Source organism: Aethalodelphis obliquidens, unplaced genomic scaffold (genome assembly GCF_003676395.1).
Source record: "Aethalodelphis obliquidens isolate GAN/ISIS:26980383/991018 unplaced genomic scaffold, ASM367639v1 scaffold26, whole genome shotgun sequence".
In the NCBI taxonomy this organism is placed as follows: Eukaryota; Metazoa; Chordata; class Mammalia; order Artiodactyla; family Delphinidae; genus Aethalodelphis; species Aethalodelphis obliquidens.
Genome location: NW_020837970.1, coordinates 15,410,978 through 15,555,156, shown reverse-complemented (window position 1 = coordinate 15,555,156; position 144,179 = coordinate 15,410,978). Strand labels below are relative to the sequence as shown.

At 44.2% G+C, this 144,179-nt stretch overlaps 2 protein-coding genes and 2 long non-coding RNA genes across 6 annotated transcripts in view; 1 reads left to right on the top strand and 3 right to left on the bottom strand.

The window, feature by feature from the left end:
* The first annotated feature begins 29,951 nt into the window (after nt 1-29,951).
* Nucleotides 29,952-69,635, top strand: ANP32A (acidic nuclear phosphoprotein 32 family member A). 3 transcript variants are annotated; one of them, XM_027123448.1, is made up of 7 exons: nt 29,952-30,258; nt 61,395-61,544; nt 61,784-61,906; nt 64,454-64,652; nt 65,924-66,003; nt 68,145-68,208; nt 68,414-69,635. In XM_027123448.1, the coding sequence occupies exons 1-7, from the start codon at nt 30,205-30,207 to the stop codon at nt 68,473-68,475; spliced, it is 732 nt and encodes a 243-aa protein (XP_026979249.1). In that variant the 5' UTR covers nt 29,952-30,204; the 3' UTR covers nt 68,476-69,635. The 3 variants fall into 3 exon arrangements, 2 of the variants coding, with proteins under 2 accessions (XP_026979249.1, XP_026979248.1); XM_027123447.1 differs by having other exon boundaries at nt 65,924-66,021; XR_003436420.1 differs by lacking the exon at nt 65,924-66,003 and having other exon boundaries at nt 68,414-68,474.
* Nucleotides 65,612-68,165, bottom strand: LOC113629184 (uncharacterized). Its single transcript, XR_003436422.1, has 3 exons — nt 68,054-68,165; nt 66,074-66,208; nt 65,612-65,721 (listed from the first exon to the last, which is right to left on the bottom strand). It is a non-coding gene; the product is annotated as an uncharacterized LOC113629184 (long non-coding RNA).
* Nucleotides 69,636-69,919: 284 nt separating the features above from the next.
* On the bottom strand, nt 69,920-136,578 carry LOC113629183 (uncharacterized). The gene is made up of 6 exons (XR_003436421.1): nt 136,531-136,578; nt 135,878-135,999; nt 130,782-130,897; nt 112,640-112,753; nt 70,982-71,124; nt 69,920-69,977 (listed from the first exon to the last, which is right to left on the bottom strand). It is a non-coding gene; the product is annotated as an uncharacterized LOC113629183 (long non-coding RNA).
* A 6,855-nt stretch (nt 136,579-143,433) lies between these two features.
* The window catches only part of CORO2B (coronin 2B), a 139,870-nt gene continuing 139,124 nt past the window's right edge, over nt 143,434-144,179 (bottom strand). The window contains exon 12 of the mRNA XM_027123446.1: nt 143,434-144,179. This exon is cut by the window's right edge and continues 1,219 nt beyond it. The gene's annotated coding sequence lies outside the window, so the exon portion shown is untranslated.

The following is a 144,179-nucleotide window of genomic DNA, read 5'->3' as shown; positions in this document are numbered from 1 at the left end:
TTTTAGATTCCATATATATGTGTTAGCATATGGTATTTATTTTTCTCTTTCTGACTTCACTCTGTATGACAGATTCTAGGTCCATCCAACTCACTACAAGTAACTCAATTTCATTTCTTTTTATGGCTGAGTAATATTCCATTGTGTGTATGTGCCACACCTTCTTTATCCATTCATCTGTCGATGGACACATAGATTGCTTCCATGTCCTGCCTATCGTAAATAGTGCTTCAGTGAACACTGTGGTACATGTCTCTTTTTGAATTATGGTTTTCTCAGGGTATATGCCCAGTAGTGGAATTGCTGGGTCATATGGTAGTTCTATTTTTAGTTTTTAAAGGAACCTCCATACTGTTCTCCATAGTGGCTGTATCAATTTACATTCCCACCAACAGTGCAAGAGGGTTCCCTTTACTCCACACCCTCTCCAGCATTTATTGTTTGTAGATTTTTGGATGATGGACATTCTGACTGGTGTGAGGTGATACCTCATTGTGGTTTTGATTTGCACTTCTCTAATGATTAGTGATGTTGAGCATTCTTTCATGTGTTTGTTGGCAGTCTGTATATCTCCTTTAGAGAAATGTCTGTTTAGGTCTTCCACCCATTTTTGGGTAGGATTGTTTGTTTTTTAATACTGAGCTGCATGAGCTGCTTGTATATTTTAGAGATTAATCCTTTGTCAGTTGCTTCATTTGCAAATATTTTCTCCCATTGTGAGGGTTGTCTTTTGGTCTTGTTTATGGTTTCCTTTCCTGTGCAAAAGCTTTTAAGTTTCATTAGGTCCCATGTGTTTACTTTTGTTTTTATTTCCATTTCTCTAGGAGGTGGGTCAAAAAGGATCTTGCTGTGATTTATGTCATAGAGTGTTCTGCCTATGTTTTCCTCTAAGAGTTGCATAGTGTCTGGCCTTACATTTAGCTCTTTAACCCATTTTGAGCTTATTTTTGTATATGGTGTTAGGGAGTGTTCTAATTTCATTCTTTTACATGTAGCTGTCCCGTTTTCCCAGCACCACTTATTGAAGAGACTGTCTTTTCTCCATTGTATATCCTTGCCTCCTTTATCAAAGATAAGGTGACCATATGTGCGTGGGTTTATCTCTGGGCTTTCTATCCTGTTCCATTGATCTATATTTCTGTTTTTGTGCCAGTATCATACAGTCCTGATTACTGTAGCTTTGTAGTATAGTCTGAAGTCAGGGAGCCTGATTCTTCCAGCTCTGTTTTTCTTTGTCAAGATTGCTTTGGCTGTTTTGGGTCTTTTGTGTTTCTACACAAATTGTAAAATTTCTGTTCTAGTTCTGTGAAAAATGACACTGGTACTTTGAGAGGGATTGCACAGAATCTGTAGATTGCTTTGAGTAGTATAATCATTTTTACAGTGTTGATTCTTCCAATCCAAGAACATGGTATATCTCTCCATCTGATTGTATTGTCTTTAATTTCTTTCATCAGTGTCTTATAGTTTTTTTGTAGTTTTTTTAAAGGAAAGCCAACATTGGGGGAAGATGTGGAATCTTTTTTTTTTAAATTAATATATATTTTTTTTTGGCTGTGTTGGGTCTTCGTTTCTGTGCAAGGGCTTTCTCTAGTTGCGGCAAGCGGGGGCCACTCTTCATTGCAGTGTGCGGGCCTCTCACTATCGCGGCCTCTCATTGCAGAGCACAGTCTCCAGACGCACAGGCTCAGTAGTTGTGGCTTACGGGCCCAGTTGCTCCACGGCATGTGGGATCTTCCCAGACCATGGCTCAAACCCGTGTCCCCTGTATTGGCAGGCAGATTCTCAACCACTGCACCACCAGAAAAGCCCAGTGTCTTACAGTTTTCTGAATACAGGTCTTTTGTCTCCGTAGGTAGGTTTATTCCTAGGTATTTTATTCTTTTTGTTGCAGTGGTGCGTGGGAGTGTTTCCTTAAATTCTCTTTTGGATTTTTCGTCGTTAGTGTATAGGAATGCAAGAAATTTCTCTGTATTAATTTTGTATCCTGCTACTTTACCAAATTCATTGATTAGCTCTAGTAGTTTTCTGGTAGCATCTTTAGGATTCTCTATGTATAGTATCATGTCATCTGCAAACAGTGAAAGTTTTACTTCTTATTTTCTGATTTGTATTCCTTTTATTTCTTTTTCTTCTCTAATTGCTGAGGCTAAAACTTCCAAAACTATGTTGAATAATAGTGGTGATAGTGGGCAACCTTGTCTTGTTCCTGATCTTAGAGGAAATGCTTTCAGTTTTTCACCATTGAGAACGATGTTGGCTGTAGGTTTGTCATATATGGCCTTTATTATGTTGAGTTAGGTTCCCTGTATGCCTACTCTCTGGAGAGTTTTTATGGTAAATCGTTGTTGAATTTGGTTGAAAGCTCTTTCTGCATCTATTGAGATTATCATATGGTTTTTATCCTTCAGTTTGTTAATATGGTGTATCACATTGATTGATTTGCGTATATTGAAGAATCCTTGCATTCTTGGGATAAACCTCACTTGATCATGCTGTATGATGCTTTTAATGTGCTGATGGATTCTATTTGCTAGTATTTTGTTGAGGATTTTTGCATCTATGTTCATCAGTGATATTGGCCTGTAGTTTTCTTTCGTTGGGACATCTTTGTCTGGTTTAGGTATCAGGGTGATGGTGGCCTCGTAGAATGAGTTTGGGAGTGTTCCTCCTTCTGCTATATTTTGGAAGAGTTTGAGAAGGATGGCTGTTAGCTCTTCTCTAAATGTTTGATAGAATTCGCCTGTGAATCCATCTGGTCCTGGGCTTTAGTTTGTTGGAAGATTTTTAATCACAATTTCAATTTCAGTGCTTGTGATTGGTCTGTTCTTATTTTCTATTTCTTCCTGGTTCAGTCTTGGAAGGTTGTGCTTTTCTAAGAATTTGTCCATTTCTTCCAGGTTGTCCATTTTATTGGCATATAGTTGCTTGTAGTAATCCCTCATGATCCTTTGTATTTCTGCAATGTTAGTTGTTACTTCTCCTTTTTCATTTCTAATTCTATTGATTTGAGTCTTCTTTTTTTTCTGGATAAGTATGGCTAATGGTTTATCAATTTTGTTTATCTTCTCAAAAAAACAGCTTTTCGTTTTATTTATTGTTGCTATTGTTTCCTTCATTTCTTTTTCATTTATTTCTGATCTGATCTTTATGATTTCTTTCCTTCTGCTAACTTTGGGTTTTTTGTTGTTCTTCTTCTTTCTCTAATTGCTTTAGGTGTAAGGGTAGGTGGTTTATTTGAGATTTTTCTTGTTTCTTGAGGGAGGATTTTATTGCTAGAAACTTCCCTCTTAGAACTGCTTTGGCTGCATCCCACAGATTTTGGGTCATCGTGTTTTCATTGTCATTTGTTTTTAGGTACTTTTTATTTCCTCTTTGATTTCTTCAGTGATCTCTTGGTTATTTCGTAGCATATTATTTAGCCTCCATGTGTCTGTATTTTTTAGGTTTTTTTCCCTGTAATTGATATCTAGTTTCATAGCATTGTGGTTGGAAAAGATACTTGATACAATTTCAATTTTCTCAAATTTACTGAGGCTTGATTTGTGACCCAAGATATGATCTATCCTGGAGAATGTTCCATGAGCACTTGCGAAGAAAGTGTAGTCTGTTGTTTTTGGATGGAATGTCCTATAAATATCAATTAAGTCCATCTTGTTTAATGCATCATTTAAAGCTGGTGTTTCCTTATTTATTTTCATTTTGGATGATCTGTCCATTGGTGAAACTAGGGTGTTAAAGTCCCCTACTATGAATGTGTTACTGTCGATTTCCCCTTTTATGACTGTTAGCATTTGCCTTATGTATTGAAGTGCCCTATGTTGGGTGCATAAATATTTACAATTATTATATCTTCTTCTTGGATTGATTCCTTGATCATTATGTAGTGTCCTTCTTTGTCTCTTGTAATAGTCTTTATTTTAAAGTCTATTTTGTCTGATATGAGATTTCCTACTCCAGCTTTCTTTTGATTTCCATTTGCATGGAATATCTTTTTCCATCCCCTCACTTTCAGTCTGTATGTGTCCCTAGGTCTGAAGTGGGTCTCTTGTAGACAGTATATATACAGGTCTTGTTTTTGTATCCATTCAGCCAGTCTGTGACTTTTGGTTGGAGCATTTAATCCATTTACATTTAAGGTAGTTATTGATATGTATGTTCCTATTCCCATTTTTTAATATGTTTTGGGTTTGTTATTGTCGGTCTTTTCCTTTTCTTTTGTTTCCTGCCTAGAGAAGTTCCTTTAGCATTTATTGCAAAGCTGGTTTGGTGGTGCTGAATCCTGTTAACTTTTGCTTGTCTGTAAAGGTTTTAATTTCTCCATCAAATCTGAATGATATCCTCGCTGGCTAGAGTAATCTTGGTTGTAGTTTCTTCCCTTTCATCACTTTAAATATGTCCTGCCACTCCCTTCTGGCTTGCAGAGTTTCTGCTGAAAGATCAGCTGTTAACCTTATGGGGATTCCCTTTTATGTTATTTGTTGCTTTTCTCTTGCTGTTTTAATATTTTTTCCTTGTATTTAATTTTTGATAGTTTGCTTATATGTGTCTTGGCGTGTTTCTCTTTGGATTTATCCTGTATGGGACTCTCTGCACTTCTTGGACTTGATTGACTATTTCCTTTCCCATGTTAAGGAAGTTTTCAACTATCATCTCTTCAAATATTTTCTCAGACCCTTTCTTTTTCTCTTCTCTTCTGGGACCCCTATAATCTGAGTGTTGGTGTGTTTAATGTTGTCCCACAGGTCTCTGAGACTGTCCTCAATTCTTTTCATTCTCTTTACTTTATTCTGCTCTGCAGTAGTTATTTCCACTATTTTATCTTCCAGGTCACAATATCTGTTCTTCTGCCTCAGGTATTCTGCTATTAATTCCTTCTAGAGAATTTTTAATTTCATTTATTGTGTTGTTCATCATTTTTGTTTGCTCTTTAGTTCTTAGGTCCTTGTTAAACTTTTCTTATATTTTCTCCATTCTATTTTCAAGATTTTGGATCATCTTTACTACCATTATTCTGAATTTTTTTTCAGGTAGACTGCCTATTACCTCTTCATTTATTTGGTCTGGTGGGTTTTTACCTTGCTTCTTCATCTGCTGCATCTTTTTCTATCTTCTCATTTTGTTTAACTTACTGTGTTTGGGGGTCTCCTTTTCACAGGATGCAGGTTCGTAGTTCCCATTGTTTTTGGTGTCTGCCCCCAGTAGGTGAGGTTGATTCAGAGGGTTGTGTAGGTTTCCTGGTGGAGGTGACTGGTGCCTGTGTTCTGGTGGGTGGGGTTTGATCTTGTCTTTCTGGTGCCCAGGACCACTTCCGGTGGTGTGTTTTGGGGTGTCTGTGAACTCAGTATGACTTTAGGCAGCCTCTTTGCTAATGGGTGGGGTTGTGTTCCTGTCTTCCTAGTTGTTTGGCATGGGAAACCCAGCACTGGAGCTTTCTGGCCATTGGGTGGAGCTGGGTCTTAGTGTTGAGATGGAGATCTCTGGGAGAGCTCTCACCGATTGATATTACATGGAGCTGAGAGGTCTCTGGTGGTCCAGTGTCCTCGACTTGGCCCTCTCACCTCCGAGGCTCAGGCCTGACACCTGGCCAGAGCACCAAGACCCTGTCACCCACACGGCTTGGAAGAAAAGGAAGAAAAGAAGGAAATAAAATAAATAAATAAATAAATAAATTTTAAAAAGAGAGAGAGCAACCAAACCAATAAACAAATCCAGCAATGATAACAAGCACTAAAAACTAAACTAAGAGAAGCATAGAAATCAGAAACAAATCAGTCACAGAAGGCAAACCCCAAGTCTACGGTTGCTCCCAAAGTCCACTGCCTCAATTTTGGAAACATTCTTTGTGTATTCAGTTATTCCATAGATGCAGGGTTCATCAAGTTGATTGTGCGGATTTAACCCATTGCTCCTGAGGCTGCATGGAGAATTTTCCCTTTCTCTTCTTTGTTCGCACAGCTCCTGGGGTTCAGCTTTCATTTTGGCCCCACCTCTGCGTGTAGGTCACCCTGAGGCATCTGTTCCCTGCCCAGACAGGAGGGGGTTAAAGCAGCAGCTGATTAGGGCTCTCTTGCTCACTCAGGCCAGGGAGAGTGAGAGGTACTGTAGTCATAATTGGAATGCAGGGCGAGCCTGCAGTGGCAGAATTCAGCATGACATTGCGATAGCCTGAGGCATGTCGTGTGTTCGCCCTGGGGAAGTTGTCCCTGGATCTCAGGACCCTGTCAGTGGTGTGCTGCACAGGCTCCCAGGGAGGGTGTGGATAGTAACCTGTGATTGCACAGAGGACTCTTGGTGGCAGTGGCAGCAGAGTTAGCATTTCCTGCCCCTCTCTGGGGTCCGAGCTGATAGCTGCAGCTCACGCCCATCTCTGGATCTCGCTTATTCAGTGCTCTTACTTCTGTGGGCACAGGGGGAAGGAATCCCCTCTCCTTGTGCACCCCAAAACAATGGTCTGTTGCCTCTTCGGCAGGTCCAGACTTTTTCCCTGACTCCCTCCTGGCTTGTTGTGGCGCATTAGCCCCCTTCAGGCTGTCTTCACGCAGCCAGCCCCAGTCCTCTCCCTGGGGTCTGCACTCCAAAGCGCAAGCCTCAGCTCCCAGCCCACACCTGCCCCAGCAGGTGAGCAGACAAGCGTCTCAGGTTGTTGAGTGCTGGTTGGCACCAATCCTCTGTGCAGGAAGTGCACTTTGCCCTCTGCACTCCTGTTGCTGCACTCTCCTCTGTGGCTCTGAAGCTTCCACCCCGCCCACCGCCTGTCCCCGCCAGTGAAGGGGCTCCCTAGAGTGTGGAAACTTTTCATCCTTCACAGCTCCCTCCCAGAAGTGCAGGTCCCATCCCTATTCTTTTGTCTCTGGTTTTTCTTTTGCCCTACCCAGGTACATGGGGATTTTCTTGCCTTTTGGGAAGTCTGAGGTCTTCTGCCAGTGTTCAGAGGTGTTCTGTAGTTGTTCCACATGTAGATGTGTTTTTGATGTATTTGTGGGGAGGAAGGTGATCTCCATGTCTTACTCCTCCGACATCTTGAAGGTCTCCCCTCGAGCATATATTATTTGTAGACTTTTTGAAAAATGGCCATTCTGACCAGTGTGAGGTGATACCTCATTGTAGTCTTGATTTGCACTTCTCTAATAATTAGCAATATTGAGCTTCTTTTCATGCTGGCTATCTGCATGTCTTCTTTGGGGAAATGTGTATTTATTTCCTCTGCCCTTTTTTTTTGCAGTATGTGGGCCTCTCACTGTTGTGGCCTCTCCCGTTGCGGAGCACAGGCTCCGGACGCGCAGGCTCAGCGGCCATGGCTCGTGAGCCCAGCTGCTCCACAGCATGTGGGATCTTCCCGGACCGGGGCACGATCCCGTGTCCCCTGCATCGGCAGGCAGACTGTCAACCACTGTGCCACCAGGGAGGCCCTGCCCTTTTTTTTAAAATTAGACTGTTTGGTTTTTTTATATTAAGCTGTGTGAGCTGTTTGTATCTTTTGGAAATTAATCCCTTGTTGGTAGCATCATTTGCAAAACTTTTCTCCCAGTCCATAGGTTGTCTTTTTTTTTTTTTTTTTTTTTGTGCTGTACACAGGCCTCTCACTGTTGTGGCCTCTCCCGTTGCGGAGCACAGGCTCAGCGGCTTGGCTCATGGGCCCAGCTGCTCCATGGCATGTGGGATCTTCCCGGACCAGGGCACGAACCCGTGTCCCCTGCATCGGCAGGCGGACTCTCAACCACTGCGCCACCAGGGAAGCCCCATAGGTTGTCTTTTTGTTGTGATGATGGTTTCCTTTCTTGTGCAAAAGTTTTTTCATTTAATTAAGTCCCATTTATTTATTTTTGTTTTTATTTCTATTACTCTAGGAGACAGATCCAAAAAACTATTTCTGTGATTTATGTCAAAGAGTGTTCTGCCTATGTTTTCCTCTAGGAGTTTTATAGTATCCAACCTTACATTTAGGTCTTTAATCCATTTAGAGTTTATTTTTGTGTATGGTGTTAGGGAGTGTCCTAGTTTCATTCTTTTGCATGTAGCTGTCCAGTTTTCCCAGCACGACTTATTGAAGAGACTGTCTTTTCTCCGTTGTATATTCTTGCCTCCTTTTTCACAGATTAATTGACCATAGGTGCATGAGTTTATTTCTGCGCTCTCTATCTTGTTCCATTGATCTATATTTCTGTTTTTGTGCCAGTACCATACTGTTTTGGTTACTGTAGCTTTGTGGTATAGTCTGAAGTCAGGGAATGTGATTCCTCCAGCTCTGTTCTCTTTTCTCAAGATTGTTTTGGCTATTTGGGGTCCTTTGTGTATCCATACAAATTTAAAACTTTTTTGTTCTAGTTCTGTGAAAAATACCATTGGTAGTTTTATAGTGATTGCATTGAATCTATAGAATGTTTGGGGTAGTATAGTCATTTTCACCATGTTGATTCTTCCAATTCAAGAACATGGCATATATTGCCATCTGTATGTGTTGTCTTCAGTTTCTTTCATCAGTGTCTTATAGTTTTTGGAGTACAGGTCTTTGCCCCTTAGGTAAGTTTGTTCCTAGGTATTTTATTCTTTTTGATGTGATTGTCATGGGATTGTTTCCTTAATTTCTCTTTCTGATATTTGTTGTTAGTGTATAGAAATGCAACAGATTTCTGTATATTAATTTTATATCAAGCAACTTCACAGAATTCATTGATGAGCTCTAGTAGTTTTCTGGTAGCATGTTTAGGATTTTCTACATATAGCATCATGTATCTGCAAACAGTGACAGTTTTACTTCTTCTTTTCCAATGCAGATTCCTTTTATTTCTTTTTCTTCTCTGACTGCTGTGGCTAGGGCTTCCAAAACTATGTTGAATAAAAGTGGTGAGAGTGGGAATCCTTCTCTTGTTCCTGATCTTAGAGGAGATGCTTTCAGCTTTTCACCACTAAGTATGATGTTAGCTGTGGGTTTGTCATATATGGCCTTTATTATGTTCAGGTATGTTCCCTCTCTGCCCACTTTCTGAAGAGTTTTTATCACGGATGGATGTTCAATTTTATCAAAGTTTTTTCTGCATCTATTGAAATGATCATATGGTTTTTATTCTTCAGTTTGTTAATGTAGTGTATCAGATTGATTGATTTGTGGATATTGAAAACTCCTTGCTTCCCTGGGATAAATCCCATTTGATCATGGTGTATGATTTTTTTTTTTTTTTTTTTGTGGTACGCGGGCCTCTCACTGCTGCGGCCTCTCCCATTGCAGAGCACAGGCTCCGGACGTGCAGGCCCAGCAGCCATGGCTTACGGGCCCAGCTGCTCCGCGGCACGTGGGATCCTCCCAGACCGGGACACGAACCCATGTCCCCTGCATCGGCAGGCGGACTCTCAACCACTGCACCACTAGGGAAGCCCGGTGTATGATCATTTTAATGTATTGTGGGAGTCAGTTTGATAGTATTTGGTTGAGGATTTTTGCATCTATGTTCATCAGTGGTATTGGTCTGTAATTTTCTTCCTTTTGTGATATCTTTGTCTGGTTTTGGTATCCGGTAACGGTGACCTCATAGAATGAGTTTGAAAGTGTTCCTTGCTCTAAAATTTTTTGGAATAGTTTCAGAAGGATAGGTGTTAACTCTTCTCTAAATGTATGGTAGAATTCACCTGTGAAGCCATCTGGTCCTGGACTTTTGCTTGTTGGAAGTTTTTAAATTACTGATATAATTTCAGTACTGGTAATTGGTCTGTTCATATTTTCTATTTCTTCTTGCTTCATTCTTGGGAGATTGTACCTCTCTAAGAATTTGTCCATTTCTTCTAGAATGTCCATTTTGTTGGCATATAGTTGTTTGTAGTAGACTGTTATGATCCTTTGTATTTCTGTGGTGTTGATTGTACCGTCTCCTTTTTCATTTCCGATTTTATTGTTTTTGGCCCTATCCTTTTTTTTCTTGATGAATCTGGCTAAAGGTTTATCGATTTTGCTTATTTTTTCAAAGAACTAGCTTTCAGTTTCATTGATCTTTTCTTTTTTCTTTTTTTTTTTAGCATCTATTTCATTTATTTCTGCTCTAATCTTTTTTTTTTTTTTTTTTTTTTTGCGGTACGTGGGCCTCTCACTGTTGTGACCTCTCTCGTTGTGGAGCACGGGCTCCGGACGCGCAGGCTCAGCGGCCATGGCTCACTGGCCTAGCCGCTCCACGGCATGTGGGATCTTCCCAGACCGGGGCACGAACCCGTGTCCCCTGCATCGGCAGGCAGACTCTCAACCACTGCGCCACCAGGGAAGCCCTGCTCTAATCTTTATGAACAAAACTTTGGGTTTTGTTTCTTCTTTATCTATTTGCTTTAGTTGTAAGGTTAGGTTGTTTATTTGAGATTTTTCTAATTTCTTAAGGTAAGCTTGTATTGCTATAAACTTCCCTCTTAGAATTGCTTCTGCTGTATCCCAAAGGTTTTGGATCATGGTGTTTTTATTTTCATTTGCCTCTAGGTATTTTTTGTTATTTCCTCTTTGATTCTTCGGTGATCCATTGGTTGTTTAGTAGCATATTGTTTAGCCTCCACGTTTTTGTAGTTTTCGCATTTTTTTCATTGTACTTGATTTCAAGCCTCAGAGTGTTGTGGTTAGAAAGGATGCTTAATGTGATATCAGTTTTATTAAATTTACTGAGGCTTGCTTTGTGACCCAGCATGTGATATATCTGGGAGAATGTTCCATGTGCACTTGAAAAAAAATGTATATCCTGCTGCTTTTGGATGGAATGCTCTATACATGTCAATTAAGTCCATCTGGTCTAATGTGTCACTTAAGGCCTGGGTTTCCATATTGCTTTTCTGTCTGGATGATGTGTCCATTGATGTAAGTGGGGTGTTAATGTCCCCCACTATTATTGCGTTACTATTAATTTCACCTTACAAGTCTGTTAACATTTGCCTTATACATTGAGGTGCTCCTATGTTGGGTGCATATATATTTACAATTGTTATATCTTCTTTTTAGATTGATCTTTTGTTCATTATGTAGTGTCCTTCTTTGTTCCTTGTAACAGTCTTTATTTTAAAGTCATTTTGTCTGATGAATATTGCTACGATGGCTTTCTTTTGATTTCCACCTGCATGGAATATGTTTTTCCATTGTCTCACTTTCAGTCTGTATGTGTCTCTAGATCTGAAATGAGTCTCTTGTAGGCAGCAAATATTTTGGTCTTGTTTTTATGTCCATTCAGCAAGTCTGTGTCTTTTGGTTGGAAAATTTAATCCATTTACATTTAAGGTAATAATCAATATATATGTTCTTATTGCCATTTTGTTAATTTTTAAAATTTGTTTTTGTAGTTCTTTTTTCTCCCTCCTTTTGTTCTCTTGTGACTTGATGACTATCTTTAGTGTTATGTTTAGATTCCTTTTTCTTTTTGTGCATATATCTATTATAGATTTTTGTTTTGCAGTTACCATGAGGTATTTGTTTAGGAGTCTAAATTTTTATGTGCTTAAGTTGCTGATCTCTTAATTTCAAATGCATTTTAGATACCCTGCATTTGTAGTCTCCTCCCCTCACATTTACTGTTTTTGCTATTATATTTTACATCGAATTGTTTTGTGCATCCCTTAATTGCTTATTGTGGATACAAATGATTTTACTAATTTTGTCTTTTAACCTCCCTACTAGCTTTTGTGCATGGATGATGTTCTATCTTTATTGTATGCTTACCTTTACTGGTGAGCTTTTCCATTTTGTAATTTTCTTGTTTCTAGTTGTGGCCTTTTCGTTTTCCTAGAGCATTTCCTGTAGCAATTGTTGTAAAGTTGGTTTGGTGGTGCTGAATTCTTTTAGCTTTTGCTTGACTGTAAATCTTTTCCTTTCTCCATCAAATCTGAATGAGAGCCTTGCTGGGTAGAGTATTCTTGTTTGTAGGCAGAAGAGGAAGTCAGAGGATTCCAAGCATGAGAAGGCATGGACGTGCTTTTGCTTGTTTGAAGACATGAGAAGGAATGTGGACAGCTTCTAAGAGCAAACAGCAGTCCCTGGCTGATGGCCAGCAAGGAAATGAGGACCTCCATCCTACACCTGCAAGGAACTGAATTCTGCCGCCACCTGAATAATCTTGAAAGTGGATTCTCCTCTAGTATGTCCAGATAAGAGTTCAGCTGGTCCATAACTTCATTTACCCTGAGTAGAGCCCAGCTTAGCCTGCCCAGGACCCCTGACCTACACAATACAAGGTGAAGGAATTGCATTAAGAAAAACCTGGAGGGGAGAAGCGTCCAAAGTCATGGAGTAGAAGGAAGCTAAGCTCACCTCCTCTCACAAGCACACCAAAATCAAAACAGTTTGCAGAACAACCATCACTGCAAAAGACTGAAACCTACCAGAAAAGATCCTCTACAACTAATGTCATAAAGATGGAACCACAAGGAGATGGGTAGGAGGGGCGGACTTGCAATGTAATCAAACCCCATACCCCCTGGGTAGGCAACCCACAAACTGGAAAATAATTATATTACAGAGATTCTCCCACAGGAGTAAGAGTTCTGTGCCCCATGTCAGACCCTCCATCCCAGGGGTCTGGAAGTGATTAGAGAAGCCTCCAGACCACTTGGCTGTGAAGGCTAGTGGGGCTTGACTGCAAGAGCTCCAGAAGATAGGGAGAAATAGAGACTTCACTCTTTAAAAAATTTTTTTTATATATCAGGTTCTTATTAGTTATCTATTTTATACATATTAGTGTATATATGTCAATCCCAATCTCCCAATTCATCCCACGACCACCCCCGCACCCGCTTTCCCCCCTTGGTGTCCATACGTTTGTTTAGAGACTTCACTCTTAAAGGGCACACACAAAATCTCAGGTGCACTGGGACCAAGGGAAAAAGCAGTCATTTAATAGGAGCCTGGGCCAGACCCACCTGTTGGTCTTGGAGGGCCTCCTAAGGAGGCAGGGGATGGGTGTGGCCCACCTGGGAACATAGACACTGGTGACGGACATATCAGGGAGTATTCATCTGTGTGAGCTCTTCTGGAGGCAGACAGTTTGGCAGCAAGCCCTGGCCCCACCCAACAGCCTGTAGGCTTCAGTGCTGGGATTCCTCAGGCCAAACAACAAACTGGGCAGGGACACAGCCCCATCCATCAGTAGACAGGCTGCCTAAAGACCTCCTGAGCCAACAGGCACCTCTAGACACACCTCTAGCCTTGCCCACCAGAGCACCAAGATCCAGCTCTACTCACCAGGGGGCAGGCACCAGCCCCTCCCACCAGGAAGTCTGAACAAGCCTCTAGACCAGCTTCACCCACCAGATGGCAGACACCAGAAGCAAGAAAACTACAGTCCTACAGCCTGCAGACCAAATCTGCTAACATAGGCCAATCATTACCCTGGGACCAGCTGGCCCCTGGCCCTTGGGTGACAAGAGAGGAGTGCACTGCTGGGATGCATAGGACATCTCCTACAGAGGGCCACTTCTCCAAGGTGGAAAAACATAACCTGCCATATACATAAAAATATCAATAGCAATTTAGACAAAATGACGCAACAGAAGAATATGTTTTAGTTGAAGGGACAAGATAAAACCCCAGAAGAAGAACTAAATGATGTGGTGATAGGCAATCTACCTGAGAAAGAGTTCAGAGTAATGATCATAAAGATGATCAAAGAATTCAGGAGAAGAATGGATGCACAGAACAAGAAATTAGGAGTTTTTAACAAAAAATTAGAAAATATTAAGAACAACCAAATGTAATTAAAGAATACAATAACTGAAATGAAAAATATACTAGAAGGAATCGATAATAGACTAAATGAGGCAGAAGAACGGATCAGTGAGCCGGAAGACAGAGTAGTGGAAATCACTGCCGCCAAACAGATAAAAGAAAAAAAAATGAAATGAAATGAGGACAGTTTAAGAGACCTTTGGGACAACATCAAGCACACTAATATTTGCATTATAGGCGTCCCAGAAGGAGAAAAGAGAGAGAAAGGGCCTGAGGAAATACTTTAAGAGATAATAGCTGAAAACTTCCCTAATCTGGGAAAGGAAACAGCCAACCTAGTCCAGGAAGCAGAGAGTCCCATTCACGGTTAACCCACAGAATACACCTTGACACATTGTAATCAAAATGACAAAAATTAAAGATAAAGAGAGAATATTAAAAGCAACAAGGGAAAAGCAACAAATAACATACAAGGGAGCTCCCATAAGGCTATCAGCTGATTTTTCAGCAGAAACTTTGCAGGCCAGAAGGGAGTGGCAGGATATACTTAAAGTGATAAAAGAAAAACATACAACCAAGAATAATCGTATAAAGTTCTTAAATTCACACTTCAGTTTTAGTATTTTTTTCATAGATTTAAAAGGTTTTTAACATAAACTATCATATTGTCTGTAGTAAAGACAGTTTTACTTCAACCTTTTACAATCTGTATACCTATGTCTTTCTCTTGTTTTGTCACATTGGCTAGGACTTCTAATACAATGTCAAACAGAAGTGATAACAGTGAAAATGCTTGCCTTTTTGTGACCTTAAGGCAATATTTTTCAACATTTCACCATAATCGTACTGTGTTAGCTCTAGGATTTTCTTAGATGCCCTTTATCAGGTTGAAGAAGCTCCCTGCCATACCAGTTTAAGATATTTTAGTTGTGAACTGATGCTCCCTTTTACTGAATGCTTTTTCTGAATCTACTGAGAGTATGACATGGGTTTTTACCTACACCTTATTATTGTGACAAATTTCAATGACTGGTTTTCTCACGTTAAATTGCCCTTGCTACCCTGGAATAGTTCTCATTTGCTAAATTTTATTTAGGAATATGTACCTATGTTCATGAAAGATATTGTTTTGCTGTGATTGCCTTTTTTGTAATAGCCTTATAAAGTTTTATATCCAGGTTATGCTGAACTCATAAATGCATTAGGAAATATTCTCATCCTCTACTCAAAGAATTTATGTAAGTTAGCATCTTTGCTTCACTAAACATGTGATAGATTTCACCAGTGAAGCCATCTGTGCTTGGAGTTTACTTCATGGAAAGGTTTGCTATCAATTTATTTTTTAAAATATTTATTTATTTATTTGCCTGCATCGGGTCTTAGCTGCAGCACACGGGATCTTCAGTTGCAGCATGAGAACTCTTAGTTGTAGTGTGTGGGATCTAGCTCCCTGACCAAGGATTGAACCCAGGTCCCCTGCATTGGGAGGATGGAGTCTTAGCCACTGGACCACCAGGGAAGTCCCGCTATCAATTTATTTAATAGATATAGGACTATTCAGATTTTCTATTTCTTCTTGATTATATTTTGGTAAATTGTGTTTTCCAAGGAATTTGTCCATTCATTTAAATATTCATATTTGTTGGCATAAAGTTATTCATAATGTCATCTCTTTCTTGATACTGTTGTGTGTATGTGTGTGTTCTCTATTTTCTTACTCAGTCTTGCTAGGGTTGTTTTTTTTCCCCCTAAAAAACAATTTTTGGCTATATGGATATACTCTATATAGGTGTATATTTTATTTTGATTTCTGCCCTTATTTTTATTATTTCCTTCTTTCTACCTGCTTTGGATTTTTTAAAAGTTCTTTTTCTAACATCTTGCATTGGGAGCTTAGGTCATTGATTTACAACTATTCTTCTTTTCTAATATATATATTTTGATCTATAAATTTATTTTAACATATTGTTTTAACTGCATCTCACTAATTTTGATAGGTTGCATTTCCATTATAATCTAAGCTAATGCTCAGATTACTTTATAATTTCCATTATAATGACTGCTTTGATCCAAAGTTTATTTTTGAAGTTTTTCCCTTAATTTCTAATACTTGGAGATTTTTTAAGTTACAGTTCTGTTAGTGTGTACTAATTTAATTCTATTGTGGTCAGAAATAATACACTGCATGATTTTAAGCCTTTGAAATTTGTTGAAACTTGCTTTATGGACTGAAGTATGTTTTATTTGATAAGTGTTACTTGTACTTGAAAAGAATGTGTATTCTGTACTTTTGGGGTATAGTATTCTATAAATACTAATTAGGTAAAATTGGCTGATAGTATTGCTTAGATATTCCATTTTTAACTTTTCTGATCATTCTGTGTTGAATTCTCCAAATATGATCGTGGATTTGTCTACCCTTTTACTCTGTCAATCGCGGCTTCATGCATTTTATAGCTATATTCTTAGGTGCACTGTTGTTGCTTCTTGTTGAATTAACTCATCAGTATGGAATTTCTTTATTTCAAGTAATAGCTTCTTGGCTTAAAGTTTGCTTTCTCTGATTATTTGATTATATATGATTATATTAATGTAATCATACTTATTTTCTTTGGTTAGTTGTTTAAATGATATATTTGATTTGTCTTTTCACACAAAACTTATTTGTGTTTTCATACTTTGGTGTATTTTGGCATGTCTTGTGTAAGCAGCATATAATTGGGTCTTTTTTAAAAAATCTTCACCAACCTATGTTTTTATCGGGTGTTTTGTTCTTTACGCTTACACTTGCTCTATTATGACATAATTAAGTTGGGGTTAAGTCTACTATCTTGCTATTTGTTTTCTATTTTTTCCCATCTGTTCTTTTCTTCCTCCCTTCATGCCTTCTTTTTATTAATCAGGTATTTTAATATTCCATTTTATCTTTTTTGTTTCCCTTTTACTGTCAATCTTTCAGCACTTAATCCTAGAATTTAAAAAGTGTATTCTCATTACAATGTACCTATCATTGTCACAAATAATGCAAGAATCTTACTACAGTTTATCTCCATTTATCCCCACACACATATTTTTATTGATTTTATGCATTTTATTCGTTATTATTGTTAATAGTCAATAGTCTTTTATATTTACTGAGTATGCTGATGTAGGATCATTTCCCTTTAACCTGAATAAATACCTTTAAGATTTATTTATTTATTTAGTCATGTAAGCCTGCTAGGGATACAATTTTGCAGCTTTTATTTATCTGAGAACATTTTTTTTAACTCTCATATTTGAAGATTTTTTTTTTCCTTTTCTTTTTGGTATGGAATTCTAGTTTGACAGGGTTTTTTTGTGTTTTTTGTTGTTTGTTTGTTTTACCTTTTAGCAGTTTAAAGATGTTATTTCATTGTCTTTCAGCATCCATAGATTTTTGTTAAGGTATCAACTACTATTTTTATAATAGTTTCCCCAGGAGATACTGTGGCTTTTTTTCTGGCCACTTTAAAGATTTTCTTTTTAACTTAACTTTTCAGAAGTTTGACTATGGTGTCCTTAAGTGTGGTTTTCTTTTATTATCCTGCTCAGTGTTTGTGAAGCTTCTTGAATGTGTGTGATTTATCATTCCTTAGATTAGGAAAATTCTCAGGTATCAATCTTCAAATATCACCTATGTCCTGTCTCTCTCTCCTCTTCTTTTGGGACTCCAATTACATGTATGTTAAACCTTTTGCCTGTGACCCAAATCTGTCTCATACTTTGTTCTTTTTCAGTATTTTTTCCTTCTGTGTTCGGTTTAAATATTTTATATGACTATCTCTGAATCTAGACTCATACTGTAACCATTCAACTAGTTCTTAATTGCAGATATTTCAACTTGCATTTCTAGAATGCCCATTTGATTCCTATTCTAGATTTAAATTCTCCACTGAAGTACTCTTTTTATCCATTTTGTCTCCATTTTCCTCCAATTTCTTTAACATACTAAGTATAGTTATTTTGAAGTTTTTAAGTGATAACTCTAATATATGAATCATCTCTGGGTCTGCTTCTTTTACTACTTTATCTCATGATGATTTGGTTGTTCTTTTCTTTTTCCTCTGCATGTCCAGTGGTTGGTTGTGTGTTTGTGTGTGTGTGTGTGTGTGTGTGTGTGTGTGTGTGTGTGTATCCACTGGTACAGTGGTTAATACAGTCAAGAGGCTCTGAGTTTGAATCTTGTTCTGGCAACAAGTGTCTATTTAAATCTAGTCCTTACTCTATTGGTAACACTGCTAGTTCATGGTCCTTAACCCTAGGATGTGGTCTTTCTGGGGTCTCCATTAATGCGTAAGTATTTGTTAAGGTTTATACATTCTACATTAGGCTGGACCTAACCTCTCATGTCTCCCCATATTGTGAAACCTCTGAAATCTCTGTTCAGCACTCAGCCTCCCAGAAATTGTCCTCTGCTAGGTCTCCTGGAGTCTTGCCCTGCTCATTCACATCTCAACAATGGGACAAGTACCTGAGGGAAATTTGTATGCAGTTTTGGAGGGCTTCTTCTCTGCAGCTCCCTTCTCTAAGGCACCTTGCCCTTCAAACCCAGCTGGGTTAGCAGGTCTGAACTTTGATCTCTGTTTCCTCTGCCCAGAGACACTCCTATTCTCTGCTTGGGCTGTATATCCCTATACTGGGATGAACATGAAGCTGACCTCATGTGCTTCCCTTTTCTGCCTTGGTTGCTGTCCGGTGCCTTCGATCATTGTTTTACACAATTTATCTAGCTTTTATTGTTGTTTACAGCAGGAAGGTGAGTCCAATGTCTGGTACTCAATCACAACCAGAGCTGGAAATCAAGAGATTCATTTTTTAAAAGGAATGAATTTAAGGAACCATTATGTTTTTCTCATCTCTAGCTGTAGAGAAAGGCTAAGCATAAAGATCGTCTTACCAAATGCTCCCACTCAAATTTAAATTCCAAATTGAAAGTCCTATATTTTTATAGAGTTCTGTCCTTTATTTTCATGCCTCCCTTAAAACAATTAAGAGCTTAATAAAATATACTCATTCTAATCTTTGCTAAATTTTCTATTCATATAATTGGAGTGAAACTAAAGCATTTGCATATTGATTTTCATATTTATAGAGCATTACAGACAAAAAGTTAGATTTCTTAGCTCAAAGATAGGACACAGTAGTATAAGTGCTCAGATTTCCTTAGTTTTAGGTATAGAACATGATGCTTTGATATATGTATATATTGCAAAATGATTACCACAATAAGGTTAGCTAACATCCATCACCACAAGTAGTTATTTTTTTTCCTGTTATGAGAACTTTTAAGACCTACTCGCTTAGCAACTTTCAAATGTACAATACAGTATTATCAACTTTAGTCACCATGCTGTACATTACATCCCCAGAACTTATTTATTTTATAACTGGAAGTTTGTACCTTTTAACTACCTTTACCCATTTTCCCCTCCCCCATCCCCCACCTATGGCAACATCAATCTGTTTTCTGTACCTATGAGTTCAGTTTTTTAAGATTCCACATATAAGTGAGATCATAAAGTATTTGTATTTCTCTGACTTCTCATTCAGGATAAGGCCCTCAAGGTCGATCCACGTTGTTGCAAATGGCAACATTTCTTTTTTTTTTCTTTTCGGTATGCGGGCCTCTCACTGTTGTGGCCTCTCCCGTTGCGGAGCACAGGCTCCGGAAGCGCAAGCTCAGCGGCCATGGTTCACGGGCCCAGCCGCTCCGCGGCATGTGGGATCTTCCCGGACCGGGACACGAACTCGTGTCCCCTGCATCGGCAGGCGGACTCTCAACCACTGCGCCACCAGAGAAGCCCTCCTTCTTTTTTTATATCTCACATTTTCTTTATTCATTCATCCATCAATGCATACTTAGGTTGTTTCCATATCTTGGCTATTGTAAATAACACTGCAGTGAACATGAAGGTGCAGATATCTTCTCCAGATAGTGATTTTTTTTCCCTTCAGCTGTATACCCAGAAGTGGAATTGCTGGATCATATGATAGTTCTATTTTTAATCTTTTAAGGAAACTCCATACTGTTTTCCATAGTGGGTACACCAATGTACATCCCCACCAGCAGTGCACAAGGGTTCCCTCTTCTCCAAATCCTTGACAACACCTGTTATCTCTTGTATTTCTGATAAAAGACATTCTAACAGGTGTGAAGTGATAGGTCATTGAGGTTTTGATTTGTATTTCCCTGATGATTAGTGATGTTGAGCACCTTTTCAGGTACCTGTTGGCCATTTGTATGTCTTCTTTGGGAAAAATATCTGTTCAGTTCCTCTATCCATTTTTTAATTGGGTTCTTGTTGTTGTTGTTGTGGAGTTGTTGTTTACATATTTTGAATATTAACCTTATCAGATACACGATTTGCAGATATTTTCTCCCATTCTATACGTTGCTTTTTCCTTTTGTTGATAGTTTCCATTGCTGTGCAGAAGCTTTTTAATTTGATGTAGTCTCAACTGTTTACTTTTAATTTTGTTGCCTTCGCTTTTGATATCATATTCAAAAATCACTGCCAAGACCAATGTCAAGGAGTTTACCCCCTATGTTTTCTTCTAGAAATTTTATGGTTTCAGATCTTTGAGCTTTGTTGTCTTGCTTTTTGATGAATGTAAAACCCAAAGGAATAAATATTGTGTACCTTCACTAAAACTGGCATAGACACAAAATTAGAGTTAGGGAGCTCTGTAATTCCCATCTCTCCAACAAGTTGTCTTTTAAGACGATTCAATCCCTGGGTAGGAGCCTAAAATAAAAGACAATTCCTGAGTAGGAGTCTAAAATAAAATTTTTATAGTAGACAACCTTCTGTGTTATGGCCATAGAAACATGAATTTATTTTTGTTTCCCTCATGTTGGAAAGAATAAAGAAGTTACTTAGCAATCCCTGTTTCCCCAATACCCTATTGCTACTTATGTGACATTGAAGATCAAAGTTACTTAAATGTTTCAGAGGAACTATTTCCCCCCCCCCCATTTCCCCATTGGTAACTATAAGTATGTTTTCTGTGTCTGTGAGTCTGTTTCTGTTTTGTAAATAAGTCCATTTGTATCACTTTTTAAAGATTCCACATATAAGTGATATCATATGATATTTGTCTTTCTCTGACGTACTTCACTTAGTATGATAATCTCTAGGTCCATCCATGTTGCTGCAAATCGCATTGTTTCATTCTTTTTTATGGCTGAGTAGTATTCCATTGTATATATGTACCACATCTTCTTTATCCATTCATCTGTTGGTGGACATTTAGGCTGCTTCCATGTCTTGGCTATTGTAAATAGTGCTGCAATGAACATTGGAGTGCATATGTATCTTTCCAAATTATGGTTTTCTGTGGATATATGCCCAGGAGTGGGATTGCTGGACAAAGGAACTTTTAAAAGTAGAGTGCCCACTATGCTCAAAGCATTTATTTAGTATATATATATATACATGTGTATACATTTTATATATATGTATATATAATGCAGGGGTAACAAAAATGTGTCAAATATTATTCTTACCTTCAAGAATTTATTGTGGGAGGGGTAAATAAACATAGTACGTGGAAGTAAGTGGTCCCTTGATACCCTTTACAGTGTTATGAAAGTTCAAGGAGAGGAAAGATCTTATTTGTTTAGGTGGATCATAAACGGGTTCGTGATGCAGTGCCATCAAAATTGATCTTAAATTTTGGGTAGAATTTTGACTGATGAGGATAAAAAGAAAAGGATATATAAGCTGGGAGAATCACATCAAAGATAGAAAAGAAGGGAATAGCAGATGGTCTGATTTGTCTGGAAATTAGAGATAATAATGGGAAGGTAGTGTGGGTTCTTCTTTTTGGGAGATTAAATGCCAGTTTGTTGGGGGGTAGGCCACCTGGAACCAAAGAGGCTACTGTTGATCAAAGGAGCACCGTGACTGGAGCTCAGAAATATTCATCTAGCTATGAGAGGATATCAGGACCTCAGGACCAATGCTGGTCCACCGAAGAGTTTCTAACTACCCGAGTAGAAAATCTTGGAGAATGTCATGATTTGCATAAAATTTGATTTATTTAAGGTAAAAGGCCTTCCTATATTCTGAAATGAGCCCTCTCTACCTTACTATTTTAAAAATAGTCTATAGATAATATATGATAAATGCATATGTTCATTGCAGCATTATTTACAATAGACATGGAAACAAACTAATTGTCAATGGATGAATGGATAAATAAAATGTGATATATATAGGATATATATAAATGTGATATATATTTTTATATGAATGTTATTCAGCCATAAAAAATTTTTTTTAAATAATGTTCTTATTTGGCCAAATTAAAAGTTTGCAATCATATGTTGGTCCCTAAAACACTTTTTTTTTTTTTTTTTTCAATGTTATTGGCCAGAAAACTAGAGGCCTGGGAGCTACTGTTACATAGGGACAATTAGAGCTGGTTGAGTACTTTTGGATAGAGTGGAGAAAGTGTGCTGAAGGAGGAAAGATATTTGGGAAATAAAACTTAGAAGATGAAGCAACCATTTGGCTATGTGAGTCAACAGAGGACAATTCGAAGGGTGCCCTTGATAAAAACAGGAGAGTGGGGAGCATGATGGTATTTTGGTAGAGGTTGACAGGGAAGATCATTTTAGTTGTGGAAATGTTCTGCGGATGTTCCCGTAGGAAACTGTTGAAAAATGTCCCTTGGGCAACTGAAATCAGTCTGGAGCTTGGGAGGGAGGTTCATTTATTGTTGAGAAAAGATATTTATTTTATACCTACTATGACAAGCACTAAATTTGGGGGGAAAAGATATATTTGCATGTCATTTATATAGACTCCCTTACAATGATCTTTTCATTAAGTACTTGTTACTTAATACAGTCATCCCTCGGTATCAATGGGGGATTGGTTCCAAGACCCACTGTGGATACCAAAATCTGTGGATGCTCAAGGCCCATAGTCAGCCCTCTGTAACTTTCAGTCTGCATCCATTGATTCAACCAATGTGGTATTGTATTCTACTGTATTTATTTTTTTGAATCCACATATTAGTGGACCCGCACAGTCCAAACCCATGTTGTTCGAGTCAACAGTATAACTCTTTTATTTCTGTTTAATGGTGCTTTAGAACCTCTAATTCAAAGATATATTGCAAATACAATGATAAATATTTAAAATTTACAATTGATCTACAAAATCATAAATGAATCAAAAACTAAGACTGAAAAAAGTTTTATTAGTGTATTGGTTAGCCTAGGCTGCAGTAACAAATAAACAAACATGTAACGGTACAGTATCTAAAAGTTTCTATCTTGGTCACACTCTGTCTCCTGATGAGCAAGTGAATAGGTTGGTAGAACAGCTCTCCATTGAGGCCCAGGCAGATGGGGGTTCCACCTTCGTGAACAACACATGGCATCTAAGGTCACTCTGTCACTTCCATCTCAGTCAGCATGCATTCAAGATTTCAGCCCTCCAAGTGGCAAACATTACTTCTACTCACACTCCCCTGGCTAGAACTCAGTCATATGGCCCAATTTAATGACAAGGGCAGCTGGAAAGCATAGTCAAGCTTTGTGTCTGGGAAGAAGAGGAAATGGATTTTGTCGAATAATCAGCTGTCTGCCACGGTTTGTATTAAATCGTCTGAGAAAGAGTTAAATTCTAATAAGTAAAACACTTGATCATGAAGAGCATTTTGTCAATGAACAGAATCTTGAGCACTGCATCTCTGGAGAGAAGTTACTGCCATTTATAAGGAACTTCTATTCATGTAACCGTTAAACCATGCTTTAATAGTTGTAAAAATAAAACAGCTGAATTCCTATAATGTTGTGCAGAGTCCTTGCAAGGGTATCATTTGCTTTTTTCAGCTGAAAAGCAGTCTAAGCTAAGTGACCTGAAATGATGGGGGGCAAGACGCAAAAGGACAGCGTCCCAAGATTAATATGTTTTCTATAAGCAGATCCTTTCCGACCTTCCTTTTTGTTCCCAGGAATATGAACCTCTTTGATGTGTTTGTGGTTTTTGCATTTCTTTCACCATCAGCATTTTTTCTTCAAAATTGTCCTTAAAGTGACTGCATCCTATTGTGAACCCTTAGTCTATGACCACTTGCCTACTTCGAATAATTTTTTACTACAAATCTCATACCCCTCAGCTTAGTTCTGCACCTGAGCCTGAAAATACGCTCAAAGCAGCAGATAGAAACCCATCAGCAGTAATATATCACTACTCAAGATCTTATACCACAAGATATCCAGAGATCTTTGCATTTATTCATGACAAATGACTTGTAGGTTATTCTCATCTTTAGCATAACCCTTAGGACTAAATTCCTTGTAATGTAAAATCAATTATCTCTACTGGGCATCCTTCTTCTCAAAGTCTTAGAGTTATTACCAGCTCGGATTTGTTAAGTATTTCATTGACATCAACAACAGTACATTGTTTCTTCTGGCCTAGGGTCTAGAGAGGGAAGCATCTGAAAGGAAATCAGAGTTCAGATATTAGCTCTGTTTTAGGTTGATCCTAGATAGGTGATGCAGTCTTGTCTTAGTATGTTTGGGTTCCTACAACAAAATACCACAGGTTGGGTGGTTTACAAATGAAAAGAAACATTTATTTCTCACAGTTCTGGAGGCTGGGAGTCCGAGGTCAGGTGCCAGCATGGTTGGGTGAAGGCTGTCTTCCAGGTTGTAGATTTCTCACTGTGTCCTCACATGGCAGAAAGGCTAGGGAGCTCTGTGGGGCCTCTTTAATAAGGGCACAAATCTCAATCATGAGGGATAAAGATTTAGTCACCTCCTGAAGGAGAAGGCCCCGCCTCCTAAACCCAACACTTTGGGGATTAGGATTTCAACATATGAACTGTAGGGGGAGGTACACAAACATTCAGACTATAGCATGTCTCTTCCTCGTAAACAGCAGTGAGCAGGGGAGGAGCTCAGACAAGGCTAATTTGGATCATTAGGAAACCTTCAGAGTATGGTTTAATCAGAACACTTTAGTGGATTTTGCTTTTGGTCACCTAGCATCAGAATACTCTTTGGGCAGAATCCTAAAATAGATGGGAGGCAGGGTCACACACCCCACTGTAGGAGCTAAAGGGGTCAGATAATCTTTTCCCCGGACAGCTGGGGCATCTGCAAATATTCCTGCCAAGGGCTCTGAAACTTGAGGGAGTGACACAAAAATGAAGGCTCCTGAAAGATCATTCGCGGCAATGGAGGGGTGCAGAGTCCACAGCCTAGAGATGACTTCCAAGGTATGGGGGGTCTTCTGTAGACTATACCTGGAGTACCATCTTGGCTGCTCCAGGCTGCCCAGCTTCCCACTTCCTGCTCTTTTCCTGTACCTTGTTCTTTGGTTTGTGACAGGATTATAAGAAATTGCCTACTGTTTGTATCGGTCAGGGAAAGTTTCCATTGTCTGCAGCTAAGAAATCCTACTAGCACAAGCATCCCCCAAATCTGTTATACCTGTATTTTCCATTAAAATAACTTTTTCTTATTGCAAAAATTATTTATCAACTGAAAAACTTAGAAAATATAGACAAAAACAAAAAACAGTGTAACCTCATCACCCACAGAGAACCTTTGTAAAAAAAATTTTTTAACATTTTCTGGTGCATACTTTCCTAGACTTTTTTCCTGGGTATATGAATATATTCTTTGTTTCTTTCTTTAGCTATTATAAAAAGTGCTACCACATTGTGATCAACGTGCTTGCTATTTACCTGCTATTCTGCCTCATCTATAGCTTTGCTTCTGCTCATGAACGTGAATATAGACATAATGAGTTGGTCCAGCCTAGTGAAAAGTATTTGTCACCCTTACTCAAGTTGCCTTTGAATAAACATACGTATAAGTGATATAATTCTCTTATACAATAAGGCATACAAAATTATTTCAGAGGACAGTGTTCCTTTGCTGGCTAAGAGTCGTCATATGACTCATTTGGTCAAGTGCATTGGGTGTAATTTTTATATTCAACTTGCTAGAATTCAGAATTTTCAGAGGAAGTTCAGGTTATAGGTATACTCTCCTGAGGACCTAATATTTCCACTAGAAATAATTTTTAAATTACTAATTTCTCAGAATGCATTAAATTCATCTCTAAGAAGAATTACATATAAGTAATTATATGTACAAATAACAACTGCCATTACAAAGTAGGTAATCTGAGAGGACAGTTTCACCAGGCATGCTTAAACTTAGAAACACTAGTTGCAGATAGTAAATATATTAAAAGCTCTTAGAAAATCTGTTCTCTACCTCTTCCATCTTAATAGACATTAGTACTCTTTTCTTCATAGAGGTAAACTTCAACCCCAGATAGATTAAAATGAATTTGTAGATTCTAAATTAATTGTATTTCTATTTTTTCAACCTAGGTTGTCCTCAGTCAGTCTTATTCTATGGCTCCTTATCCCATTATTTGTCTTTAAGGCATCTATTTTTTTTCCTTTATAGCCATAATTACTACTAAAAATAAGAGATTATAGCTATGGCTTTCTTCCTGGTGAGTGGTATACAAACTTTCCTCTTAATTACCCTTAATACCAAATTACCCTTAATAAATATATTTAAGAAACAGACTCACAACATTTCTAGTGGGTTTCTAACAAGTATATAGATGATAGGTATTTTTCTATCTATAAGCTATCTTTAAGCTGCTTTTATGATTTTTACTATTAATTTTTAAAATCACATATAATGACTATTTTCATTATATATTTCATAATGACAGTGCTTTTTCTCCATGACCAATGCATTGATAAGGTAACTATTCAATAATTTGAGAGATAAAATCATCCAATGCTTTATTAAGCAAAAGAATTAAGAATGGTTAACTTTTTAAATCCTGGACCTCAACATGCCTTTGCTATTAAAATCAAAATGCAGTAGTCTTCACATTTGTTACCATGAATTTCAAAAGAACAATCTACAGTTTTAAAAAACAAGAGGAAAAAAAGAATAATCTACATTTCTAAAAGCTATTTATATAGAAAGACAAAAGAGAACATAATTAAGCTGGAGTCTTTCCATATCATTGTCTTTTGGGGTCCAGGCAGCAGAACCATGATGTAGGTGAAAAAGTACTATGGCCAGGTTCCAGTGTATGTGATTCAAGCTGAAGAACAAAAAGTTGAACTTGTGAATACATTAACTTGACTCATAAAAGGATGCTAACCAGAGGGTCTCCATCTTTAGAGACCAAACAAGGGCAAATGAGTTAAAATGGCAGAAACATCAATGTGGGTTATTTATAAAACAGTGTTTTCCAAAATGTATCAAGAGGCTAAGGACACCCATTGCTTATACCTCTTAAAGAATAAGATGGGCTGCTCATTTGTTTGGAATGGTTCTTGAAGGAAAATATTATGTAAGGCAGGAAGATCTCTCTCCTTACTTGAAGGCCATTTCTCCCTAGGGGCTCAAACCTTTGAACTGCATCTCATTTATTCTTCTCAGTGTGAATCAAATCCAGTTCTGCAAGTTACAGACTCGACATCTTTCATAACCTAACTCCCATTGTAGAATCTCTCAGGAGTTAGGAACTCATCTTCTTCCCACTCCACCTCAAAATTCAGCCCATATTCCTTGATATGGGGCTTCTTTTCTTACTATATGTCTGATATTCAGAGCCATTCAAGGGCATTTATTTCCTATAATATGCAATGAAGTGCAATTTAAGAAACAGCTCTGTAGAATAGGGACTGTAAGGGCAGTGTTTGTTGTTATTGTTTGTTTGGATGTTTGGTTAAGTAGCCTGGGGCAAATGGCTCAGCTTTGGCTGAGCTATATTCCTATTTCCTTTTGATAATAACAAAAATCAAAATCACTAAAATTTTCTGAGAAATAAACTACAAAGAAATCTATTTGTGAAAGTGAGAGAAAAATCTCTCCTTTCAAAGTATGTTGGAAAGATGGGAAGTTAAGTATTCAATTGGCTAAATACACTTTTTGAATATTTCAGCTTCTGTAATGATTGACATCCAGTGAAGCCTTCTTTCGATTTTCTAAAACCAGTACAAAAGCTGTTATCTAAAAACAACCGTTAGGTTTAACATTTTGAGTAGTAATCAAGTCATGACTTTTTCCATTCTAATTTGTTCCTGTACATTTTTTAACGGGGGGTTTGGGCTTCCAAGTCATCCTCTCCAGTCTTTGTACGATAAAATGAGCTATTTGCTTCCCTTTAGCAGAGCTGGATGGGGGCTATCTCTGCATTTGATTGGTTGGCTTTTAAAGGATTACTTCTCTGGAAAGGTACCCTGCCATATCACATTGCTAGCGGCGTGGACTTAGTTGTGGTTAAAATTTTTAATTGAAGATGAGCATTTACCACCAGAGAGAACATAAACTTCAGGACTCCTGTGCTATATAGATTCTAGACATCATATTGGCTAAATGTGATTGATGAAAAGCTGTTTTGAAACAACCTTAAACACCATATCCAGAAATAACAGCTGACTCTGGTAAAGAGAGGAACTTTGGGGTCCCTGTATGTTTTATAACGAAGCCAATTTTAAAAATTATAAATTCCAGCTCCACAAATTGGCCTCAATAAGATTAACAAAACTGAGGAAGACTGATGTCAGCTAAGGCAACAAGTCAAATAAATTACCCCATACTATTTATATGCAGATGAAATAAAACAATGGCTTTCCATTTTTATTTTGCATTTCATAGCTACTCAGAGTATACATGATCACTTTTCCAATTCCACTTAATATTTTGTCTGAAAGAAGAATTTACTGAGTAAAATGCTTAGTTGCAGGATTTCACATTTGCAATCCATCGGGTTACAATATTAAAGTTACTACAGTTTCTTCCCCAGTGTAAGCATTCTATATGTGCCTTTTATTTACACTGTCACTTTTTATTTCCTCCTAAACTTTGTATGCTCAAGAATGAAACTGTATTGGTGTTATGTAACAATATTTCAAACTTGCAACATACATATTGGTTTATCTCTCCCTTGAACCCATGTCCCTGAAAAATAAACACAATGTATGCAAAAGAACTACCTTGAAGTGCATGAGGAAGAGTGTAGACGTGTAGAAATAAAAGAATCGAAAAACAGTTGTGTGGAGATGTATCTGTCCTGTTGACAACAATCCCCGTGATTTGTTAACAGACATAGGCAGCCAACGCAGTACACAACACAGTCCTAGAACTGGCCATAAGTTGTTAACCAAGTGGGAATTAAGGCTTTAAGGTCTCTTACAACTAATGTGATTCAAAAAACCGAAAGCAAGCAAACCGTAAAACTTGGAGAAAGTGCTCCAAATAGAGCCTCTTTGGCAGCCCAGATTGAACCAAATGACTCAGGTGGACAATTAAAATAAACTGTGCGCCGTTTTCTTTCACTAGGTCTATAAAGCCCATAAATTATGTTCGGTCCAGAAAACCAGGAGTTACTAGCACCTTCCCTTTCCATTTTCTAAAATATTCAAAGTATTCAGCATCAATTCTTAGTCCATGGTCTTCACTCATTTATTGATTAAACAAAACCCCGGGTGCCTCTTGGTGATCACTCCTTCCAAGCTGACATGCAAACTGAAATGCCTCTCCATGGAGAGGGTCGAGACCGCAAGGCAAGTCATCCAGAAGTGGACGCATCTTGCTTTTTATTTACTTATGTATTCAAGGGGCTGCGATGGCCACGGCTGGACTACGACGAGGCGGGAGGCGAAGGGGCGCGCGGGCTGTGAGCCGCAGCCCGGGGGTGGGAACCCGTAGAGGAGATGGGGGGCAGCAGCCACGCTCCACTAGCTCTGCCCGCTGGACCCAGAAAATGACCAGCCCCTCCCCCCACCGCACCCTTGACCCCTCCCCTCTTTCCAGGCCTTTCATCTGCCCGCCCGCCGGGCAGTCCGCGGCCCCCAGACCTCTCGCCGTCTGCCTCTTTCCACAACCCGGTCGTGCGGCGCGGTCAGGCCCGGGGCAACCCCACGAAGCCCTTGGCCCGGCGCGGACCCCGACCCCCTGCCCCTTCGGCCGCGCCCCTCCCTTTCGTATAACGCACCTGCGGCCCCGCCCCCGGCCAAACGCTGAGGCGGCGGCGGGCTGGCGAGGCCGGGCGGCTCGGCCCTCCAGGCACAGTCACCTTCCCTTCCCCCTACATTCCGCCCACCCCCCTTGCTCAGCCGCCGAGCTGCCGCCGCGCTCCTCAGCCGCCCCGAAATCTAAAGGGGTCCGTCTCCGGCACCACAACCAAATGGCTGAGCCTCCCTGGCCGGCTGCGCAGCCCGCCCATTGGTCCCTTCCCCCCCGCCTCCGCCACCATTCGCTGTTGCCCGGAGACCCTCGGCGGCGATTGGCTAAGGCTGCTGCCACTCTTCCGGGCTGCCAATCCCGCCTCCACGGTGATCAGGTTAGTGTGCGCCGCGGGTGCTGGGGGCTCGAGAACCGAGCGGAGCTGGTTGAGCCTTCAAAGTCCTAAAACGCGCGGCCGTGGGTTCGGGGTTTATTGATTGAATTCCGCCGGCGCGGGAGCCTCTGCAGAGAGAGAGCGCGAGAGATGGACATGGACAAACGGATTCATTTAGAGCTGCGGAACAGGACGCCCTCTGATGTGAGCATTTGCCAAAAATATCTCTGTCGGTCCATTCTCCTACTTTGTGTGTGTGTGTGTGTGTGTGTGTGTGTGTGTGTGTGCGCGCGTTGGGGGGAGGCACTTTTTTTTGAGGGGGGCGCCCGGGAGATGTGGGTTTGGGGGTCGGACTGTAAATGAATTGCAAGGTTGGGGGGTTGCAGTGCCAGCCGAGCATGTTCTGGCTGCCGCCGCCGCTGCCCTTGGTGTGTGACTACCTGTGCGTGTGCTCCCGCGTGTGCGAGTGTGGGTGCGAGAGTGTGCACCCATCGGGGGCCGGCGGGCGCACGCGTTTGGGTCGGAGAGAATGAGGCAAAATAACCCTCTGAGCTCGCTGCTCCCGTGACTCCGTCTGAGGGAAAGATTAACAAGAGAGGAGGAGGAGAGGGGCTGCCTCCTGGATTTAACAACAAAAAAAGGGGGTTTTATATTTTATAAATGAATCCCCCCTTCCGCCCCCCTCCCGCGCCTTCCCCCTCCCTTTCTCTCTCGCTCGCTCGCTCGCTCGCACACACACAATAAGTTTTGGGCTTCGCGAGTCCGGTTTAGTTTCTGATAAATGTGGGCCGAGGCCCCTGGGGAGAGCGCGTGGGGAGGGGGCTGCAGTGGAGTTGGGAATGGCTCGAGTTTAAAGTGCGTCTTCATTTCTTTGCAGTGATGAGGCGAGAGACGGGGGAGCCATATTTGTAACTTTGTAGTGTTCGTGAACGCGCCCTTTCTCTCCCTCCCTCCCTTTCTCTGCCTCCCTTCCTCTCCTCCTCTTTCTCCCTCACTCTTTCCACCCCACCTTCGGGCCAGATGCTGATGTTTCTTCCTTTCCTTCCGAAGGGAGGATAAATTGGAAGACGGGGGGAGGGATTTTCGAACGTGCAAAGGCACAGATAATCCCCGCGCCTCCCCACCTCGCGCGATCGCTACTGCAAGTTACCCAAAGGCTATGTCCCGGTCCCCCCTCGCCCTTGCTCCTTCCGGCCTCCCTAAGATGCTAGGCTTTGAGCCCTGGCCGCCCCCCCCCGGCCCCGACCCCCGGCCCGTCTTTCTCTAAGGTGGGCTCCTTGGCAGCCATTCGGCGCCCAGTTAATAAATGGGCCCAGGAAACTTTGTCAGGACGCGAGCTGCCCAGAGCTGGTGCCTGTGGTGGGTATTGGCTGGGTCCAGATTTATGCGGGCTTAGCAGACACGCAGCTCCGGGATGGGAGTTTGCCTTCCCGTCGCCGTTATTGATTGGGCAGTAGCGGGAGTACGGCCGGAGGAAACTTAAACCGATGGGAACTGGGAGGCTCGGGCAAAAGCCTACCCCCGAGGAGGGGAAAGGTGAGGGTGGGTTACTCGAACGCCCGTTTTTGTCTCCCTCTCGCTTTCAAACACTGTTTTATGTGAGTTGGAGGCTCAGCGGAGGAGACCCCGGGTCTGGGGCGGAGACGCTGGCTGACTCCTCTCGTGGCCCCTCCGGGGACCAGCGGAGCGCGGGCGGGAGGACCCCTCACCCCAGCCCTGTAGCCAGGGTTCCACAGAGTTGGGAGTTTGGGGTAGCACTGTGCGCTGACCTGTCGCCCCTCCAGCCCGTTAAAACCCGAATTCCTGGCGCAGGCAGGCCTTGCTTCCTCTTTTCTCTACTTCCTCCCCCAAACCTGAGTGAGACTTTTGAAAACAAGATCCTTTTTGTGCCCCCCCCATCATAACGCAGCTGTGGACTGTAGACGTGCAATGCCTTATGGCGCGCAGGGCGGGGAGGGGGTGGCGGAGGGAGGGGAGGGGTTGCCCGCCGGAGGACGCTGGAGTTTCCGCGAACAATTTGCCGGCGGTTTGCCTTTCTCTGGCCGGTTTCATCCCAGCTTGGACCCCGAGCCAGAGGATTGGGGGGCTGGGTGTGGTGATGGGGGAGGGGGCCGGAGCCGCGGGCTTCCCGCGTACTTTCCGGAAGCCCCCCGTGCGGAGGGGGAAGGGCGCCAAGTAGGGGGCCGGGGTCGCGGAGGGAGGGTGCGGAGGCGCGGTTCGCCCGGCCAACCCTATCGCCGCTGCTGGCCAACTGGGAGCGAGATCGAAAGCGGGTCGAACCGGCTCTTTAAACTTCCCGAGTGTGTGCTGGGGGAGGGGAGCGCGCCGCGCCGAACTGGGAGCGATTTCTCACGCTTACGCCCCCTCGCCTTCGAGTCTCCCGGCCCACACGCCTGCCCCCTACCTTGAGGCGGGGTGGGGCGCGGGTAGGGGTGGAGGGGGCACTTTCTGTCCGTTTGCGGAGGAGGGGGAGAAAGCTAGCTAATGAGGGACAAAAGGGGTGAGGGAGGAGAAACTCGGTTTTTTAAACGTTCTTAAGACAAATAGCTCCCAGAGAGCGCCCCCTGCACCCCTCCCTGCCGTGCTCCCCCCAGGGCCCCCACACACCCACCTTCGGAGCCTCTCCCAACTCTGATCCGGGGGCTGGTGGCCACGCCGCGACGCCGAAATAGGACAAGCAGCCATGTTTCCCGGGTCTCGCGCGGCCCGCCCCTCCCCTCCCCCATGGCGCGGCCGGCGCCGAGCGCGGGGCTCCTAATGCGGGCGCCGGGCTCCATGCGGCGCAGGGCGCGGGCCGGCGGCCGGGCGACCCGGCGGCCGGGCCTCGCGCGTGCGGGTCGGGGCGCGGGCGCGCCGGACTGGCCCCAGGGCGGGCCTTTTGGCTTCCCGAGCTGGTTTGGAGCTCGAGGTGTTTTATTTATTATTATTGTTTTTGTAACGGCCAGGCCTGCCGGAGGCCGAGCCCGAAGGGCGCCGAGGCGTTACTGGGGGGCAGGGGCGGCCGCCGGGGCCCTGCTCGCCTGTGGCACGACTGCCGGGCGCCGGGCTGCCATTTTGTCACCGTGGCTGTTGTCCCTGGGTGGGGGGGGCGCAGACTTGCGCCATCGCCCCGACGGCCCCGGACGTGGAGGCAGCAGGGGGAGCGGGCTCCGGGGACCCCCAGTTGTGCTCTGGGCCCCGATGGGGGTCCCCGCCCCTTGCCAACGGCCTGAGGCTCTGCTGGAGCGTTGCGGCGGCCGTTGCTCCGGGAGGGCGACGATCCTCCCGGCGAGTGCTCCCCCCACCCCCCAGCGCGCTCCCTGCCTCCCCCGCCCCTCTTCTCGCCAGTATTTCGTCCTTCCTCCTGCAGGCGTTTTAGACGTAGTTCAGTGTGGCCCTAAAGACGAACGGATCGCCCTGGTGTTTGCTCTTTCTGCGGAACTGATAGGAGGGTGGGGGGAGAAATTAAACATGAGGTTTCTTTTGGGGGGGGGCGCACGCGACTCTAGCGGCCCTGACTGAAGCGGAGGACAGCAGCCGCTTAGCCGGGAGGGACGAGTTGATGCGTTGGGGAAACGCCCTCCGGGGCTGGGCTCTCCGGGAAGGTAGGTCGCGCTCGGTGTTTCAGGTGGGTGTTGCAGCGCCCTGCTGGCTGCTAGGGGAGGCCCCCTTGCTCTCTCTCTGCCCCTCCCCCTTTTATTTTTGCCCAGGGGAAGGCAGCCACAGTAGTAAATGTAACCCTAAACCGAAAAGATTAGGGAATAAGGCGTTGCTTTTTAAAAAGTAAATGATGTCTTTTTTATCCTAACTGCCTTTCTCTGGCTGTTGACTGTGAGCCAGGCAAGGCATCGCGTCGCCGGCATCTGTCTGAGACTTTTTAAAAGCTGATATCCATGCTGGTTAAGCACCTCACAGGTTAAACTCTGGTAGACGTCTGCATGGAGACTAGCTTTCATGGCAGTGCCCGGCCAAGACTGCTCAGGAAGCCAGGTTTAACTTTGACCTTTGGAATACGTCACATCATGTTTTCCAGACTGACTTACTGCCTAATTGGGTTCAAGTAGGCTGATATTAACTCCAGTTTATGCAAGCCTACCAGGGATCCAGAGGCAGAAAATTGAGCATGAGTTCCATATGGACATGGTCAGTTATGTTTTGGTACTGGATTGCTGCTGCTTATGGTAGTTTTGAGCCTGAGGGCTTCACGGGGGAGCTGGGTAGTAGAACCACACGGGCCTAAGTGTAAATTCCTCGTGTCACAGAGGTAAGATAAGTTAACTGCCCTGCCCCTGTGATCTCAGGCCGGTTAACTTAACCTACCTCTTTGATCCTTGGTTTCCTCACCTGTAAAATGGGAATAATCCTATTTAATGAGTCAGTGACAAAACTGGCTTGATCTGGCCCTCAGGTGCTCAGTATGTGATAGTGTTATTCTCAGAGAGAGAGGGCGGTGTGATGCAGCACAACTTTGGGCATTTCTAGGGTTTAGAGAACAACAATAATAATAGCTGATGCTTGTATAGCACCCATGCTATGCCTGGTACAGTTTTAAGTGGATTACACATATCAGTTAATTTAGTCCCCACAGCAGCACTAGGAGGCAGGTACTATTATAATCCTTATATTAACACAGGAAATCAAGGCATAAAGATGTTATCACAGCCAATCTGCATACTCAACCTCTATACTCCCTCCCCTGAAGGACCCTTACTTGTAAGAGACTGTGGGGAAGAGCTTTTTCTTCCTTGGCTTTGAAAATTGCCACCTTGTGAGAGAGAAGACTGGACAGCCTCCTGGTTGAAGATACTGAGGTGGGTGGTCAGGATCAGAGGCTCTCTGGCTTGTCGGTTTTAAGGGGGAGGCCGTACATACACTTCCCTAGTTTGGGTTAGCACATCACATCTGGTTAGAATCTGGTCTTTTAGGTGTTGGGGGACACATTTTGAGGAATGAGAAGATAAGCAGGAGCCACTCAGGCAGTGGTGTGTGTGGGAGCGTGCGTGTAATGCATTTCCCACTTTTATTATCAGACAAAAAGCTGAACAGAATTGGCATGTCCTTGGTTTCCAGGACCTAGTTTACTAATAACACTTCATGGATCATCTCACTTAATCCCCCAACAACTCCTTAAGGATAGGCCAAGCAGGGTGACATCCTCTGTTGTGAGGGTGAATCATCCAGGCTGAGAGAGTAGGTCAAACAGCTGGTAAGCAGCAGAGTTGGGTTCTCCTCCCACTGTAAAACCGGAGGTCCTTAGTTACACAGTTAGGACTTTGAAAATTGTATAGTCTGTTGGGTCCCAAACGTGGCCCATCACCAGAATCATCGGGGCGCATGTAGAATGCAGATTCCTGGCTCCACCCCTGGACATTGGTTTAGCACAGGCATTGCCAAATTTTGGGTGAACTGCCTGTTTTTGTATCACGAGCTAAGAATGATTTGTACATGTAAACACTGCAATCAGTTTGATGATGTGGAACACTGAATCCCAGTTAAGGGAAATGTTGTCTCCCTTCCCCCCCTGCAAAGAATTATACTTGTCTCCTTGGACCTTTATTAGGAAAAAAATTGTGCTCATTATATGTTTTGAATTTTATCAATAAAAGAATTGTGGAAATTTGTTTTTTTTTCATTATAAAAGTGCCTATTTAGTATTGTCAATTTTGCCTTTAGGTAAAGTTTACTATCTTGCCCCTTACAGAAAAAGTTCGGTAATCCCTAGTTTAATAGATTGTGGGGAAGGACCTTGGGATCTCAGTTTTTAAATTTTTTTAATTATTAAATTTTTTTATTAAGTGTGTAAGAAGCCTTTCTTCTGGGTGGTACCTTAGGGGTCTTTCCAAGTCCTTTGACATGTGCCTTTTTTTTGTTGTTTTTGTTTTTGTGGTACACGGGCCTCTCACTGTTGTGGCCTCTCCCGTTGCGGAGCACAGGCTCCGGACGCGCAGGCTCAGCGGCCATGGCTCATGGGCCCAGCGGCTCCGCGGCATGTGGGATCTTCCCGGACCAGGGCACGAACCCGTGTCCCCTGCATCAGCAGGCAGACCCTCAACCACTGCGCCACCAGGGAAGCCCTGTGCCTTTTATCTAGTTGATGTCTGGTGGAAATCAGCCTCAATCCATGAACATCCATAAGAAGAGAAATCGTACTTGTTGCTGGTGTAAAATTGAGCATCCCTTCTATCCAGAAGTTATTCTGTGTAACCAACCGAAATTCTTCATCTTGCATATTCAGGATATTTCAAAAGGTTTTTGCATACCTTGTAGTTAAATGGTTACCCTTAAGTTTTAGATGTCTTCTCAGAGCTAGAGAAAAGGAGCTTTGAACTGCAACGGTTTGAGCTTTGAGGTCTGGAAGGTGCAGCAGCTGTGTACCTGGTGGCTGACATCAGAACTTCAGAGCACAGATCACTGGAAAGCACAGATAATCCTAGAATCTCTAGTTTGGGCCTGCTGCTCTTCCACCGTGCATGTTGCCTGGGGAACGTACTAGCAGCAAAGTGGCTTTGAGTTCCAGAGCCCTTCTTTCTACCTCTCTAGCCTCTTGTGCCTGAGCTAATAAGCGGAAGGAGTGGATAGAAAATTGGCCAGGCCGCGGGAGGAGGCAATAAATCCAAGAGGGTGAATCCCAGTCCCCATAACTGTCGCCTGTACTTTAAGGACAGCAAACTGCAGACCCAGTTCCCTCTCTGGGCCGCTGCTGCACCACCAGCCTCTCAAGGTAATACAGGCACCTTGATTGAGCTTTGGGGGCTGGTCGTCTAGAGCTTCATTATATATTAATTTTACCACATTGAAATAAAAAACCTCAGGGCTGTTGGGGATCTTTTATGGAGATTGTGTAGGATGCTCATCAGATGTCTCGTTACCACGGTGCCTGCCCTCTACTCTGGTGTATCACTTAGGAAAGGAGCAGAGAGCTTGTTGCTGAGTGGTCATGAGCCCTGGTCGAATGAGCTTGGCTGAGTTGTTGAGCCTGAATTATGACTTGGTGAAGAGGAGGCTCATTTCTCTGGTGTCCAGAGGGGGTACTCCCTTACAGATGTTCGCTACCATGCCCTCCCAGGCAACACACACATTTTGACCTGTCCACCACCTCTAGCTAGTGCTCTAGTCTCCTAGGAAGTACCCTCCCCCAGTCCCCCATCACCACTTCCTTCCTCCCACTAGCAAAGTAGAGAAATAGTGACCTGAGTCTGAATCTTATATTACATTGAAATATAATTATATGACAAATGATAAATACCCAACAATGATGTTTTCATTAAAGAGATGGAGTCTGGCAGGGATGGAGATTTGTGAAGGCATCTGTTATTCCGAACTTTTCATTTAATAAAATGGGTTGAAGCTAGATGAACAAAGCTGCCGTTGGCCTGGGCCCCCTTCCCAGACATGGAAGCAGCCTCCCTGCATAGAACCAGTTGTCCTGATGACATTTGTTAACACGAAGCCTATAAAACGAGATAAGATGTCTTTGTTCACTGGCACTGGGCCCCATCGAGTGCCTCCTGGGCCACACCCTGAAACCCCTGTGTTTTCACTCAAATTTATTTTGTTTCAGCTTCACAGATGCCCTGGTGCACACATCTGTTGCCGCCTTTTACCAAAACTTGCTCCAGGTGGCAGGTCTAAAAGATGAGTTTACTTAACCCCACGATCACTTACTCTAATGTGGATTAAAGTCTGGGTTATCTTTCCCAGGGGGATTTGCGTTTGGAGATTCCAGTTTGGTGAGGAAATTACCAGAGAGCTATTAGAGACTTGGGTGCTCTTCCCAGCCTTGCTATTAAATAACTTGGACAGTTGTTTGGCCTCTTTGGGCCTCTGTTTTCTCCACTCTAAAATGGGAGTGTTGAGTGAGATCAGTGACTTTCAAACTTTTTGTTCCTATACTAAGAAATATGTTTTAAAACACTACCCAGTATGTATATATTGATACATACACAGGTTATGTGAAAAACTGACAGTGCGCTCCCTTACTGGGAATAAAACACTTTTATATTCATTAAAAAAAAATGCTGGCTTTGACCCATAAATTGATTTCATTACTTGTTAATGTTGGAAAGACATTAAAAGATGAATATTAATGCTCGTTCCTTCACACTCAAATGTTTTGTGGTTTGATTTGGAGGAATGCGGGAATGCCATTTGCAGCTTTGTGAAATCTCTCCGCCGAGGGTCAGTAGTGATTCCTCCTGCTTTGAAGCCATCTCATCCTGGGTCCTATGTTCTCAAGCTGCTCTCCTAGCCCTTTCCCAACCCAGACCTTCTCACAGCATTATGGAATCATTATCCTAAATTCCTGCCTGGATGGATGCCTTCCAAGTCTCCTGGTTGTGCCAGCAGCCCTCCGCCAAGCATGTTCCTCCACCCACTTCTCTCTACCCTCACTGCCCCCCCAGCTTTGTCTTTGTAAAATGACAATGTAATAGTGCCTACCACACAGTCTGGCACAAAGTACGGGCTCGATAAACATTAGATGTCATTGTTATTATGGTCTGTTCCTAGACACCACAGTTGGCATTCACTTAAAAAAAAAAGTTTACATTATCAACAGACACATTATATCAAAAAGTAACATTTGTTTCAGTGGGGAAAGAGGTTAGAAACTAGAGATTCAAACTTGCCAGTTTTTCCCCACAAGCAATTCAACAGTAAATGTGTTGTTTCTCCATCTAATGAGTGTAGCTCTAGCATCTAAACATCATGGAACAGCCCCAGCACTGGATTCTAAATAGGTAGTTTCTGCTGAGGGTAATAACATGACTCTCCCTTTTCCTGGGCAACACCTGGTCACTACCTAAAGCGAGTAATTCAGACTCGACTCCTCAAACTGCCCACCAACCCTCCACCCCCTCCCTCCCAGCCAACGACCTTCCCCTCACAGAGAAAATGGAAACTTCCTGGTTTCCTAAGAAATTCCTAGACCAAACCTGTGCCCAGCTCAGCTGTCCTTTGGGTCTTACCTGTGCCTGCCTTTCAGTTACCTTTTTCCTCCTGGGCACCTAGCTACTCTCCTTTGGATCCTTCTCAAGCTTGGGGGGTTTCTCCCATCTTAAAGCAGACAGGAAATGTCCCTTGATCTCCTATCTCACTCTAGCAACTGGCCATCTCTCCCCTTTTACATTCAAACTTCCTGAATTGTCTAACCACCTTCTCCCTTCCCTCACTTCTCTCACATCTCAGCCTCCGCAGCTTCCTAAACAGCTCCCCAAATCCCAGCAGCCCTCACTGTCTTTTACATGACTTCTCAGCAGCAGTACTGTATCCCCACCCTTGACCTTCATGAGATATGTTCCCCATTACCTCCCCCTTTCTCCAGTGTTTCCCCTACAGCTGTGGCCACTCCTCAGTTTCTTTGGTTCTTTGGCCCTCCTCTCTGCAGCCGTGAAGTATCGGACTCAGTCAAGCCCAGGCCCTGAGCTCTCTCTTGTTCTGTATTCCCTCCCCACAAAATCTTGTTCTTCCTCACTGACAGCTGCAGGTACTTTGTGGTGCCTGGGGTCTGACGTTTACTGTTAACATCTCCGGCCTGACCTCTTGACTGAGCTCAGGACGCACCTAGTGTCTCCCCGCGAGCGTCCCCAGAGCACCCCACATTCAGCATGTCCAGTGGGAACCCATGGCCTCTGCAACCTCCTCCATCCTCCCCACATGCACACATGTGATCTTTCCATCACAAATCCTGTCAGTTGAAAGTATCATCCAGCCGATTTCCCCTGCACAAAGCCCCCTTGAAGCCATGCTTCAAACTTGTTAGAATGATCTTACCAAAATGCAAGTGTAATCGTGTCACCCTGTACTTAAAATACACCATTGTCCTTAGGATAAAGCCCAAAAGCCTTAATAAGACCAACAAGAGTCCTGTGTGGTCTGCCTCTTAGTCTCATCTTTCTCCTCACCCCGCTTTCCCACTGCGCTGGCCTCACTACCGTTTACGCTCTCAAAGCTACTCCTCTCCGGAGCTGCCACCATTACTTCTCTAGCATCTAATCATCTTTATGATCTCCTTCATCCGATATCCCTCCTCAGCTCTAGGTCTTCTTTTGTTCTAAAACTCTTATAGAAATTTCCTTCAAAGAGCTTCAGTTTGTAATTAGACATTCCTGCGTGTGTTTGAAATGGCATCTCTGTCCCCATGTAGCCGGTAGGCTGCATGATTGATGGGACCTGTTTGGGCTCAGCAGTGCACTTGGCACGTGCCAGGCATTGTAGAAGTATTGGTTGAGTGAAGGAGCCATGGTCCTTGTACGTTCTTGTCATTTTCATCACCCACGGTCTGGTGAGCCAAGCACGAAGCCACTGAAACAAAGCATCCGAAACACCACTGTGGTTTGGTGTCCTCAGCTTTCCCAGGGTCAGTGTGAGCGCCTGCCTCTGGGTGGCTGATTCACACCTTCTCAGCCTAGTGGTCTTCACGTTTTTCTGGGTTTTATATCCCGTGTCGGTAAAAAATTTGAACCTGAGCCCTGGCCCCGGTGTGTCTCCCTTTAGTTAGGAATTATTCACATACACTGCCTCTAAATATGTACATTGTAGAACCACCAAAAAATTAAAATTTAAGAGGTTAAGTTAAAAAATATTAGAAGTCCGAGGGTTTACTTCCTGCGGCCCCATGGATTTTCTGGGGGTGATCCACTTAGGAGACCACTCCTCCAGTCAGTTGCTTTTTTTTTTTTTTGAATTTTTGAATTTTATTTTACTTATTTTTTATACAGCAGGTCCTTATTAGTTATCTATTTTATACATATTAGTGTATATACGTCAATCCCAGTCTCCCACCACCACCACCCCCACCGCCACTTACCCCGCTTGGTGTCCATACGTTTGTTCTCTACATCTGTGTCTCTGTTTCTGCCCTGCAAACTGGTTTGTTGGTACCATTTTCTAGGTTCCACATATATGCGTTAATATATGATATTTATTTTTCTCTTTCTGACTTCACTCTGTATGACAGTCTCTAGATCCATCCACATCTCTACAAATGACCCAGTTTCGTTCCTTTTTATGGCTGAGTAATATTCCATTGTGTGTATATGTGTGTGTGTGTGTGTGTGTGTACATATATATATATATGTATATATATATACATACCACATCTTCTTTATCCATTTGTCTGTTGATGGGCATTTAGGTTGCTTCCGTGACCTGGCTATTGTAAATAGTGCTGCAGTGAACATTGGGGTGCATGTGTCTTTTTGAATTATGGTTTTCTCTGGGTATATGCCCAATAGTGGGATTGCTGGGTCATATGGTAATTCTGTTTTTAGTTTTTTAAGGAACCTCCATACTGTTCTCCATAGTGGCTGTGTCAGTTTACATTCCCACCAACAGTGCAAGAGGGTCCCCTTTTCTCTACACCCTCTCCAGCATTTGTTGTTTGTAGATTTTTTGATGATGCCCATTCTAACTGGTGTGAGGTGATACCTCATTGTAGTTTTGATTTGCATTTCTCTAATAATTAGTGATGTTGAGCAGCTTTTCATGTGCTTCTTGGCCATCTGTATGTCTTCTTTGGAGAAATGTCTATTTAGGTCTTCTGCCCATTTTTGGATTGGGTTGTTTGTTTTTTTAATATTGAGCCAGTCAGTTGCTTATTTTATTTTTAATTTGGTTACGAAAGTTCACGGCATACGAGAAATGCCTGTGTCTTATTAAGTGCCCTTTCCTTATTAAGATCTTCCTCGCCCTGGTGTTGATGGTTAGGAGTGGAGAACATTCTTAGCCCTTCTTTGATAAGCAGGGAAGATCCAGTGGTCTGCCTGAGCTCCCCAGCAAATCAAGCGTCTGTTGCCCCATGTCAGCTGGGTGCTGCCTGGTCAGGCTGTGTGCACAGACCCTCCTAAGTTCCCTCAGGTCGTCCCCTGGGGTCCAGTAAAGCCAACTCCTGGGCTGCTCCTGAAGATGCTTGGAATAGCCCAGAAGCACCTGAGATGAGAGGATTCCATCAGCCATAGACTTCAGCTGGTCATTGCAGCGGGGGGAGGAGACTTTCTCCTGCTTATCCCTCAGGCTGGATATAAGTCAAAGGCAGGATCTGTGCGGGCCAGAGGGAAACCTGGAGGAGAGAAGCCTGCCGGTGTTCCCGTGTGTTTTTGTGGGGCACCATCAGCAAGGTTGTGCCAGGACTCTGCAGTCAGAAGTGCCCAGAAGGTCTGGATCGGTGGATTCTGCCGCCTCTTGCAGAAGGCGTGAGTGAGTGAGAGAGATTCCTGAGTGAGTGGGGGCTGCGGGGGAGCACAGCCTTATAGTAAATTTAAAGGGGTTAATTGTAGATTTCTTCAGGGGCGTGCATCATGAGGAGAGACCCATCCCACGTAATGTAACCAGCTTTCCCCTGAGCTGTTGGCCTCACCAACAGGCCCAAATGGTGTGGCTGTGGAGGGGAGGGTGAGGGGAGCTCACTTTCACTGACATGGGCTGTGTGCATAGCCTCCAGGATGATGCACGGGGCTTTAGGAACGCTCTGTAAGTATCCGTGTAGCAGGTAGAGTGCATTGAATCTAGTTACTTATGTCCTGGGCTGGGGGCAAGGGATATGAACAATGGGGAGCGGGTTACAGAAAGCTGGTACTTACTGCCCGTTTCTGTGGTGGAGCTGGGGAGGCATATATATATATATATATATATGTGTATGTATGTATAAACACAGCACATAGGCAGGAGGAAAGGTATGTGGTTGGTAAGGCAGATTTCAAGCCCAGCTGTGTGTCAGAACCACCAGGGGAGCATTTTGAGAAATTCCCAGGCTCTACCCAACTTCCGAATCAGTCTCCCAGGGTGGTGCCCAGTCTGTGTATTTTTAGAATGCTCTAAAGGGGTTCTCTAAAGCAAAGTTGGAAGCCGCCACATTGAGGCGGGGTGCAGAACTTCACAGCGGGTAGGAAGAAGTAAGCGAAGCGGATGTAAGAGAGAGGAAAATGGAGCAAGGAAAACAGGAGATTGGAAAGGATGCAGGATTTAAGCTGCTGGGGTGCTGGGACCCGGTCCTTGGCCTGCTCACTGTATCCCCCCGCCAGCCCCACCCTCCACGGCCACACACATTTCACACGTGCCCAGATTCCTGCTCATCACACTTGTGAGTTTTCATTTACTTGTATCTCATGAGGCTGCTGAGTGCTAAGTGGGATTTATTGAGCAAGGCTGGACTTGGTCCATCCTTGATCTCCAGGGAACGGAGGCCAGTGGGCATTTTGTGAAAAGGAGGGGACCAAAGGGCCAAGCAGTCAGATGTGCTGGGCTGTGCCAGGGACTGCTGAGCCCTGTGGGTGGAGGATATCTAGTAGGTTGCGTTTTTAAGCCTCAGTTGCCTCATCTGTAAAATGGTGACTAACTCTAACACCTGCTTCCCAGGGGCTGTTGTCAGGACTGAAAGAAATAAGGTTCATGCCAGGTGTGTGTTGTGGACAGCCCCTGAAGATAAGTAGATTCTAGCCAGCCTGGGCTTGATTGAGCTGCTGGAATGAGGGGGAGCCAGCCCGGCTAAAGGCCCTTGCTCAGTGTCTGAGCTTGTGTGTGGTGGGAATACTTCTTGGGAGAGCTGTCTTTGCCTGCCTCGGAAGGAGACCTCACTTGGAGCTGCTCAAGCAGGTGGGCGAGGGCAGGACGGGTCCCAAGCAAGGGACAGAGCCCCCAGTTTCTTGTTGAGGTGGGGCTGGAGCTATGTCAGCCAAGCTGCAGACATCCCCTGCCCCAGGGCCTCCCTTCCCATCGTGGGGTAGGGGTTAGAGGCTCTCTACCTTTCATGCTCTGTGCCAGCAGCCCCTCCTTCCTCTCAACTTCCCTCCTGGCTACAGACTTCTGGGTCTGCCCCGCTCAGGCCTTTATCTTTCATCCAAACAGCTCCTGAGAGGTCTCCTCCAGGAAGTCTTCCTAGACTCACTGGAGGAAGGGGAGCAAATTATGTCCATCCCAGGTGATGTCAAGATGTAAAGTCCCCAGGATTTCTAGGTCATGCAGCAGTGTTCTCCTCTCCACTAATTCTGGGATCACCTCCTTAGGGTGTGCATGGTGGCCCCTCTCTCCTTGGATTAGTCAGTGTCCCTTTATTCCCCCCTGCCGGAGGGCAGCGCTGACGGTTTGCAGAGCCCAGCACAGCTCCCCTGTAGCTGGGTGCATCAGGAAGGCGCTGTGATGATGTCATGTGGCCTCCAGCCTCCCGCCTGGCTGCCAGTGGGAAGGATCTGTCTGTTCTGGCACAGGGGCCTGCTCCATATGGAGGGCCAGGAACAGGCCATTGCAGTCACTCGGGGCGTTCCTTGTACTGCTGCACGTCTCCCTTTCCCCATGGAGATTCGGGTGTACCCCGGTGCAGCCCAGGAAGAGTGGGCAGACGTGGACTTGAGTAAAGCTCCCCAGCTGTCTGGGAGGCCCGAAGAAGCCTCTGCAGAGGTTGGCCTGCTGCCGTGATGAGTGGTTCTCCTCTGAGCCCCCATCTAGTTTGCAACTCCGTCGCAGACATGCCTTTGTGAGTCTCGGTTAAGAGAGCTGGTGTGTCTGTACGTTGAGGTGTGGTCTGGGAGTGTGGGGAGGCTTCTAGGGTAGGGCCCTCCGGGGGCTGCTGTGTGGGGTGAGGTAGAGCAGCCAATCTGGGAGGAGAAGTGGAATGCTGGCTTCTTAAAAGCGAGGGGGACTTGGTTCAGGGCAGACAGTTGGCCTCTGTAGACACTCAGGAATCTTCCCTCAGATCCCGTGGCCAGTGTGGTCATTGTCAGGAGTGGACACCCAGGAGGGTCAGATGTGAGAGTGAAAAAGCACCTCTGAACTTGACCTGTGGCCGTAGACTCCAGCGAGGTCTGAATCCCTGTTTGAGGTGCCCACTGTGCTGGAAACCAGACTCGTATTGGGCACATGGCTTGCCAGCCCCAGGAGGCTTATTATGTCCATAGATGTCCCTGATGATGAGCAGCGCTGGCCAGCTAGTGCCTGATGGTAGCCAGAGTTGTGAGGGTGATTTCTGAAGATAGAAAATACTGTGGAGGGTCATTCGTTTCCACATATTGATTGAATGCCCGCCCTGTGCCAGGTCCTTTCCTGAAAATTCCGGGTACAGCAGTGAACAGGACAAGGACATTATCTGGGCTGCCCATGTGGGGCTTCCATTCCGTCGAGGGAGCCCATCAGTAAGTTAAGCAAAGGCATGACTGCTGGTGTGATAGGTCCCACGAAGACAGATAAAGCTGTGTTAAAGGGGATAGGTGACCCAGGAAGGCTTCTCTGACACGGTGGCATTTGAGCAGAGGCTCGAGTAGCCTACACTGGACTTGTGGCCCCCCGAGCCAGCAACTTAGAACGTCTGATTTGGAAGCACCTGCGAATCATCTTGCTGAGGAGCAAGCTGAGGCCCAGCGAGGTTAAGATGAGAATTCATGAGCTAATGACATGATACAAAAGAGTGACAAACTATAACTGGCCAGTACTCTCTGCTCTCAACCTTATGCCTCTCCCCAGACCAGCTGACCCTCTGCCTTTTCGTCCCATAATGTCTTTTATCACCCTCTTGAGGCTCGCACTTTAAAAGATTGGTACTTCCAAATTGCGTTCGTTAACAATAGTAGATTTATCTTCTCATTTGTGGCTGGTGTGTTGGGGGTTGGGGAGCAGGAACACATCTGTAACTGCCAGTCAGCCCCCCCAGGCACGGCCTCGCCGCTGGGAGCTGGTTATGCTCCTGTCTCGGCAGAGATGCGGCCCGGTTTGGGTAACGACAGGCTCTTGCTTCCTTTCACGGTGGGATTTCTATCCATCCTTCTGAAATAGCAGAGTTTCTTGAAGGACGCCTATTGGTACTCTTTGGATTCCATCTGGATCTTTCAGGCCCTCCCCACCTGGTTTGGGGGGCCAAGCGCCTTTGAGTGGGCAAGGGGGACACTGCCAGAGCCGAACTCAGAGGCCCCGGAGCTTATTTTAGGGAGAGAAACCCACAGTTAAGTCAGATCACAAATCCAGCCATGACCCACCCTCTCCCAAGGACCGGGATGAGCCTTAATTGGCTGATAGTTTTCATCTAGAAGCAGGCGTCTTGCATGAATATGAAAGGAGCTTCTGGTGAAGTAAGACTTCATTAATCAGCCTGCTAGGAGCCTGGCTTCCCAGTATGATGGGGGCTGGGTAATTTGATGCCTCCTGTTCTGCTCTGAGCTTCTAAAGGAAAGGCACTAGATTTTCATCTCTTTGCTAAGTATTGAGAGAAAGTAGTATCTTTTGTATGTGTTTTGTTTGTTTTTAACTGTTGTGGTGTCTGGCACATGGGTACTCATTTGTTCTTACTTAATCTATACAGAAACGCTACAAAATGAATGGGATTATTCCCACTTTAGCAGATGAGGGAAGTGAGGCTCAGAAAGCTAGTGAACTAGCTCAAGGTCACATAGTACTGAGGAGCTGTGCTGGGTGCAAAGCCAGGTCGTTGGCTTCAGAGCAATGCGTGGAACCTTGCATCTTAACTTTGACCTCTTGCCTCCTCTCAGCCACTTTTGGGGCTGCTGTTAATATGGAAATACTCTACACTCCTGACTTCCATTTCTTTCTTTTCTCTGCTGCATTTGTTCCCCCAGGAAAGCAAAACAGATGATGCCAGAATTTCAGATTTTTTAAAGTGTATTATTGTGAAATAGAACACATTTAAAAGTAAACAAAACAAATGTGAGGTTCAGTGATTTTTCTCCTTCAGGTTTTTTTTTTTTAAATGATTTAAATGATTATTTTACACTGTCAGTGAAATCCCAACAAAATCAACTTTATCCTTGCCTTTCTGTGCCAGGGTCTTTAATAAATATGTGTCTGGGTTTCCACTGACAACTCGGATGTACTTCAAACATGAGGGCTTGTGCACACAAATGAGAAATATACCCAGGATACCTCACAGTACGAAAGAGTGTTTGGAAGGTGGGAGAAGGCCAAATCATTCTCCAATAAAAGTGGGCTAAGACATAATTAGGGGCTTGGGTGCTGCCTCAAAAACTAATAGTGCATTCCAACCTTCCGTAAGGAAAGTGTTGTGAACGGGCATGGCAGTGAGCGTCATGTGTTTTGCCTAGAACACCTTGCTGCCCTTGCCATCAGTAAGACCCCTTCTGGAACAGGAGTTAGGCTTATCCCTTGTTGAGTACCTGCTCCGAGCCTTGCTTCCTGTTAGGTACTTAGCAAGCATTATGTTTTGATCCTTTAGAACGCCACCTACAGTGCAGGTCTGGCCACCCTGTTACCAGACAGGGAAACAAGCCCACAGAGGTCAGGTGGCCTTCAAGGCACACTGAACTTGCCCGTGTGCTGTAGCAGTCCCTTCTGCTTGTCTATCCCAGACTGAACACTCTGGGGACAGAAGGCAAGGATACCTTCATCGTTGGAGCCTAGTGCAGTGCCTAGCATTTGGTAGGTTCTAAGTAGTAGTATTGAACGGATGGAGGCGAGGTAACTTGTTCACACAGGTACAGTGGTGAGCCCATTAGATTCTAGAACTCCCAGTCTCTACGACTGCTGCCCTGCAGGTCAGAAGTGGGGTCTGATTCCAGCTCTTTGGTTAATAAGCTGGGTGAATGCAAAATGACATATGTGCCAGCTTATCTGTATTGCAACATTATAGCAAAAGATTGGAAGTAACTCAAATACTCATCAAATAAGGGGCTGGTTAAGAAAAATGATGGCACATCCACACGGAACACAATGCAAATAAGAAACAAAGACGGTTTTTTGCATACTGTATATTACACGAACTTCATGAAAAAAGGCAAGGCAAAGATCAATGTATAATATGTTAATTTGGTATAAAAGAGAGAAAAATAAGATTCTTCTTTTTTTTTGGCTGTGTGTTGGGTCTTCGCCGCTGTGCGCGGGCTTTCTCTAGTTGCAGTGAGCGGGGGCTACTCTTCCTTGCAGTGCGCAGGCTTCTCATTGCGGTGGCTTCTCTTGTTGCAGAGCAGGGGCTCTAAGGCGCGTGGGCTTCAGTAGTTGTGGCACGCAGGCTCAGTAGTTGTGGCACATGGGCTTAGTTGCTCTGTGGCATCTTCCCAGACCAGGGCTCGAACCCGTGTCCCCTGCATTGGCAGGCGGATTCTTAACCACTGCGCCACCAGGGAAGCCCGAAAAATAAGATTCTGAATTTGTTTGTGTATGTATAAACAAACTCTGGAAGGATTTTTAATGGGTGGAATAGTTACTGGAGAGGACGAGAAGGAGAATTAACTGTATATGTTGAGAATGATTGTGTTACTTATTCAAAAAATTAAAAAGAAAGTAACAGAAGTGGCTTTGGACTAGCTAGTCTATGTATCTGGGCTTCAGTCTCCCCATCTGTAGTGAGGTGATTGGATTAGATCAAGGCTTCATGTGGATGGCATGGTGTATATATTGTGTATCTCTGGTTTTCATGGGCTTTTCCAGGAGCTGCTGACCCTGTCCTAGGATGGTCTGCGGACCCTTCTTTCGTTGGTGGCCTGGACTTGGATCAGCTCAGGCTGCTGGAGAAAGACTGGGGTGATGCAGAGAGCCAGGGGCCTTCTGCAGAGGGGTCGGGCCCAGTTCCTGTCCCCATTCCTGGGACTTTATCCTCTGAACACCCTGCCCTGATGTGACTCAGTTGGTTCTTCCCCTAAATGAAGGATTACAGAGAAGAGAGACTGTTCCGGAGCATTCTGGCAAAGTGCTCCAGTTTAATAGGAAGAAAGAAAAATGGCAGCATGTTTTCCCAGGTTATTTTTAATGCTTTTCAGTTCAGCAAACATTTATTGTGAGCTAAGTGCAAGGCGGTATGGGGGAATCAGCTGCATAACACCTCCTCTCTGCTCTCTGGGGTGCCAAGTTTTGGGTACGAAACTTGCTCGTAAAATTCCTCCCTGTACCCTCCAGGACAGCACGGTTTACCTCGTCCAGTCCCACAGAGATTTGTGGGATCGGTAGGGATTCTTCTCTCCATTTTACAGATGAGGAAATTAAGTCTCAGTGAAGTCTTGCCCAAAGCCACACAGTTCCTAAGTGGTAAAGGCTGGAACCAAACCACATTTTCTGACTACTTCTCATGCACCCAAACGCTCATAAGCAAAACCTTCTGCCACAGGATATTCCCCAGGGGTGTAGCCGAGGGCCGTTTCTACTGGGAAACATTGGGTGAGCACAGTCCTGAGTAAAGCTCCTTTTTTCCTCTAAGGACAGGCAAGAGAAATCTCAGGCTTATGGTCAGGTCTTGGGTCTTACCCCCTTTGCTGTGGTCCAAACAATTCTGACTTCCACTGCTTGTGAAACCCATCACCCTGCCACCAGTTAGGTGCAGAATGTCCCATGGGTGTGCACGAGTGCGTGTGACAGACAGCGCCTTCTTCCCACCCCTTTCTCACTCCACCACTTCCTTTCCTTCCCTTCCACAAATTCTGTTGCCACCACCTGTCATCCTAGCTGTTCCCCCAAAAGGACCAAGCATGTTCCCTGCTCAGGGTCTTTGCCCTGGCTGTGCCCTCTGCCCTCTTCACTTGGCTTCAAGTCCCCACTGAAAGCTCAGCTTGGATCGGCCTTCCCTGGTACGCTTTGTAAAGTCCTCTCTCGTCATGATCTCTTTTCTTTCCCCTTTTTCCCTTTGTAGCAATTATATAGGTTGTATATAGACATATACACTTACTGGCTTATTATCTCACTCCTCCACTAGATTGTAAACCCGTGGGCTAGGCACCCAGTTTTGGTCTCTGCTGTTTGGTCACTGCCTAGCACAGGTGCCCAGCATCTGACAGACACTCTGTTGATATTGTTGAATGAGTAAATCGGGCCTGTGGCCTAAACACATAATGCTTCTTTAAAGAGGAAAGAATCAATCATAGCATTTTAAGAGGTGAAAAGACCCGAGGCTCATCTCTTATGCAGGACTTCATCATACAGTATTATTAATTCATTTAATAGTTGTTCAGTGCTGTTTATATGTACGGTTCTTAGCAGATGGTCACTGAGCAGTCTCCAGTGCGTATGCTTACTGGGACAGGGGGATCACTGATTTTCTTAGAACAGCCCATTCTTTCGTGGGACAGCTGTAAAGATTTGCTGTAAAGATTTAAGCACCCTCTTATGTTTTACGTTGGGCCGAAAACTACCTATTTGTAATTCCTGCACACTGATCTTAGCTCTTGGGCTGCTGGAGAGCACAGAATAAATGTACTTCTATTTGCATACGACTCTCCTTCAAATAGTTGGAGAGAGAGAGCTATCATGAGTCACCACCACCTCTGGCCTAAACATTACTAGTTCCTTCCATTGTTCTTCTAGTGTCACGGTTTTCAGAAGCCTTCCCACCCTTGTCACCCTCTTCAAGTTTGTTCTGCTTCAGGTGTTGGAGTTTCTGGTTTGGTCCCATCAGAGCAGAGTGTTCTGGGACGGCCTTGTCTGTGTTGGCCACCTTGGCGGGGACCTCCTTTATGAGCTTCTGATGAAGACTAAAATCTCTAGGCTTTTTTTTTTTTACATCGTCTCTATTTATCTAGCCCCTCGCTGACTCTTCAAGAATCATGAAGGTTTTTGTTTTGTCTTCGTTTTTAGCATTTTAAGATTAAAGCAGCTGTAAATCTGTGAACAGCAATGAATTCAACCTGTACTATATTTTAAAAAACAGTAAATATACGTAAAGCTCTATCACCAAGATGTAGGTGAAGAGGGTGGAACTATGGAAGGAATGAAAAACCCACAGAGCCTTTAAGTTTCTCCTTTCTGCCCTCTCTTTGACTGCCTGTGTCCTTTTCCCAGTGTCCATCTGTCCCCCCCGCCCTCCGTGTTCCATCCCTCTCCCCTCCTTCCAGCAGCCCCTCACCTCCGCTTCCTTCCTTGCTCTCCTTCCATTGCCTCCTGTTTTCCCCCTTCTAGCTAGTAGCATATGGAACTAACAGTACTCCTTAGCATTTCCTGCACTTCCATCACCAATACTTTTACCATAAGCACTTAATTTCCAGACGAAGGCAGGCTGCACATGTCACATTTCTCTAAGGGAGGAAGAGATTAAATTCCTTCGTACGTGTGACCCTCGGCTAATTTGTTTTGCGGTCTTGGAGAGAAAAAACTTTCAGTCCCCAGCTTTAGGTTCTTTTGCATGATTGGTTCCCTTTTCTGCCCACATCAGCGGTTTCCGATTGGTGGTTGGACACGAGGGCTTCAGTGCCACGGTGTTCGCTCGGCTTCTGTCATTGCCAATGTGGCTGTCATTTTGGTAGAGGTGGCAGGGAAGGAGGCCAAGGTCGAGGGTTTCCTCTCTGAGTCCACTTAGCCCTCCCTGGCCTCTTCTGCCCTGCCAGCCCTCCTGGGGTACATGGAGAGGCAGGCAGGGGTCGGGGAGGAGGGCTGGGTTCAGGCCTGGGGCTCTTTTCCTAACAGCTGTTTTCTTTCTCCTACTCTGTTTCCTCTTGCTTCAAGGAGTTCACCATGGAGAGGCCGGTGTCTTTGGGGTGCGGGCCCTAAGTTAAGAGGATTAAGAAATGGCCCAAGGTCTGGTTCCATAAAGGGCTAACTGTGTGACCTTGGGTGAGTCACGGTGTTGGTTTCCACCTGGTTTGTTAGTCGCCTGAGGAGCTGGACTGGATCCAGTGGTTCCCTAGAGTTACGATGAGGGATCCTCTAGTTCTCTGAAGCACTTTTCTAAAGCCGACTGGAAATTTGGCAGGGGCCCATACGAGGGCTGTGGGGAGTGTCTCAGCCCGAGTCTGAAGGCATGGTGTCTTCTTAGATGGGCTGTGCTGTTCGCCTGGGCTGGGTAGGGGCTATGAACCGCTGGCCTGTGGATCTCTGTGTGGTGAAGCTGAGGAAATGAATTAACTTCTGTTTTGCAGACCATTCTTCCACTTGGTCCCTGGCGGGTGGGTAGCTGTCACCACCCACACCAGACCCACGGCAGAGACCCTGGGCTGTGTCCTCTTTTCAGACCCTGCTGACTCGAGGACTCTGGTGGGATTTCCACAAGTGGTCCCAGCCCAGCTGGGCTCAAATCCCTGAAATTGATTTCAGGAACCCAAATTAGCCACATCAGTGCAGCTGGGACAGGGGGCCCAGGAAGCCATTTTTGTATCGTTTTGTTGGTTTGCCCGCGGGTGGAGTTAGTGGAGTGCTTTGCTTCCAAAAGTGAGTAAGGGGTCAGAGCCATTGCCTTCCCCCGCTCCATCCTTTCCTCTTGAGTGACCTGGTCCAGTTTGACCATTTAGCCAGCCCCTCTGGGCAGGGCACCAGCAGGGGACACCAAGACCTCAGACCATAGCAAGGCTGTGTTTGGAGGGGAGACCACAGGACGAAAGACTGCCAGGCATCCTGTGACCGAGCCATGGTTCTCTGAGGGCCCTGGTAGGTGGACAGGGACGGTTTCCAGGGGGTGGGATCCAGTTGTCTGTGGATTCAATGAGGTGATGCCTGGGGAAGCACTTCGTAAACTGTAACGTGGGGAAGAAATGCCAGGTGGTGTCACTGTGTTTGCTGCCAATCAGGGAGGCTGGCAGAGGGGTGAGGCAGGGACAAACTTGAACAGAGGCACAGGGTTTTAGTCAGGGGACATTGATGGTCGGGGGGCTGGGAATTCTCCCCTGGATTTGGCACTTGACTCCCTTGGCCATTAGAGGCTTCTGGACAAGGAGTGATGGGCCATGACGTGGCATGATCAAAACAGCATTTTGGGAAGGTTGCCCAGGATGTACCCCCTCTGCTCTCTGGGCCTTCCTCTTCACTCTCCTCAGGGCTCTTCTGTCGCATGGGGCCAGTGCTGTGGCTCTTGGATCATCATGGATGGTGTGGTTTTTTATGAACCCCAGGATTGCACAGCAGGCAGTAGGACCCCATGTGTTGAGATATCTGCTCCAAGCTGTCCTGTAAGGTGGCAGGCATCAGATGGGGCAATGCCAGACTCCAACATTCGGAACCCAAAACCTTGAGCCCTGGGGGCTGTTTTTATGATCCCGGTGTGTTTTAAGAGACTACATGATTGATTTTCGCATTTCAGTAATTATCCGGGATAATTGCCCGGCGGCCCAGATTTCCTTTTTGGCATCCCTCAACGCGATGAATCCTGGGCTCTTCTGGCCCATAAAATCTCCCACCTCCTTTTGGGGAACAATGATTGAGTTTGGATGTGGGGCAGGACTAAAAGTGGGTGGACCCACAGAATTTTGAAACTAGAAGGGATCTCGTGTCTGTCTGTCCAGTGTGTGGATTCGGGGACTGTAGAAGCCCAGAGAGGGTGGATGTGACTCCCCCCCGGGGCACATCGCAAGTTAGTGGCAAAGTGGGCCCAGAGTCCAGTCATCAGACTGCCTGACGAACATCCTTTGCACCAAACCTCCGTGCTTCTCGTCCCTCTTCCTTCCCCTGGTCACCATTCAAACACTGCCTGCTGGGACTGCACCTTCCCTGGGCTCTGCTTCCAACTCCTGCTTCTCACACCTTCCAGTACCCGCTGAAGGTAGCAAGGGACACAGCCAGTTAGAAGATGCAGCCTGCTAGATATTCGCTTGATCATGTCATTCACCAGTTCCAAAACCCTCATCTCTCCCTGTCCCCACTGCACTATCACCCCCCCCCCCCCCCCCCCCCCCCCCCCGGGGCGCCCACCACCTGGTCCCCCCCCCCCCCCCCCCCCCCCCACACACACAGTAAAGTCGGACCCAGCTTGACTCCTCCCCACTTCCTTTCCCGCAGACAGCATTCCGGGCCTATTTTCTCCGGCTCTGGGAATTGTTCACCTGCTAAGTCAGGCAGGGCTAGGGCCGGGCTGAGCAATCAGGGAAGGCTTCCTGCAGGAGATGTAACTGACAAGTCCTTGAAGTGGAGTAGAATCTAGACTGGCTGGAAGAGAGGAGTGAGGTTCAAGGGGAGGAAAGCAAAGGCATAACATTTGCTTTCCAGCTCTGCCAGGCTTCACTAGCTAAGCAGGTCCATCTGATAAGCCCAAAGCCCAGCTCCTATACCAGTTGTGCCAGTCCTGGGGTTACTGCCCTGAGTCTGTTCTTCTGGCCGGAGAAGCATCTGCAGTGGCACCAGCTCCTCTGTCTTTGGCGAGGCAGAAACCAAGTCCTCCCCAAGCTTGGGGCAGGAGGTAGGAGGCAGGTTCCAGGCCGCGAGGGAGCCAGTCACAGGGTTTATGTTAATGTGGGCCCTCCCCCAGCCGGCGCTTAGCCTATTACCCAGGCCCTGCCGACAGCTTAATTACCGCCGCAGCGAGCCTCGGCCTGCCTTCCATGGTTCCCTAAAATAATAAGGATGGCGTCACCGACTTCCCGCGCCATGTGCTCCCACCCGTGCCTTCAGAGCTCTATTGTAGGAAACAAACAAAATCCAGAGACCCAGATGCTTTTTTCTTAGAGAGATTTTTTTGTTTGTTTTTGTTTGTTTGTTTTAAAGTAAGGTGGGACTCTGCCCTTTAGTTAAGATTTTAAAAGATCTTTAAGAAGTATGGAGACCTGAGTCTTAGCTACCACTGAGGCTGCAGAACAGCCTCCTATTAGCAGAAACACGAAAGCTACGTGGTTGATTCCCCGGTCTTCCACCGGGGACTGATTTCCGATCAGAGCAGCGGCGTGGTGTGGTGTGGTGTGGCAGGAGAATCACGCAGCTTGGGGTTCCTGGGCTCTTGGCCAACTCTGGACCTTGCTTCTTCCTCTAGAAAAAGAGAGCTAAACTAGACCAGCATTTTGCAAACTGTGGGTCACATTTTTTTAAAAAAATTATTTTTTAACGTAATAGAAAAGAGTACTTGTAACAGGGTAAGTTTTGTTTCAGTGTGTATGCCTATACACACACAAAAACGTGTGCTGAGCCAAGGTGTTAATGTATTTTTATTGTGGGTTGTGGTCAGAAAGCCACTGACCTAGATGATCCTGAAGGCCTTTCTAAGCTTTCGAAATGTCCAGCTTTTCCCCCAGAGCCTGACTTTTCCCCCATGGAACCCGACTGGTTTTTGCATCTTTTGCCACACTGACTGTTAAGCAGAACTAGAGATTTTAGGGACAGAACCACAAGCGTCTATCACTGCTATTGATCACCTCTGAGAAGAAGCCCATTTCCCTTCAGCCTCGGTGTCTCAAACAGTTGGTCTTCGAGCTAGAAACGGGATCTGCAACAGGGGATGGCCCATTTAAAAGCTGACCTATTTAAAACCCATGAGCACCAAAAAAACACGGGGTCAATCTGATTTAAGTCTTCTGTTGGAAGCCTGGGACCTGAAAACTAAATTGGTCAGGGACTGACAAGGTTGAAACCAAAGCTACAAATATTTATTACATTCTTGTTTGGTGAAAGAAAAGAAGATCAGGCTTCGAGTTTCGTGGGACAAACTAAACAAAACAAGGTGTAGGTATAAAATCCAGCAGGGGGTGTCTTCTGGGCACAGCATCTTAGCCGTCCAGAACGTGGAGAGGCTTCTGTTCCACGAGGAAGCCTTGAGGGCAGCAGGGGTGACTCAGAGCTGCGGGCCTGCCTTGATTCCCATTCTTGTGCCTTGACTCAATCCGCAGGCCGTGGATTGGGGAATGGGCAGGTGGCTTTTTCCAAGCTGGGGATGCTCTAAGTGCATTGCTTCATCTAATCCAACCCTAAGTGGTGGGCACTATTGTCATTGGAGGAAACGAGCTCAGGAGAGGTGAGATGATGAGCTTGCAGTGGGGAATTTGAACTCGAGCCAGGTGCGTCCGACTCCGGAGCCTGCCTTCTGCCCACCTGTCCACATTGCCTCAGGAAGTGCTGGAAAAATAAAGAGCAGCGCCCTCTCGAGCTTCCTTCTCTCTGGTTCTGGCCTTCAGAGGGCTCTGCTTTAGGCCCAAGCTGTCCATTTAAATCAGGGCCAACTTCATGGACATGTGACCTGTGTGGTCACACAGGCTCCATGCTTAGAAGGTCCCTCCCTGCTCTTGGGTTTAATGCGCTCCTGTCACTGTCTGGGAATTCTTAACAATTTTTGAGCAAGGGGTCTCCCGTTTTCATTTTACACTGGGCCTTGCAAATTATCTGGCCGGCGCTGGCTTTGCTCTAGTGCATCCCCTTTCTTGGTCTTTCTGGGTCCCTCCTGCCTGTCCTTAGTGTGCCCATCCTCTCGGGGTGGAGGCGTGCGAAGCATGCACCCTGTTCCCAGCCTCGGGCCTGCTACGTGGCACAGTGGACTATAGTTGTTAACCAGGGGTCTGTCTCCTCCTAGCCCGCCACCACACCTCTTGCTGGCAGGGACCCCCAGCTGTGGCTCTCCGTCACCTCCGTGTCCCCTCAGCTGCTCAGATGGACAGCATCACAGGAGCTTGCTGGGTGGAGAGAGGGGTTTCTTACGGGCAAGAGACCTGAGTGCAGACCCTTGGGTCGGGTCAAGAAGAGGGTGCACCACTGACCGACCTACCTCTTGGGGCTTGTGCTTACCTGGGGGGACACGAAACACATGAGAACACGTTGTTGTTATTGTTTATAATGAGGGAGGGCTTGTTCAACGTGTATCGGACTGGTTGCACTGTGTCCCGATGCTTTGTCTCCCTCTGCATGCCCCCGCACCTAGTGCTGTGGCTGGCACGATAAACAGGAACATTTGTTAAGCAGTTGCTCTGGTGTCCGCTCCCTGCTAGGCTGATTACGGAGAAGGACAGTTCCTGACCTCTAGGAGGATCGGATGCTTAATACACGATTAAATGATTCATGCGGCAGCTGCCCTCGGCGCCCCAGGATGCTCAGAGCTGGGTGCAGGAGGCTTCCTGGGGAGGCGGGCTTAACTAGATCTGTAGGCGAGTGTGAGAGGCGGGCAGGGGGCGATGAGATTGGAGGAAGTGGGGAGACGTCGAGAGTGGAGGGCCTCCTTGGGTCAGTTTAGGACCTTGAATTTTTTCCCAGAGGCAGCGGGAAGCCAGGAATGTTTTCTAGGCCAGAGTTTGCACTTTATAGGTTAAACAGATATCATCCTCCCCTTTCTTCGAGGCAGAGCCTGAGACCTCGGGGATCGAGTCAGAGTCATTCAGCCAGCCAGGCCTTGGCCTCCGGGTGGGGGCCTCTTCCCAGTAGTCCAGCATTCCCACTGTTACATGGACCCCATTTGGAAGCAGAAGCAGACTTAGAGTGACTTAGATGACCGTGACCAGGACTGCAGTGCCGGCAGTAGAGAGGAATGGTCAAATGTGAGAGATCTGTAAAGACAAGATTTCACAGTTTTGAAACAAGCAACGGGTTGTTCCTTAGAGTAATAATGTGTTCGTGTTTATCACAGACAGTTCAACTCCCCTTGGTGAGAAATGACTGCTGCGTCCTTGCTTTGGGGACAAGTTTTTCAGGAAATGCCGGAGCCGCGCAGTCTGATTTCCTGGGAACCTCAGTACCTCCCCACTACTGTCTCCGGGGGGGATGGGGGGTGGGCGCTGAGTATGAATATGCAGACACTTCTTGGGTGTTAACGCTGGAGGAATGAAGCAAAGGATCCTGTGGAGGGTTTTTGGGGTGATTGAAAAGTTCCCGATACAAGCAGAGTAATTCCAGTTTTGGGTTCTGGAGAGAGTAACCGCATTCGGATATTTTTAAACGGCCAGTGGAGTTGGGAGAGAGTCTAAACCCAAAGTACAAATTTTCAGTTTAATTTTAACTTTGCACTTAGCTCACACCCATGGTTTGGCGGGGAGAATGGGCCTCACTTTTTTTTTTTCTTTTTTAAGCAGAATACACCCTGGATGTAAAAGGGATGTTCTCTTCACATGGAAGGGTTTGCAGCAGCAGCGAGCAGAGATGGGAGGAAGCGGGCTGGAATTGCAGCAGGGTTTCAAAGTCAGTTTAAGGAAGGTTGGGGTGGGTTTGACGTTTTGAAACACGTTAGCCTGCCCTGGAGCTGTAAGAAAGCGTGGGCTTGTGTGGAAGCAGGTGGAACAGGGGGTGGACGGAATACCCTCCACAGGTCAGCCCTCAGGCTGGAGTTTTTGTTTTTTCCTGTTTGGTGCGTTACGGACACTTCACAGGCTGCTTACTTGCCATACCCGATGTGACTCATCCAGAGAGGCAGTGGGTTTCCCCCGATGTGGTTTGGCCTCTCTGGTGCAAGCCTCAGCCCACACCTCCCCTCTTTGATCTCTCCCCAAACTGGGCTGAAACCCCGCCAGGAAGGAAATGCAGAAACCATGGGGATCCCGGAGGCCCCACAGACCTGGAGCAGCCACCTGGACTTCCAGACACCACAGGCCTTCCCTCCCGAGCGATGGGAAGCAGCCTCCTTCTCCTTGGGGAAGAGCAGGGTCTCAGGCCCCCGGGCCCCTCTCCAGATCCTCCCCCACTGACTGCAGTGTCATTGGAACGGGGGCTGGGTTAAGTTTTGTGCTTTGGTTACCGAGGAAGTGTAACCAGGGTGGGACCGCTGGGAGTGGCCCCCACTCGCCGGTGGAACAGTTAGAAGAGGGCCCGAAGGGGGTGTAGGCGCCGTCAGGGTAGCTTGTAGGATCAGTTGGGGGTCTGTAAGAGCCTGTGCCCTGCACTCGGGAATAGCAGGGAAACCCTCTTTATCTTGCGGCAACACTGACCATCGGGGTCCATTAGATACCCTCCTATGCCCGTTCCTGGGGCTTTAGGATCTGTGGTTCAGATGTGGCTGTAACCTGGGAGAATACCCCAGGAACACCCCGTGGAGCGATTGTGAGGCTTAAACGAGACAGTGCCTTTGAAGAGTGTGCCTGCTAAGGGCTCTGGAAAGAGCCCATGATTGTTGTTAATAAAAGCATTAGTAGTGGTGGCTTGCATATTGTCCCCGAGAGGAATGGCCACCAGTTTGGGCATGGTGCTGGGAGCTGGGGCTGGAACCTTGGGTCAGTCTGTAGAATTCCCAGGCAGCATTGTGCCTCTCCGGGACAGAGGCTGACTTCCAGGAGGAATTCCCTTGACCCCACAGCACCATTTCCCCCTGTTACTGAGGCCTCCTCCTTGGCTGATGGCCGTAAGAGGAGAAGCCCTTGACCCATCTAGAAAAACCACCATGTCTGAGATCTTTGAGGGTGGACTGGAAGCCCTTCTCATATTTGTCTTTCTTTGGTGGAGCTTAAACAATTCCCAGGGCCTTCCAAGGAAAGGAGTGACTGGAGAAGCCCACTCCAGTGGCTGTGTGACCCCAGCAGTAACTGCAAACGAAGGGGAGGTGACTCTCCCTCCCCCGGGAAAGTTGATCTCCCTCCACTGCTCCCCTAAGGCCTGGTTTCCTGGCTCTACACTGATTTCCTGCCCTAGGGCAGAAGGCCTCATGGGATTTATTCCCAGGCACACTTGCAGTGACCTTGAGAAAGGTGGCTTGACCTGGACATCCCCTCCCCTGGGGACTGAGAGAGTGGGAAAGAACTTAACTTCCCCCATCCCAGATCCAAGGGAAAGGTGGGCCCTGGCGCTGGTGCTTGAGCCGAGAGCTTGCTAGCTCTGGGTGAGAGCTGCCTCGCCTGGCTTTGCCCCTCCTGGCAAATTGCTGTAGTCCTAGACTGAGCAGGCTCTCTCTCTCCACCAGGGAAGAAGACAGGGCAACTATTGGGTGCTGTGGCCCAGACGTGCCCCGAGCGCTCCCGGTCTGACCACTGGCGAGGGTGGACTGAGGAGCCCTGCTGTGGATCTATTCCCCCGGGTTGGCCCAGGGACGCCCGAGTAGGAGGACCACTGAGACAGACGGTCATCCTGGGCCGTGCAGGAAGAAGCTGGGCAAATGGGCCTGCTGAGAGGCAGAGAGCAGCCCTGGACAGGGACTGCTTAGAATACGCCTGTCTGCTTATCTAGGAGGAGAAAAGCCTGCTCCCTGCCTCTCAGCAGGAAATGACAACGCAGGGCTGCTATGGAGAAGGACGGGCCTGTACCGAGTGACCCATGGGTGAGAAATCCGAACCTGTGGGTGGAAGTCCCAGGGAGGCATCATATCCAGGTGACGTCAGTACATGTTTCCTGGAGGCTGCAGGGAGGGGGCACGTGGAGATGCTGTGTCAAGCACCAGGTACAGCCAGGAGGGATCACCTTTAAGGTGCCTGCCAGCCCTGGAAGGCCAGGGAGCAGCCCTCTATCAGCTCAGGACAGGAGTGGATAACCCTGGGCATCTCTCTGGAGGGCCAGGCAGCCTGGCGTCCCTTGCTGACTCCCTGGGTCATTTCAGGCCTGAGACCTGAGGACTCTTCCTCAGCCTGTCTCCCTACCATCTGCGCTGGAACCTGCAGCCAGGTCTGCCTTTTAACACCACAATGAGACGGTAGCTCTTTATCAGCTCTTTCTATCTCATCTGAAATAAGGATTTAAGGCCCAAATTTTGAGTAAGAAGAGAAGAGAGGGGAATCTAAGAACTCTAATAGGGCAAAACCACCTCCAGGGAGTTGGCGGGGGCAGGCAGGGCCACAGAGGTGCCTCCAAAGACTAACTCTTGGACTTTGCCAACCTCAGCATTTCTATATGGGTCCATCCTGGGTTTGTGGATATCCATTCGCTCCTTCCACATCTGCTCCCAGGACCCTGAAGAGTAAAGTCTAGAGCCATGATATTCCATATGGTAATTTACGTGTGTCTCTTTACACTTATATTGATTAAAACTAAATAAAATTTGGGACTCTCTGGCAGTCCAGTGGTTAAGACTCTGCACTTCCACTGGTTTGACCCCTGGTTGGGGAACTAAGATCCCACGTGCTGTGCGGTGTGGCCAAAAAAAGAAACCAACTAAATAAAATGTAGAACTTAGTTCCTCAGCCTCTCCTCGGCGGCCACATGTGGCTAGTGGCTCATCTCTTAGTTGGGTTTCCATCGTCACAGGAAGTTCTGTTGGTTCTGGTGGACAGCGCTGGTCTAGAGGATGGAGAGTTGGAGGGGTCCCTGGTCTGTGACCCTTACAGTGGGGCCAAGTGGTGAATGCCAGGCCGGATGGGCAGGCTGTGACCGTGGTGGCAGGGGCAGGTACGAGTGCAAGCAGACGGGGACGTCCTGGGAGCCGTCCACGGACACATGGAGGTGAAAGGCCCGTGGGGGGCTGAGGAGGCGAAGTCGTAGGTAGCTGGCCTCAGTAAGACGGTCAGGCGGGGCCGCGGTGTGCGCCGGGAGAGGGGCTCTGATGGAATGGCAAGGCCGAGAGGTTGCCAACAGTGTTATGGCTGGTACCGTGGGGAGCTGGGGGCTGAGGTGTGGCAGTAGGGTTGGAACGAGACACCGCCCCCAGCCTTGCCGACAGCAGCGGGGCTTATTGCGTTTGTCTTCTCCAGTCCAGCCAAGGCTCCCGTCCGGAGGGGCCCCCTGGTTCTGCAGCTCCGTTCACCGCGGCGCTCCCCTAGATCCCCCCAGCATTGGTAAAGGCAGAAAGATCAGGGTGGGCGCTGGTGCTGCGATGCTTCCTGGCCTGCCTCCTGCCCTCCCCCGACCCCGGCCTCGGTCCCGATTCCTCGCCCAGTTGGTTCACGCCCTCCTTCCCTTTCCAGGTGAAAGAGCTTGTCCTGGACAACTGTCGGTCAAATGAAGGCAAAATTGAAGGCCTCACAGATGAATTTGAAGAACTGGAGTTCTTGAGTACAATCAACGTAGGCCTCACCTCAGTCGCAAACTTACCAAAGTTAAACAAACTTAAGAAGGTAAATAGAGCGGAGGAGCGTGTGTGCTTGGGAGGCCGGGCTGGGGAGGAGGGAAGGGTCATTGTTCCACATTGAGGGAGCGTCACTGAAGGGGGGAGGCCAGGTGCGAGCCCCAGCACGCCTGCCAGGTCCTTCCTTAGCCAACTCCCTTGCTGGCCTGTCTGTGGGGAGCCGGCCGCCTGAGCCCAGAGCCTTCATTTTAAAAGCCGTTTCTGCTTTTTCTCTCCCTGCCTCTTTAGCTTGAACTAAGCGATAACAGAATCTCAGGGGGCCTGGAAGTATTGGCAGAAAAGTGTCCGAACCTCACGCATCTAAATTTAAGTGGCAACAAAATTAAAGACCTCAGCACAATAGAGCCACTGGTGAGTCACTGGGGTCCTCCCCTCTCCACCGGGGTGGGAGGGATTGATATCAGGGAATACTACTTTTGCGTTTGTATAACATGCTTTTTTGTTTTTACTCTAATTGTGTGCCATGAGATAGAGTCGGGGCTCCTACTTCTGGTCCGTCCGTAGAGAAACTGAGGCCTAGAGAAGTTAAAGAGCTTGACCAGGGTCGCACAGTTAGAATGGGCATCAGGATGAAGGATGCTGTAGGACCCAGGTCTCAATTTCTGGTCTAGTGCTTTTCTTCTTACAGTTTCTGCTCAGCTTTGGAAACCCGAGCTGTCATTTCTTTAGGCTTAGAGCATGGCTTGTGCCCTTCACTGGGGAGAGAGGAGCCATCCGGGAATTAAGCTGACCCTGGAGGTGGTCACCTGCTTTCTCCTTGGGTCACTGGCCAGAGGCTAGCACCTCTGAACCGTGGGAGGTGGGTTGGTCCTGACACAGGCCCCCTGGGATGACAGAGAGCCATGTGGCACGCGAGCCCCATGCAGGCCTTCCCCTGTGGGGCGTAGAGAAGAGGGACCCTGGTCACCAGTCCTGGGTGTGATGGTGACCAGGAGACTCGGAGATCTGGGCCGCATTTCCTCCTCCGCTGGTCCACATAGAGCTGAGCACACCCCAAACCTCACGATTCACTAGCCAGAAAGGGGCAGGTCATGGTTCATGGTTAGAATAACAGTTTCTACATTACCCAGATCTGAATGACTGTATTCCCTTGACTTCGAGGAAGTCAACTGTAAGATGTATCACTGATTCATGATAGCCTTTTTGAAATGTAGAAATAACTACCGCATTAAATTAACACTTATTGTAAATACATACGTAAGGATTACTTCCTAAGCCATGCACCTTAGAACAGGGAGAGGCCATGGGGCTATTTGGCCAAGTGTGCCACGTCTCCCTTTTCTGGGTATATAGAGCGGCAGTTGGGGCATCTCTCAGTTTGTGTTCTTGTCCAAAACGCGTTCCTTGCCCTTCGTGGATGCTTGAAGGGCAGGTTGATGGGCCAGCGTGGCAGAACGGGAAGCTGGCGTTTCTCCTCCCAACTCAGACTTTACCTGCTCATCTGTGGCCTGGGGTCAACTACTAGACTATGCTTCCCATTGAACTTTCTTTCAGGTCTTCCACCAATTTCCTTGGGGAAAGCAAAGCTATTTTGATCTACCTGGAAGCCTTGATTTCATAATTTCATTATAAAAGGAAAATATCTTTGAAGTTCTGTATATGTGTGTTTTAGTTGTGATTTGGGTACCATTATAGATCAGTCGCTCTCGCTCCCTCCCCGCCTTCCCTCCCTCCCTCCCTCCTCCCCCCTCCCCCCGCTTGCCCAGACCACACATGGTTTTGTACCTTCTTCCCTGATTATCAGTGTGATTAATGTGTTTCACTCATTTCTGAGGGTGGGGGAACTGCCTTTGGTTGGGGGGTGCTGGCCTCACCCACCCAGTCCGCAGCTTGGACTCCTTCCCTGCCCTTGACCCTCTGCTGAGAATGACCGGGGTCTCAGTCACGAAATCTCAAGAGAGCAGCCTCATTCCTGACATTGACCCTGAGGGACAGTAGCCTTAATCACCAGTTACGCCTGGCCCCACTGGAACAGGGACTTGGCCCGGGGTGGGGTTCCTGCGCCTTGAAGACGTGTGAGGTAGGAAGTCAGGAGGCAGCTGTTTCTTGCTAGATGTATGACCGTTTTGCTTCCTGGGCCTCAGATTCCAGCCACCAAGTGGGTATAATATGGGCCTAGAACCCATCGATACATAAAAGCTTTGATAAAGCAAATTGTGTTAAGTACTATGGACAAAATCTGGATGCTTCACTGGTTTTTCTCTTGTCCTTTTTGACAGGCAAAGGGTAAGAGCCCAGGTCTGAAGTTGGGCTGCCTGATCAAATCCCAATTCTCTGCCCTCTACTTCCTTGTCTGTAAAATGAACGAATATTTATTTCTGCCTTATCGGGGTCATGAGGATAAATTGAGTTAATCTATAAAGTGCTATGTTAATTGCCATTATTATTATTATTCATAGAAGGAGGTAGTTTGTTAGTTCCTGTGGCCTTTTCAGTTCCTCTCTGGCTCCTCAGTCACAGGGGCAGGCAGCAAAGCGTGCTATGTTAACTTCCATTATTATTATTCTTCATAGAAGGAGGTAGTTTGTTGTTCCTGTGGCCTTTTCAGTTCCTCTCTGGCTCCTCAGTCACAGGGGCAGGCGGCAAAGCTCCTGGCTGATCCCAAGAGAGCCCCGGCTTAATTTCAGGTGCGTCACTGTTACGGCAGGAGCTGTAATTGCAGAATAAAAGTGTTGGCGTCGGATGAGGCTTCGAAGATCCTCAAGTCCAACTTCCCATCTTCCACGTGAATGAACACGAGGCCCCCCGACCAGGGCTGAGACGGCCGGGCAGGGCCAAACCAGAGTGTGCTCATCACCTGTGAGCCTGGAGCTCTGCACGCCGTCTCACCTCACCCCCATCTGTCTCCCCACCCCGCCTCCCACGCCGCTCACTGTCAACTTTGTTGTTTGCTTGCAGAAAAAGTTAGAAAACCTCAAGAGCTTAGACCTTTTCAATTGCGAGGTGACCAACCTGAACGACTACCGAGAAAACGTGTTCAAGCTCCTTCCTCAGCTCACGTATCTCGATGGCTACGATCGGGACGACAAGGAGGCCCCCGACTCGGACGCCGAGGGCTACGTGGAGGGCCTGGAGGATGACGAGGAGGATGAGGATGGTGAGTGGCACCAGGGAGAGGCCAGGCCAGGCTTTATGGGGGGGGCGGGCTGGGTGTCAGGGGGCCCCCACCGGCCCCCGAGGGCTACTGACCTCTTTCTAGAACTGTGGAGGGGAGTGGGCTGTCTGCTCTGTTTACTGTTGTCCCTGGTCTGTCTCATTGATGGACGCCCCTAAAATAACAGGGCCTGAGCCCAAGAGAAACATCCTGAGGTTCTCCAACTGCATAATAACTCCTTAAAAACCATCTGAATCTTCCTTCAATTTCTTTCCCTTTTCCAAAGTCCCCCTGAAAATGAGATCCTACAGTGTCTCTCTATAGTGTGGTGCTGGACTCAGATACTCTTCCAGGGAGGGGATGAGCAGATGGAGGAAGGTGGGGTGTGGCCTGAGGGTCCCCTCTCTCCATCTAGGGTCCAGTAGTGGAGATGAGGTCACAGCTGGAGAGGTCGTGGGGCCCCCAGCTGACTGCCGCCCACGGGACCACATGGTAGGACCTGGGGGATGAGGACTCAGGAGCTCCAGGGGCCCAGGAAGCAGAGGAGGCTGCAGGCAGCACGTTGGGCTCCCTGGTGGTGTGGTGAGCAGTCAGGGACCACAGGAAGGAAAGAAGGAAAAGGAAGGAGAGCCTCGCATTTCCTTCCCACGCTGCCAGCTCACTGCGGATTCCCTGCAGGTCTCTGTGGCCAGAGTAAAGTTGAGGGTTGAGACCTTGCCTGAATAATTCAGATGTAAGAGTGCTTTTCCCTTGTTAGGTGGGAGTATGTTACAAGGGATTCAGACACCCTGTTTGTCTTAGTTTGTTCCATCTTGTGATGGGACAGAAAGGTTCCAGGACTGGAGCCCTGAGACCAGGCTTCTAGGCTCAGATCTGCCGCTAACTCCAGGTGTGACCTTGAACAACTCACTTCTCCCCCTCTGGGACTCAGTTTCCTCACCTTTAGGGCAGTGCGTTTGACTTCTCAGCTGTCCCAGGCCTGTAACTTGGTTCTCTGATCCGGCATTTTCTCTCCCATCTCAGCCTCCACGAGAGATCTTTTGTCTTCGTAATACTTGGGAGGAGGGCTTACCTTTGGGATCATTTTAGGATGCTTATCTTTTGGGTTACTTTAGGATGCGTTCAGTCACATTAGAGCATCCAGGCTGTGGGCCTGGATGGGCGTGGGAGAGTCGTGGGCCCCACACCTCTGGTGCCAGGCCCCAGGCCTGTGCTGTGGGAGGGAAGGGCCAGCTCACCACCAGTTTGTTCTTGTCCCCATTCCCACTGCACAGAGGAAGAGTACGATGAAGATGCTCAGGTAGTGGAAGATGAGGAGGACGAGGAGGAGGAGGAGGAAGGTGAAGAGGAGGATGTGAGTGGAGAGGAAGAGGTGAGAGGTTGGGCTGGGCAGGGAACCGTCTCTCAGAGCCCCCCTCACTTACCCTGCTGCCTCTGAGTCAGTCCCACTAACTGCCTCAGTGATCCGCCTCGGCAGCCGGGAGCCCTGGCTGGGAATTGAACCCATTTCAGGGCCTGTTACTGGGTTGGTCTGGGAAAGGCAAGCCTTGCAGCTGGCCCTGGAAAAGAAAGAGGGAGGGGATTCATCTGCTGGGGCAAGCCTGGCACTTGTTTCCACATGAAAATTAGTTCCTGTAGAATCCACATCCCCTTTTTCTGCCTCTTTGCATTAGTATGTTAATTCAGATATTCAGTGAGCACTTACAGTGTGCTAGGGAAAATCAAAGACTGCCTTGAACTGGTGGGTAATAGGATAAGACACTGCTGGATTCCACATCAGAGGGTGACAAGGGCCCCCTGTACACAGCGGATAGTGCCATTATCCAAACACTGTCTGGCATCATTTTTTAACAAGGTCTGGGATGTGTCTGTGATGGGGTGGATCCCAGCTTCTACCACTTGCTAGCTGGGTGTCCCTGGACAAGTTCCTTGACCTTCTGAACCTATTTCCTCATCTGTATAATAGGTGTCATTTTACAGCGGGGTTGTAAATAGGGATCAACTCAATGGCTTAAGAGGATAAAATAATTTGTAAGTAAAATGTTTAAGGACAAGGGAGTGTTTGCCCACTTACTGCTTTAGGCTTTCACACCCTTCTCCAAGGTCCTGGCTCTGTGTGCTGGGTTTTGTGTTTGGATGTTCTGAGTCTTTCAATAGCAGAGTCATTTTCCCTGGCTTTCAGATTTCTAAACCAACTCTTGCTAATTGCAAAACTTAGACCGAGAGAGGTTTAAAATGATGACAGCATGGACAAGGTACCTGCCTTCTCCCCCCCGTTCCCTGTCTCTCTCCATCAAGGGCACAGATACCTGTCTGCCACACAGACCTGCTCAGGCGGGATCTCCCAGCCAGCCCCCCACAAGCTGGGGAGAGGCAGGTCGGGGTTAGTGAGAAAACTGGTGAGATAGGCTTGGTTCCCGTCAAGTTGTGCTGCTGGGTGTCTCTTCTACCCAGGTGTAGGCTGCTAGGCTCACCTCTGAAGAATATTGTGTATTTTAAAAATAGAGACCTAGCAAAATAGGCCCCCCTAGGACAGGGCAATAAGTCATGTTGGCTAATGGATTTTTCGTCTTGCTCTTCCTGTCAGGAGCCGCCAACATGTAGAGGTTGTTTTTGGTTTGGGGTTGGTTTTTTGCTGTGGTTGTTTTTAGTAATCTCATTGACTATCTGCAAATTTCCAGCTTCCAGTAAAGGAGAGCGCACACACACACACAGTCTTAGCAAACAGACTGATTAAGGAACTATTTGGTGACATTATGAAAGGATATTTCCCTTGACAAAAAGAAGTCTATTGCCAAGTTCTTATTAAACAATGGGCTGCCTGGTACTTTAGGAACAGTGTTCATGCAGAGATTCAACTAGCCTGGATCTACCAGAGCAGCGTGAAGCGTGGTCCTGTGTTGAGGGTGAATTCACATCCCTTGCTGAATCTCACGGAGGTGGGAGTGATGTCCTGGGCAGGGGGTGAGAATTGTATTTTTCCTCCCTCCAAGTGACCCAAGTTTGCAAGACGGTGAAGGGGCTGCACTCACCCACAGACTGGGGTCTGGACTGGGGTCTTCTCTTGAAGCCAAAACTAGAGTGAGGACAGATGAAAGCTCGGCCTACTTCACACGATGGAGAGTCGGCTGGGAAACTTGTTCCCCTAGGAGGGCACACTGCGGAGCTGCCTGAGTTATAGGGACTTCAGGTCAGGAATTCTTAACGGGGGATAGAATCCACCCCCCTCTGCTGACATTGTTTGCAGCTATTGTGTGTAATGTGGGTATTTTCTAGGGAAGGGGTTCAAAACTTTCTACAGATTCTTAAAGGGGGGGTCCTTGATACAAAAGAACCTCTGCTTTAGGTTCACCGGTGCGAAGCAGGTCTGTGGGAGCTCTGAGGGGCTTGGGGGCGGCCCCTACCTTTCTGAGCTCGGTGTCAGGGAAAGTGGCATCCTCCACGTGTCCCACGGTCGGGGCGTTCCTAATGTCCGGTGTCCATCTTCTCTCCTAGGAGGATGAGGAAGGTTATAACGATGGGGAAGTAGACGATGAGGAAGATGAAGAGGAGCTTGGTGGTACGGCAGCGTTTTTACTCTCCGCGGGTAGCAGGCTGGCCCCCTCAGTTGACAGTAGATGGCCTGGGTCCTGAGGACCTGGCCTTGGTTTGCCAGGGTTGGCAAAGCATCCTAGACGTATGGTCCCCTGCTTTCCCAGCGGGGGGGGGTTGAGTAGGAGGCAGGATCCGTGTTTAATCTGAATGCCTTTTCCTTACTTTTCCAGAAGAAGAAAGGGGTCAGAAGCGAAAACGAGAACCTGAAGATGAGGGAGAAGACGATGACTAAGTGGAATAACCTATTTTGAAAAATTCCTATTGTGATTTGACTGTTTTTACCCGTACCCCCCCAAATCCCGCTCCCCGAAACTTATTTTTTTCTGATTGTAACGTTGCTGTGGGAACGAGAGGGGAAAAGTGTACTGGGGGTTGTGGGGGGAGGGAGGGGGGAGGGGGTGGAATAAAATACTATTTTTACTGCCACTCTTTATTTTTTTCCCCTACTTTTTCTTTGTGTCTGTTTTGTCCCTGATAAATTTACGATAGCTGAGTACACACACAAGTGAGCGTTTGTTCCTTACCCTCAAAGAGGACGGTTTGGAGATCTCTGACGTTTCCTGGTATTTCCCGAGTCTCTTGAGTTGGTTGGAAGGCCATGGCTGGCCTCAGTTTGGTTTCCCAAAGCCCAGGAGGGGCTGAGCACCAGCCGCATCTTACCTCTTGTTCTGGTTCCCGTGATTTCCGCCTTTCTTGGGCCCGCTAGAGGCAGCCAGCGCCCTGGTTTGTAAATAGCAACCAAAAGGCGTATTTTGGCACTAGTCGGGGGATCTTCCCCATCTCCCGTCCCCTTTCCCTCTTCACAGATGGTGGTGGGCTCCGCTGTCCGAAGAAGACTCTGGTGTCACTCTTGTGATGAGCCAGAGAGCTGAGAGCAGCAGGCTTCTGAGTTAGGAGTAAAATGGATTTGGTAATTCTAATTAAAAGAGAAGAAGCAAACCCTCAAACTTCAACCTCTTTCGAAGATTAAAAACAAAACTGTCCTATCTTGTTCTGTAAAATATTAGAACGCTTTGTTTTACAAAATGACAAGAGAATTCTTCTACGTGTCCTTCTGTGCTTAGACCATTTTTACTAACCTAAGCACAGGAGACGCTGCTGCATGTCGGCTGGGTTTTTTTTTCATACACCCGAGCACGGAAAAACTAACGCAAAATTGTATTTTCTTACCTAGTGGAAATCTGAAATGACTGCAAATTCCTAGCGAATGTACAGGTTTGCTTTCCTGTCCCTCTTCTGGATTGCTTTTGAAGTGACGTGTGATCCCTTAGCCCGTGTTTCATCTGTATAAAAGAACATCTGCATCAGTTTTCCTCCCCCTCAGAAGAGCCAAACTTTGAGTTTTATGTCTGTTTGTCATTGATAAATTTCAATAAATCTTTTTATACAATTTTTTTGGGGGTGGCTTCTTTGAGTCCAACAGGTCATTGATCTAGGATGAATTCCAGATAACCTGCTAGCTGATGGGGGTGCAGGGGCGAGCTTCACATTGGTTACCTGATGAAATTGTCTTTCTTACAGGATATATAACCTGATACACTAAGTCTGGGTACTTTGGGTCTCAACTTGAGACTCGGTGGTGTGCTGTCTTCATTAAAAACTTCATTTGGGCAGGGAAGTGGGTGTGGTGATTTAAAGAGAGGAAGGTATAAAAAGAGTTATTAAAAAACACTCACCAGGAAGGCCAGCCTTGGGACCTTACTTTGAATATCTTTCATTGTTTTGTTGTTCAGACTGTAAAAAGAATACAGGAAAACCTGAGGAATGTACACAACAAATTTGTTGCTTTTTTCACTTAACGTTAATTATAATTTCTCTACCTCTAAAGAGTCTTTACAAGCGTGTATCTGAAATGGCTATGTAGTAGTCCATTAACTTCTGATTTGCTTAATTCTAACCAAACGGTAAGATGTTTGGGTTATTTCCAACCTACCACTAGACATTCTGTTATACTTTGCAGAGTCACTACACCAAAAGGTGACATGTATAAGGCTCATGTGCAAGGTTCCATGTTTTCCAGAAGGGTTATACCAATATACTGTGGTAATTTATACACATATATTCATTCTCAGCCGTATGGCCTTGAACCCGACAGCAAGCCCTAGATCCTGTGTAATTCCAGCAGAATGAGGTGTTCTCAGGAGAGACTGACCCACCCCACCCCCTGGGTGGTACCCTGACACCTACTGCCCTCTTCTTTGGAGCAGACAGACATCCTCTGGCTCCAGGTGTAGGCTTGGGAGGTGGCCTTGAGGCCAGGTCCTATGCTAGGCATCAGGACTATGAGGACGAACTGGCCAGGCATGCTCTGACCCTCCCAGAGCTGGTGAAGGAACATGGCAGTGGAGTGAAATCCAGAGGCACTCAAGCCTGGACTCAGGTTTTCTGGCCCTGACTCCATGGGGACTTTAAGGATTGGTTAACTTCACGTAGATATGGAAGTAAATGCTATAAAATGTAAGGTAAAGTGGATGATGATGGATGGGTTCATGCTGATGGGACCAAGGGAGGAAAACCCTATCTATGTCAGTCATATCAAGCAGTTACATCAGCACCTGAGATACGGTCTTGTGCCCATTTTACTGATGAGGAAAACCTAGGTCCAGTGACTTGGAGGTAAGAAGAGGGGGAGGCAGGGTCAAACCTGTTTGGGCTATTTCCATTTCATCGAACTTAGTCACGAATGGCAAGGAGGAAGGGGAAGGTCATCCAGAGGGGGAGAGGCAGTAAGAGCTGACCTTTATCGAGTTCTTGTTGTGTGCCGGGTCCCATGCTTTACGTGCAGCATCTCATTCATTTGAGATGAATCCTCACAACCACCTTAGGTGGGTGCCATTGCCCTTGTTACACAGGTGGCTCAGAATGTGATTGGCCCAAGGTCCTGCAGCCAGAAAAGAGAAGCATCAGTAATAAACTAGGGGTGTGTGGTTCCAGCACCAGCCCTCTTCCCTTCCACTACAGTGCCTCCCGTCGACTCCTCCCCCAGCTGCAACCACCTGTGTGGGCCAGCTGTGTCGAAGCAGTTCCTCACCCCCTGCCCAGCACAGCCCCGGTGACAGGTTTCCCCACCGGGTCTAGTGAATGCCATAGGATGGCCCCCTGAAACGGAAGGGCCCTTAGAAACCACCTAGTCATCAACCAGCCCTCTCATTCGATGAAAGAGGAAACCAAAACCCAGGGAGCGTAGGTGACGTGCCCAAGGTCACCCTGCAAGGCAGTGCCAGAGCCCAGCCGGAGCCCAGGACTCCCATTCCTGGGCTTCTGAAGCACCACATCTCTCGCAGCTGCACCGTGTGGTTGCGGGGAAGCCAGCTGTCATGAGATGCAGAAGGTACACAGTGCAGTGTCTTCCAGAACACAACCGAGCCTTGGGGGACAGGATGTAGTGAATGCGTGGCACATCTCTCTGTTTCATGTGGCTTTGGAGCGCAGCCTATGTTTTTAAATACTCACAGTGGGTAGTATCTGGGATTGATCATCCCTGAAAAGGGTGTGCATTTCTTGGTAATGTGATGATTCTTGATCATGAGTTCCTACTCTGTGTCATGTGCTATATCCATCGCCTCCCTCATCCTCATGCAGATTTCCTAGATGTAACCAAGGCTCAGAGAGATGAGACAACTAGCCTCAAACCTATGTCTTTCTGATGCAAGAGACCTTGTTCTCATCCACTGTGTTGAAAGAGCCAGGCAGATGAGGGAAGAGGGGATGAGCAATTCAGTTTGTCTCATTTGCTGACTTGAAAAGGCTGTTTTTATCCTGATTCAGAAACTCATTGTTCTTGGTTGGAAGGATTCCCAGTGGATCCCTAATAAAGCGGCTTTGGATAATGGCTGACCTGAGTCCCTGGACCAGCCCTTGGACAGGCCCCTGTGGCCTGCTGGACCCAGGGGTGAGCGGGGCCAAGGAGAGGGCTAGAGATGGTGGGACAGATGAGGGCAGGTCTGAGGCTGAATCGGCCTGAGGCCCTCGAGATAGCCACGAATATGCCAGCAAGGGGAGAGACTGGAGAAAGATTCAAACCTGATGGGGCATCTGTATAGACTGCTAACTGTCTCTGACTTTAGGAGCTGATGAAGGAGACATCAGTGTAGTTGCCGGCCAAGCATCAGTTGCTCTTGGTCTGGCAACAACACTACAAGGGACTGCTGGAAGGACTCACATGGATGTGGACCACTCCCATTCCTGAAGCTCAGATGGGGCTTCCCCACTGCTCTGGTTCTTGGGGTGAGCAGGTGACACTGTCCTGGCCAGTCAGCATATTCCAAACTTTGACCATAGTGACTGGTACAAGGAGGAGCCTGGAACCCAAACTGGTTAAATGAGGCTTGGTCCCTGGGATTTGGAAAATGAGAAACCTCCTACTGGGGGTATGGACGGGGCTGGGAGGATGGAGGTACATCCCTTGGAGAGAACCTCTAGATGTTTCCATTTCAGCCTGAGACAGTCCTGACTAACACAGTGAAGTGAGTATTGTTTGCTGGGCATTGTACATTATTTTGCTCGTTTCTCATAATGTCCTATCTGGTAGTCATTATTACCCCCATTTTGAAGATTGAGCACATATATAAGTACTTGGTAAATATTAGCTGCTTAGTGACAGGCACACAATAAATACTTTATAAAAATCAGCCTAGTGTTGCCCAAATTTCCCTGATAAGAATCCCTGGGGCTTGTCAGACTGCCAGGTCTCAGCCCTGGGAATTCTGGTTCAGTGGCTCTGAGGCGGTGCCCAGGAATCTGTGTTTTAACAAGTGCCCAGAGGATTCTCATCATCGAGGACATTTGGGAAATGTATTCAACTCAGTCCCCACCACAGCCTACTGAGGAAGGTATTACAGCCATTTTTATTTAAAGTTGAGGAAAGTGAGGCTCGAGAGAGGTTTATAACCTGCCCAAGCTGACACAGGTGGTGAGTGACAGAGCTGGGGTTTGAACCTGGGTCTACGTGACGTTCACACTCCTTGGGGAAAAGGGATGATAATGACTGCCTGTGTATCTCACAGATTGTGAGATGATGCAAAAGATGGAAAGAACATCGCAAAGCGGAAAGTGAAAACCACGACGGAGAGAGAGAAATGGCTGTTTATGAAAAAGAAGCCCAAGCAACTCAAATATTTTCTCTAACCAGGGAAAAACAGAAGTCCTAAAAGCCACTTGGTAATTAAGATAATCTACGTGGAAGGTTTTCTTTCCTCCCTTTAAAATTTACATGTAATAAGATTCACTCTTTGTATCAAGCACCACAGTCGTGCTAGATCTTAGTTTGTAGAATATCTTAGTTGTAAAAAGAAATGGATTTGCACTCTGGGGGGTGTCGTAAGTCTTGCTGATGGCCTTTTGAAGGTGTTACAAGTTTTGGCCAAGGTTCAGAAGACCTAGACTCTCATCTTCGCTCTGAGACTAACAGCTGGGTAATTGCAGACAGGTCACCTTTACATCCTGTGAGAAGAGTGATGCAGACTGCATGACTCTGACAGCCTCAGTCGATAGTTTGTTACATTCTTTCCCTCCCTGCCCTGAGGCTCTAGTTAGGGCTTTGCTGAATGTGAAGTTTTGGAAAGGCATTCCCTGGTTAAAAACTTTGAGGTGACAGAAGGGTTAATGTGCAAGAAACAGCCTTCCTGCTGAGGCAGGAGGTCTCTGATGACTTTCTAAGGTCCCAACAAGTAGACAGCCCAGTCTATACCCACCCACAATTGCCTGGGTCATCCAGCTGGGCCAATAAGGAAGCAGAGAGAAAACTAATCCGAACGGAGTGCTCACTGGGTGCCCAGAGCTCGACACGGGTGCTCTCATTTCATTCTTGTTGTAGAATCTCCTTTGAGGTATTTATTATTCTCCCCATTTTCCAGATGAATACGCTGAGGTTCAGAGACATTACATCATCTGCTAAACATCATACCGCCCAGGAAAGCATGAGCTGGTATCAGAACCCATAGCTTCCTGGCCCGAAATACGGAAGTGTTTCCTCAATTCTCAGGTCCTGTGAAGCCTACAATGAAGTGCAGGGAGATTCATCTCCTCCAGATCTTGGTGGACTAATTTCATACCTTTTCTCAAGAATCTAGCTGTCAGGCCTAGCACACTCCTCCCACTCATCTCTGCAGTTCTCCAGACTTCTACATGTGACAAAATCAGCCTCGCCATGGTCCCTGGGAACAGATGTCTTACGACAAAAATGATCTGAACCTCAGGAACAAGGAGGATGGATCGCTACCTCTGGAGAGAGGGACCCTAGATGTTTTGAAGTATCAACAGCAGCTCCTTCTAATGCTTGAAAAATGGAAGAGACAGCAAGGCTGGTGGTACCATCCTGGGCTAGAGCTGGGAGGCCTGTGTGACTGGGGACGAGCCACCTCTCTGGAGTGTGTACCTCCCAGAAGTGTCAGGAGATACAGAGATGATAGAATTGGTCCAGTGGAGAGGGAGGCATCAATGATGTATGTAGAAGAGACAGAATCTGGGAGAAAATCAGAGGCCTGGGATCCTGTAACAGAAGCTTAGCCTTTGGTAGAGGAAAGGACACTTCTTCCTTTGCGACAGGAAAGAAGGGAGAGAAAGGTTATGGGTACAGGTGGGTGGGTAGCTTTGGTGGAGGGAAGAAGGTAGAGTTCCATCAGCTTTTGAAGGACATACAAGCCAAGGTCACCAGTGGGGTATGGAGTCAGAGAGGGGCAGAAAGGGAGTAGTGGTTTGAAGAGAGACAAGAAGGTATGAGACGTTGTTCTGGAGGCTAGGTAAACCACCACCCCTCGGAAGCCTGGTGGGGGGGGGTGGGTGAACGCCTATTTACCTGCAACAGATGACCCCGACTTTAAAGGAGGACCCATCAGCATGGCTCAGCTGCTAGAGTGCAGGCATCAAGGTGGCAGACAGTTGTGTTTAACTAGCCGGACGATTGTAATGCACACAGCGTGAGGCAAAGAAGACGGGCTGTTTAGAGAGTTGTAAGAGTGGACCGTGTGTCCTAAATTGGCTAAAGAGGGAAGTGAGTCATGACTGAGAGTGAGTGAGAAAGCAGGAGGCGGTCAGTAGATTGGAGAATGGCTGGAGCTGAAGGATTGTTGGGATGGGAGCACCAAGGTAGGTGAGTGGCAAGAAGAAGAGGCAGTGGTCAGAGAGTGGAGGTGTCCATGGTGGTGCACTTATTGGTGAGAAGGTCAAAGAAATGACCATGCAGGTAGGATGGAGAAGCATGTCTTCACTGGAGGTGTGGAAGTGAGGAGTCTGCAGAACTGACAGCCCAAGGTATTGGATGGCTCTTTTTTATTTTTTTAACTGTTAGCTTTTTGTTTTGTTTTTTCTGCCACACCACGAGGCATGCGGGATCTTAATTCCCTGACCAGGGATCAAACCTGTGCCCCCTGCGGTGGAAGCACAGAGTCCTAACCACTGGACCACCAGGGAAGTCCCCTGGATGGCTCATCCATGAGGTTATTGAAGTTGCCAAGAATGACAACAGGAACAATAATAGGAGAAAAGATAATAAACCAACTGCTAGAGCCCTCACTAATGAGGAGGCAGATGACAGCAACAAAGAGGTAGGCGTGACTCTAAAAGAGGCAGGAGGAGAAACGGAAGCAGTGATGGGGAACGAGAATAATTCTCCAGTTCCATGAGGAGGGGGCCAGCCTCCCCTGTGGTCTCCTCACGAGAAGACTGCAGGGGAAGTGGCGTCATTAGGTTTCAGTTAGGATAAGAGACGAGGTCCATCAGCTGCTTACTGATGGACCATACATGCTTCCAGAAAGATTGAGGAGGTGAAGAGTGTGGGAAACAGCCCTTGCTCTCCCTAACACAACTTCCACGTACTTTCAGGTTGGTGGGGGGGCAGGGCTAAGGCAGGAGAGAAGGCTGGGTCTTTTCCATTCTGGTGCTTGTGGGAGTCCACAGAAGAGCTGGCTGTCTTGTGTTGTTTGTTGTCTCAGATTCTTTGGAGCTTGCTGGCTTCTCCTCTCAGGGGCTGCCAACTCCCTGTGACCCCACACCCCTGACATCTCTGTTCTAGCCGGATAGAGGTGGTGATCTCTGCCTGTTGACTTAGCCCCACCCACCCTGGCAAGATGCTGGCTGATTGAGCGTCCAGATATGCACCCATTGGCCAAATGTCTAAGCCAGATGTCCCCTCTTACTTGCACACCTTTGGCCAGTGTTCCAACTTTATCAGTGGGATTCAGATGGTAGGGAGGAAAGCAGGAAACACCACCATGGCCTGCCCCTCTGGGTCCTAGCCCCTCACAGAGTATACAACAGGCATATTGGAGAACTGCAGCAAAGGCTCCTTTGTCACTCAGATATAACGGCAGCTCTGGGGCCTCAGCCGTTCAGTAGATTCTGCTGCCCTCTGCACACCCCACGTTCCCCTCCCCAGGCAAAAATAAGCTGCCTGAGCTGCTTAGTCATGGGCAGTGGGGAACCTCACTTATTGGTCAGGTTCTGGCCTGGACACCAACCCCTGCTTCATTCGTCTGGCTGTGGGGGCTCCAGCTGTAATTTATAAGCCCTAAGGACTGTGTAGAAAGAGCTGCCTGCAAGAAAACACTCCCATTTACCATTGCAACAAAAAGAATAAAATACCTAGGAATAAACCTACCTAAGGAGACAAAAGACCTGTATGCAGAAAATTATAAGACACTGATGAAAGAAATTAAAGATGATACAAATAGATGGAGAGATATACCATGTTCTTGGATTGGAAGAATCAACATTGTGAAAATGACTCTACTACCCAAAGCAATCTACAGATTCAATGCAATCCCTATCAAACTACCACTGGCATTTTTCACAGAACTAGAACAAAAAATTTCACAATTTGTATGGAAACACAAAATACCCCGAATAGCCAAAGCAATCCTGAGAACGAAAAATGGAGCTGGAGGAATCAGGCTTCCTGACTTCAGACTATACTACAAAGCTACAGTAATGAAGACAGTATGGTACTGGCACAAAAACAGAAAGATAGATCAATGGAACAGGATAGAAAGCCCAGAGATAAACCCACGCACATATGGTCACCTTATCTTTGACAAAGGAGGCAGAAATGTACAGTGGAGAAAGGACAGCCTCTTCAATAAGTGGTGCTGGGAAAACTGGACAGCTACATGTAAAAGTATGAGATTAGATCACTCCCTAACACCATACACAAAAATAAGCTCAAAATGGATCAAAGACCTAAATGTAAGGCCAGAAACTATCAAACTCTTAGAGGAAAACATAGGCAGAACACTCTATGACATAAATCACAGCAAGGTCCTTTTTGACCCACCTCCTAGAGAAATGGAAATAAAAACAAAAGTAAACAAATGGGACCTAATGAAACTTCAAAGCTTTTGTGCAGCAAAGGAAACCATAAAGAAGACCAAAAGACAACCCTCAGAATGGGAGAAAATATTTGCAAATGAAGCAACTGACAAAGGATTAATCTCCAAAACATATAAGCAACTCATGCAGCTCAATAACAAAAAAAGAAACAACCCAATCCAAAAATGGGCAGAGGACCTAAATAGACATTTCTCCAAAGAAGATATACAGAGTGCCAACAAACACATGAAAGAATGCTCAACATCACTAATCATTAGAGAAATGCAAATCAAAACTACAATGAGATATCATCTCACACCAGTCACCATGGCCATCATCAAAAAATCTAGAAACAGTAAATGCTGGAGAGGGTGTGGAGAAAAGGGAACCCTCTTACACTGTTGGTGGGAATGTAAATTGATACAGCCACTGTGGAGAACAGTATGGAGGTTCCTTAAAAAGCTACAAATAGAACTACCATATGACCCAGCAATCCCACTACTGGGCATATACCCTGAGAAAACCATAATTCAAAAAGAGTCATGTACCAAAATGTTCATTGCAGCTCTATTTACAATAGCCCAGAGATGGAAACAACCTAAGTGTCCATCATCGGATGAATGGATAAAGAAGATGTGGCACATATATACAATGGAATATTACTCAGCCATAAAAAGAGACAAAATTGAGCTATTTGTAATGAGGTGGATAGACCTAGAGTCTGTCATACAGAGTGAAGTAAGTCAGAAAGAGAGAGACAAATACCGTATGCTAACACATATATATGGAATTTAAGGGGAAAAAAATGTCATGAAAAACCTAGGGGTGAAACAGGAATAAAGACACAGACTTACTAGAGAATGGACTTGAGGCTATGGAGAGGGGGAAGGGTAAACGGTGACAAAGCGATAAAGAGGCATGGACATATATACACTATGAAACGTAAGGTAGATAGCTAGTGGGAAGCAGCCGCATAGCACAGGGAGATCAGCTCGGTGCTTTGTGACCGCCTGGAGGGGTGGGATAGGGAGGGTGGGAGGGAGGGAGACGCAAGCGGGAAGAGATATGGGAATATATGTATATATATTACTGATTCATTTTGTTGTGAAGCTGAAACTAACATACCATTGTAAAGCAATTATACTCCAATAAAGATGTTAAAAAAAATTTAAAAAAATAAAAAAAAATAAAAAAAAAAAAAGAAAGAGCTGCCTGGGCACAGAGAGTCCCATACAGGATTCACTGAAGGAGGAACACACCAAGACACACCGTAATCAAAATGAGAAAAATTAAAGACAAAGAGAGAAGACTAAAAACAGCAAGGGAAAAGCAACAAATAACATACAAGGGAACTCCCATAAGGCTATCAGCTGATTTTTCAGCAGAAACTCTGCAGGCCAAAAGAGGATGCCATGATATATTTAAAATAACGAAAGAAAAAAGCCTACAACCAAGAATACTCTACCCAGCAAGGCTCTCAGTCAGATTTGATGGAGAAATCATAAGCTTTACAGACAAGCAGAAACTAAAAGAATTCAGCACCACCAAGCCAGGTTTCCAACCAATGTTGAAGGAACTTCTCTAGGCAAAAAAGAAAAGGCCATATTAGAAACAAGATGATTACAAAATGGAAAAGCTTACCAGTAAAGACAAACATACAGTAAAGGTAGGAAATCATTCAAAACAAAGCTAGCAGGGAGATTAAAAGACAAAAGTAGTAAAATCATTTGTATCCACAATAAGCAGTTAAGGGATATACAAAAAAGTGAGTTGTAAAATATGATATCAAAAACAGTAATCAGGGCTTCCCTGGTGGTGCAGTGGTTGAGAGTCCACCTGCCAATGCAGGGGACACAGGTTCGTGCCCCGGTCCGGGAAGATCCCACATGCCGCGGAGCGGCTGGGCCCGTGAGCCATGGCCGCTGAGCCTGCGCGTCCGGAGCCTGTGCTCCACAACGGGAGAGGCCACAACAGTGAGAGGCCCGCATACCGCAAAAAAAAAAAACAAAAAACAAAACAAAAAAAGAACAAAAAAACAGTAATCATGAGGGGGAAGGTAGTACAAAAGCAGGGTATTTAAAATGTATTTGAAATTAAAAGGCCAGCAACTTAAAACAATCATGTATATATAGAGACTACTACACAGAAAGCTCATGGTAACTGCAAACCAAAAACCTATAATAGATAGACACACAGAAAAGAAAAAGGAAGCCACACTAAAGAAGCTCATCAAATCATATGAGAGGAGAACAAAAGAAAAAGGAAAAAAAAAAAAGGCCTACAAAAACAAATCAAAAACAATTAACAAAATGGCAATAAGAACATATATATTGATAATTACCTTAAATTTAGTCCATAAATGGACTAAATGCTCCAACCAAAAGACACAGACTGGTTAAATGGATACAAAACAAAGACTCATATATATGCTGCCTACAAGAGACTCACTTCAGATCTAGAGATAAACACGGGCTGAAAGTGAGGGGATGGAAAAAGGTATTTTACAAAAATGGAAATCAAAAGAAAGCCAGAGTAGCAATACTTGTATCAGACAAAATAGACTTTAAAATAAAGACTGTTACAAGAGACAAAGGACACTACATAATGATCACAGGATCAATCCAAAAAGAAGATATAACAATTGTAAATATATATGCTCCCAACATAGGAGCACCTCAATATATAAGGCAAATATTAACAGACATAAGAGGAGAAACGCACTAATAGTAGGGGTCTTTAAAACCCCACTTACATCAAGGGACAGCTCAATGGACAGATCATCCACACAGAAAATCAATAAGGAAACATAGGCCTTAAATGACACATTAGACCAAATGGATTTAATTGATTTTTATAGAGCATTCTATCTGAAAGCAGCAGAATACACATTCTTTTCAAGTGCACATGAAGCATTCTCCAAGATAGAGAACATGCTGGGTCACAAAACAAGGTTTGGTAAATTTAAGAAAACTGAAATCATATCAAGCATCTTTTCCAACCACAACACTATGAGGCTAGAAATCAACTGCAAGAAAAAACTGCAGAAAGCACAAATACGTGGAGGCTAAACAATATGCTACTAAACAACCAATGCATCACTGAAGAAATCAGAAAGGAAATCAGGAAAATATCTAAAGACAAATGAAAATGAAAACATGATGATCTAAAACCTATGGGACACAGCAAAAGCAGTTCTAAGAGAAAAGTTTACCTCAGGAAAAAAAGAAAAATCTCAAATAAACAACCTAACCCTACACCCTAAGCAACTAGAGAAAGAACAAACAAAGCCCAAAGTTAGTAGAAGGAAAGAAATCATAAAGATCAGACCAGAAATAAATGAAATAGACACTAAAAAAAAATAGAAAAGATAAAGGAAATAAGGTAGTTCTTTGAAAAGATAAACAAAATTGATAAACCTAGCCAAACTCACCAAGAAAAAAAAGGGAGAGGGCCTAAATCAAAAAAATCAGAAATGAAAAAGGAGAAGTTACAACCAACACCACAGAAATACAAAGATCATACAAGACTACTATGAACAACTATATGCCAATAAAATGGACAACCTAGAAGAAATGGACAAATTTTTAGAAAGGTACAATCTTCTAAGACTGAGCCAGGAAGAAATAGAAAATATGAACAGACCAATTACCATACTGAAATTGAATCAGAAATTTTAAAATTCCAAACAAACAAAGGTCCAGGACCAGATGGCTTTACAGGTAAATTCTAATGAATATTTAGAGAAGAGTTAGTGCCTTAATAGAGTTAATATCCTTCTGAAACTATTCCAAAAATTGCAGAGGAAAGAACATTTCTGAACTCATTCTATCAGGCCACCATTACCCTGATACCAAAACCAGACAACAGTATCACACACAAAAAAGAAAATTACAGGCCAGTATCACTGATGAACATAGATGCAAAAGTCCTCAACCAAATACTAGCAAACCAAATCCAACAATATATTTAAAGGATCATACACCATAATCAAGTGGGATTTATCCCAGGGATGCAAGGAGTTTTCAATATCCACAAATCGATCAATGTGATACTCCACATTAACAAACTGAAGAATAAAAAACATATGATCCTCTCAATAAATGTAGAAAAAGCTTTTGATAAAATTCAACATCCATTTATGATAAAAATTCTTCAAAAAGTGGGCAGAGAGGGACTTCCCTGGTGGCACAGTGGTTAAGAACCTGCCTGCCAATGCAGGGGACACAGGTTTGATCCTTGGTCCAGTAAGATCCCACATGCCACGGAGCAACAAACCCCATGCGACACAACTACTGAAGCCCATGCACCCTAGAGCCCGCGAGCCACAACTACTGTGCCTGCATGCTGCAACTACTGAAGCCCATGCGCCTAGAACCTGTGCTCCGCAACAAGAGAAGCCACTGCAATCAGAAGCCCATGCACTGCAACGAAGAGTAGCCCCTGCTCGCTGCAACTAGAGAAAGTCCACATGCAGCAATGAAGACTAAGTGCAGCCAAAAAAAAAGTGGGCATAGAGAGAACATACCTCAACATAATAAAGGCCATATATGACAAACCCACAGCTAACATCATACTTAGCAGTGAAAAGCTGAAAGCATTCCCTCTAATATCAGGAACAGACAAGGATGCTCACTCTCACCACTTTTATTCAACATAGTTTTGTAAGTCCTAGACACAGCAATCAGAGAAGAAAAAGAAATAGAAGGAATCCAAATTGGTAAAGAAGAAGTAAAACTGCCACTGTTGGCAGATGACATGATCCTATACATAGAAAATCCTAGAGATGCTGCCAGAAAACTACTAGAGCTCATCAATGAATTCTGTAAAATTATGATACAAAATAAATATACAGAAATTTGTTGCATTTCTATACACCAACAATGAAATATCAAAAAGAGAAATTAAGGAAACAATCCCATTTACCATCACATCAAAAAGAATAAAATACCTAGGAATAAACCTACCTAAGGAGGCAAAAGACCTGTACTCTGAAAACTATAAGATGCTGATGAAAGAAACTGAAGATGACACAAACAGATGGAAAGATATACCATGTTCTTGGATTGGAAGAAACAATCTTGTTAAAATGACCATATGCAAGGCAATCTACAGATTTAATGCAATCCCTATCAAATCACCAATGGCATTTTTCACAGAACTAGAACAAAAAAGTGTTTTAATTTGCGTGGAAACTAAAAGACCCCAAATAGCCAAAAGAATCATGAGAAAGAAGAATGGAGTTGGAGGAATCACATTCCCTGACTTAAGTCTATACTACAAAGCTATAGTAATCAAAACACAAAAACAGACACATAGATCAAGGGAACAGGGTAGAAAGCCCAGAAATAAACTCATGTACTGGACTTCTGTGGTGGTGCAGTGGTTAAGAATCTGCCAGCCAATGCAGGGGACACGAGCCCTGGTCTGGGAAGATCCCATGTGCCACAGAGCAACTAAGCCTGTGTGCCACAACTACTGAGCCTGTGCTCTAGAGCCCGTGAGCCACAACTACTGAGCCCACATGCTGCAACCAAGTCAGACACAAAATAGTACATACTGTATAACTCCACTTACATAAAATTTAATAATAAGCAAAACTAATCTATAGTTAAAGAAGTCAAATACTGATTTGCCTCTGGGAGCATGAGACTGGGGATTGATTGGAAAGGGCATGAGGGAACTATCAGGGTGATGGAATCATTCTATATCTTGATTAGAGTGTGGGTTACACATGCATACACATTTGTCAAAATGCATCAAACACAAGATTGGTGCATTTCACTGGGTGTAAATTTTAACTAAAAAAAATTAGAACTGTAAATAAATATTGAATTTTAGCTAAGGATATGTCTGCTGAAGTATTTAGGAGTGAAAGGCATTGATTTCTGAAACTTATTTTTAAACACCTAAAAAGATAAGATGGATTGATGGACCTGTGATCAAGTAAATAAGCAAAATATTAATTATAGAATCTAAATGGCAAATATGTGAGTGGTTAATGTACAATTTTTTTCATGTTGTCTGTATGTATGAAAAATTTCAGGATGAAATAATGAAGAAGAAGATAACATGCAACTCAGCCTCTCAGGCTCCTAACATCCCCTCCCGCTCTTACAGTAGGTTCCAATAATATTTAATTGCGTCTTGCGGCGTTCTGACTTAAAACTCATCTGTAAGCTACCAGGTCCCTTGATTCAGCCAAGTCCCTCTGCGCTCCTTCCTCTCTGAGATAAAGCACCAGGCAGAAGGGGATGGGGGATTGGACTGGAAGGACCCCTGAAAGCGGTGGCCTCACCTAGAAAAGAGGTCGGGACCTGAACTATCACAAATGCCCCGGGACCCTTACGGCAGAATCGACGGAGACAGTTAGGAAGTGGTACCTGCTGCCTCAAGTGTTGTGGTCTCTAAGCTAAACCTGGTCACCTCTTTTGAGCAAAGAGCCCTGGGATATGAAGAAAAGGAGACAACAGTCATACACCCAGCCGTGTGGATGAAAGGCTCTTGGTGCTGAAGCCAGGAGTCACTGCTGTGCCTCTGAGGTGGGACAGCCAACTTCAGGACACTGGTCCACAAGAGACCTCCCAGCTCGACATAATATCAAATGGCAAAAATCTCCCAGAGATCTCCATCTCAACAACAGCACCCAGCTTCACTCAACGACCAGTAAGCTACAGTGCTGGCCATCCTGTGCCAAACAACTAGCAAGACAGGAACATAACCCCACCCATTAGCAGAGAGGCTGCCTAAAATCATAAGTCCACAGACACCCCAAAACACACCACCAGACGTGGATCTGCCCACCAGAAAGACAACATCCAGCCTCATCCACCAGAACACAGGCACTAGTCCCCTCCACCAGGAAGCCTACACAACCCGCTGAACCAACCTTAGCCACTGGCGACAGACACCAAAAACAACGGGAACTACCAACCTGCAGCCTGCAAAAAGGAGACCCCAAACACAGTAAGATAAGCAAAATGAGAAGACAGAAAAACACACAGCAAATGAAGGAGCAAGATAAAAACCCACCAGACCTAACAAATGAAGAGGAAATAGGCAGTCTACCTGAAAAAGAATTCAGAATAATGATAGTAAAGATGATCCAAAATCTTGGAAATAGAATAGACAAAATGCAAAAAACATTTAACAAGGACCTAGAAAAACTAAAGATGAAACAAGCAATGATGAACAACACAATAAATGAAATTTAAAATACTCTAGATGGGATCAATAGCAGAATAACTGAGGCAGAAGAACGGATAAGTCCCCTGGAAGATAAAATAGTGGAAATAACTACTGCAGAGCAAAATAAAGAAAGAAAAATGAAAAGAACTGAGGACAGTCTCAGAGACCTCTGGGACAACATTAAATGCACCAACATTTGATTTATAGGGGTTTCAGAAGAAAGGAAAAAGAAAGGGACTGAGAAAATATTTGAAGAGATTATAGTTGAAAACTTCCCTAATATGGGAAAGGAAATAGTTAAGCAAGTCCAGGAAACACAGAGAGTCCCATGCAGATAAATCCAAGGAGAAATACGCCAAGACACATATTAATCAAACTGTCAAAAATTAAATACAAAGAAAACATATTAAAAGCAGCAAGGGAAAAACAACAAATAACACACAAGGGAATCCCCATAAGGTTAACAGCTGATCTTTCAGCAGAAACTCTGCAAGACAGAAGGGACTGGCAGGACATATTTAAAGTGGTGAAAAAAAAACCTGCAACCAAGATTACTCTACCCAGCAAGGATCTCATTCAGATTGATGGAGAAATTAAAACCTTTACAGACAAGCAAAAGCTGAGAGAGTTCAGCACCACCAAACCAGCTTTACAACAAATGCTAAAGGAACTTCTCTAGGCAAGAAACACAAGAGAAGGAAAAGACCTACAATAACAAACCCAAAACAATTAAGAAAATGAGAATAGGAACATACATATCGATAATTACCTTAAATGTAAATGGACTAAATGCCCCCACCAAAAGACACAGATTGGCTGAATGGATACAAAAACAAGACCCACATATTTGCTGGCTACAAGAGACCCATTTCAGACCTAGAGACACATACAGACTGAAAGTAAGAGGATGGAAAAAGATATTCCATGCAAATGGAAACCAAAAGAAAGCTGGAGTAGCAATTCTCATATCAGACAAAATAGACTTTAAAATAAAGACTATTACAAGAGACAAAGAAGGACACTACATAATGATCAAGGGATCGATCCAAGAAGAAGATATAACAATTGTAAATATTTATGCACCCAACATAGGAGCAGCTCAATACATAAGGCAAATACTAACAGCCATAAAAGGGGAAATCGACAGTAACACATTCATAGTAGGGGACTTTAACACCCCACTTTCACCAATGGACAGATCATCCAAAATGAAAATAAATAAGGAAACACAAGCTTTATATGATACATTAAATAAGATGGACTTAATTGATATTTATAGGACATTCCATCCAAAAACAACAGAATACACATTTTTCTCAAGTGCTCATGGAACATTCTCCAGGATAGATCATATCTTGGGTCAAAAATCAAGCCTTGGTAAATTTAAGAAAATTGAAATCACATCAAGTATCTTTTCCGACCATAATGCTATGAGACTAGATATCAATTATAGGAAAAGATCTGTAAAAAATACAAACACATGGAGGCTAAAGAATACACTACTTAATAACGAATTGATCACTGAAGAAATCAAAGAGGAAATAAAAAAAATACCTAGAAAAAAATGACAATGGAGACACGATGACCCAAAATCTATGGGATGCAGCAAAAGCAGTTCTAAGAGGGAAGTTTATAGCAAGACAATCCAACCTTAAGAAATAGGAAACATCTTGAATAAACAACCTAACCTTGCACCTAAAGCAATTAGAAAAAGAAAAACCAAAAAACCCCAAAGTTAGCAGAAGGAAAGAAATCATAAAAATCAGATCAGAAATAAATGAAAAAGAAATGAAGGAAAAGATAGCAAAGATCAATAAAACTAAAAGCTGGTTCTTTGAGAAGATAAACAAAATTGATAAACCATTAGGCAGACTCATCAAGAAAAAAAGGGAGAAGACTCAAATCAATAGAATTAGAAATGAAAAAGGAGAAGTAACAACGGACACTGCAGAAATACAAAAGATCATGAGAGATTACTTAAAAGCAACTCTATGCCAATAAAATGGACAACCTGGAAGAAATGGACAAGTTCTTAGAAATGCACAACCTGCCAAGACTGAATCAGGAAGAAATAGAAAATATGAACAGACCAATCACGAGCACTGAAATTGAAACTGTGATTAAAAATCTTCCAACAAACAAAAGCCCAGGACCAGATGGCTTCACAGGCGAATTCTATCAAACATTTAGAGAAGAGCTAACACCTATCCTTCTCAAATTCTTCCAAAATATAGCAGAGGGAGGAACACTCCCAAACTCATTCTACGAGGCCACCATCACCCTGATACCAAAACCAGACAAGGATGTCACAAAGAAAGAAAACTACAGGCCAATATCACTGATGAACATAGATGCAAAAATCCTCAACAAAATACTAGAAAAACAGAATCCAACAGCACATGAAATGGAGCATACACCAGGATCAAGTGGGGTTTATTCCAGGAATGCAAGGAGTCTTCAATATACGCAAATCAATCAACATGATACACCATATTAACAAACTGAAAGAGAAAAACCATATGATCATCTGAATAGATGCAGAGAAAGCTTTTGACAAAATTCAACACCGATTTATGATAAAAAACCTGCAGAAAGTAGGCATAGAGGGAACTTTCCTCAACATAATAAAGGCCATATATGACAAACCGACAGCCAACATCGTCCTCAATGGTGAAAAACTGAAAGCATTTCTACTAAGATCAGGAACAAGACAAGGTTGCCCACTCTCACCACTCTTATTCAACATAGTTTTGGAAGTTTTAGCCACAGCAATCAGAGAAGAAAAGGAAATAAAAGGAATCCAAATCAGAAAAGAAGAAGTAAAGCTGTCACTGTTTGCAGATGACATGATACTATACATAGAGAATCCTAAAGATGCTACCAGAAAACTACTAGAGCTAATCAATGAATATGGTAAAGTAGCAGGATACAAAATTAATGCACAGAAATCTCTGGTATTCCTATACACTAATGAGGAAAAATCTGAAAGTGAAATCAAGACAACACTCCCATTTACCATTGCAACAAAAAGAATAAAATATCTAGGAATAAACCTACCTAAGGAGACAAAAGACCTGTATGCAGAAAATTATAAGACACTGATGAAAGAAATTAAAGATGATACAAACAGATGCAGAGATATACCATGTTCTTGGATTGGAAGAATCAACATTGTGAAAATGACTCTACTACCCAAAGCAATCTACAGATTCAATGCAATCCCTATCAAACTACCACTGGCATTTTTCACAGAACTAGAACAATGAATGTCACAATTTGTATGGAAACACAAAAGACCCCGAATAGCCAAAGCTATCTTGAGAACGAAAAATGGAGCTGGAGGAATCAGGCTGCCAGACTTCAGACTATACTACAAAGCTACACTAAGCAAGACAGTATGGTACTGGCACAAAAACAGATAGCTCAATGGAACAGGATAGAAAGCTGAGAGATAAACCCACGCACATATGGTCACCTTATCTTTGATAAAGGAGGCAGGAATGTAGAGTGGAGAAAGGACAGCCTCTTTAATAAGTGGTGCTGGGAAAACTGGACAGCTACATGTAAAAGTATGAAATTAGATCAGTCCCTAACACCATACACAAAAATAAGCTCAAAATGGATTGAAGACCTAAATGTAAGGCCAGAAACTATCAAACTCTTAGAGGAAAACATAGGCAGGACACTCTATGACATAAATCACAGCAAGATCCTTTTTGACCCACCTCCTAGAGAAATGGAAATAAAAACTAAAATAAACAAATGGGATCTATGAAACTTCAAAGCTTTTTCACAGCAAAGGAAACCATAAACAAGACCAAAAGACAACCCTCAGAAGAGGAGAAATTATTTGCAAATGAAGCAACTGACAAAGGATTAATCTCCAAATTTATAAGCAGCTCATGCAGCTTAATAACAAAAAAACAAACAAACCAATCGAAAAATGAGCAGAAGACCTAAATAGACATTTCTCCAAAGAAGATATACAGACTGCCAACAAACACATGAAAGAATGCTCAACATCATTAATCATTAGAGAAATGCAAATCAAAACTACAATGAGATATCATCTCACACCAGTCACCATGGCCATCATCAAAAAATCTAGAAACAGTAAATGCTGGAGAGGGTGTGGAGAAAAGGGAACCCTCTTGCATTGTTGGTGGGAATGTAAATTGATACAGCCACTGTGGAGAACAGTATGGAGGTTCCTTATAAAACTATAAATAGAACTACCATATGACTCAGCAATCCCACTACTGGGCATACACCCTGAGAAAACCATAATTCAAAAAGAGTCATGTACCAAAATGTTCATTGCAGCTCTATTTACCATAGCCCGGAGATGGAAACAACCTAAGTGTCCATCATCGGATGAATGGATAAAGAAGATGTGGCACATATATACAATGGAATATTACTCAGCCATAAAAAGAAATGAAATTGAGCTATTTGTAATGAGGTGGATAGACCTAGAGTCTGTCATACAGAGTGAAGTAAGTCAGAAAGACAGAGACAAATACTGTATGCTAACACATATATATGGAATTTAAGGGGAAAAAATGTCATGAAGAATCTAGGGGTAAGACAGGAATAAAGACACAGCCCTACTAGAGAATGGACTTGAGGATATGGGGAGGGGGAAGGGTAAGCTGTGACAAAGCGAGAGAGAGAGGCATGGACATATATACACTACCAAACGTAAGGTAGATAGCTAGTGGGAAGCAGCCGCATGGCACAGGGATATTGGCTCGGTGCTTTGTGACCGCCTGGAGGGGTGGGATAGGGAGGGTGGGAGGGAGGGAGACGCAAGAGGGAAGAGATATGGGAACATATGTATATATATAACTGATTCATTTTGTTGTAAAGCAGAAACTAACACACCATTGTAAAGCAATTATACTCCAATAAAGATGTTAAAAAAAAAAAGAAGATAACATGCAAAAACAAAGATATTGTAGAATTAAGATTATGGAGGACTTTTTAAAATCACCTAAAACATTAAATTGTGTTTTATATTCAATTTAAATACTTTAACATCATTCTTGCATTACCAAAGTAAAAAAAAAAAAGATTATTTTAGAAATTTTGGAATATGCAGAAAAGTAGAAACAAAATTTTTTAAATCTGTAAACCCATGACCCATAGAGAATCACTTAGTAACATATTAGTTTATTTTTTTACTTAATATATCTTGAACATTTTCTTGTCATTAAATGTTCTTAAAAGCATGATTTTTAGATCTTATATTCCATTGTATGTATATACTATATATAAATTATAAAAATCATTCCCTATTGTTAAGCACTGGCTTGTTTCCAAGTTTTTCTGCTGCAAACAAAGTTGGGTGAACATTTCTCTGTGTACATTTTTGACCACATTTTGATTTTTCTTAGGATGGATTTCTTGAAGTTGCATTACTAGGTCAAAAGTTAGACACATTTTTTACATTTAACACTAGCAAATTTACATACTCCAAGGAGTGTACAAGAGTCTTTTTTTTCATGCAACATAGTCACCTTGGGATATATATATTTTTTAATTCAGTTTTTTTTGTCAATTTCATAGATGGAAGATTGTATCTTATTATAGTTTTAATTTGTATTCCTTTCTACCAAACATTTCTTTTTCCAAATTCTAATAGTGATTTGTATTTCTTTTGTGAATTATCTATCCACATCTATTTCCCTATCATTCTGGGGGATTTTTACTATTTTAATTATTGATTAACTAAAACTTAAAAAAAATTATATTAAAGCTTTTTATAAAATGAGTTTATTATCCCATGACTTACGTGCTTGCTACAGATATTTTCCCCAATTTATTGCTTCCTTTTTTTAACTGAAATTTTTAGTTTGAGATACTTGTAGATTCACATGTACTTGTCAGAAATAATGCAGAGAAATTCTGCACACTCTTCACCCAGTTCCCCCAATGGTAAGATCTTGCAAAATTATAGTAAAATATCATAACCAGGATATTAACATTGATACGGTCAATGAGCAGAACATTTCTATCACCACAAAGATCCTTCATGTTGCCTTTTTTATAGTCATGCTTTCCTCCTGACCCCAGACCCTCCTTAACCCCTGACAAGCATGATTGTGTTCTCCATTTCTATAATTTCATCTTTTAGGAATTTTGTATAAGTGGAATCATACAATATGTAAATGTTTGGGATTGTCTAATTTCACTCAGCATAATTCTCTGTAGACTCATCCCAGTTGTTGTATCAATAGCTCCCTCCTTTTCATTGCTGAGTAGTATTTCATGATACAGATGTACCAGAGCTTAACCATTCCACCCATTCTAGGACATGTGGGTAGTTTCTAGTTTTTGGCTATTATGATAAAACTGTATAAGAATTCCTGTATAGGTTTCTATGTAAACATAAGTCTTCATTTCCCTGGGATAAATACCCAGGAGTGCAATAACTAGATTGTAGGGAAATTGCATGTTTAGTTTTCAAAGAAACTCTCTCTTTTCTAGAGAGGCCATTCCATTTTACATTCCCACCAGTAATATGTAAATGATCCAGTTTCTCCTCATCCTTGCCAGCCTTGGTGGTGTCACAATTTTTTTTTTTTTAATTTTAGAAATTCTGCTGGTTGTGTAGTGGTAGCTTATGGTGGATTTAATTTGCATTTCCCTAATGGTTAATGATGTTAAACATCTCTCCAGGGACTTCTCTGGTGGTCCAGCAGTAAAGACTCTGCACTCCCAATGCAGGGGGCCCAGGTTCGATCCCTGGTTGGGGAACTAAGATCCCACATACCACAACTAAGCCCGCCTGTCACAACTACTGAGTCCGCGCACCACAACGAAGAGCTCGCGTGCCACAATGGAGACCCATCACAGCCACAATTAAAAAAATTTTTTTTTCCATGTGCCTATCTGCCATCACTACATCCTTTTTTTGGTGAAATGTCACTTCATGTATTTTGTCTGTTTTCTTGTTAGATTCTTTCTTCTTATTTCCTTTTTCTTTTCCTTTCTTTCTTCTTTTTTTTTTCACTGTTGAATTTTGAGAGTTCTTTATGCATACTAGTTACTAGTCTTTTGTCACATATGTGGTTTGCAAATACTTTCTGCCCCTCTTAACATCCTCTTTTCATCCTCTTAACATGGTCTTTTGCAGAGCGCAAGTTTTTAATTTTAATGAAGTCCAGTTAATCCTTTTATGGTTGATGCCTTTGGTGTCAAGACTAAGAACTCTGTGTTTAGCACTATATGTGGAAGATTTTCTCCTATGTTTTTACCTAAAAGTTTTATAGTTTTACATTTTACTTTTAAGTCCATGATCCATTTTGAGTGAATTTTTATATAAGGTGTGAGGCTAAGGTTGAGGGTTTGTTTGTTTTTAACCTATGAATGTCCAATTACTCCAGCACCATATTTTGAGAAGTCTGTCTTTCCTCCATTGAATTGCTTTTGCACCTTTGTAAAAAAATCAATTAGGCATATATGTAGAGATCTATTTCTATCTATCTATCTATCTATTTCTGGATACTCTATTCTATTGATCCAGCGTTTATCCTTCTGCCAATAGCACACAGTCTTGATTACTGTAGCTACTTAATAAATCTTGAAATTAAGTAGATGAATTACTTCCATTTTTTCTTATTTAAAATTGTTTTAGTTATTCTAGCTTCTTTGCCTTTCCATATAAATTTTATAAAAACCTTGCCCATGTCTACAAAAAAATCTTTGTGTGATTTTGATAGAAACTGCATTAAACTTATATATCACTTTAGAGATGAGTGGCATCCTTACTGTGCTGAGCCTTCCAATCCATTCACACAATGTCTCTCCATTTATTTAGATCTTCTTTGATTTCTTTCATTAGTGTTTTGAGTTTTCAGCACACAAGCCCTCTCATGTTTTGTTAGATTTATGCTTAAGTATTTCATTTTTTGAACAATTTAAAATGGTATTTTATTTTAATTTCAGTGTTCACATGGTCATTACTAGAATATAGAAATATAATTGATTTTGTTATGTGGATCTTGTATCCTGAAAACTTGCTGAACTCACTTATTAGTTTTAGAAGGGATTTTTGGGTAGATTCTTTGGAATTTTAGGCAGACAATCATATCATTTGCAAATAGTGCCATTTTTGTTTCTTTCCTAAAATCTTTTTCTTTTTTTTTTTTTTTTTGCGGTACGCGGGCCTCTCACCGCTTCGGTCCCTCCCGCCGCAGAGCACAGGCTCCAGACGCGCAGGCCCAGTGGCCATGGCCCACGGGGCCAGCCGCTCCGCAGCATGCAGGATCCTCCCGGACCAGGGCATGAACCCGCGTCCCCTGCATCGGCAGGCGGACTCTCAACCACTGCACCACCAGGGAAGCCCCCTAAAATCTTTATTCCTTTAATTTCCTTTTCCTGCCTTAATGCTCTGACTAGAACTTCCTGCAGTATGTTGATGAAAGTGGAAATACTTGCCTTGTTCCTGAAATTTGGGAGAAAGAATTTGGTCTTTCTCCAGTAAGTAAAATGTTAGCTGTAGATTTTTTTCTATCAAATTGAGGAAGTTCCCTTCTGTTCCTTTTTTTCTAAGAGTCTTTATCAAGAATGGATGTTGAATTCTGTCAAAGGCTTTTTCTGAAATGACTGATATGACTGAGTGATTTTTCTCCTTTAGACTGTTAAAGTGGATTACAGTAATTGATCTTCAAATGTTGAATCAACCTTGCATCCTGGGAATAATCTCCACTTTGTTATAGTGTATAGTTCTTTTTGTATAGTGCTGAATTCTATTTTCTAATATTTTGTCAAGGATTTTGCATGTATATTCATGATGAATATTGGTTTGTAGTTTTCTTTTTTGTACTGTTTTTATTTGTTTTTGGTATCAGGGGAATACTAGTTTCATAAAGTGAATTGGTAAGTAATTGGTAAGTATTCTCTCTTATTTTCTGGAAGAGATTGTGTAGAATTGGTGTTAATTCTTTAAATATTTTGTAGACTTTTCCAGTGAAACCACCTGGGCCTGAAGCTTTCTTTTGGGGGGAGTTTTTATCAGTTTCCTTAATAGTTTATAGGGCTAGTTACTCAAGTTATCTGTTTCATCTTAAGTAAGTTGTGACAGTTTGTGTTTTTTTAGGAATTGGTCTTTTTTCATCTAAGTTGTCAAGTATATGTGTGTAGTTGTTCTTAGTATTTCCTTATTTTTCTTTTGATCTCTGAAGGGTCTATAGTGATAACCTCAATTTCATTCCTGATATTGGTAATTCATGCCTTCTCTCATTTTTGCTTTGTCTTCCTAGTTTTGTCAATTTTATCAATCTTTTCAAAGAACCAGCTCTTTATTTCATTGATTTTTTTCTATAGATTTTTCTGTTTTCAATTTCATTGATTTCTCTTCTTGTCCATATTCTTTCCTTTCGTCTTCTTGCATTGAGTTTATTTTACTCTCTTTCTAGGTTCTTGAGGTTCTTGAGAGCTTAGATTGTTGATCTGGGATTTTTCCCTCTTTTCTAATGTATGCATTTAGTGCTAAAATTTCCCTCTCAGCACCGCTCTAACTGCATTCCACAAATTTCTATATAATTTATTTTTATTTGAATTCAGTTCAATGTATTTTTAAAAATTTTTATCTAGGTAAAGTCAATTTACAATATTATGTTAGTTTCAGGTGTACAGCAAAGTGATTCAGTTATATATATTTTTTCAGATTATTTTCCATTTTAGGTTATTACAAGATATTGAATATAGTTCCCTGTGCTATACAGTAAATCCTTGTTGCTTATCTGTTTTATATATAGTAGTTTGTATCTGTTAATCCCATAATCCTAATTTATCCCTACCACCCCTTCTTTCCCCTTTGGTAACCATAAGTTAGTTTTCTACACCTGTGCTGTACAATGTATTTTTTATTTCTCTTGTGACATCTTCTTTGATCCATGAATTTTTTGTTAGTAGTGTGCTGTTCCGCTTCTAATCGTTTAAAAATCTCACTGTTATCTTTTTGTTATTGATATCTAGTTTGATTCCATTGTGTTCAAAGAAGAAACTCTTCATGATTTTAATTCTTAAATTTGTTGAGGCTTGTTTTATGGCCCAGGATATGGTCTATCCTCGCATATCTTGGTATATTCTGTTAGGGCTTCGAAGGAACGTGTAATTTTGTTGTTTTTGGGTGGAACGTCCTAAAAATGTCAATGAAATCCTGTCAGTTGTTGTTTTCCTCTTTATCCTTGCTGATTTTCTGTCTAGCTCTATCTCTTGTTGAGAAAGGAGTATTGAAGTCTTCAACTCCAAGTGTGGATTTGTCTATTTCTCCTCTCAGCTCTATCAGGTTTTTTGTTTGTTTGTTTGTTTTAGCTCTATCAGTTTTTGCTTCATATATTTTGCAGCTTTGTTGTTGGTATATATACATTTAGGATTGTTACACTTTCTTGGTAGATAGGTCCCATTATCACTGTGTAATGTCCCTCTTTGTCCCTGGTAAAATTGTTTGCTCTGAAGTCTACTTTATCTGATATTAATATAGCCACTCCTGCTTTCTTTTGATTGCTATCTGCATGGGAGTTATATTTTCTAAAGAGCTTCTTTAAAATGGAAAATAGATGATGAGAATTCTAGTTACATACTTTTTAAAAATGGAGTGAACTTTTAGTTTTCCATAGTGAAAAGAACCCGAAATTGCAAAGACCAAGCAGCATTGCTGAATTTACTCCCCATGCACTCTCTTGTGGGTGAACAAATTAATAAAAAAAAAAGAAATGAATCCTAGTAACTTTGATATGCCTGATTCAAAGCTGACATATACCAATCCTTGTAGAATTTATGCCAAAGAACAGAACTACAGTCAGAGGTCTTCTGCTAATTTGTATTTTATGGTGATGATTCTCCCAACCTCTAAAATTTTGCTGGATTCCCCCAGGCCTCACATTCACAAAAGATCTTAAATATAAAATTTTAATATTTTTTCCAAATGAAACCATACATATAACCACAGAGGCATGCAAACAAAACTGAAAGAGGCTTATCCAGGAAGTTTAAACTTGTGGTCCATTACTGGACCACATTGCTGATTCTGTGTTGTGAATTAATATTTTTATGAATTCTGTAATTATCTTCTATTAGCACAATTATAGTAAATTTTATTATTTCTGATTTTTTTGTATTAAAATGGCCAATTTTTAAAATGTAGATATTTAAAATATGCTTTAATACTTGTGGCCCCATTCAGACACTTCTTCATTTTATGAAGAAATGGCCCCTTTCAGACATTTCTTCATTTAACTTACCAGGAATCCTAAAAAATGGCATTAACAGAGTTCTCTTTTGATGGCTCTAGTGAGTCCTGAGTCCTTTGAGTATAGTATGCCCTGATCTAAGATGACTGGATTCATATTAGCTGATTATCTAGGCTTTTATCTAGAAAGAAACAGAGCCCAGGTATTTTTCCCCTTGTGTTGGAACAGCACCTTGGAAGAATCAACACTAGAAGTGTTGCTTTCTACCCACCCTCATGAAACATCAGGCTGGGATGCTGATCTACCAATTCAAATAAACCATTTAACAAAACTAAAATGTATCACATCTTGTCCTTTATGTCTGTAATAGGAGGCAGATTCCCAAACTAAATACAAATACAGAGTAGACATTTTATCACCTTTTCTGGAAAGCCAAAAGCTTTCTCAAAATCCACTTGAAAGCTGATGCCACGACTGTGTAATATAAATACAGGCCAAGGACCAAGTTCCAGTCCTTCAAGATGGGATATTTTTTGGTGAATCTAGATATTTAAAAAATTCATATCCTCCAAATTATAGAGGATAGTGGAAAATGTCAGGAGAGTTAATGGCCTTACTAAATTGAACACTGTCATGAGTTAAAAGACAAAAAGAGGGCTTCCCTGGTGGCGCAGTGGTTGGGAGTCTGCCTGCCGATGCAGGGGACACGGGTTCGTGTCCCGGTTCGGGAAGATCCCACATGCCACGGAGCGGCTGGGCCCGTGAGCCATGGCCACTGAGCCTGCACGTCCAGAGCCTGTGCTCTGCAACGGGAGAGGCCACAATAGTGAGAGGCCCGCGTACCGCAAAAAAAAAAAAGACAAAAAGAAAAATCGGTCCACAACACAACTGACGTTCATGCCAGTCCACTGTTCACTCACTGGAGGTGACAGCCCGAGGCAGCACTGTGATCAAAGAGAAAGGCGGAGGGCTTCCCTGGTGGCGCAGTGGTTAAGAATCCGCCTGCCAATGCAGGGGACACGGGTTCGAGTCCTGGTACAGGAAGATCCCACATGCCACGGAGCAACTAAGCCCATGCAACACAACTACTGAGCTTGCACTCTAGAGCCTGTGAGCCACAACTACTGAAACCCACGCACCTAGAGCCCATGCTTCGCAACAAGAGAAGCCACCACAATGAGAAGCCTGTGCACCACAACAAAGAGTAGCCCCCGCTTACCACAATTAGAGCAAGCCTGTGCACAGCAACGAAGACCCAACTCAGCCATAAATAAATAAATAAAATTTATTAAAGAAAAAGAGAAAGGTGGAATTATGTGTGGGTTACATGTTACCATCTTCATATTGGCACGGTCTGGCAGAGCCATATATAGGTGTTATGATGGGATTCAAGCCTTGAAATCATGATATTTGTGATCAGAATTAATGGAGGTTTTCATCTGTTATCCATTGCTACTTTAAAAACAATAAAACAGAATCCTTCTGAGGCTTAAAAGATAAATATTAAAAGAGCAAATGGGTACAGAAGTCTCATTAACTGATTACTTAGGATCACTTCTCTCAAACCACTGACATATTAATTTGAAGCAAAGTTTAAATTGTTTTGTTATGGTTTAAATAAGTAATACACTCACATGGGTCAAAAATCAAACAAAGAGCTGTGCAATAAGAATAAAATACCTAGGATCAAACCTACCTAAGGAGACAAAAGAACTGTACTCCGAAAATTATAAGACATTGATGAAAGAAATTGAAGATGACACAAACAGATGGAAAGATATACCATGTTCTTGGATTGGAAGAATCAATCTTGTTAAAATGACCATATAACCTAAAGCAATCTACAGATTTAATGCAATCCCTATCAAATTACCAACGGCATTTTCCCCAGAACTAGAATAATTTTAAATTTTGTGTGGAAACACAAAAGACTCTGAATAGCCAAAACAATCCTGAGAAAAAAAGAACAGAGCTGGAGGAATCATGCTCTGGGACTTCAGACTATACTACAAAGCTACAGTCATTAAAGAGTATGGTACTGGCACAAAAACAGACACAGATCAATGGAACAGGATAGAAAGCCCAGAAATAAACCCACACACCTATGGTCAATTAATCTACAACAAAAGAGGCAAGAATATACAATGGAGAAAAGATAGTCTCTTCGATAAGTGGTGCTGGGGAAACTGGACAGCTACATGTAAAAGAATGAAATTAGAACATTCTCTAACACTATATACAAAAATAAACTCAAAACAGATTAAAGACCTAAATGTAAGACAGGATACTATAAAATTCCTAGGGGAAAACATAGGCAGAACACTCTTTGACATAAATTGCAGCAATAGTTTTTTGGATCCATCTCCTAGAGTAAAAGCAAGAATAAACAAATGGGGCCTAATTAGACTTAAAAGTTTTTGCACAGCAAAGGAAACAATCAACAAAATGAAAAGAAAACCTATAGAATGGGAGAAAATATTTGCAAATGATGAGACTGACAAGGGAGGGAATAATTTCCAAAGTATCCAAACACCTCATACAGCTCAATAAAAATAAAAACTGGGCAGAACCTAAGTAGACGTTTCTCCAAAGTGGATATACAGATGGCCAACAGGCATGTGAAAAGATGTTCAATATTGCAAATTATTAGAGAAGTGTAAATCAAAACTACAATAAGGTATCACCTCACACCAGTCAGAATGGCCATCATCAAAAAGACTACAAATAGGGCTTCTGGGAAGATGTCGGAAGAGTAAGACGCAGAGATCACCTTCCTCCCCACAGATACACCAGAAATACATCTACACGTGAAACAACTCCTACAGAACACCTACTGAACGCTGGCAGAAGACCACCCAAAAGGCAAGAAACCCCCCACGTACCTGTGTAGGGCAAAAGAAAAAAGAATAAACAGAGACAAAAGGATACGGACGGGACCTGCACCAGTGGGAGGGAGCTGTGAAGGAGGAAAGGTTTCCACACACTAGGAAGCCCCTTCGCGGGCGGAGACTGCGGGTGGCAGAGGGGGACGCTTCGGAGCCACGGAGGAGAGCACAGCAACAGGGGTGCAGAGGACAAAGCGGAGAGATTCCCACACAGAGGATCAGGGCCAACCAGCAGTCACCAGCCCGAGAGGCTTGTCTGCTCACCCGCCAGGGCGGGCGGGGCTGGGAGCTGAGGCTCGGGCTTCGGTCAGAGCGTCGAGAGAGAACTGGGGTTGGCGGCGTGAACACAGCCTGCAGGGGGTTAGTGCGCCACGGCTAGCCGGGACGGAGTCCGGGGAAAAGTCTGGACCTGCTGAACAGGCAAGAGACTTTTTCCTCCTTCTTTGTTTCCTGGTGCGCGAGGAGAGGGGATTAAGAGCGCTGCTTAAAGGAGCTCCAGAGACGGGTGCAAGCCGCGGCTAAAAGCGCGGACCCCAGAGACGGGCATGAGACGCTAAGGTTGCTGCTGCCGCCACCAAGAAGCCTGTGTGCGAGCACAGGTCACTATCCACACCCCCCTTCCAGGGAGCCTGTGCAGCCCGCCACTGCCAGGGTCCCAGGATCCACGGACAACTCCCCCGGGAGAGCGCACGGTGTGCCTCGGGCTGGTACAACATCACGCCAGCCTCTGCCGCCACAGGCCCGCCCCCCCATCATGCCCCTCCCTCCCCCCGGCCTGAGTGAGCCAGAGCCCCCGAATCAGAGGCTCCTTTAACCCCGTCCTGTCTGAGCGAAAAACAGACGCCCTCCGGCGACCTACACGCAGAGGCGGCGCCAAATCCAAAACTGAGGCCCTGGGATCTGTGAGAAAAAAGAAGAGAAAGGGAAATCTCTCCCAGCAGCCTCAGAAGCAGTGGATTAAAGCTCCACAATCAACTTGATGTACCCTGCATCTGTGGAATACATGAATAGACAACGAATCATCCCAAATTAAGGAGGTGGACTTTGAGAGAAAGATTTATGATTTTTTCCCCTTTTCCTCTTTTTGTGAGTGTGTATGTGTATGCTCTGTGGGAGATTTTTTCTTTATAGCTTTGCTTCCACCATTTGTCCTAGGGTTCTATCCATCCTTTTTTTAAATATTTTTTTTCTTAATAATTATTTTTTATTTCAATAACTTTATTTTATTCTACTTTATCTTCTTTCTTTCTTTTTTCTTTCCTTCCTTCCCTCCTTTAGACAATGAATCATCCCAAATTGAGGAGGTGCACTTTGAGAGAAAGATTAATGATTTTTTCCACTTTTCCTCTTTTTGTGAGTGTGTATGTGTATGTTTCCGTGTGAGATTTTGTCTGTATAGCTTTGCTTCCACCATTTGTCCTAGGGTTCTATACATCCGTTTTGTTTTTGTTTTTTAATTTTTTCTTTTTTTTCTCTTAATAACTATTTTATTTTAATAACTTTATTATTTTTTATCTTACTTTATCTTCTTTCTTTCTTTTTTTCCCTCCTTCCCTCCGTCGTTCTTTCCTCTCTGCCTCCTTTCTTTCTTTCTTTCTACTAATTCTTTCTTTCTACTTTTTCTCCCTTATATTCTGAGCCACATGGACGAAAGGATCTTAGTGCTACAGCCAGGAGTCACTGCTGTGCCTCTGAGGTGGGACAGCCAACTTCAGGACACTGGTCCACAAGAGACCTCCCAGCTCCACATAATATCAAACGGCAAAAATCTCCCAGAGATCTCCATCTCAACGCCAGCACCCAGCTTCACTCAACGACCGGCAAGCTACAGTGCTGGACACCCTATGCCAAACAACTAGCAAAACAGGAACACAACCCCACCCATTAACAGAGAGGCTGCCTAAAATCATAATAAGTCCACAGACACCCCAAAACACACCACCAGACATGGACCTGCCCACCAGAAAGACAAGATCCAGCCTCATCCACCAGAACACAGGCACTAGTCCCCTCCACCAGGAAGCCTACACAACCCACTGAACCAACCTTAGCCACTGGGGACAGACACCAAAAACAACAGGAACTACGAACCTGCAGCCTGCAAAAAGGAGACCCCAAACACAGTAAGATAAGCAAAATGAGTAGACAGAAAAACACACAGCAAATGAAGGAGCAAGATAAAAACCCATCAGACCTAACAAATGAAGAGGAAATAGGCAGTCTACCTGAAAAGGAATTCAGAATAATGATAGTAAAGATGATCCAAAATCTTGGAAATAGAATAGAAAAAATGCAAGAAACATTTAATAAGGATATAGAAGAACTAAAGATGAAACAAGCAATGATGAACAACACAATAAGTGAAATTAAATATACTCCAGAAGGGATCAATAGCAGAATAACTGAGGCAGAAGAACGGATAAGTGACCTGGAAGATAAAATAGTGGAAATAACTACTGCAGAGCAGAATACAGAAAAAAGAATGAAAAGAACTGAGGACAGTCTCAGAGATCTCTGGGACAACATTAAATGCATCAACATTCGAATTATAGGGGTTCCAGAAGAAGAGAAAAAGAAAGGGACTGAGAAAATATTTGAAGGGATTATAGTTGAAAACTTACCTAATATGGGAAAGGAAATAGTTAATCAAGTCCAGGAAGCGCAGAGAGTCCCATACAGGATAAATCCAAGGAGAAATACAGCAAGACACATATTAATCAAACTATCAAAAATTAAATACAAAGAAAACATATTAAAAGCAGCAAGGGAAAAACAACAAATAACACACAAGGGAATCCCCATAAGGTTAACAGCTGATCTTTCAGCAGAAACTCTGCAAGCCAGAAGGGAGTGGCAGGACATATTGAAAGTGAGGAAAGGGAAAAACCTACAGCCAAGATTACTCTACCCAGCAGGGATTTCATTCAGATTCGACAGAAAAATTAAAACCTTTATAGACAAGCAAAAGTTAAGCGAATTCAGCACTACCAAACCAGCTTTACAACAAATGCTAAAGGAACTTCTAGGCAGGAAACAAAAGAGAAGGAACAGACCTACAATAACAAACCCAAAACAATTAAGAAAATGGGAATAGGAACATACATATCGATAATTACCTTAAATGTAAATGGACTAAATGCCCCCACCAAAAGACACAGATTGGCTGAATGGATACAAAAACAAGACCCATATATTTGCTGTCTACAAGAGACCCATTTCAGACCTAGAGACACATACAGACTGAAAGTAAGGGGATGGAAAAAGATATTCCATGCAAATGGAAACCAAAAGAAAGCTAGAGTAGCAATTCTCGTATCAGACAAAATAGACTTTAAAATAAAGACTATTACAAGAGACAAAGAAGGACACTACACAATGATCAAGGGATCGATCCAAGAAGAAGATATAACAATTGTAAATATTTATGCACCCAACATAGGAGCAGCTCAATACATAAGGCAAATACTAACAGCCATAAAAGGGGAAATCGACAGTAACACATTCATAGTAGGGGACTATAACACCCCACTTTCACCAATGGACAGATCATCCAAAATGAAAATAAATAAGGAAACACAAGCTTTAAATGATACATTAAACAAGATGGACTTAATTGATACTTATAGGACATTCCATCCAAAAACAACAGAATACACATTTTTCTCAAGTGCTCATGGAACATTCTCCAGGATAGATCATATCCTGGGTCACAAATCAAGCCTTGGTAAATTTAAGAAAATTGAAATCGTATCAAGTATCTTTTCCGACCACAACGCTATGAGACTAGATATCAATTACAGGAAAAGATCTGTAAAAATACAAACATATAGAGGCTAAACAATACACTACTTAATAACGAAGTGATCACTGAAGAAATCAAAGAGGAAATTAAAAAATACCTAAAAACAAATGACAATGGAGACACGGCGACCCAAAATCTATGGGATGCAGCAAAAGCAGTTCTAAGAGGGAAGTTTACAGCAATACAATCCTACCTTAAGAAACAGGAAACATCTCGAATAAACAACCTAACCTTGCACCTAAAGGAATTAGAGAAAAGAACAAAAAAAACCCAAAGTTAGCAGAAGGAAAGAAATCATAAAAATCAGATCAGAAATAAATGAAAAAGAAATGAAGGAAATGATAGCAGAGATCAATAAAACTAAAAGCTGGTTCTTTGAGAAGATAAACAAAATTGATAAACCATTAGGCAGACTCATCAAGAAAAAAAGGGAGAAAAATCAAATCAATAGAATTAGAAATGAAAATGGAGAAGTAAAAACTGACACTGCGGAAATACAAGAGATCATGAGAGATTACTTAAAAGCAACTCTATGCCAATAAAAGGGACAACCTGGAAGAAATGGACAAATTCTTAGAAATGCACAACCTGCCAAGACTGAATCAGGAAGAAATAGAAAACACGAACAGACCAATCACGAGCACTGAAATTGAAACTGTGATTAAAAATCTTCCAACAAACAAAAGCCCAGGACCAGATGGCTTCACAGGCGAATTCTATCAAACACTTAGAGAAGAGCTAACACCTATCCTTCTCAAACTCTTCCAAAATATAGCAGAGGAAGGAACACTCCCAAACTCATTCTACGAGGCCACCATCACCTTGATACCAAAACCAGACAAGGATGTCACAAAGAAAGAAAACTACAGGCCAATATCACTGATGAACATAGATGCAAAAATCCTCAACAAAATACTAGAAAACAGAATCCAACAGCACATGAAACGGATCATACACCAGGATCAAGTGGGGTTTATTCCAGGAATGCAAGGAGTTTTCAATATATGCAAATCAATCAACATGATACACCATATTAACAAATTGAAGGAGAATAACCATATGATCATCTGAATAGATGCAGAGAAAGCTTTCGAGAAAATTCAACACCCATTTATGATAAAAACTCTGCAGAAAGTAGGCATAGAGGGAACTTTCCTCAACATAATAAAGGCCATATATGACAAACCCACAGCCAACATCGTCCTCAATGGTGAAAAACTGAAAGCATTTCCAGTAAGATCAGGAAAAAACAAGGTTGCCCACTTCCACTACTCTTATTCAACATAGTTTTGGAAGTTTTAGCCACAGCAATCAGAGAAGAAAAGGAAATAAAAGGAATCCAAATTGGAAAAGAAGAAGTAAAGCTGTCACTGTTTGCAGATGACATGATACTATACATAGAGAATCCTAAAGATGCTACCAGAAAACTACTAGAGCTAATCAATGAATTTGGTAAAGTAGCAGGATACAAAATTAATGCACAGAAATCTCTGGCATTCCTATACACTAATGATGAAAAATCTGAAAGTGAAATCAAGACAACACTCCCATTTACCATTGCAGCAAAAAGAATAAATATCTAGGAATAAACCTACCTAAGGAGACAAAAGACCTGTATGCAGAAAATTATAAGACACTGATGAAAGAAATTAAAGATGATACAAACAGATGCAGAGATATACCACATTCTTGGATTGGAAGAATCAACATTGTGAACATGACTCTACTACCCAAAGCAATCTACAGATTCAATGCAATCCCTATCAAACTACCACTGGCATTTTTCACAGAACTAGAACAATGAATGTCACAATTTGTATGGAAACACAAAAAACCCCAGATAGCCAAAGCAATCTTGAGAACGAAAAATGGAGCTGGAGGAATCAGGTTCCCTGACTTCAGACTATACTACAAAGCTACAGTAATGAAGACAGTATGGTACTGGCACAAAAACAGAAAGATAGATCAATGGAACAGGATAGAAAGCCCAGAGTTAAACCCACGCATATATGGTCACCTTATCTTTGATAAAGGAGGCAGGAATGTACAGTGGAGAAAGGACAGCCTCTTCAATAAGTGGTGCTGGGAAAACTGGACAGGTACATGTAAAAGTATGAAATTAGGGCTTCCCTGGTGGCTCAGTGGCTGAGAGTCCGCCTGCCGATGCAGGGGACACGGTTTCGTGCCCCAGTCCGGGAAGATCCCACATGCCACGGAGTGGCTGGGCCCATGAGCCATGGCCGCTGAGCCTGCTCATCCAGAGCCTGTGCTCCGCAACAGGAGAGGCCACAATAGTGAGAGGCCCGCATACCCCAAAAAATAAAAAATAATAATAAATTTTAAAAAAAGTATGAATTTAGATCACTCCCTAACACCATACACAAAAATAAGCTCAAAATGGATTAAAGACCTAAATGTAAGGCCAGAATCTATCAAACTCTTAGAGGAAAACATAGGCAGAACACTCTATGACATAAAATACAGCAAGGTCCTTTTTGACCCACCTCCTAAAGAACTGGAAATAAAAACAAAAATTAAAAAATGGGACCTAATGAAACTTCAAAGCTTTTGCACAGCAAAGGAAACCATAAACAAGACAAAAAGACAACCCTCAGAATGGGAGAAAATATTTGCAAATGAAGCAATCTGACAAAGGATTAATCTCCAAAATTTATATGCAGCTCAATAACAAAAAAACAAACAACCCAATCCAAAAATGGGCAGAAGACCTTAATAGACATTTCTCCAAAGAAGATATAGACTGCCAACAAACACATGAAAGAATGCTCAACATCATTAATCATTAGGGAAATGCAAATCAAAATTACAATGAGATACCATCTCATACCAGTCAGAATGGCCATCATCAAAAAATCTAGAAACAATAAATGCTGGAGAGGGTGTGGAGAAAAGGCAACACTCTTGCACTGTTGGTGGGAATGTAAATTGATACATCCACTGTGGAGAACAGTATGGAGGTTCCTTAAAAATCTACAAAGTGAACTACCAAATGACCCAGCAATCCCACTACTGGGCATATACCCTGAGAAAACCATAATTCAAAAAGAGTCATGTACCAAAATGTTCATTGCAGCTCTATTTACGATAGCCCGGAGATGGAAACAATCTAAGTGTCCATCATCGGATGAATGGATAAAGAAGATGTGGCACATATATACAATGGAATATTCCTCAGCCATAAAAAGAAACAAAATTGAGCTATTTGTTATGAGGTGGATAGACCTAGAGTCTGTCATACAAAGTGAAGTAAGTCAGAAAGACAGAGACAAATACTGTATGCTAACACATATATATGGAATTTAAGGGAAAAAATGTCATGAAGAACCTAGGAGTAAGACAGGAATAAAGACACAGACCTACTAGAGAATGGACTTGAGGATATGGGGAGGGGGAAGGGTAAGCTGTGAGAAAGGGAGATAGAGGCATGGACATTTATACACTACCAAACGTAAGGTAGATAGCTAGTGGGAAGCAGCCGCATAGCACAGCGAGATCAGCTTGGTGCTTTGTGACCGCCTGGGGGGGTGGGATAGGGAGGGTGGGAGGGAGGGAGAAGCAAGAGGGAAGAGATATGGGAACATATGTATACGTATAACTTATTCACTTTGTTATAAAGCAGAAACTAACACACCACTGTAAAGCAATTATACTCCAATAAAGATGTAAAAAAAAAGAAAAAACCTAAATTAGACCTACACTACTTGAGGAGACAGCTTCTAATTCTGGCAAATCCTGAATCACATGAATTAAGAAATTGAATCATGATAAAATAAAAGATAAAGTCCATGTTTGACAACTCAAAAAAAAAAAAAAGAAGACTACAAATAATAAATGCTGGAGAGGGTGTGAAGAAAAGCAAACCCTCCTACATTGTCAGTGAGAATGTAAATTGGTGCAGCCACTATGGAGACCAGCACAGAGGTTCCTTAAAAAACTAAAAATAGAGTTACCATGTGATCCAGCAATCCCATTCCTGGGCATATATCTGGAAAAGACGAAAACTCTAATTTGAAAAGACACATGCATATGTATAATAGATAACTAATAATAAGGACCTACTGTATAGCACAGGGAACTCTACTCAATACTCTGTAATGGCTTTCACAGGAAAAGAATCTAAAAAAGAGTGGATATATGTATAACTGATTCAGTTTGCTGTACACCTGAAACTAACACATTGTAAATCAACTATACTCCAATAAAAATTTTAAAAAAGAAAAAGACATATACACCCCAATGTTCATAGCAGCACTATTTACAATAGCCAGCACATGGAAGCAACCTAAATGTCCATCAACAGCTACATGGATAAAGAAGATGTGGCATATATGCACAATGAAATATTACTCAGCCATAAAAAAGGAATGAAATAATGCTATTTGCAGCAACATGGATGAACCTAGAGATTACCATACTAAGTGAAGTAAGTCAGAAGGGAAAGACAAATATCATACAATATCACTTATATGTGGACTCTAAAAAAAATGATACAAATGAACTCATTTACAATACAGAAATAGACTCACAGACATAGAAAACAAATTTATGGTTACCAAAGGGGAAAGAGGAGAAGGGATAAATTGGGAGTTTGAGATTAACAGACACAAACTACTATAATAAAATAGATGAACAACAAGGACTTGCTGTATAGTACAGGGAACTGTATTCAATATCTTGTAATAACCTATAATGGAAAAGAATCTGAAAAATATATATATTGGGCTGGCCAAAAAGTACCTTCAGTTTTTAACTAAAAATAAAAGACACATTTTTCATTTTCACCAAGAACTTTGTTGAAGAATGTATTCAACCATTTTGTTCCACTACCTTCTCCCATTTTTCAGGCAACTTCATAATTCCATCTTCCCCCAAATTTTTATCTTTTTGAGCAAAGAACTGTTCCAGATGCCCTTTACAGTCTTCCAGGGAATTGAAATTTTTTCCATTAAGAGAATTTTGTAAAGACCTAAATAAATGGAAATCCAAAGGTGCAATGTCTGGTGAATACAGCAGATGAATCAGAACTTCCCAGCCAAGCTCTAACAGTTTTTGCCTGGTCATCAAAGAAACATGCGGTCCTGGGTTATCCTGATGCAAGATTCTGCATTTTCTGTTGACTAATTCCGGACGTTTTCGTCGAGTGCTGCTTTCAGTTGGTCTAATTGGGAGTAGTACTTGTTGGAATTAATCATTTGGTTTTCTGGAAGAAGCCCATAATAGAGGACTCCCTTCCAATCTCACCATACACACAACATCACCTTCTTTGGATGAAGACCGGCCTTTGGTGTAGTTGGTGGTGTTTCATTTTGCTTGCCCCACGATGTTTTCCATTCCACATTGTTGTACAGTACCCACTTTTCATCACCTGTCACAATTTGTTTTTAAAACACAACGTTTTCATTACATTTCAGTAGAGAATCGCATGCAGAAATATGGTCAAGGTTTTTTTCGCTTAACTTCTGTGGAAACCAAACATCAAATTGATTCACATAACCAAGCTGTTGCAAATGATTTTCAGTGCTTGATTTGGATATTTTGAGTATGTCGGCTGTCTCCCGCCTGGTATAACATTGGTTGTTCTCAGTTAATGTCTTGATTTGATCGCTGTCAACTTCAACTGGTCTACCCGACCGTGGAGAATCATCCAGTGCAAAATCTCCAGCACAAAACTTTGCAAACCGCTTTTGACATGTTCGGTCAGTCACAGCACCTTCTGCATACACTGCACAAATCTTCTTTTGCGTTTCAGTTGTGTTTTTACCTTTCTTGAAATAATAAAGCATGATATGCTGAAAATGTTGCTTTTTTCTTCCATCTTCAATAGTAAAATGGCTACACAAAAATTCACCAATTTTGATGTCTTCTTTTAAATGCACACTGATATGACAGCTGTCACATACAATCTAACAAAATTGTTTCGAATGAAGTTAAAGACAACTAAGTGCTACTAGAGCCATCTTACAGAAAAAACCGTATGAACATTTTGGCCAACACTATATATATATATATATATATATATATATATATATAACTGAATCACTTTGTTTTACACCTGAAACAAACACATTATAAATCAACTATACCTCAAAAAAATAAGTAAATAAAATTAAATTAAAATTTTTAAGGGCTTCCCTGGTGGCACAGTGGTTCAGAATCTGCCTGCCAATGCAGGGGACACAGGTTTGAGCCCTGGTCTGGGAAGATCCCACATGCCGCGGAGCAACTAGGCCCGTGAGCCACAACTACTGAGCCTGCGCGTCTGGAGCCTGTGCTCTGCAACAAGAGAGGCCATGACAGTGAGAGGCCCGCGCACCGCGATTGAGAGTGGCCCCCGCTTGCCGCAACTAGAGAAAGCCCTCGCACAGAAACGAATACGCAAGAGCGCTGCTTAAAGGAGCTCGAGACTGGCGTGAGCCGCGGCTAGAAGCGCGGACCCCAGAGACGGGCAGGAGACGCTAAGGCTGCTGCTGCCGCCACCAAGAAGCCTGTGTGCGAGCACAGGTCACTATCCATACCTCCCCTACGGGGAGCCTGTGCAGCCCGCCACTGCCAGGTTACCAGGATCTAGGGACAACTTCCCCGGGACAATGCACGGCGAGCCTCAGGCTGGTGCAACGTCACTCAGGCCTCTGCCACCGCAGGCTCGCCCTGCACTCCGTACCCCTCCCTCCCCCACTGGCCTGAGTGAGCCAGAGTCCCCGAATCAGCGGCTCCTTTAACCCCATCCTGTCCCAGCTAAGAACAGACGCCCTCCAGCGACCTACAAGCAGAGGCGGGGCCAAATCCAAAGCTGAGGCCCTGGGATCTGTGAGAACAAAGAAGAGAAAGGGAAATCTCTCCCAGCAGCCTCAGAAGCAGCAGATTAAAGCTCCACAATCAACTTGATGTACCCTGCATCTATGGAATACCTGAATAGACAACGAATCATCCCAAATTGAGGAGGTGGACTTTGAGAGCAAGATTTATGACTTCTTCCCCTTTTCCTCTTTTTCTGAGTGTGTATGTGTATGCTTCTGTATGAGATTTTGTCTGTATAGCTTTGCTTCCACCATTTGTCCTAAGGTTCTATCCGTCCATTTTTTTTGTTTTGTTTTTTAATTTTTTTCTTAATAATTATTTTTTAATTTAATAACTTTATTATATTTATTTTATTTTACTTTATCTTCTTCCTTCCTTCCTTCCTTTCTTTCTTTCTTCCTACTTCTACTAATTCTTTCTCTCTACTTTTTCTCCCTTTTATTCTGAGCCGGGTGGATGAAAGGCTCTTGGTGCTGCAGCCAGGAGTCACTGCTGTGCCTCTGAGGTGGGAGAGCCAACATCAGCATACAGGTCCACAAGAGACCTCCCAGCTCCACATAATATCAAACGGCAAAAATCTCCCAGAGATCTCCATCTCAACGCCAGCACCCAGCTTCACTCAACGACCGGCAAGCTACAGTGAAGGACACCCTATGCCAAACAACTAGCAAAACAGGAACACAACCCCACCCATTAGCAGAGAGGCTGCCTAAAATCATAATAAGTCCACAGACACCCCAAAACACACCACCAGACGTGGACCTGCCCACCAGAAAGACAAGATCCAGCCTCATCCACCAGAACACAGGCACTAGTCCCCTCCACCAGGAAGCCTACACAACCCGCTGAACCAACCTTAGCCACTGGGGACAGACACCAAAAACAACAGGAACTACGAACCTGCAGCCTGCAAAAAGGAGACCTCAAACACAGTAAGATAAGCAAAATGAGAAGACAGAGAAACACACAGCAGATGAAGGAGCAAGGCAAAAACCCACCAGACCTAACAAATGAAGAGGAAATAGGCAGTCTACCTGAAAAAGAATTCAGAGTAATGATAGTAAAGATGATCCAAAATCTTGGAAATAGAATAGACAAAATGTAAGAAACATATAATAAGGATATAGAAGAACTAAAGATGAAACAAGCAATGATGAACAACACAATAAATGAAATTAAAAATACTCTAGATGGGATCAATAGCAGAATAACTGAGGCAGAAGAACAGATAAGTGACCTGGAAGATAAAATAGTGGAAATAACTACTGCAGAGCAGAATAAAGAAAAAAGAATAAAAAGAACTGAGGACAGTCTCAAGACCTCTGGGACAACATTAAATGCACCAACATTTGATTTATAGGGGTTCCAGAAGAAGAAGAGGAAAAGAAAGGGACTGAGAAAATATTTGAAGAGATTATAGTTGAAAACGTCCCTAATGTGGGAAAGGAAATAGTTAATCAAGTGCAGGAAGCACAGAGAGTCCCATACAGGATAAAGCCAAGGAGAAATACGCCAAGACACATATTAATCAAACTGTCAAAAATTAAATACAAAGAAAGCATATTAAAAGCAGCAAGGGAAAAACAACAAATAACACACAAGGGAATCCCCATAAGGTTAACAGCTGATCTTTCAGCAGAAACTCTGCAAGCCAGAAGGGAGTGGCAGGACGTATTTAAAGTGATGAAGGAGAAAAACCTGCATCCAAGATTACTCTACCCAGCAAGGATCTCATTCAGATTTGATGGAGAAAGTAAAACCTTTACAGACAAGCAAAAGCTGAGAGAGTTCAGCACCACCAAACCAGCTTTACAACAAATGCTAAAGGAACTTCTCTAGGCAAGAAACATAAGAGAAGGAAAAGACCTACAATAACGAACCCAAAAACAATTAAGAAAATGGGAATAGGAACATACATATCGATCATTACCTTAAATGTAAATGGACTATATGCTCCCACCAAAAGACACAGATTGGCTGAATGGATTCAAAAACAAGACCCATATATATGCTGTCTACAAGAGACCCACTTCAGACCTAGAGACACATACAGACTGAAAGTAAGGGGATGGAAAAAGATATTCCATGCAAATGGAAACCAAAAGAAAGCTGGAGTAGCAATTCTCATATCAGACAAAATAGACTTTAAAATAAAGACTATTACAAGAGACAAAGAAGGACACTACACAATGATCAAGCGATCGATCCAAGAAGATATAACAATTGTAAATATTCATGCACCCAACATAGTAGCAGCTCAATACATAAGGCAAATACTAGCAGCCATAAAAGGGGAAATCGACTGTAACATATTCATAGTAGGGTACTTTAACACCACACTTTCACCAATGGAGAGATTATCCAAAATGAAAATAAATAAGGAAACACAAGCTTTAAATGATACATTAAACAAGATGGACTTAATTGATATTTATAGGACACTCCATCCAAAAACAACAGAATACACATTTTTCTCAAGTGCTCATGGAACATGCTCCAGGATAGATCATATCTTGGGTCACAAATCAAGCCTTGGTAAATTTAAGAAAATTGAAATTGTATCAAGTATCTTTTCTGACCACAACGCTATGAGACTAGATATCAATTACAGGAAAAGATCTGTAAAAAATACAAAAAAAAAAAAAAAAAAAAAAAGAAACGAAGACCCAACACAGCCATAAATAAATAAATATTTTAAAAGGTGTGCAATAAAAACTTTTGCATCCTCCAATTACTCAGTTCCTATGTGCTACCCTACTGATGATACACTTGCATCACTTTTTAAATTACTTCTAAGATATTTTTCAAAAAGGAATATATCCTAACTACCCCCCTTCTTTACACAAAAGGTAGCATTAAGAGCATGATCTCTGAAGCCAGATTGCCCATGTTTAAACCCCAGTTCTTCCACAAATTAGCTGTGACTTTAAGCAAGTTTCATAACCTCTTAGTGCCTCGATTTCCTCACCTGTATAATAAGGTTGTCTCATATGGTTATTTGAGGATCAGATGAGCAAATATATGTATGAAGCCCTTAGGACAGGGCCTGGCACACAGTGAGCCACCTATATGTGACATGTGGTGCTGTCATCATAAGGAGGTGTGGTATCAGAATTCCAAGTGCGTGAGCTCTGGAGTGAGACTGCCCAAGATCAAATCTTACTTCCTTACATGTGAAATGTAGAAAATAATAGTACTTACCCTCACAGGGTCGTTGTGAGATTGAAATGGACAGTGCCTCATACTGGGTAAGCATGGCTGTATTTCCTCAGGTCCAAAATGCCACGTATGTAAGACACATCATTATTTTATGGACTAGGAAAGAAAAAAAACATCCAATTAAATTATGACATGCCTTTGACTATAACACATCCTCATTTCAAGTACGTCACAAAGTGAAAAAATGCACATCTTAGAATTGATGAAATATGGGATACAAGTGTTAGCTATTACATTCTTATTTTCACTTAAAAATACATCTTGGATATCATTCTGTATTGGTGCAAAAAGAGCCTCTCCTTTTTTTTTTTTAAAGTGGCTATATAGTAATCCATTGTGTGGTTGAGCCATAAATTATTTAACTGGTCTCCTATTAGTTTCCAGTCTATTGCTGTTACAAACAATACCGCAATGAATAACCTTGCAGACGTGTCATTTTGCAAGCCTGCTAGTCTATCTGTAGGATAAATTTCCAGAACTGGCATTGCTGGGTCAAAGAGCACACGTATTTGAAATTTTGGCAGGTATTCTAAGCTCCAGTTTAAATGGTCAGTCTAATCTCACAAATTCTCACTCTAGAAAGCGATCTTACAGAAATTCTAGCACAAGTTGCAAAGACATATGGAATAACTATAGCAAGAATGTGTGACGTGGAGACATAGTGCAAAGAGCTCTACAATATAAACTCATCTAAGCCTCACAGTCCTATGAGGTGGGGCTAATTCTCCCCGTTTTACAGTTACGGAGACTGGACACAGAGGGGAAAGCTACAGAAACAGGATTGCGCCCAGGCAGCCTGTTTCTAGTCTGTGCTCTTAGCATGATACAAATATACTCTTTTGAAATTGTAAAAAAAAAAAAAAAATTGAGAAGCCTGAATGTTCCGAAGTGAGTTAGTTAATATTATTATCGGGGGGGGGATAACTTAGGAGTTTGGGATTAACGAATACACACTACTACTCATAAAACAGGTAACCAACAAGGACCTACTGTATAGCACAGGGAACTATACTCAGTATTTTATAATAACCTACAAGTGAAAAGAATCTGAAAAAGAATATATATATATACGTATCTGAAGCACTTTGCTGTATACCTAAAACTAACACAACATTGTAAATCAACTATACTTCAATAAAATATATATATGTATTGTTATAAATCTACACTGAGGGAAACAGTGTAACCATGATAAAGAATGAAGTAAATCTTCATACGGCAACCTTAACACATGTCCACAATGTATTGTCTTGTGAAAAAAATTTAAAAGGAGTCTGCAGGGCAGTTAGCACAGGCTGAGGACATTCCAATAGATGTCAGTAGTCATGTATCAATCTGACAGATAGATAATAAAAGGTCTAGAAGGATAATTAAACAATTAAAGATATTTACTCCAGGGGTTCGTGCCCTGGTCCGGGAAGATCCCACATGCCGCGGAGCAGCTGGCCCCGTGAGCCATGGCCGCTGAGCCTGCGCATCCGGAGCCTGTGTTCCGCAACGGGAGAGGCCACAGCAGTGATAGGCCCGCGTACCACAAAAAAAAAAAAAAAAAAAAAAAGATATTTACTCCAAATCCCCGATTGTGAGCGAGTGATAGGGACTTCACTTTGTACACTTCCAAATTATTTGAATGTTTTTACTGAACCTGTTGTTGTTGTTAGGAGGTCATTTAATTCCAGACAACGTTTTCCTTCATCCCTGCACCAATGTCATCAGAAACACCAAGAAATGATTGGGTATAAAAGGACACTACGGACCTTGTGAGTTTAAAAAAAAAAAGAAGAACCAACCCAGATTCAGAGAAATATAGTACTGACCTGTACTACTGTATTACTTGGGAAATGATTCAGCACAATCATCTACTAAAGTCACTTATCAAATACTAATAGTATTTAAATGACTACAAGACAGTTCATTTTCCTTTAGCACTTTTCATATTGTTTCCTCCATTTCTAAGTTCTTTTGACCCCCTGGAATCTTCCCGAGCTGACTTGAATTTCTCTTTCACCAGATACCAATTAAAGTAAAATTTAAGATCTTTACACCAGGATGTGCGGGGGGTGCTGTCTATGAATGATCCTAAAAGGAATCCTTTTTTTTGGAAAGGTCCAGTCTAGGCTGAGGTGGTGGAGTAGGTCTGAGCACACAAAGTCATTGATGATTTCAGGAGAGGGAATTCCCTGGTGGTCCAGTGGGTAGGACTCTGCGCTTCCACAGCAGGGGCTACTCTTCATTGTGGTGCATGGGCTTCTCATTGCAGTGGCTTCTCTTGTTGCAGAGCATGGGCTCTAGGAGCGTGGGCTTCAGTAGTTGTGGGTCGTGGGCTCTAGAGCACAGGCTCAGTAGTTGTGGTACACGGGCTTAGTTGCTCTGCGACATGTAGGATCTTGCCAGACCAGGGATCAAACCCATGTCCCCTGCGTTGGCAGGCAGATTCTTAACCACTGTGCCACCAGGGAAGTCCCTAAAGGCAATTTTTAAGGAATCAGTTCTCTACCAGGAAAGCCAAGAAGAGGACTAAAGTTTCATCTTCCTGTAAAGAACTGGGCTGCTGAGGTTCTCAGGAGGAAGCATCTCTTCCAGTCCACCAGACCCTCTGAGGTCCAAGCCGTTGCACTCACTTCAGGCTCTGGATAAAGTTCCCATCAGGGGATCCTAATTTTTCATGCCTCTCTTCTTTTTGTCACCCTTTTCATACTTCTTAAAGTGGTCAGCTCTCCTTCCAACTTCATCTTACCTTTTCTTTCATTGTTAGCTTTTTTTCTCTTTCATACTTCTGCTGAGAGTTTTTTTTGGAGTATGGGGCATTTGGAAAACTTTAGGAGAAAAATGTTCTGCCTCCTTTCTCGTTGATCTAAAAATGTGATGTTCGCTGTATCCTGGGAACCCTTTTTTTACTGTCCCATTATTATTCTGCCCTGGCATCTTGGAGGTGACTGGAAGGGGTTTCTGGAACTGATATGGTTCCTGAATTCGTAAACTCCCTTTGTGTCCCGAGGTCAGAGGGATCCACACTCTCTGGCCATGGTTGGAACCCTAAAGCTAGAAGTCATATTTGATGCTTTACAACAGAAAGGGACAGAATTTGTTGTCTTCTTTGAGATCTTTCCCATAACTTCTCATGTTCCTGGTGGACATTTGCTACTGGTGCTTTGAGGTTTGTACTTCCTTTCTTTTTCTTTACTTTCCTTATTTAACTAAAACATTGTCTTTGTTTTCTTCTGCTTCACGGTAGTATTCAAAACATCTATTCTTTTCAGCTGTTCTTCCTTCATGATGAAAGGGGTCAACTATGGATACTGGAAGAAGCCTGTTTCCTGATCCTGTGTCATTTCAAGAATATGCTTGTGATGGGGCGCCCCCCTCAGGGCCTGCCTCCTCCCCAAGGGGTGGTCCATCCCTCCCTGCCTTTCTTCTCCTTTATGAACCCGCCATCAATTCTCCTGCAAAGCTCAGCATCCAACCCCAAGCCATTTGCTCAGGAAGCTCCCTGTGCAGCCTCAGCCACAATGTCTCCCGTGCTTTTCACTGGAACTAAAGCACCACTTCCTGGTTGTGACTTTATGTGAAATATATAACTTCCTGGATTGCATCATTTCCTGGAGGTCAGCATCTCACCGAACCAACAACTTCCCCATTCAAATTTGTCCTTGTCACCTACAGTGTACTTGGAAGTCAATGCCTGATTTCAGTCCCTCGTTCAAAATTTGTTAAGAGTGTGTTAAGTGGGACTTCCCTGGTGGCGCAGTGGTTAAGAATCCGCCTGCCAATACAGGGCACATGGGTTCGAGCCCTGGTCCGGGAAGATCCTACATGCCACGGAGCAACTAAGCCCGTGCGCCACAACTACTGAGCCTGTGCTCTAGATCCCACGAGCCACAACTACTGAGCCCATGTGCCACAACTATTGAAGCCCACAGGCCTACAGCCCGTGCTCCGCAACAAGAGAAGCCACCGCAATGAGAAGCCCGCGCACTGCAACGAAGAGCAGCCCCTGCTCACGGCAACTAGAGAAAGCCCGCGCGCAGCAACGAAGACCCAACTCAGCCAAAAATAAATAAATTAATTTAAAAAAGAGGGTGTTAAGTGTTCTTATCACAAACAAACAAAAGGACATAAGGAAACTTTGAGAGGTGATGTGTATGTCTATTGCTTTGGTTGTGGTAAAGATCTCACAAGTGTGAGCATGTGTCCAAACTCATAAAATTGCACACATTAAATCTTTGTCATTCTTGGTTTATCAGTTAGGCCACAATAGACCTGCTTTAAAATAACTCCAATCTTTTGTAATGCTCTGCAACATCTAGGGATTTTTTTGTATTTTTCAACCAACTCCTATTTTTTTTTAACATCTTTATTGGAGTATAATTGCTTTACAATGTTGTGTTAGTTTCTGCTGTTTAATAAAGTAAATCAGCTATATGCATACATATATCTCCATATCCCCTCCATCTTGCGTCTCCCTACCACCCTCCTTATCCCATTCTTTCTCTCATTCTGAGTGTTGTCTTTTCGTATTATTTATGGTTTCCCTTGCTGTGCAAAAGCTTTTACGTTTCATTAGGTCCCGTTTGTTTATTTTTGTTTTCATTTCCATTTCTGTAGGAGGTGGGTCAAAAAGGATCTTGCTGTGATTTCTCTCAGATTTTTCATCATTAGTGTATAGGAATGCAAGAGATTTCTGTGCATTAATTTTGTATCCTGCTACTTTACCAAATTCATTGATTAGCTCTAGTAGTTTTCTGGTAGCATCGTTAGGATTCTCTATGTATAGTATCATGTCATCTGCAAACAGTGACAGCTTTACTGCTTCTTTTCCGATTTGGATTCCTTTTATTTCTTTTTCTTCTCTAATTGCTGTGGCTAAAACTTCCAAAACTATGTTGAGTAAGAGTGGTGAGAGTGGGCAACCTTGTCTTTTTCCTGATCTTAGTAGAAATGGTTTCGGTTTTTCACCATTGAGAATGATGTTGGCTGTGGGTTTGTCATATATGGCCTTTATTATGTTGAGGAACGTTCCCTCTGTGCCCACTTTCTGGAGAGTTTTTATCATAAATGGGTGTTGAATTTATCAAAAGCTTTTTCTGCATCTATTGAGATGGTCACATGGTTTTTATCCTTCAATTTGTTAATATGGTGTATCACATTGAATGATTTGCGTATATTGAAGAATCCTTGCATTCCTGGGATAAACTCCACTTGAGCATAGTGTATGATCCTTTTAGTGTGCTATTGGATTCTGTTTGCTAATATTTTTTTGAGGATTTTTTTTTTTTTTTTGATGGTACATGGGCCTCTCACTGTTGTGGCCTCTCCCGTTGCGGAGCACAGGCTCCGGACGCACAGGCTCAGTGGCCATGGCTCACAGGCCCAGCTGCTCCGCGGCATGTGGGATCTTACCAGACGGGGGCACGAACCCATGTCCCCTGCATCGGCAGGCAGACTCTCGACCACTGCGCCACCAGGGAAGCCCTTGTTGAGGATTTTTGCATCTATGTTCATCAGTGATATTGGCCTGTAGTTTTCTTTTTTTGTGACATCTTTGTCTCCTTTTGGTATCAGGTTGATGGTGGCCTTGTAGAATGAGTTTGGGAGTGTTCCTTCCTCTTCTATATTTTGTAAGGGTTTGAGAAGGATAGGTGTTAGCTCTTCTCTGAATGTTTGCTAGAATTCACCTGTGAAGCCATCTGGTCCTGGGCTTTTGCTTGTTGGAAGATTTTTAAACACAGTTTTAATTTCATTCCTTGTGATTGGTCTGTTCATATTTTTTATTTCTTCCTAGTTCAGCCTTGGAAGGTTATACCTTTCTAAGAATTTGCCCATTTCTTCCAGGTTGTCCATTTTATTGGCATAGAGTTGCTTGTAGTAGTCTCTTAGGATGCTTTGTATTTCTGCAGTGTCCATTGTAACTTCTCCTTTTTTATTTCTAATTTTATTGATTTGAGTCCTCTCCCTCTTTTTCTTAATGAGTCCACCTGATGGTTTATAAATTTTGTTAATCTTCTCAAAGAACCAGCTTTTAGTTTTATTGATCTTTGCTATTGTGTCCTTCTTTTCTTTTTCATTTATTTCTGATCTGATTTTTATGATTTCTTTCCTTTTGCTAACTTTGGGGGTTTTTTTGTTTTTCTTTCTCTAATTGCTTTAGGTGTAAGGTTAAGTTGTTTATTTGAGATGTTTCTTGTTTCTTAAGGTAGGATTGTATAGCTATAAACTTCCCTCTTAGAACTGCTTTTGCTCCATCCCATAGGTTTTGGGTCTTTGTGTTTTCATTGTCATTTGTTTCTAGGTATTTTTTGACTTCCTCTTTGATTTCTTCAGTGATCTCTTGGTTATTTAGTAGTGTATTGTTTAGCCTCCATGTGTTTGTGTTTTTTACAGTTTTTTTTTTTTTTTTTTTTTTGCTGTAATTGAAATCTAGTCTCATAGCATTGTGGCTGGAAAAGATGCTTGAAATGATTTCAATTTTCTTAAATTTACCAAGGCTTGATTTGTGACCCAAGATATGGTCTATCCTGGAGCATGTTCCATGAGCACTTGAGAAGAAAGTGTATTCTGTTGTTCTTTGGAGGAATGTCGTATAAATATCAATTACGTCCATCTTGTTTAATGTATCATTTAAAGCTTGTGTTTCCTTATTTATTTTCATTTTGGATGATCTGTCCATTGGCGAAAGTGGGGTGTTAGAGTCCCCTACTCTTATTGTGTTACTGTTGATTTCCTCTTTATGCCTGTTAGAATTTGCCTTATGTATTGAGGTGCTCCTATGTTGGGTACATAAATATTTACAATTGTTATATCTTCTTCTTGAATGATCCCTTGATCATTATGTAGTGTCCTTCTTTGTCTCTTCTAATATTCTTTATTTTAAAGTCTATTTTGTCTGATATGAGAATTGCTACTCCAGCTTTCTTTTGGTTTCCATTTGCATGGAATATCTTTTTCCATCCCCTTACTTTCAGTCTGTATGTGTCCTTAGGTCTGAAGTGGGTCTCTTATAGACAGCATATGTATGGGTCTTGTTTTTGTATCCATTCAGCCAGTCTATGTCTTTTGGTTGGAGCATTTAATCCATTTACATTTAAGGTAGTTATTGATATGTATGCTCCTATTCCCATTTTCTTAATTGTTTTGGGTTTGTTATTGTAGGTCTTTTCCTTCTCCTGTGTTTCCTGCCTAGAGAAGTTCCTTTAACATTTGATGTAAATCTCGTTTGGTGGTGCTGAATTCTCTCAGCTTTTGCTTGTCTGTAAAGCTTTTAATTTCTCCATCAAATCTGAATGAGATCCTTGCTCGGTAGAGTCATCCTGGGTGTAGGTTTTTCCCTTTCATCACTTTAAATATGTCCTGCCAGTCCCTTCTGGCTTGCAAAGTTTCTGCTGAACGATCAGCTGTTAACCTTATGGGGATTCCCTTTTATGTTATTTGTTGCTTTTCCCTCGCTGCTTTTAATATCTTTTCTGTGTATTTAAGTTTTGATAGTTTGATTAATATGTGTCTCGGCCTGTTTCTCTTTGGGTTTATCCTGTATGGTACTCTCTATCCTTCCTGGACAGTAGTCTCTGTGCTTCCTGGACTTGATTGACTATTTCCTTTCCCATGTTATGTATGTTTCCGACTATAATTTCTTCAAATATTTTCTCAGACCCTTTTTTTTTCTCTTCTTCTTTAGAACCCCTATAATTTGAATGTTGGTGCGTTTAATGTTGTCCCGGAGGTCTCTGAGACTGTCCTCAATTCTTTTCATTCTTTTTTCTTTATTCTGCTCTGCAGTAGTTATTTCCACCATTTTATCTTCCAGCTCACTTATCCGTTCTTCTGCCTCAGTTATTCTGCTATTGAGTCCTTCTAGAGTATTTTTAATTTCAGTAACTGTGTTGTTCATCACTGTTTGTTTGCTCTTTAGTTCTTCTAGATCCTTGTTAAATGTTTCTTGTATTTTTTCCATTCTGTTTCCGAGATTTTGGGTCATCTTCACTATCATCACTCTGAATTCTTTTTCAGGTAGCTTGCCTATTTCATCTACATTTATTTGGTCTTGTAGGTTTTTACCTTTCTCCTTCATCTGTAACATATTTTTTTGTTGTTTCATTTTTTTCTTTTTTTTGGTAGATGGTGCTATATTCCTTTCTTACTGGTTGTTTGGCCTGAGACGTCCAGCCCTGGAGTTTGCAGGCAATTGGATAGAGCTGGGTCTTGGTGCTGAGATGAGGACCTCCGGGAAGCCTAACTCCTATAAATATTCCCTGGGGTCTGAGGTTCTGTGTTAGTCCAGCGGTTTGGACTTGGAACTCCTACCACAGGAGCTTGGGCCTGACCTCTGGCCTGGGAACCAAGATCTCTCAAGCTTTGTGGTGCAGTAAAAAAAAAGAAAGAAAGAAAGAAAGAAAGAAATGAACAGTACAATAGCAAAGGATAAAAAACAAAATAAAATTAGATATATTAGGAAAAATAAAACTATAAGTGAAACAACTGCAGCAAGGTAAAATAAAACCACAACAGAAAAAAAAAGGGGGTGGGGTGGGAACAAGCTAAAAGGAGAGAACAATAACAAAGTATAAAGAATAAAATAAAATTAGAAAAATAAAAGATTTATTAGGAAAAACAACAATGAATCAACAAGGTAAAACAGAACCCCAATCTAAAAGAGGAAAAAAGAAAAACAAAAGACTTGGCTACGGGAGCGGAGTTTAGGTGGGGAGTGGAACTTAGGCAGGGGCAGGGTTTAGGGTGAGGTAGGACCTAGGCGGGTGGTGGGGTGACGTTTGAATGTGGGGCAGGGCCTCTGCTTAGGACCCGAGCAGAAGGGGAGAGGCAGCATGTAGAGAGGAAGGCGTCTGGAGTGTGGAGTTCTGGAGTTTGGCAGTAGGGCCCTGAGTGAGGGTGCGTGGGTGGAGTTCAGGCCCAGCGCAGTTGGAGGGAGGGGGTCTCCCAGTGTAGAGGTGGGGCCCTGGGAGGGGGTGTAGGGGCGGGGCTTGGGCTCTGTGCAGGAGGAGGGAGGCTCCTAGGGCAAAGGATTAGGCCCGGGAGTGCGTGGTGCCTAAGTGGACAGGGAAAGCACTGGCCGCATTCCCTTCCAGTCCTTTGCACCCCTCCCCCATCATCTCCCCCAGGGTCTCCACCTTCTCTGCTGGACCCCTAGCGGGGGTGGGTCCCACTGGGTGTAGGAATTCCTTCCCTCTCCCAGCTGCCCCTCAGGGGTGCCGGTCCCGGAGGTCCGGCCTTTACTTTTGTTCCCCCTTCCTTCCTTCTCACTCCCTCAGGACCCACGCGGCTGGAGGGGGCCTTGGTGGGCAGAGGATCAGGCCCTGGATCTCAGCAGGCTTCGAGGGCCCAAGTGGGCAGGGGAAACGTGGCCACACTCCCTTTTGAGCCTCTGCCCTCCATGTGGTTCCCCAATTTCCCCCTTCAGGCGTGGGATCCCTTCCCTTCCCCCAGCCGCCCCTCAGGGGCGCCAGTCCTGTCTCACCTCCACGTCTCTTCCCTCTTCACTCCCCCCATGCCCCATGTCCTACCCAGTCGCTCGGTGTTCCTCCTGTCCCCTTAGGTGTCTGTGGTCCCCCACCGGTGCCTGGTAGGTGCCCTAGTTGTGAGGAGACGGGAATTCTGTGTCCTCCTAGTCCGCCATCTTGACTCTGCCCATCCCAACTCCTATTTTTTGAATTTTGTGTGCACACACGTGCTCAGTGGGCAAAACTGAAGCGTAATATCTTTGGTGGGCCAAAGGCTGCACCTCTTGGACTCCTGTGAAGGATTTGGGGGATAGTTAATAGATGCTAGTCATACCAAACAGGCATCTGCCATTGGCCTGAGAATATTTCCTTCACTTCTTAGTCTTGCTATTTGCTGCAAGTGTTCTCTCAGCCTTGATTTCTGTGTAAGTTAGTTGGGCATAATAAATAATTCCCGTATTTTATCAGTGTTTATCACTTAGAATTTTTTTCAATTTTGTAGTTAATTGAAAGTACTCTTTTAGAGTTATGTTTTTATCATTCATCTCTCTTTTACACATCAAAAAAAAGAAAAATAAATTGGTTTTGGCATCCCTAAAACTTGTCCACATTTAAAGTCTAGCCCTTGTGAATCACCATGGTTCAGCAACATCACCGTCTGTGTTTTTCTGTATGAGGTTATCCTCTGTGCTCTGTGGGTTGAAGAGGTAGCCCTTCTTAAAAGGACACTTCACTAGTCAGTAGTCTTTGGAATTTTCTTTCTAACCACTGACACTAATTTTGCAAGTACAGGCAATAAAACTACCTCAGGACTGCTGCCTGGCCAATATGATTATGAATCACACCCCAATATTGGAGAATTAAGATGGGATAAATGAGGGTCTTTGAATTGAAGTATAGCATGGAATGTATTTTTCATCATGTGTTGTAGTAATCAGTAACCTATTGTTTCTTCATAATGCTTTGTGATGAAAGTCACCTTATCATTCTATTTTTTAGGTTTGGAAACTCAACCTCAGAAAGGTAAAGTAAGCTACACAAGTAATTGGAGGAAGAGTTTGCATCCAGCTGTGTCCAACCAAGCCATCCCCTCTCCATGCCCCTGCCCATTCCACCCTGCTCCATCTTTGACACTGTAAAGCCTCTTATTTTGCCCTTGGAGGTTAATAGATCTTGGGGCACTCTGTTTCTCTAGGCCACACCAGCTTGGAGGGAGCAAGTATAACTGCATCATAAATAACATGAATAAAACAATGTTTCTATGACCCAATCTCTACCCACAGAATTGCAGGAATCCCAGAGGCTCTCCAATCTCTCTCAACCAGCTTAGGGAATATCCAGGTGGGTCTCATAGGTACTTCCCAATTAGTCCACCAGGCCCTTAACTCAGTAGGTTGCCTTTCTCCCATTTGTCCTTCTGTGGGCCAAAGGTCACTGACCAGAATTTCCACAGGGAGGATCTCTCATCCTCCTCCCATCTGCTCTAAATACCCTCCATGTGTGGTGGGGCTCTTTTTTTGTTCCCTGCTCTCAGAACTGGGTCCCTGTACCAAGTCTGTGGGTTGGGTATCTCTCCTGAGAGAGGCTCTCTGACCTGACCTTTATGGAAAATGATTCTCCCCGCTTCAATCTTCCTGTCTATGGCCTACCCACAACCTCCAACTTTCCAGACATGCTCAGATGCACAGGAATTCACAGCTGTGGCAGCTTAAGGCTAAGCTCTAGGTTGAAGGACCCGAAGACATAAGCCCTGTCTCCCTGTATTAGTTTTCTGTTGCTATGGTAACAAATCACCACAAATGTAGTGGCTTAAAACAGCACACTTATTATCTCACATTTCTGTAGGTCAGAAGTCCAGGCAGGCTTGGTTGAGTTCTCTGCTTATGGTTTTCATAAGGCTGAAATTAAAGTGTCAGGACTGGGCTCTTGTCTGAAGGCTCTGGGGGAGAATCCACTTCCACACTCCTTCAGGTTGCTGATAGAATTCTGTTTTTGTTGTGGTTGTAGGACTGAGGTCCCTGTTTCCTTGCTGTCAGCCGGGGGCTGGTCTTTGCTTCTACATGCTGCCTTATTTCTTCTCGTGCTTTCCATGTGCTGCCTCCACCCCTCCAGCAATAATCGGTTGCCCTCTCATGCTTTGAGTCTCCAGCTTCCTCTTCTTCCTCATCTCTGATTCCAGCAAGATAAAGTGCTCTACCTTTAAGGGCTCACGTGACTGGATCGGCCCCACCCAGGTAATACAGGATATCTCCCTATAATCACCATAAGATGCAAAACTTTGATTATATCTGAAAAGTTGCTTACCATGTAACAAAACATATTCATAGGTTTCAGGGATAATGGCATGGTTATCTCTGGGGGAGCATGGCTTGGTCTACCACACCCCTAATTAGTTTGGAATCTTGCAGAGTGGGTATACGGCACAACCCTGACATTGCAGGCACCTAATAAATTCTGTTTCTCGGAGGATTTGGGGGGGGCCCTTTTGTCTAACAAAGAAGATTAAAGAGAGGGTTAAAATTCCTGAGAATTTAGTTTAAAAAAAGTTCTTTACTCAAATTAATAGGGGAAAAGACACTGCCGCCTTGTGGGAGGTAAATCCCTTAAAGTCAGTGGCTCTGGCTTGGTGGTACTCCTAAAGCTTGGTGTGAGGAAGCCTCTGGGTACTGTCTGCTGTTTCTGGGGTGGACAGAGCAGATGGCCCATCTCCTGTTGTTGATCAGACTGGGCAGAGTGGGTTTGCTTAGGGCCAGGGAGCTGGGGTTAAAGATGCTGGCTTTTCCCAGGCTGGCTTTTAGCCAGTGGCTTGGGAAATCTTGGATGGGGAGGCTGTGTGAAAACAAATTCACATGCGTTCGGTCAGGTACATTTTGTGCTGGGGACTTACACATTCTGGACCTCCTCGAACCTCACAGAAACCCACCGGTAGGCTGTAGGGGCCCCATTTTACAGATAAGGAAACTCAGGCTCTGAAACTCAGGCTCTGAGAGGGTAAATGACACTCTCAAAGTCACTCGGTGAGGCACAGAGGCAGCACTAGAGCCTGCTCTTCTCTCATAGTTCATCCTCTTTCCTCCATTCTGCAGGCACTCCATGGGGAGGCAAGGAGCCATGGTTTGTCACTGATGTACTGGGTGACTATGGAAGCTTCTCCACTTGTCATTCAAGTCCTAGTCTACCTCTCTCCTGACCACCTCAATTTTTTTTCCCCTCCAAGTACCTACGCCATGCATTCATTCATTCTGAACTCAATACACTTAAGTATTTATAACACACTAGGCGCTATGCTGGGTGCTGGAAATGAAGGCAAGCAAGACAGACCATCCGGTCCACCCATCAATGAGCTGACAGCTGCCTTCACTCTTGGAGAAGACAATTATACAAGTAACAACAGTGAAGTGTGATAAGCATTAGGATGGGGATATCGAGGATGCTATGAAATAGCAGGGTGTAGGTTCTAACCTATTCTAATGATAAGAAGAACCTCTTGGAGGGGATATCAAAGTCAAGTCCTGAAGGATAAGGTGAAATTAGCTAGACCAGGAGAGTGGGCAAGAGTGATGCAAGCAGAGACTTCCCTGGTGGTCCAGTGGGTAAGGCTCCACTGTCCCAAAGCAGGGGGCCTGGGTTTGATCCCTGGTCAGGGAACTAGATCCCTCATTCATGCTGCGACTAAGAAGTCCACGTGCCGTGACTAAAGATGCTGCACAGCCTAAGTAAATAAATAAGTAAATCAATATTTTTAAAAAAAAGTGATGCAAGCAGAAGGGACATGGCATACAAAGGCCAGGAGGCAAGAGTGCCTGGAAAAATAGTTCATGAAATCAGGAGAACAAAGTGAAACCAAGCAGCACCCTGTGGGGTCCCTCCTGGGTATAAATCCTTTCTGTGCTCCCTGTTTCTGGTTTGTAGGAAATAGGTTTCATTCAGCCTCCTGGACCTTCCCTACGTTCCAAAGAGCAGATTCAAACAATTACTAATCGGGGAAGTAAGAGAATGTAGAAACAAGGGAGGGTCAGCCAAGAAACAATAGTGTAGCAATGGGGCAGGGTCCCGGTTTCTCCAAAAGGAATATACGTAACAATATCTTTGAGTTCTTTTGCAGGCCCCCCACCAGGTGGAGGGTAATAACTTCAGGCTGGGCACAAGATTCCTGGAACACCACCCTGTTACCTCACCAACAACCAATCAGAAGCAAGTCACACATCCTGCAGCCCTCACCTCAAATTTTGCCTATAAAAACTTCTCCCTAAAAACCATCAGGGAGTTTGGGCTTTTTTTTTTTTTTTGCGGTACGCGGGCCTCTCACTGCTGTGGCCTCTCCCGTTGCGGAGCACAGGCTCCGGACGCGCACGCTCAGCGGCCATGGCTCACGGGCCCAGCCGCTCTGCGGCATGTGGGATCTTCCCGGACCGGGGCACGAACCTGTGTCCCCTGCATCGGCAGGCGGACTCCCAACCACTGCGTCACCAGGGAAGCCCCAATAATTTAATTTTTGACTTTTTTTTTTTTTTTTAACGGTACGCGGGCCTCTCATTGTTGCGGCCTCTCCCGTTGCGGAGCACAGGCTCCGGACGCGCAGGCTCAGCGGCCATGGCTCACGGGCCCAGCCGCTCCGCGGCATGTGGGATCTTCCCGGACCGGAGTACGAACCCGTTTCCCCTGCATTGGCAAGCGGACTCTCAACCACTGCGCCACCAGGCAAGCCCCAGTTTGGGCTTTTTGAGTGGAAATCTCCTGGTCTCTTTGCTTGGCCCTACAATAAATCGTTCTCTGCTCCAAACTCTGACGTTTCAGTTTGTTTGGCCTCACTGTGTGTTGGGCACATGAACTTCAGTTCAGTAACAAAAGCAAAACAAAAAGTATCCACCTGACACATTTTTGGACAACAAACTATTCTCCAACACCAGTTGGGTGTTCAACAATTCAATTCATTCTGAAACTAACCACCCAGAGTTAGTGCAGACCCTACAGCTCAGTCCCACAACACGACCTCCACTTCAGATACCAGTTTTAAGTCTCAGGCCACCCAAACCTCTGACCTACTGTCTATAAATAAGGGGCTCCCTGGACCCCCTCCTTGGGGTTGATGATTTGCTAGATCAGCTCACCAAACTCAGGAAGTCACTTTACTTACACTTACCAGCTGATAATAAAGAAGTACACAGGGAGAGATCAGGAAGGGTCCGGAGCAGAGGAACTTCTCTCTGTGAAACTGGGGTGCACCATCCTCCCAGCATGTGAACGTGCTCACCAACTCCAAACTACTCTCTCTCTCGCTTGCTCTTCAAGGGTTTTTATAGACCTCAACCTCCAGCGTTTCCTTACCAACTCCCAGCGGGAAATTCTCACACTTTAATCACCTGGTCCTTCTGGTAACCAGCCCCATCTGGAGGCTATCTAGGGGCCCTGCCCTAAATCACTTCTTTAGCATAAACTTAGGATAGAAAGGGATTCCTTATGAATAACAAAAGACACTCCTATCACTCAGGAAATCCCAAGGATTTCAGGAGCTCTGTGCCAGGGAAAAGCAGAGACCAAATATTTATTTAATTATATAGCAGTCTATAAGGAGCAGAGTTTCAGGCAGCAAATGGCAAGAGCTGAGGCCTGAGAGATAAGAGGACCAGATCAAGAAAGATTTGTGTATAGATGAGGTTAAACAATTTCTAATTTAGTGCAGTGGGGTGCCCCTAAGGGTTTAAGTAGGGGAGTGATAGGGTGAGATTTGCATGTTATAAAGATGCCTTTTGGAGAACTGATTATAGGGACAAACCTAGAGTCAGAGAGACTAGTAAGGAAGATATTATGGTAATCCTGGTGGAGACAATGAGTGGCTTTGGGAGGCCAACAAGATGGAAAGAAGTGGGTGGGGTCACGAGAGGGTTGAGCTGGCCTGACTTTGATGTTGGATGCCTTGTGATCTCTATCATTCTTCCGGAAATTAATTGTGCTCTCCCTTACAACATTTATTTTTACATTTATTCGTACTTCTTTAATGTTGTTGTTTGACTTTTCATGCATTTATATCTATGACTCCAACATTCCTTAAAATCTGAGATGATCGCACATACCTAATACAAATGTAATTTTTTCTTTCTTCTTTTTTTTTGATTCTTTGGGCCTCAGTTTCCTTATTGTTAACGTGGAGTTGATAACCCAGGCTTTCCCTGCCCCATAAAGTTATTTTGAAGACCTGGTATTCAATGAGATGATGATGAAATGCTTTAAATAGGATGCAGCTGTAACAGATGATGCTCAGAAAGGGATTACCTATCTGCATTAGATTAGTACTGCCCGGAGTGTATATTGGTCAGGATGCAGTCAGAAAAAGAGAAGAAAAAAGCTGGTGTGGTCTCTCTTGTGTGGTTGATTCTTAAATTATGACTTAAGTTCAATTAGTAATGGCCACATAATACTGACTTCAGCCAGAGAGAAGCCTGGAAAAATGTTTATTGTGATAATTGAGTTGGATGGTCAATGGTTTCATATACCTACTGGAGTAACCCTAACACCTCAACTGTACATGGGATTGGTTTGAACCCCATCTCACAAGGTAGGGAAAACCCAGGCCTTCTCCAAGATTTCTGTGAATTCCCTGGACCTGTGTTTTTCAGTGTCACCTGACTCTAAACTTCTTTCTTTGTTGTCTTGTGGACACGCCTTTATCTCTATCCCAGAATTGCCCCCAAAGTTGAACACAGCCTGTACTCTTTGCTGCCCACTAGCCCTGCTCCCACAAAGGCAGCTTTGTAATAGACATTTATTGGAGATTTGGAGAATAGGTTACCCTGGAGAGAGGACTGGTTTGCAGAATTGCAGTCCAGAGATCTCTCTGTTCTTAAAAATCTTCCCCAATTTTTCACAGAATACGGCATTAGTATCTGACCAGATTGCTTAGTTTTCCTTTTTCGTCTCTCCTTTGTTCTTCCTCATCCCCAAATTCTTCTTTTTATTTTGGCCGCACGGTGTGGCATGTGGGATATTAGTTCCCCGACCAGGGATTGAACCCCAGCCCCCTGCAGTGGAAGCGTGCAATCCTAACCATTGGTCCGCCTGGGAATTCCCACCAAATTCTTGTTCAATTCTTAGGCAGAGCCATTGAGTATTTAGCTATCTTTGTTGTTTCCTCCCCACCCAGGTCCTTAGGGCCTCACCTTCTATCCCCAAGGGGCCTGTCAAGGTATTTTCCTAAACAAAGACACTTCCTTCCCTAAAAAGGAACTCTGGTGCCAGCTGATAAAACAATAGCGTCTTGTATCCACTACAACAATGACAAGGTTGCCAGATTGTGTTTATTTTTCAGAGGATCTGACATTAGTTGGGTCTTTTGGCAAATGGGAAAAGTAACCTGTCTGCATCCCTGGTAATTTAGGTTTGCACCCCTTATGTCATCTGATTTGATGCTCACAAGTTTGGGAGAAAGGCTGGGTCGTTCTGATCAGCCCATTTTACGATGGGCAAAAACAGGGTTTAGAAATGACAAGTGACTGGATGAATGAGCTTCTAGGCTAGACCTTGAACCCAGATCTCAGCTCATTCAATTCTCCTTCCCTTGAGAGTTTTCATGAAAATTGAAAACATCCCTTGTTTGTTAGTCAAGTAAGCTGTTTTGAGAATGAACTTAGTGCCCCTGTGTAGAAGGTCAAAAGAGACGTGGGTTATTTGACAGATGGGTTTTACATAAGTGCTGGAGGAAAAGATACTCTGTCAGCAGATGCTTTTCTGTGCTGAGACTGAAATGTTAGCCTCCTCAAGATAACTGTCTTGAGGCTGTTAGGAAAGGCTGAGGCTAAGGAGGAATCCAGCCAGATTACCCCCTTCTCCCTGGCGTGGATGCTTTCCCCACTTCTCTCCCATCCACACACTATCCTCCTTCAAGGCCCACTTCCCACTCCCAAAATTCTCTGGGAATCCATCCCTGACAGCCACACGTGGATTCAATCCTTCTCTTCTGGGAATCCCGTTGGCAATTACTCTCTGCTTTGCACCATTAGTGCGTTCTCGGATCAGTGGCTTCCAAACTTGTTTGGTTGCCACCCACAGTGAAAAACATGTATTTTTCCTGCATCTCTGTACACAGCTCCCCCTCTCCCCCACACACAGAGCAACACCTGCATGTATAGCACTGAACAAAGTTTCACGCACAGTTACTCTTATTTCATATGATACACACTAATATATCTTTCCTATTCTACTTAATTCTTTTCTACCAAAAAATGCTGGTTGGAGCGCATTAAATTGACTTCATGACCCACTAAGAATAATCATTCCCCTGATCTCTCTGCAACGCAGTGTAATACTTTATCATACACTGCAGCCTCCACACACACACACACACACACACACACACACACACCCTCCCCCACTGCTCCTGAGCTTCGAGGTCAGTTCCCTTCATATCTCACCTGGGTACTCCCAGAAGATCCTCACCAGCCTCTTGCCCTAAGTGTCTCTCTTTTGCATTCTCCCCATTGATTTCTCTCAAATGCAAATTTCATCTGATCAGTCTGATGTATAAAAACCTCCTGGGGCTTTCCATAGTGCGTTCCAGAAAATTGCCTGAGGAAAAGGCCCTTTGCAGACTGTCTGCTCACTAGCTTTCTCCTTCAGCAAGTCCAGGCCCTTTGGGCTCCCCCCGCCCGCCCCCCACCCCCACCCCCGTCACTCACCTGCGTCAGAGTCAGCTGTTTCCTTCCTCTGTGAATTCGCACACGCTGTCCCCCGACTGGAAGGCCTCTCTCTCTTCTCTGGTGGAAAACTACTTTCACTTTAAGAACTCGGATTACTAGAAAGAAGGAAATCCTGCCATTTGCGACAACGTGGATGGACCTTGAGCGCATTGTGCTCGGTGAGATAAGCCAGACGAAGGCAAATATTGTATATCACTTGTACGTGGAATCAAAAAAAGCCAAACTCATAGAAACAGAGAGAAGAATGGTGATTACCAGAGAACGGGGGGGACCACGGGTTTGGGGAGATGCTGGTCAAAGGGTACAAACTTGTAACTAGAAGATGGGAAGGTAATGCACTGCCTAGTAATTATAGTCAAAAATATAGTATCGTATACTTGAAAACTGCTAAAAGAGTAGATCTTAAACGTTCTCGCCACAAAAAAGAAATGGTAATTATGTGAAGTAATAGAAATGTTAGCTAACACTATGGTGGTAATCATACTGCCATCCACAAATGTATCAAATCAACTCCTTGTGCACCTTAAACTTACACAATCTTATACGTCAATTATATCTCAATAAATAAGAAATAAAACTCAGACTACCTATCACCATGAAGTGGTGTTTTGATTGCTCCTACATACTACTTATGAAACTGTGCACCTCAGGTTGGGACTCAAACCCATGCAGCTGGGACTTGAAACCGGCCAAAACCCACAGTCTTCCAACTGAGATCACACACCTGGTTTCAGGACTTAGTGAAGGTCAGGTTGTTGACGTCTCATCGCAGAAAGAATTCAGTGAGAGACAAAGTGGTAGGTAAGAAGTGGATTTATTTAGAGAGAAACACACTCCACAGACAGAGCGTGGGCCATCTCAGAGGGTGAGAAAGGCGCCAGGGTATGGGGTTGTCAGTTTTTATAGGGGTGGGTAATTTCATAGGCTAATGAGTGGGAGGAGTATTCCAGCTATTTTAGGAAGGGGCGGGGATGTCCAGGAATTGGGCCACCGCCCACTTTTTGATCCTTCTGGTCAGCCTTGGAACTGTCATGGCGCCTGTGGGTGTGTCATTTAGCTTGCTGATGTGAGCATATAGTGAAGCTCAAGGTCTAGTGGAAAAAGTTGACTTGTCCGCCATCTTGGACCCATTTGGTTCTAATCAGTTTATGTCATGTCCTTGGGCTATGTCATTCTTTCAAAGGTTGTGCCCTGCCCTCTTGCCGCCTATTTCATTCCCCCCTCAGATTTTACTCCCATATTCTTATGGGAAGCAGAAGGGTGATGGTCCGTCTTGTGTAACTACTTCAAGGCTGAGTAGGGGCATCGACCCTGCCTGTCAGGGAGTAAACATCTCTGGATGCCAGATCTAGGGGGCTCCTGGGGCAGGACAGTTCCTTGTTTTAAGTCAGTATGGGCTTGGAATCCTCGCATAGCCATCATCTTGGTGTGGAACTGTTGTAACTGCTTCCATAGACTTTCTATGAATCTCCCTGATGATGAAGCACTTTTTGTAACAGCATCAGAGTACAAAAATATCTATAAATGACAAAAGACTTAAAAGCCATGGTTAAACATCTGATTACAATGTAATCGATAAAGAAACTTGGTTACAATAAGCAGAAATACGAATGATTACATTTAACATACCAAGTAACCCTAGTTAAATATTTCTCTTCTAAGATACCTAGGGGTCCTCTAAAGTACCCCAAAGTTAGCTGGAAATCAAAACAAGCTTAATTAAAATTTGACATTTGGGAAGTTTGTCAAAAAGTTTTAAAACACTTGGTCAAATAAGATCATAGGTCGCTGTGAGACAATACTTAACTAAAGTTACAAAAGATCTCAAAAACAAATACAGATCACTTAAAGGCAAAAAACTCATACTATCTGTTATTAAAAGCAGCATTTCAAGAAAACTTTGGAGGGAGAAACCAAATCCAGTCTTGTCCCAGCCCACTCCCAACAAAATCCATTTACCCAACTAAATTTAATCCAATCTTAGAAAATCCTGATCATGTATAACTCTTTTCAGTAGTTTTCATTCTTCACACCTTCTTTTACTAAAAATACATATCTTACTCTTCTTAGAAGTTGTTTTCGGGCTTCCCTGGTGGCTCAGTGTTTGAGAATCCACCTGCCAACGCAGGGGAAACGGGTTCGAGCCGCGGAGCAGCTCCCACAGGCCGCGGAGCAGCTAAGCCCGTGCGCCACAACTACTGAGCCTGTGCACTAGAGCCCGTGCGCCACAACTACTGAAGCCCACACACCTAGAGCCCGTGCTCGGCAACAAGAGAAGCCACCGTAATGAGAAGCCCGTGCACCACAATGAACAGTAGCCTCCGCTCACCGCAACTAGAGAGAGCCCGCGCAGCAACGAAGACCCAATGCAGGCCAAAATAAACAAATACGTTTTTAAAAAAGTTTTTTTCACATTGAGTTACCTTTCTTGTTGACAAATTTGTAACATAGAATAAGGTCTTATTTGACCTCTAATAAACTTAGATTTATTAGAAGTATTACGCTTAACATCGATGACTCTTACATGTCTATGTTAATAAAACCAACAGGCTTAAGCCACCTTCAATACCAGACAGCAGTTTAGTACTGAATATTTTCCAGATGACATGAACCTGAAATTCATTCTGGCCAGATTATTTTCTATTTCTGAGTATTTATATAAGCACTTAATTTTTTTTAAGCCAATTAAGTAGAGTTCTTTTACTAATCCATTTTTGGCAATATCATACACCTACAACACACGTATAGGTACATATGAACACACAAACACAGAGGCCTCACAGTTCCCATTTCAAAATTTCAGCCCTGAGTCAGGTACAATATAAAAGCCATCAGTTACAAGGGGTTGGATTCAAATCGGGCTTCTAGCAGATGAAACAAATCAAGGTCACCTACCTAGATGGCTAAACCCTTTTTACTAGCGTTTACAGAAAAGACACTTAAGATTTCTATTTATCCTTGACAAGTAAAGTTCTAAATTACTTTTTCTTTTCTTTTTTTTTTTTTTCTTTGCGGTACGCGGGCCTCTCCCTGCTGTGGCCTCTCCCGTTGCGGAGCACAGGCTCCGGACGCGCAGGCTCAGCGGCCATGGCTCATGGGCCCAGCCGCTCTGCGGCATGTGGGATCTTCCCGGACCGGGGCACGAACCCGTGTCCCCTGCATCGGCAGGCGGACTCTCAACCACTGCGCCACCAGGGAAGCCCTCTAAATTACTTTTTAAACATTCGTTTATTTAAAACGATAGCAGAGATAAGCGTTCTTGAGAAGACCAGATAGGACATTTGTATCTCAAAGGTACAGGCAAGTTCCTCCTAGGATGACTTTGTTTTCCTTACTAGCCTCTTAAGATAAATAGGGAAGGTTTGGGGGGTGGTAAAAGGATCGGTGGACTTTGTATTAGTTTGGAGCCACACCTCTGATCCCCTAAAGACAACATTTGTGAAACAAAGACAGTTTTGTTTTCTTCTTCAATGATATTGAAGGACTGACAGACCCATTCACCTATGTTGGAAAGTTTTACTTTTCCTCATTTAGCTTAGGGGAGAAGGCCTCTTCCAAAATTCCTATCGGGCTCTGAATATCAGCTATGGTCAGTTTAGGCAGACCGGCGGCCTGCTGTTTTGGTAATCTACTTGCAAACATTTCTGAGGATCTTCCCTAGGTTTAAGAAATTTGTACCTTATATTTAGATACTATATAACGCTTTTTACTTAATAATCACTGGCTGGATACAGTTGGCCAAGCCCGGAACCTCGATATTCCATATTCCAGGGTTTACTAAGGCTTTTATTTTAGCTTCAGATTTTATCTGTTCCGTTTTGCTTTTTGTCAGAACCATTTGGTGATGAGGGTGGTTCCCTTGCCCCTCGAGAAACAGAGTGACCCCTCATTCAGTTAATAAATCTCTTCCCATTAAAGGGATGGGACAGTCAGGCACAAACAGGAAGGAATGTAAAAACAGCTGGCCGTCGATCTTGCACAAAAGGAGTTCCAGGAAAGTGTGCCCCTGTCTCTTCCCTGACGACCCCATTACGTATTCCTTATGGCTGCTAAGGTTTCCAGTCCTTTGGGTTAAGACCGAGAAGGTTGCACCAGTGTCTGTAAGAAATTCTATGAAATGGCTCGCGACATCAACGACCACCCAAGAGTTAGTTATGCAGATGTATCTCTAGGCAGAGCCGCTTTCGGCCGGCCGTGGGTTCCTTTAGTTTTCTGATTTCAAAACCATCAAGGGCTGAGGGGTCCCTGTCGCTCTCTGGCATCTGGGGCATTCCCGCTTCCAATGCCCTGGCTGTTTTTGTAAAGGGCACATCAATCATCATCTTCCCTCCAGTGCCCCTTTTGTCCACACGGCACACACTGGCCTTGTATGGGTACCCGTGGGCCTTGTGGTCTGCCAGGGCCAGATTGGCCCAGAAAAGCCAGCTTCCCCTTTAGTGGTCTCCGAGTGGACAAAGCCACTGCAATCATTTGGGCCTTTTGCATATTTCTCTTGGGTGCATTCAGCCTTTTGGGCCATATCTCTATTACTGAAAACCAAATAGGCCAATTGGAACAAGTCATTCATTGGAGTCTGAGGACCAGCAATTGCTTTCTGAATTTTGTGCCTGATGTCTGGGGCAGACTAGGCTATGAAATGCACAGGCAAAAGGGTCTGTACCTCGGGGGAGGAGGGATCCATGGACCTGTAGGGTGAGTCAGTTAAAATGTCCTCTGTGTCCTTCCTAGAGTTATCCCTCCCGAGCTACATACACCTTAAGTTCCTTTTGGGTTTCATTGACTAGATACAAGGCCATGAAAATTTGAACATAAGGTACTTCACTCCATTTTAAATGTCCTAACTCATATTGTGGCCAAACCTGATTACCTAACCTACTAAGTTTTTTCCTTTTAATTCCTGTTGTCCGTATCTTTCCTAATCCTGGAGTATATGGCCCAGAGGGGTGTTGGTTGGGATTGTTGCAGCCTGACCCATTTCAGACAAGCCTGAGGTGATGTCTTTAACTCCTGAGCTATCCAAAACTCCACTCTTAAGTCAAAATCCACCGTGCAATTTAGTCAAGATTTGTACTTACAATTTTAGATGATATCCCTTCCAAGGTAGTCTCCCAACCAGGTGTTAGTGTCCAAAAAGTCGCAAAGAAATGGCACAGAAGACGTCCCCAGTTGTGTTGACGATGAGTGGGAGTTGTTCTACCTATAAGTTGGGAATAAAGGGTCAGCACTTGTAAGGGTCAGAGGGAGGGGAGTGAAAGCAATAAAAAGTACACCTTGGTGGTCACACAGGTCTTCTGGGTTTAACAGAAGAAAGAAAGAAATAGAGCAGGAATGAACAAGAATACAAGAATATAGAAGAAAAACCTCAGAGTCAAGGAGAAGAGTATAGAGATGAACAATTCTGTCTTGGACCTGCTGTTGGATGTCCATAAGTTATACGGGGTTGACCCACTGGTCAAAAATGAGCAGACGTCGGCAGAACATCTTCCCCTGTATGCCTGGCTCGTGGCATCCTACTGGCCTCTTTAGGACCAAGACCTAACTCTCAACATTTTCTTACCTTACCACTGTCCCTTTGTGGTCACCAGCTGAAACCGTGCACCTCAGATTGGGACTTGAACCCACACGGCCGGGACTCAAACCCAGCCAAAACCCTGATTGGGACTCAAACCCATGCAGCTGGGACTTGAAACCGGCCAAAACCCACAGTCTTCCAATTGAGATCACACACCTGGTTTCAGGACTTAATGAAGGTCAGGTTGTTGACGTCTCATCGCAGAAAGAATTCAGTGAGAGACAAAGTGGTAGGTAAGAAGTGGATTTATTTAGAGAGAAACACACTCCACAGACAGAGTGTGGGCCATCTCAGAGGGTGAGAAAGGCACCAGGGTATGGGGTTGTCAGTTTTTATAGGAGTGGGTAATTTCATAGGCTAATGAGTGGGAGGAGTATTCCAGTTATTTCAGGAAGGGGCGGGGATTTCCAGGAATTGGGCCACCGCCCACTTTTTTTTTTTTTTTTTCTTCTTTTTTGCGTACGCGGGCCTCTCACTGTTGTGGCCTCTCCCGTTGCGGAGCACAGGCTCCGGACGCGCAGGCTCAGCGGCCATGGCTCACGGGCCCAGCCTTTCCACGGCATGTGGGATCCTCCCGGACCGGGGCACGAACCCATGTCCCCTGCATCGGCAGGCGGACTCTCAACCACTGCACCACCAGGGAAGCCCCACCGCCCACTTTTTGATCCTTATGGTCAGCCTTGGAACTGTCGTGGCGCCTGTGGGTGTGTCATTTAGCTTGCTGCTGTGAGCATATACTGAGGTTCAAGGTCTAGTGGAAAAAGTTGACTTGTCCACCATCTTGGATCCATTTGTTTCTAATCAGTTTATGTCATGTCCTTGGGCTATGTCATTCTTTCAAAGGTTGTGCCCTGCCCCCTTGCCTCTTGTTTCATTTACTTCACTGAACTGTAATTACTCATTCACATATCTACATCTCTCAATAAACCCAAGGCCAGCAATTTGTGTATCTCCATCGGTTTTATATCACTGGCACCTAATGTAATGTCATTGTCCAGCAAATGTTAACTGAAAATTAGCAAAAGAACTATGTTCTCCAGTTCCATGTCATTAATTAATTTTCTCCAGTTCTATATTATCTTAATCTCTGGCCATTTTAATGATCCAGGTGTGTGTGTGTACGTGTGTGCATGCACGCATACATGCATGTTGGGGTGGGATGTGTGTGTGTGCGCGCGTGTGTGCGCGCGCGCGCGTGTGTGTGCGTGTGTGTGCATGCACGCATACATGCATGTTGGTGGGGTGGGAGGTGGGTGAACGGATGGATTTGGTAAACAACAGTTGTTGATATTGTAGTGCCTGACGTACCTTCTCCCCATCCCAGCCAGAGATATTCACCGCCCGAGGGAAAACTAGGATTCTGATAGCAGGAATATATAAAAAACAATCAATACTCAGCTTCTGAGTTTCCAAACATATTTTCAAAAATTCATGGCTGAGACAATAAAGAGTTTTGACAGCCTAGGGTTTTGATTTGAAGAGGAGAAAGGGCTCAATGCCAGAGGAAGCAGGTCACGGATTTTATGCCACAAACAGTAGATTGGGAAGAAGATGGGTGAAGACCCAGTGCGCCCTGCTCCTCCTTAGGCAAGATTAGGGACTGGGGACACCTGGGGTAGGGTAGGAGGAGGTCAGTGGGTGGCACCAGACCTAGAGGGATCAGGGAAGCCCAAGTCACCATCAAGAGGATCCAGGGAAGGCTGAGCCAAAGCCCAGTGAAAATCTGTCGTCACCTTTGCTCGTGCAGGAATCCACGTGAGCTGTGGTGGCGGGGAGCTGGGGTGGGGGTGGGGGTGGGGAGAGGTCTCCTATCAGGCTCCCTCCCGTCAAGCGTCCAACAGAAGTGACACGTGGCCATACGTGAGTTGCTCACCCCATCCAACTACCCACGTGGGCAATCTTTTCTGGTCCAGAGGGGCCATGGAGACACGGGAGGAAAAGCCCCAGTTCCCGGTGAACTGAGCAGAATAAGCTTGAGGTTTCGTCCCAAGGGAAACAGTTAGTAGCCAATCCTATGCTATTATGTGTGTTTAAAATCTTAAAAAAAAAAAAACCCCAAACCTTCCTCTCTTATTGAAAAAATTTGTTTATTGTAGAAAAATGCAGATATTCAAAAAGGATAGAGTTAACCTGTTATCCCATCACCCTGAGAAAATCACTGTTAGCCCTCTAGGTCCTCCCAGACATTCCTCTCTGCATTGCATGTGAATTTTAATTATAAATTAGAGTGGAATCTCTTTGAGAACAAGAGCTATATCTTGTTCATCTCTTTTGTCCCAGCACCTAGGATAATACTTGATGTAGAAAAGGCGCTTGATAAATATTTCATAAAATGGTTTTTTGAATGAAAACTGTCTATTTGCCTCCCAGTAGGCAAAGAGAGACAAATAAGCTACTTTCATTATCATTACAAATGACTTCACCAAAGGATGGACAAATGTGTGAATGTCAGGCATCCTGAGGCAGGTGGGGGACAGGTTAGGGTGGGAGACCCTAGGGTGGGTGGGGGACTTTCACAGGACAGTGCCAAGCAGCCCCAAGAGGTGAACAGTTCTTTTAGTGACAAAAAGAACCCAACGGAGTTAAGAACGGCCATTCCTCTGTGAGCTAGTCTGAAGGTCATTTGTTAAGCAGGGTGCAGCCAGCTCTGTCCTAGGTCCCCCGCTGGGGATGGTGCCGGTTTAAGAGAGGTATAATGCAAGGTGCCTAGGTCTGTTGGCAGGGGGTGACTCATCTCCCATCCCAGCTCTGGATCCGTTCCTGGGAGGTCTCCTCGCACGACCCCTTTCCTCTCCCTCTTCTCCCCATCCCCCTCCTCCCCTCCCCCTCCCCCTACGCTAAGAGGAACATCCTGAAGCCCCAGGCACCCCTTCCCCATCCCCTCCCCCCACCCCCCACTAAACCACCACCCTCGCCTGGCTCCCTGTTTCACAGCCTCCCCTGATCCCTTCCCTTTGCATCAGCCAGCGGGAGGGGTTCATTCCTGCTTCAGCTGAGGGGCGTCCAGCCTCCCGGGGCAAGGATTCAGGGCTTCCGTGGTCTAGCAGAGACCCTTCTTCCTCTGCCCCGGGCTGTATCCCTGCCTGGGACGCAGCTCCCATTTCTCTCATCGGCGACTTCCTGGAGACTGCGAGGGTCTAGAGCTGGTGAGCACCAGGCCCGGGCTAGGCTGTGACCACCGGGCTGCAGAGGTCTGGCTCAGACCCCTTCTCCTCCTTCCCTGCCTTTTCTTCCCTCCCTTCATGTTCCCCGGCTCTTCCTTCTGCCACCTCCTCAGCTCCCAGCCTCTTCGAATTGTAGACTCACCAGGCCCCTCCCCGCCATTGTCCCTTGGGCAGGGCAGGGAGGGGGGAGCCGCTCAAGGTCACAGAGCAGGTCAGGGGCTGGGCTGGGACAGGAACCCCGATCCAGCCTCTTTCCAGCTATTCAGAACAGAACAGGCAGCCTCAGAGGAAGGTGAGGTGAGCGCCCTCCTCTGGCTGTTCCTTGGAGAGAGCTGACCTGGGGCAGCGAGGGTCCTGCTGCCCCCTTCTGAGCCTCCCTTCTTTTGATACTTGGGGCGTTTCAGATGCTGGCTCTTCTGTGTGCCTGCTATGCCACGAGGTCCTCGTGCCTATGGTTGGGTTATTCATTCTGGGGTGAAGTGGGAGGTGACAGAAGGGGACCCAGCTCCAAAAAAATGGGCTTGATAAGAAGGCCATAACCTGCCACCTGCTGGCTGGATTCAAGCTCCAAGCAAACTTCCTGGTCTTTGAATCTTGCCTTAATCACTGTGACCTTGAAATCCAAGACCTTTGTCTTCAGTGTCGCCATCTCCCTCCTCCCAGCTGAGCCCACCCTTTTTCATTGCCCCCTTGTTTCCTTTCCTCGGTCCTTCAACCCCGTTCACGTCGGCATCCCAATCCCAGGGGGACATGTATAGGTAGGGCTCTGGCAATAAGGGCAATGCTTAACCCAAAAGGACGGTGCTCATGGGGGGATTCCAGGCAATGGGACAGCCAGCTGTAAGGGAGGGGCTCTGGGACAGGAGTTTCGTAGAACTCTGCAGACCCGACCCTGTAGATGCTCACCTTCTCTCTCACAGTAAGGCTGATCCACTCGTGTCTGTTACTGAATTAAAATTCTAAGGGAAGATAGTGTGCAGGTTGTTCCCAAATAGAAACACACACGCACAGAGAGTGAGGGGCTTCTGTCAACATCGCCCTCTTCCCTTCCCTGCTCCAAGGGCCTGCATCCCCCCTCCCTGGGCTGGTGGACTGGAGGGGCAGGGGTGGAGGACAGGGATCTGGTAACGCTTCCTGTGGTGAAGGTGAGTGTCTGCTTCTGCCCCAGACAGCCCTGTCACCGCAGCCCTTCCAAGCAGGAAGGCTAAGGGACAGGGCCCTTGTGGTGGAGGTGTCTGCAATATGAAGGCATTTTCCACAGTGAAGAAGCAGCCACGTTCTGCACGGTCCACTGGCAGTCTGGGATGTCTGCCCAGCGCCAGGAGAGGGTTTAAAAATGCCCAAGCCCATCTTGGGCTCTTGGGAGGCTGGCTGAAGGGAATCTGGGAGTCAGCAAATCCCTAACAACTGCCTGTTCCACACGGAACCTGGCAGAGGGTGGAACTCACCCCAGCCTCCAGGGGCTCCACGTCCTGCTGGGTGACACCATATCCCTACATGGACCACTGCTTGGAGCCCCTCAAGGGCAGGCCTGGTTCTTTTTTTTTTTTGCGGTACGCGGGCCTCTCACTGTCATGGCCTCTCCCGCGTTGCGGAGCACAGGCTCCGGACGCGCATGCTCAGCGGCCATGGCTCACGGGCCCAGCTGCTCCGCAGCATGTGGGATCTTCCCGGACCGGGGCACGAACCTGTGTCCCCTACATCGGCAGGCGGACTCTCAGCCACTGCGCCACCAGGGAATCCCCAGGCCTGGTTCTTTCCCATCTCTGGGTTTCCAGCGCCCAGTACTGAGTAGATCCAGCTACTCAGGGTGTGTTAGGCTGAGTTGAAAACCCAGGTAGGTGTTGGTATGTGGAGGGCTGTGAGACAAGAATTCTAGGCATGCCCCAGAGGAACCTCTCCATACAAGAGAAGGGTCTGGAGTTTAGCCTAAGATGTTCTCACTTGGAGAAAAGAAGGGAGCAAGCACCTGGTGGGGAACATGGCAGTGGGAAGGGGTACAAAGAGCTAGAGGGTCTTGTTCTCCTATATGGTTATAATCATCAAAGCAACATGGTGGGCAAGGCCGTAACTGTCAGCAGGATCAGTGTAACAGACGAGGCATGGAGTACATCCTGGTATGTGAAGAACTAAAGGACACGTGGACAACCAACAAGCAATTGATGGGTTCATCAACAAATGCAGCTGGGAAGTGGGCTGCCTGGAGAGAAGCCACGTTCGACTCTGACCTTCGACAATCTGTCATAGTAAGTGATGAGTAAAGAGCTGCCCAGTTGGGCTCAGAACTGGGGGTCCCGTGGGACAGAGGCACACATGAGACAGGTCACCTGCTCCCCTGGGCCCAGGTGGGAGGACGCCTCAGTCAAGGACCCAGCTCCACCCCCCCTTCCTTGGCATCCCCGGAGAAGGAGCTCACGAAGGCCAAACTCTCAATGACCTTAGCATTTCTTTCAAGCCCAGGACTGTGAATTGATCTACAGCAGAAACTCCAGGAGTGTCTTTTTCAAATTCATGTTTAGCAAAAGTACTTTTCTGCACCCAAGCCTGTAGGAAGCCACCCTGCTGCTTCCCTTCGCCTGATATACTTCTTGTTTGTATCACTCGTGCTAGACAATGGGTGGTCTTGGGGATCTGTCCCATTCTTCCAAATGCTGGTGTAGTGGAAACTCAAGTGTTAGACCAGGAATGGACCTCCAATTTTCCTATCCCCCCTTTTTTTTTTGGCTGCATTGCGTGGCACGTGGGATCTTAGTTCCCCGACCAGGGATCGAACCCGTGCCCTCTGCGTTGGAAGCATGGAGTCTTAACCATTGGACTGCCAGGGTAGTCCCTATACCCTCATTTTATAGATGGAGAAAGTGAAGCCCAGAGAGGAGAAGTGAACTTCTTCCCGTCACACAGCCCGTCAGAGGCAGAGCTGGGCCTGGACCACGCCCTCCCTGTCCCGGTGTCCTGTCCACTGCTCTTCCACTGCCTTTTATCATTTCCTCTCCTGCCCTTTTTTCTAAGGCTTTCATTGCTTTCCTGTGGCTCTTCTGAGTTTCCTGTGCTGTCCACACTGCCACATCCCTGTCCACTTTGCAGCCTGACGACTCTGCTCCATGACAAGTCTGGCTGGGTCAGAGAGCGAGGGTGTCCCAGCAGCCTGGCAGCCCCTGGTCTCACGATGGGCCCCAGCCCTCCGCCCAGAAGACACCCTGCCCAGCGCTGAGCCTGGCTGAGGACCGGGAACACATGCCTCCTCTGGCTCTGGGCTCAGAAGATCCTCGTCCCTGTGTGTCTTCTCCGTTACACCCGCTAAATGACCTTCAGCATGTCACACTCTGGACCTGATGGCTCTTCTGGAAAACGGGAACAGTTAGAACATAGCACCTAGAGCCGTGAAAATCAAAGGAGTCAAATACATGGAAGAGTGCTTTGTAAACTGCGAAGCACCATTCCAATGTGAAACACTGGTGTCCTTCAGATCCCAACACAGGGCTGGACCCACAGCAGATGCCTACTGAATAACTGTGGAACAGTGGTTCTCAACTGGGGGCGATTCTGACACCCCAGGGGCCACTGGGTGATACCTGGAGACATTTTTGTTTATCACAACTGGGTTCGGGGCGCTGTGGCATCTGACTGGTGGAGGCCAGGGATGCTGCCGAACGGCTTACAGGGCGCAGGACAGCCCTCACAGCAAAGAATTATCTGGCGCCGTACGTCCACAGGGCTGACGTTCAGAAGCCTTGCTGTAGATGGATGAAAGTGTGAAATGGCATCTGTAGACACGGATGTGATTTGTTGTTCCACTAAAGCAGAGGAGCTGTGGCCGGGGAGCTGACCGTCAAGATACCATGGTGACCAAGAGCAGGAACCTCCCAGGTTAAATGAGCTGGCCGTGCCCGGGTCCGACAAGTTGAAAACATTTTATTTCAATTCTATCCTCAGGAGGCAGCATAAATAATCACAGAAGACCACAGAGGTCAGGGGGGAAGAAAAAAAAGCTTCAGAAGTGTGGGGAAGAGGAGATGTAAGCTTACACCGTCTAGCTGCGGGGTCTGGGGGGTGAGGAGACCCTGCTTTAGCTGGCCGAGAGGGTGGAAGGCTCTTGGGGGAAAAGCCCGAGGGGTCAGGGGGGCTTTCCCTGCCTAGGTCACTGGGGGGGCTTAGGGAGCCCCGCCTGTGTGGATGGATGCTGTGCAGGGCGGCCGTGGGACAAGCAGTGTGGGGCACAATGCATCTAGTAGGTCCTAGCTCATGAGAGAGAAGAGTGGACACCCACTTCCTGGTGCCCAGGCCAGACCTCACCCCTAAACTGTGACTTTTCTAAGAACAGTGTTCATGGACTCCATAGGTAGTGACAAATGAAGGAGAAAAAGAGGAAAAAAAGAAAATTGTAGAAGACCAAGTGAAATGTGGCATCTCCCTGGGCCCTGTGACCCTGGGCTGCTTTTCAGTTTATCTGCAAAATGGGGAGGATGCTCCCTTCCTCTGGGAGCTGAGATGAGGCTCAAATGGGATCCTAAGTGTCGAAGGGCTGTGTAAACTTTAAAGTGCTACACCCACGTGAGGGGCTGTGGTCATCCTACAACTGTTAAGGCTGACCGTGACTGAGAGAGCAGGGCCGAGACATGCACACAGAGCGGCCCCCGGAGC

Bases quoted from the DNA above. Each gene is read 5' to 3' on its own strand.
- ANP32A (XM_027123447.1), top strand. From the start codon at position 30,205: ATGGACATGGACAAACGGATTCATTTAGAGCTGCGGAACAGGACGCCC. The intron at 61,545-61,783 runs GTAAATAGAGCG...CTGCCTCTTTAG, and splicing joins AGTTAAACAAACTTAAGAAG to CTTGAACTAAGCGATAACAG. The intron at 66,022-68,144 runs GTGAGAGGTTGG...CTTCTCTCCTAG, and splicing joins ATGTGAGTGGAGAGGAAGAG to GAGGATGAGGAAGGTTATAA.